The sequence below is a fragment of the Anopheles stephensi genome, chromosome 3, assembly GCF_013141755.1.
Source record: "Anopheles stephensi strain Indian chromosome 3, UCI_ANSTEP_V1.0, whole genome shotgun sequence".
Taxonomy (NCBI): Eukaryota; Metazoa; Arthropoda; class Insecta; order Diptera; family Culicidae; genus Anopheles; species Anopheles stephensi.
In genome coordinates, this window is record NC_050203.1 from 39,436,002 (window position 1) to 39,549,137 (window position 113,136).

General features: G+C 45.5%; 11 protein-coding genes across 25 annotated transcripts; 6 read left to right on the forward strand and 5 right to left on the reverse strand.

Moving 5' to 3' along the window:
- Window positions 1-721: 721 nt before the first annotated feature.
- On the reverse strand, window positions 722-24,255 carry LOC118511968 (nucleolysin TIAR). 5 transcript variants are annotated; one of them, XM_036055701.1, is made up of 9 exons: window positions 24,133-24,255; window positions 21,501-22,258; window positions 20,489-20,576; window positions 18,107-18,182; window positions 17,570-17,672; window positions 11,995-12,187; window positions 11,591-11,914; window positions 11,361-11,508; window positions 722-9,879 (listed from the first exon to the last, which is right to left on the reverse strand). In XM_036055701.1, the coding sequence occupies exons 2-9, from the start codon at window positions 21,754-21,756 to the stop codon at window positions 9,838-9,840; spliced, it is 1,230 nt and encodes a 409-aa protein (XP_035911594.1). In that variant the 5' UTR covers window positions 21,757-22,258; window positions 24,133-24,255; the 3' UTR covers window positions 722-9,837. The 5 variants fall into 5 exon arrangements, with proteins under 5 accessions (XP_035911594.1, XP_035911592.1, XP_035911593.1 ...); XM_036055699.1 differs by having other exon boundaries at window positions 24,077-24,183; XM_036055700.1 differs by having other exon boundaries at window positions 24,053-24,148.
- Window positions 24,256-30,647: 6,392 nt separating this feature from the next.
- Window positions 30,648-34,615, forward strand: LOC118511962 (tubulin beta chain-like). Of its 2 annotated transcripts, none has more exons than XM_036055685.1 (6): window positions 30,648-31,189; window positions 32,194-32,428; window positions 32,499-32,728; window positions 32,959-33,126; window positions 33,574-33,838; window positions 33,903-34,615. In XM_036055685.1, exons 1-6 carry the CDS (start codon window positions 31,133-31,135, stop codon window positions 34,292-34,294), a joined length of 1,347 nt encoding a protein of 448 aa, XP_035911578.1. In that variant the 5' UTR covers window positions 30,648-31,132; the 3' UTR covers window positions 34,295-34,615. The 2 variants fall into 2 exon arrangements, with proteins under 2 accessions (XP_035911578.1, XP_035911579.1); XM_036055686.1 differs by lacking the exon at window positions 32,959-33,126 and adding an exon at window positions 33,208-33,375 and having other exon boundaries at window positions 30,794-31,189; window positions 33,903-34,610.
- A 1,296-nt stretch (window positions 34,616-35,911) lies between these two features.
- Window positions 35,912-38,855, forward strand: LOC118511953 (GTP-binding protein 2). Of its 7 annotated transcripts, none has more exons than XM_036055668.1 (3): window positions 35,912-36,073; window positions 36,791-38,322; window positions 38,413-38,855. In XM_036055668.1, exons 2-3 carry the CDS (start codon window positions 36,796-36,798, stop codon window positions 38,698-38,700), a joined length of 1,815 nt encoding a protein of 604 aa, XP_035911561.1. In that variant the 5' UTR covers window positions 35,912-36,073; window positions 36,791-36,795; the 3' UTR covers window positions 38,701-38,855. The 7 variants fall into 7 exon arrangements, with proteins under 7 accessions (XP_035911561.1, XP_035911557.1, XP_035911564.1 ...); XM_036055664.1 differs by having other exon boundaries at window positions 35,943-36,208; XM_036055671.1 differs by having other exon boundaries at window positions 35,997-36,195.
- On the reverse strand, window positions 38,367-40,349 carry LOC118511970 (evolutionarily conserved signaling intermediate in Toll pathway, mitochondrial). Its single transcript, XM_036055707.1, has 2 exons — window positions 39,361-40,349; window positions 38,367-39,295 (listed from the first exon to the last, which is right to left on the reverse strand). The coding sequence occupies exons 1-2, from the start codon at window positions 40,247-40,249 to the stop codon at window positions 38,997-38,999; spliced, it is 1,188 nt and encodes a 395-aa protein (XP_035911600.1). The 5' UTR covers window positions 40,250-40,349; the 3' UTR covers window positions 38,367-38,996.
- Window positions 40,341-41,786, forward strand: LOC118511966 (RNA-binding region-containing protein 3). Its single transcript, XM_036055698.1, has one exon. It carries the CDS (start codon window positions 40,502-40,504, stop codon window positions 41,732-41,734), a length of 1,233 nt encoding a protein of 410 aa, XP_035911591.1. The 5' UTR covers window positions 40,341-40,501; the 3' UTR covers window positions 41,735-41,786.
- A 143-nt stretch (window positions 41,787-41,929) lies between these two features.
- On the forward strand, window positions 41,930-43,661 carry LOC118511972 (S-phase kinase-associated protein 2). The gene is made up of 4 exons (XM_036055709.1): window positions 41,930-42,311; window positions 42,379-43,005; window positions 43,079-43,238; window positions 43,314-43,661. Exons 1-4 carry the CDS (start codon window positions 42,113-42,115, stop codon window positions 43,498-43,500), a joined length of 1,173 nt encoding a protein of 390 aa, XP_035911602.1. The 5' UTR covers window positions 41,930-42,112; the 3' UTR covers window positions 43,501-43,661.
- LOC118511979 (dnaJ homolog subfamily C member 8) lies at window positions 43,618-45,212 on the reverse strand. Its single transcript, XM_036055718.1, has 3 exons — window positions 44,990-45,212; window positions 44,576-44,896; window positions 43,618-44,497 (listed from the first exon to the last, which is right to left on the reverse strand). Exons 1-3 carry the CDS (start codon window positions 45,041-45,043, stop codon window positions 44,069-44,071), a joined length of 804 nt encoding a protein of 267 aa, XP_035911611.1. The 5' UTR covers window positions 45,044-45,212; the 3' UTR covers window positions 43,618-44,068.
- Window positions 45,213-45,470: 258 nt separating this feature from the next.
- On the forward strand, window positions 45,471-48,098 carry LOC118511959 (protein cereblon homolog). Its single transcript, XM_036055681.1, has 5 exons — window positions 45,471-46,108; window positions 46,201-46,523; window positions 46,617-46,980; window positions 47,048-47,266; window positions 47,347-48,098. Exons 1-5 carry the CDS (start codon window positions 45,758-45,760, stop codon window positions 47,575-47,577), a joined length of 1,488 nt encoding a protein of 495 aa, XP_035911574.1. The 5' UTR covers window positions 45,471-45,757; the 3' UTR covers window positions 47,578-48,098.
- Window positions 48,099-51,730: 3,632 nt separating this feature from the next.
- LOC118511940 (segmentation protein cap'n'collar) lies at window positions 51,731-95,643 on the reverse strand. Of its 3 annotated transcripts, XM_036055638.1 has the most exons (11): window positions 95,452-95,643; window positions 95,093-95,205; window positions 89,204-89,398; window positions 89,037-89,130; window positions 71,809-71,915; window positions 71,281-71,730; window positions 62,161-62,325; window positions 61,853-62,077; window positions 61,540-61,633; window positions 55,696-57,176; window positions 51,731-55,615 (listed from the first exon to the last, which is right to left on the reverse strand). In XM_036055638.1, the coding sequence occupies exons 2-11, from the start codon at window positions 95,192-95,194 to the stop codon at window positions 55,097-55,099; spliced, it is 3,432 nt and encodes a 1,143-aa protein (XP_035911531.1). In that variant the 5' UTR covers window positions 95,195-95,205; window positions 95,452-95,643; the 3' UTR covers window positions 51,731-55,096. The 3 variants fall into 3 exon arrangements, with proteins under 3 accessions (XP_035911531.1, XP_035911530.1, XP_035911533.1); XM_036055637.1 differs by lacking the exons at window positions 95,093-95,205; window positions 95,452-95,643 and adding an exon at window positions 91,476-94,170; XM_036055640.1 differs by lacking the exons at window positions 95,093-95,205; window positions 95,452-95,643 and adding an exon at window positions 89,534-89,730.
- A 1,213-nt stretch (window positions 95,644-96,856) lies between these two features.
- LOC118511941 (aminopeptidase N) lies at window positions 96,857-107,236 on the reverse strand. Of its 2 annotated transcripts, none has more exons than XM_036055641.1 (11): window positions 105,793-107,236; window positions 104,019-104,117; window positions 103,902-103,940; window positions 103,606-103,794; window positions 103,437-103,519; window positions 103,130-103,311; window positions 102,875-103,055; window positions 100,033-101,497; window positions 99,044-99,186; window positions 98,194-98,958; window positions 96,857-98,119 (listed from the first exon to the last, which is right to left on the reverse strand). In XM_036055641.1, exons 1-11 carry the CDS (start codon window positions 105,911-105,913, stop codon window positions 97,973-97,975), a joined length of 3,414 nt encoding a protein of 1,137 aa, XP_035911534.1. In that variant the 5' UTR covers window positions 105,914-107,236; the 3' UTR covers window positions 96,857-97,972. The 2 variants fall into 2 exon arrangements, with proteins under 2 accessions (XP_035911534.1, XP_035911535.1); XM_036055642.1 differs by lacking the exon at window positions 105,793-107,236 and adding an exon at window positions 104,257-105,507.
- Window positions 107,237-108,509: 1,273 nt separating this feature from the next.
- On the forward strand, window positions 108,510-112,082 carry LOC118511978 (GTP-binding protein Di-Ras2-like). Its single transcript, XM_036055717.1, has 5 exons — window positions 108,510-109,623; window positions 110,102-110,209; window positions 110,296-110,481; window positions 110,563-110,733; window positions 110,800-112,082. The coding sequence occupies exons 1-5, from the start codon at window positions 109,546-109,548 to the stop codon at window positions 111,103-111,105; spliced, it is 849 nt and encodes a 282-aa protein (XP_035911610.1). The 5' UTR covers window positions 108,510-109,545; the 3' UTR covers window positions 111,106-112,082.
- The last annotated feature ends 1,054 nt before the right edge of the window (window positions 112,083-113,136 follow it).

Consider the following 113,136-nt stretch of genomic DNA (forward strand, 5'->3'; position numbering starts at 1 on the left):
GAGAAGCACATAAGGGGTTATAACATGACCGTTTTATCTGTCAACCTCTATTATCTCAATTTAGAGTAGTGAAGAGTCATTCGACTCTTTTCACGGATCGAGCCGGAGTTGGGTTCGACTCTATAGGAATCTAGCAATACTCGATAAGCATATGTGAGTTCGTCCCGTTGGTTTGGGTCGATTCATGGGTGCAACGCGTTCGGATCGAACCTATTGGTTGAACTTGCCTATCCATTGCTGCACCTACGGGTTGTCTCAGGTTCGTTGGAACAAGGAATGCTATCCGTGTTATGAGGATAGTTCCCTCAGGGTTCTTTCTTTTCCATTTTTGTAAGTCTAATTGCACTGAGACCGCGAACCTTCAGAGAGGGAATGTGTGGCCGCGTAGCCACACGCCGGTGACGCGTTATCACGGTGTCGTGATGATCCAGACGGGACAGTGTCCAATGGTATCTTCTCACCACGTCGCGACGCGTTGTCATCATAATGGGCCACTGTTCCCACGATTGGATAACTCCCGAACGATTCCGGATCACTTAGGGATGGCTCTGACCCTGTAGGTTCGGGTCGATCCGCCCATCACTAGTATAAAGCACTAGAAAATGGCTATTCTGACGTGAGGGAGTTTTACTAAAAAACCGTAAAATCGGTAAAATAATTTACGAACATTCCATTTAATGGTAAATTTTAAACAAACAAGGAAAACAAACAGCAAAACGCATTGCTTGATAATCATCATGTTTTATTGATATTTTCGTGTCAATACAACTGTATTAGTTTTATGGTTGATTTGTTGTTGCTGTTGTTGCTGTTGTTGTTGATTTTGAGTTTTTGTTTCTCTCTATTCTTGATTCATTTGGTTGGTTTTGCGCTTGCAATTTTACTGTAATTGCTGGGTAATTCCTTTTCACCTCGCTCGCTCCTGCCTGCTTGCTTCCCTTGCCCACTGTGTTGGGCCATGTTTTTCGCAATATTGCAATATAGTTAGTTCATTTTAAAACAGCTTAGCACAATGTGTATTTGCTTTGTTTGTTTGTTTGTTTCGCCCCACCTGCTCATTTATAGGTATTGTGCCTGCATCGCCGGCATTCGTCGTTTTGTGTGTCCACCTTTTCTTTTTTTTTTGGTTGCTCTTCTTGTTTTGTTTTTCAATATCGTACTTGTAAAATAATAGTTTTGCAAACATTGTTTGGTATATATTTTTCACTCTCTTTTTTTTGTTTTCATGTTGTATGTAGTTTTGTTCATCTTGCAATTTTGTTATTTGTTGCAATAATGTATATCTATATATATATATATATATATATATATATATATATATAGTGTGTGTGTGTGTGTTGTATGTGTTGTTGGTCTTAATTCTAGTAGTTTGAATTGAACTGTACTGTTGTTTTTCATGTTTTTGTTGTAAACAATTTCACACGCAATCATCACATAGGGTGTGTGTGTGTTTCTGTGTGATTTTATGTGGTTGTCGTCGTGTCTTTTTTATCGTTGTTTAGATGCTTTCCATGTGAACTACTTGCAACAGAACGGGTTGTTTCATTAGGAGACCTAACCTAAAAAAGTTGTTGTGCGGCTCGTCTGGATTATTCCAATCGAGCCCTTCGCCTTCCGGCCAATTTTGTCAAAAAGTCAGGAAACGTGGTTTTTGGATTGAGAGTGGTTTTTTGGTTTTTTTCTGGGGTGGCATTTTCATGTTGATGCTTGTTTAATTATTTGAATTTATATACGTGCGTCTACATCTATAATGTGCTAACCATGTGTGTTTATGTTTCGTATGTTTATGTGTGTGTGTGGTTGTGTGTTGCTCTTGCATGATTGAATTTCCTTCTTTTTTTTGGATATTCTTATGTTAAGTTCTTACTTTTTAAGTGGAGTTGTGTTTTGCCATTCCACGGTTTGCTATGGCATTTCACTCGAATGTTGGTAGCGTGTGTGTGTGTGTGTGGCACGATGCGCTCAACACACACACACACACGCAAGTCGTGCGTCGTTACTATGGTTTTCTGTTGTTGCTCCTGGTTACCTTATTACCTTAGTCTGCTAATAAGTTGCATCTTATTTACCTATTCATTTACCAGCAAATGTGTGTTTTACAAACAGTTCATTGTGTCGTTTTCATTTATAAATATAATATGTTTGATTTGTGTGTGTGTTTGCTTTTGTTTTCCCCATGTCAATATTTAATGGTTTTAACTTTAATGGTTTGATTGGTTGGTTTGCTTTCACCTTCACCTTATTAAGTTGTGTGTTGCTTTGTGTGTCCTTAACTTAATACTCCTTTCGACATTGTGTTTTTCCTCTGTCCTCCTTTTTCCATTCCACTTCCTTCCCTTTTCCCTTTTCGAAACTACGACTACGAGCTCGGTTTGTTTCTCTCTTAATGCTGTTCAGTGTTCCATTCATTTGGCAGTCCGCCGTAAATTCAATAGTACCTGGCCCTCCGCCTGGTCTCTTGGACTGGTCAAAACACCAGACACCAGGGCGTAAAAATTTGTGCTAACAAACCAAAACCGAGTGGTGTAAGAAGGTTGTGTGGTGTAAAAGCTTGGCATACGACTTTTCCCGACCGAGGCAAAGGTTGTTGCCTTTGCGTCCTCCCCATTTTCCTGGTGCGCATTCGCTCTAAAGCATCGATGCGGGCCGCTTTCCACTAATATCTCCATACAAGTTTCCTTCCTCGTCTACTGTAATTGCACGTGTTTTTGCCGATTAAAACTAACGGAACGCGATATCAGCGAGCGCGCGCCCCCTCTTCTTCGCCGCTTTGTTCAAATTGATCCAAACCAACAACGTTGCTGCCTCTTGTAACGCTACACTGTTTACTTTTTCCTTTTCCTTAGCCTGCTTGTTCGGCGCAATTGCAATCGAATTTTTACTAATAACGAACTTAACAACGAAGTGAAAAACAACCACCTAACGAGAACGCCCATCATCTCAGCTGAGCAAATGTGTTGAACAAACAACCTATAGAGAGAGAGAGGAGAACTTGTGGCGCGCGTGGCTTCACTACACAGATAGGTCCAAAGATTTCATGCTGGAAAACAGTCCAAAAAAACAACAAAAGAAATCACAGTATTTCAGTTCCACGTGGTTTTTGTGTGCTTTCCTCCTTTGTTTTTTGCAGAGGTAGGCATCGGAATCGTTAGTTAGTAGTAGCTACTACTCAGTAATCACTAGCAGTTATAATGTACGCTTAGTATGATAGAGTTTGTTTCCGTTTTTGCTTCAGTTTTTAGTAATACTAGATAGTGTTAGCTGTGTAGAAGTTGCTTACCCCGTAGAGATAGTTAGGTTTTGTTGCTGTTGTTGTTGTTGTTGTTCTCTCTGTTGTCTCTATCCCAACCCGACCGTTAATTTGAACGTCTCCCTGCTCTCCTTCTAATGCTACGGGTAGTGTCTGGTAACACAGTGTTTGTTTCCCTATTTTGCAGGAAGGTTCCCCTAATATCGATTGCCTTATTTTTTTTCGTTCGGTTTTGCTTAGTTTGCTGTTTTAAGGTTTTCAGAGAGAAAGTGTGAGAGTTGTTTTAAATGGTTTAGTAAATCCGATTGGCGTTCCCGACCACGGTAGCCTTCTATTGCTATCTATTTGTTTTATCGAAAAAGTGGGTCCGTGTGTGTGTGTGTGCGCGCGTTATCGTTGGCTGCTAATCAGTCCCACTCAAACCCAAACACACACACACACACTCGAGAGAGAGAACATTCTATTGGTTCGGTTCAAATACTCAAATCATGCTACACAATATGCACTAAAAATAGACCTTTTTTTTCTATCTGTAAGATTCCTTCCCGTCCTAGTCGCCGGTCGGCCATCTATATGACTCCCGGTTGTGCCTATCGCTCAAAAATCACTGCCCAATATATATATATATGACTCCCTTACGCTAATCCTTCTGCTGGAGTTAGTGTTTAGTGTTTGCTCTTCGTCTCTGTATTATGCTCAGCTTAAATTCATCTCTCTCTATCTCTCTCTTTATATCCTCTTATCTTGACATCGCAGGCAAATGACTGTCGTTCCATCACAACCCAAACTTGTGTGTGTGTGTGCGTTTTCTTTGTGTGTATTTAATTGTTTGCAATTCATATTTGCTCAATTGTGTTTATTATATTGTTTCCTACCTTTACGACATGTGTTTTTTTTCTTTGTTTGCTCATGTTTGTGCTAATGCTTCTTTTTCTTCATTTACTGGGTTTCTCGGGCCAGTTTAATATTGCAACACTATATGTCAACAGTGTAATATAGTGACAATTGGGGTAGTCGGGTCAGATCGAATCCCACCCAGACCACCTTCTTTTCCGTTCGCAGGACTGTGAGACTATTCAGCTTCGGGAAAAAAATAAAGTTGAAGAAAAGAAGGGCAATTCGAGCCGACCTTTCGAGGTTGTGGTGCCAAAGAAGTAGAAGAAAGCTTTATGGAACAGAAAAAGCATTAAAATATCTCAACAAAAACACGAAAAATCAAACAGAACTATCTTCTAAATTTAATTGAAGTTGTAAAATGAAACTTCCAGGACCGGGGTTCAAATCCCATCCAGACCGTTTCCCCGTACGTAGGGCTGACTACTTTACTACGGGTAAAATCAAGTCACAGAAAGCAAGAAATGGCAGGCCGCGAGACCTTTCGAGGCTGTAGTGCCATCGAAGAAGAAGAAGTATAATAAAAATAATATCAAATCGTCGAGTTAATGGTTTAAAAATTTAAATATAAAACATCGAACCACGCACTATAAACATTCTGCTTGACAGTACTGTTAGCTAAGTATTTTCTATTGTCGGATTTTACCGAGTTGAATGTTCCCGTTGAGTTTTCGCGTGTTGAGAAGGGTTGACGAGGTTGAATTGCATGTACAATGTCGCCTTGTAGCCTTTTATGCTCTTGCCATATAGTGTTACAATGTTAAACTGACCCGAGAAACCCTGTAATTCGCAAAGTCTGCTTGGATTCTGGTGGTGGTGGCTAACGATTGTTTCTGCAACAAAAATACGGACAAATACGGAACCGAAAGTTCGAACGAACGAACTTTGGGGGATTTTTTTTTTCGACGTTCGATTCTCGTTCAAAGAGCGTAGTAAATATGTTTGATTGTTGATTCCATTTTTGTTTGTTGCATTGCTTTGCCTGGGCTTTTCCCCGGGTCTGTTTTTAGTAGTTTTAGTAGTAGTAGTGTTAGTATAAGTACTTGTAAGTGTGTGTGTGTGTGTGTGTTTTTTTTCGGCTTTGTATGTAACTGGTTCGACTTTACTTATCCGTTACCTCATTTAAAGATTCCAATACCTATCTAATATTCGCACTGGTTCGACGTTCTATGGAGTTTTAGCTTGGCTCACTCTCCCATTCCTTATGTTAAAAGCTATTAAATTGGTTGCTGTAGACTGTGTGTTTTGTTTTGTTTGCTGTTTGCTGTTTGCGTTTTGATGTTTTAGATGCTTGTTTGCTTTTAGGTAAGATATTTTAAATTGTTTTCGTTTCGTGTTGTTTCTCTCCCTTTCTTTTGTTTACTGGTTTGGTTTTATGTTATTCCCCCCAAATGGTCTTTCTTTTAGTGGTGCTTGTTAGTTAAGTTTTGCCAGCAGTAGTTTTTGCTTAGGTTGTCCGGTGTCTTAAAAGTTTCGGCTCACCTTTCTTCTTCTCGAATCATAGAACGTGTGCTGGCGTCAAAGTGTTGCAGAGCTGTTTCATTCGGTTTCTTTAATTAGTAAAGTTGTCTAGATTTTACATCCTTACGTTTCCCGCTGTTTGGCTGTAGGGTAGGGGTTTACCAAAACCAATACGCAATCTATATATATGTATATGTATATGTATATATGTTTATCTAAAACTGAAAAACCATCCTCCAAAATGGGCTACACAACTGAAATCCAATCAAATACGTTTCAATAGTTGTAAATAAAGTAACAAACACCGTTTTTTCTTCTCTTCTTCCTCGACATTTTGTTTTGTTTTTCCTTGTTGTTTTGCTTCAGGGACTCATGTGTGTCTGTGTGTGTGTGTGTATATATGTAAATATATATATTATTTTAATATACGAGATATGGGAATCTCCTCTAATGTGTCTTAGGGATCTCGTCCAATAGTAAGAAGACTTGTTTGCTTTGCATTACTATTCTTTCGCACTCTCGCACTCGCAGCGGTAGATGAATCTTTGCCAATTCTTTCCGGCATGCGCATCTCGTCATCCTCCACATCGATGTCGATGTTTTGCAACGAATTGCTACTACTGGTCACATGGTATTTTTGCGTTTTTTATTTTGTTTCGTTTACCGGTTCGCTTTAATTGCTAGAGTAGAAATTGATTTTTGTTTTTCACCATATCGGCACATTCAAACAAACAAAATCGTTTCCCAACTCATATTCTAATCGCAGCAACCGCTGGTCCAAAGCAACGCCTAACAACGGAAACACGCGGTTACGGTTACAAAGCATAAACTGGTTTCGCATCCGGAACGAAATACATTAAAATGATGTGCATCTACAATGTACAAGATATTTACGTTACGCCACCCCGATCGCGGTCCTGAAGGTTTTTTCTCTCTTCTTCGGGGAAGTCTAAACTACTCGAATAGTAGATCGAGTAGCCTTTTACTCCCATTCCGTCCATTCCCATGAACAACAGTACATGATCGTGTTCGACCGACGGCTGGCATGGTATTTTATTTGGGTTGAATAATTGCTTCAATTGCGTTATTTGCTCTTGGTTGGTTGTTTTGATTGGGTTTTGGTTTTAGTTTTTTTTCAGTTTCAGTTTTCAGCTATCGTAACATGTCTGTTGTTTAGATGTTTGAGTTTTGCGTTTTTGATTGAGTTTCGGTTTACTGCTTCCTCTTGCTTTGTTTTCTTTTTAAATGTTTCTTAACGTTTACGCTTTGTTCTAGGTTTAAACCTCGTTACTTTAACACTATTCACTAACTCTTTATTTAATTACGAGTTTGCATTTTACTTCGATAGGGTGTGTGAGTGTGTTGTGTTGTGTATGTACCCCAAGACGATAGAACATTTCAAAAGGGTTCCGTGTTTCTGTTGTTTGTTGTAATAGTTTTGCAAGGGTTTAGTGTCGCTCCACATGCCCTTTGGAGGAAAATGTGTATTTTTTGTCTGCTCTGCTTATGTTATGTTATGTCTTATGCCTTCCTTCCCCAAAAAAACCGTTTATCTATTTATCTATGCTTTTGTTGCGCTACACCAACGGTAACGGTTGTTTTGCCTAAGATCCCAATATGATTCAATACAGTTTCCTTTACTTAACCCTTTGCTTCTTTCCGGTTTTGTTTTGCTGTTTATGTTGCAGTTGTTGTTTGGTAAATTGTTCACAGTTAATTAAATATCTCCTATCTATTTTGTGTATATGTATAAGTGTATGTTTTTTTAATTCTGGCCGCTTGCGCGGGGCCTCCTCTATATATAATATATATAATTATATATTTTTATTTACCTTCATATATATATATATATATATGTATATATATGTATTGTTTTGTTTAGTCGTCAATATAATTTATCATTCCGGTTTGTTTTGCTTGTTTTTTTTTGTTTGTTTGTTCTGTTTTGCCTCTTCTTTGCTTCGAGTAAACATCATCTACCATTCTCAGGGATCTCTTGTCGAAGTCCGCTTGCGCATGCGTGAATCAATCGTGTTATGTTTTCCTCTGTTGTGTTACAGTTTTTTCATCACAATGGTTTCAAATGAATGTATTTTTTTGTTCTCTCTCGCTCTCTTACTTCGGCTCTCCCCGTCCTCTCGTTTGTTCTATGCAATTTTGATTGTATTGACACTGTTGGTTTTTTTTCGTTTCATTTATTTTAAAAATATTTGGTCTAAACAAATGTTTCGTTTCGTCGCCTTCCAAACTCTCCACCACCAACACCACCACCACCGCCTTCATTTATATAAAACATTGTATATTCGCAAAAATTGGTAAAATAATAAAAAATATATATGTGTAGCAGTTTTGGAATTTGTTTTTGTTTTTAATACCGTTTCCGCATACGAGATTCATACAGGTGTGTGTTGTTGTTGTTGTTTTGCTTCTGTTCGCGTAGTGTCCATCTTCGGAGGTCGGAAATGGAACTACGGGACAATAAATAGAGGGGAAAACAAAAATGTAACTCTCGTTTTGTTTTAACAAATTGCATCACGTTTAAATTAAATTACTACACAATTACGACAATTGCAACTTTTGTTTTCGCACACAATAAAGTGTTAAAATTGAATTCCATTACTGGCTTAGAGATAGCACTAGCAGTTATCATACCTGCAGTAAAAATGTTGGATTAAAGTACAAAAACTAGACTTAACGATTGCGACTAGATTTGGATGTGGAATGAAGGATTGTGTTTCGTTCGGCCAATTAATCGTCTGCGCGTACCGCGGACAGCTCGGATTTTCGCTCGTAATGCTTCAAATTGCAGTGGAAGTTTGCCTTGGTTTGATGTACCAGTTAGTCTCGCAGAATTGATATTGTGCACCTTGTCAGCGCATTAAGAGTGGATTGCGGCGGTAGCAGCGGCAACCACTTCCAGCACATCATTCCACTCTACATACGCTTCATTATCATTACCTCAGTCTTGGCATTATGTACTTTTCACAACTACAGTGTTCACGTTTTGCTGTCGTTGAAATGGGGGGGAAAGTAATTGTGGAAATATTCAGACTGCGAACTTTTAAAGTATATATAAAAAAAAAACAACATATTTCAACACAACACGGTAACGCGGAATTTGCATCCTGCCTGAAACCTAAATACTACGTAAGTCATTGTAACACCAAAACTTGTTACCGGTATCGCGCACGCGCCCGCGATACTCTTTTAGTGCTTTATGGTCATGTCGCGTGTTTACCGGTTTCTGCTGGACGAATCATTATTGTGTTCACAAGCTGGGCTGGGGGATTCCATCTTCCAGCGACTGATTTTACAACTAGTTTTGCTTGTTGCCTTGTTGATCGATCTGACTGTCTGCTCTGTTGTGGGGTGTTTTGTTCTTCTTTTGGCATTATGCCACCACACAACACCACAGCTTATTGCTCTAAGGAATGCTTTCGGGGTGTGTGTGTGTGTGTGTGTTTCACTCTTCACTGTTTGACTGACTGTAAAAATCAGCTTCGTTCGCCGTCAGCTAAATGCTGCCTCAAATTGCTCAAACTTTTCCATTGCCATCCACTCGGAGCTCGCTACAGTAGAGCTCACCGTGTGTGTGTGTTTGTTTGTTTATTTATTTGTTTGTTTGCTTTTTCATTTAATGAGTACTATCTATCATGAAAAATATCAGGAGTAAAATTTCTAGTGTTCATCATTCTCTCTCTCTCTGTTGTCCCTTCACATGTTGCTTGTTCAATACGCTATTTCTCCAGTGTGTATGTGTGTGTTTGTGTGTCTGTGCCACGGTTATTATTATTCACATATGATTGGATTAAGTGATGGCTGACGCCTGCCAGCTAAACCCTTCGGCCGGCCTCGCCTTAAACTTAACTAAACCTTCACATGTTCGCCTTGCTCCGCGTAGTTGGTTTCCATTTTTTTTTTGTTTGATTTTTTTCTATTTTGTTTTGCGTTTTTTTTTGTTTAGATTTTCTTGCATCTTTCTTCTGCTCTTGTTGCTGTGTTGCTCTGGTCTCACATCGTTTCCATCTTGTGCTAGTTCTTGTGCCTGGTGTTTGGAACCACCAACATCTCGTGTGTTCGCCTGTCCTGTCTGTCTTGTGTGCTTCTTTCGTGTGTATCTGTGCTTGCTCTTTACTGTTTTCTTTTTTTTTCGGTTTCGAAAAATTCCTCAAATACTCTGCACTCTAATTACGCTGTGAGACACAGCCGCACAGTGATGGCCATCAGGGAAGCTACACTAGAAGACTTGGCGCTAACCATTCGTCTTCAGCTAACTGAAATGTAGGTAGGAGGAAAAATGGAACATATTAACACGGATGACGCATGATGTGGGTGGGTGCTGGTTGCTTATGTTGTGTTATTTCGGTTAGAAGCGCAGGTGCATAATTGCTGTGTGTGTCTGTGTGAGTCGACGATTTGGACAAATAAACATCATCAATCAACGCTTACATTACAAATTAAGCTATCCTTTCTCTGTGATTGTGTCCTCTCCAATCCCTCCTTTTTCTCTACCGCGATTGTTTGGGAGATGGGAAACCGTTAGTGAATGTGTTTGGGTCTACAAGCAAAGCTTACAACGTTTTACAGAAGATGGCGCCACGTTGTACATTATGGGCAGAAAATGCTCATCATTTGTGCTCATTTGTCATGCTGAACTTATGGAAAGTCTCCAGCCAAACTCCGGAAAACCAAACTTTTTTTAAGATAAGCGAATGGAGCCATGGACGTGACTAAAAGCTTTGGGAATCATACAAAGAGCTGAATCTTGGATACCGCACGTTAATGGATCGATCTAATCGCAGTAACAGTAGGTTTTTAGGTAAGGACTTGCAAGTTGTGCATTGTTCATAGTAGGCTGGGTTATTTTTGGTATAAAAACGGAGGCATGTTTTAATTAATCTACTCTGTCTATCCTATTAAGTAATAGGTCTAGTACGCGTGATTTGATCGGTTGAAGAAGAATAAGTCCATCCAGATAGGAGGAAAGTTCGTGTCGATTTCGAAGCTCAGTGAATCTTGCTACGATAATTGCAGAGCTTCCAGATACGACTACGTGGAAGACTCATCAACTGGGAGCAGTATCGAACCCAACTTCTTTGTTTGAAGTAAGCATTGAAGGATAAAGGACCAAACTTGACACGAGTAAGTAACTTTTTTCATTTTTTTTTTTTACGATCAAAAACTATTTGGAGATGATTTCGATAGGAGATTCTGCCTCCTCCATCTTATAGTCTAGACTTGGCTCCAACCAATCAGAAATATGGGGAAAATTTTTAGTAGTCAGTGGATACTGCTTTGGCAAAGAATTATAGGACTTCTGGGGGAGAAAAATCGCTGGAAACTTTCTTGTAGACCAAACACGATATTAATCAAGATTCATACGAATGTTTGGAAAACGTAACGGATTAAACGCAGAGAAAAACAAAATGTGGATAACGTGTGTTTGTTACCAAACTGTGTGTGCCATTTACCCTGTGCGGCTGTGAGTGGAACATAAGCATAACTAAACTCAAGACGCGCAACGAAAGCACTCGGGCTGAAAGTGGGAGTGTTGGCGCGCCGGACGTAACGCGAGAAGGACGGCGTTAAGGGGCGAGTCGGATTCGCACGGAAAGGCTTTTCTAGACACTTTTAGCGTACACTTGGTGCAAAAAGCCCGGCTGCGGAGAAGGTACATTTAGGGAAGATTGAGAAGAGTGCTTTGCCAGTGCGCGTCAGTGCTAGCAGTGGTTTGCTACATTTGCGGTGGGCTCACCTGGAACTGCTGCATCGGGTACGCGACAACGCCAGCCGTTTGCGGCAATGCTCCGCCAACGCTTTGGGCCGTAATTTGTTGGGCCGCGGTCGGCAGCTGTGCCTGCGCTGGTACAGCGGGCCAGGCTCCGGGAATCTGCATGCCCATGCTGAAATGAGCAGTAGCGAAAGAAGGTGGCTTTTTAGTGTCCAGCTCGAGAGTCGCGCGCGTCTACGGGCCCGCATACGTACCCCATGTAACCCTGCTGATATCCGGCAAACTGGCCGTAAGTGTAACCCTGCATGCCCTGCAGAAATTGACCTTGCAAAGGTGTTGCGGCCGGTGCAGGCGTTGCCGGATATGCCGGAGCCGGTGGATACCAGTAGCCGGCCACCTGTTGCCCGTACGCCGTGTTGAAAGGGAAGCCGGTCTGGCTCAGAGCCTGGCTGGCGAGCGAGGGAGCATTGTTCGGATCGCCGCTTTCCTTGCCCCAGGAGCACTTTACCGTTTGGGAGTTAATTTCGGAGTTGTGCACGGCGACAATGGCGTGTGTGGCTGCCTCTTTGGTAGAGAACCTGGTAGGAAAATGGTAGGAGAGAAATCGGTTATCGGCATGAGCTCCGTGAGATCGGCAGTCGTCTTCAGGCGCCTTTACCTTACGAACGCGTATCCCTTATCCTTGAAAACCCTGATTTCCTGTATGGTACCGAACGGGGAGAAGGTTTTCTGCAGAATGTCCTCATTCAATCCGCCGGCCAGAGTGCCACCGATCCCGCCACAGTAGACGGTGCAGTTGGTCGGGCTGCTTTGATTGTACACTTCATCGAATGTCAGCGGTTTCGCGTTGACTGAAACGGCAACGGTGGGAAAAGTTTGGAGCACGGGGTGGGGGAAGGAGGTACGGCCAAGGGGGAAGAAAAGACGATCGGTTAACATGGGTGGCGTAAGGCGCACTACAGTACTAGCGCTGATTAGCTGTGTAATGTCTGTGATAATAATTGGGAAAAAAGAATGGAATCAATCTCGTGTGTGCGTTTACATTCGAGCGCTCACATGGTTTTTTTTTAAATTTTATTTTTGAAAACTAGAGAAAATAGTACTTTTAATTTGATTCGGAATAATGAGTTTGAAAAAAAAAATGCAAAACCACACACAGCATCCCTTGCAGCCAATGCTAAGTATAAAGTAGTAGTAGTAGTAGTAGTAGTAGTAGTAGTGAAAACAATGTACATGATACAAACAACATCATACAGCGACTAAAACTGCCCGTCCAAACCGAACAAAAACAGATCGCGCCCGAAATGTGGACAGGGGGTTTGTTTTTCCCCCAACAGATACAATGGGCTTTACGTTTTGGGCTGTGCGAGTATGTGGTGTCCCCGGACCCGGAATGGATGGGTAGCTGCACACTCCGAGCGATCAGATGCAAAAGACATTCGTCGCACCATTCGAATTGCTGCCCTAGTCGGTATCTGTTTCCGTCTGTTTCTTTTCTACAGGGTTAACACAGCCAATCAGCCGTCCTAAAGCTCAAAGTCTATAGAATGTACAGGTCGATGCAGCTGGAAGATATTAAGCTTAGAAATGAGTATGCATCTCTCCTGTGTTTGCAAACACTTTTCAGTTTAACTGCCAAAATCAGCTTCAAAATGTCTGCCTAGCAACTTCCATCGACTTGTATGTCAAATAGGTTTTGGTTAAACCGCAAAATGTTTTCCCACACGGTCACTCTGTCATCGTACGGCTGCAATTCGACATCATGAGTTTAGAAATGGCATAGAGAACACTGAAACGGTTAACCTAAGTCATGGGTTGATTGAGTTTTCTAAATAAAATGAACGTAATTGCTAAAACAAGAGATTGTTATAAACAAAAATCATACATAGTTTATAGTTTTGAAAATTAAATCTGACAATAATTAATCTGTATATTAATTAAAGGTACGGTGGTAAATGCGACAGCGGTGCCGGTCTTCACACGGCAGCACCGGAGCTCAAATCTCATCTGGGCCGTTCCCCCATAGTGAGGACTGACTATCCAACTATGCGGTATCAATAAGTCTAGTAAGCCAGAAACGGCAGGCATGACCTTTAAGAGGTTACTAGGCCAAGAAAGAAGAAGAAACTATTAACTATAACTTATGACCACTGTCGAAAGGAAAAATAACCATTAGCTCTAATAAATTGATTATAAAAAAAAAGGTTTTACGCTGATAGATGCTAAACATATTTTTTTAGTAATATCTTTAAAAAAAATTGAAAAAGTTTTTAAAAGAGTTTTTTTTAATGACACTTAAAAATTTAACAGCAAAACGCTAATTTCACAGATAAAATTAAAACTAAGCGAATCGACCATATAACACATTCATTACAACATATTCAGTGTTCACAATGCTATTATGTGTTTCATGATGCCGAATTACGGCTCTACGATGCTAAAGTGACAGTTCGAGAAACAAAACATCCAGGCCCTTTGCGATGACCACATGGACTGTGCCAAAACCCTGTAACGCGCCTAAAACGTATCCGACAGCTCTACATTAATTACTCTTGCAGACAGCACTCTACCCATACACACACACACCCATTCAAAAGCTTAGTGGAGAGAACAAAGAGAAACAAACAAACGAACGAATAAGGATATGAACGAATATGCTAGTACAAAAGACATCGAAAGCCATTCTACGTAAAGTAAGTGACGCGGTTCTCCTTTCGGGTTTTTTTTTCTCTCCTCAACGCCGGCATTTGGTTAACTGTTTTGCTGTAGCATTTGACGCAAGGAGTGGTGTGTGCATGTGAGATTTGAATGTAAAATTGTACAAAACCAATCAGCAAAAGTATATCGCACGAATATGTTGATATATATGTATAGATATATGTATATAGGTTTGGTAAAATATTGTATATATATAGTTATATGCATATAATGATATCGTAATAATAATAATGTAAAACTATACATATGAAGTAGTACAAAATTTCGAAGAAGTATAGTACTAATATAATAAGCATTTGTATATATTAAGGGGTGGAAAAAAATGGTAGAAAAATACTGTTAGAAACTAGGTCAGCTAACGTTTCACCAACACATTCAATACAACGTGTGTGTGGGATGGAACGGTTTTTTGGTAAAGTTCAATAATTTACTTCTTCCGTTAATTCGAAATCTCTTCCTGCCCCTTTCGCTATTTCTCGCGTTTTAATCGCGGCTACATTTTATTATACACAGTTACAGTAGCAAGCTCTTGGAATCTTGGTTTTTCGGTTAGAGTTGGTCTGGTTTCCTGAGGCGCATTCTAAACACATATTTGGCCTAACTTGGTTTTGGTCCCTAATCATTATCACGGGAAGTATCACCCGGACACAAGGATCCTCCTAACATATAAAGCTTCGAGCATCTGCTGATTGCTGCTGATATAGCTTTGGTTGCTGATGCAATCGTTTGGGTTTCGTTCATCCACCGGCTCGTCAGCTGGAGAGCCTGTTCGCTTTGCAGTTGACCCACGGTGATGCCCGGGTCAACTAGCGTCGAGGATAATGCGGACAAGCAAAGGTGCAAGAGCGGAAAAGAAAGAGGATGCACACCGAAACGCCTACACTAACGAGACTAACCACGGACTTGCACGGAGTCAGTTCGCAGGGCCGCAGTATCCCGGTAGAAGGAGAAGGTTCTTTTGCAACACAAAAGCACAGTAAGCACGCTAGTACGACACACCGTATAAAACAATCCGTTGAAACAATGCTTCTACCACTACTACTACTACTACTACAAACTACTACAACATCGGTCACACACTGCACAATGAGTAGTAGCGGAGCATAGTAGTAACATTAGCATTAGCGGGTAGCAGTGATAATTAGAAAGGGAAACGGAACCGAAAAAGGAACGAAACAGAAGAGAAGGTCGCTGGAATGGCTGGCCGGTTTGGGTAAGCTAGGCATGGTGGACAACTACAGCTCGTGTTACCAGATAGTACAGTGACTTCCAACGATTTGCCGGCCGAACGCCGAACGGACACAAGCGGCACTAAACGAACACGCGCCAAGGAACACTGTAGACATTGCAGTTGTACTGATTGATTTTGGACATTGATCATGCATGCGAATCGAATAACAATCTACTGAGTACGGAATAGTAAAAACCAGAAAACAGAAAAGTACAACACTCATATTTGTGGTTGATATGTATATATCGAACTAGTGGTAGTAGTAGTAGTAGCTGGAGTAGCAGTAGTAGTAGTAGTAGTAGTTATTGACGAATAAGTTGAAACAAAAACATATCGACAAAAAGGAATGGTTTACAGTATTACATGGCTATACACATCGCTCGAAGATCGGGGAAAAAGAAAGTCAAACAAACATATGTACACGGGTCGGGTTCATCTGCTAAACGAGATTGGCCCCTTTTGCAAACTAGTGACACTGCAGTCTGCTCTTAGATTTTACGTGTCCACAGTGTGCGCTTGTGTTGTAGAGTAGTGAGGGATGAATAAAATGCGCGCATGTGTGTGCGTGTGTGTGTGTGTGTGTGTAGATGTTTGTGTTAGTATGAGGTAGTAAATAGCAAGGACAGAAGAAGAAGAGGATAAAATGTAAATACTAATGAAGAAAAACGTATATTCAATGCACAAATGTTCGCAAACAGTTACCAAAAAAGAACAAACACAAAGAAAGGAGGTGAGAAATGGAGTTAAAAACAAAACAAAAACTAAAGCATTAATTATAAACACTGAAAAAGTAGAGAAAAGAGATGAAGGGAAGAGAAAGAAACACAAAAGACCATGAAAGTAAAGTACTTAAAAGCAGCATTCATAACAATAAGAAAGAGTTAACAAAACAAGAAAATGAGTGACAAAAGAAGGGCGACTGAAGAAGAAAAGGAGAAGTGAAAGATGTGGTGTATTTAGTAGGATAGTTGGTAAGAAAAGTTTGATTATAGTATGAAGAAACTAAGATGGAGAAAAAAGAAAAGAATATTTGGGAGAAGAATAGTTGTAATTTGTTTTTTTTTTATGCGGTACATGCACCGTGAACTTACATAAAGCATATTTCTGGCCGCACGCAGGTTAATAGGTCTACGGTTTTGTTTTTTTTTTTATATTGTGAATGTTTGTGTTGGGTTCAATTCAAGCTTAAAGCTCTACTGCAATAGGCGTGGGTTATACAGATAATTTGAAGAGTTAGTTTCCCCTTTTGTAAGAAGGTAAAAAGGTTATAAGAATCAGTATCATCATCATCATCATCATCATCATTGTCATGTGTTGAAAGAAGAATGGAAAAACGGAATGAATTTTATCGTATTGATTGAGTGATTGTCGTCACGGTGGCACGAATGTTTGAGTCAAAGAGCATCCAGGCGCAAGTGAAATTGTTTTTCACGAAAAATCCGCGAAGTAAAGAGGGAGGATGGGGGAACTGAAGGGGGGAGCAGGTATGAAGTGTTCTAAAGATTCAGTCTAAACAAAACAACAACTTTGTTGAGGCGCTTAGTGCATACGGGTGGAAGGTTTGAAGCCCTGGTAGTCACAGGGCTGATGAGTTAAGATAAAATGAAGAACAGCCAGAAATTGCTAGGCCCAAACCTCCGGTGGTTGTTGTGCCAAAGGTTAAAGGAAAAGAAGGAGCATTTTATTTTATTCACGAGGGGTTTCTATTAACCAAGTGCTAGTGTTGTTACTGCTGTGGCTTATTGCCTTTGTCGTTTTTGTTGGGTCCTTTCAAGTCGCATTTTGCGAAACTCTACGAGCCTAACATGGTTGCTGTGCATCTAATGTGATTTCCCTCCTTCTGCGTTTAACACTAGCGGTCGAAGACAGAGCTTCACGAGAGCTTAGCATGGTAGGAGCAAACGGTTTAAACAGTATTTTTGTAACTTTTTTCGATCCAGAGTAAAGAGAGCTTCGTAGGAAGAACAAACCGAAACAGGATAACACAAAACACACACCCTAACACAACTGTGTCAACTGTTCTATTTGCCATCGAAAATGCCAAATACCAAACTTAAAGAGAACAAAAAAAGAGAGAACAACCAAAACAGAAACCCAAAAGACAAATCATAACGTTTTTTGTTCGCAAAGAGCCAAGATAAACACTCTCTGCGTTATTGGTTATATGCGGTTGCGGTGTTTTTTTTTGGTTAACTTTTTTGTTTGTTGGTTGGTTGTTTGTTGCTTACGTACTAATATAAAATGCGAGTCGAGGATTGGTCGTTCGTGCGTGCGGGATACTTACTTTCGTTTTTGCTAGCTGGCGGTTTCCTAGTTGCCCAATTAGTTCGAATACTCCTCGAACCAAGCCATTGCCCATTCATAGCCGCAATTGCATTTTCCGCTTCCTAGAATTGGTTAGTGGTTGGTTTGGGTTTTTACTGTTACAGTCTCTGGTTTGCTTGTTTTTTGTTGAGGTTTTGGTTGGTTGGTTGGTAATCAATTGTTTCGCTAACTTTTGGGATAAAGTATCGATCTCTTGTTCTGATGCTGAGAACATTTTTTCGAGTTTCTGTTGTACACTACATGCTGCTTGTCTATACCAGTTAATTCAAGCTTTTCATTTTGTTAGTATCAATGTTTGAAAGTGATGAGTTTTCTACTAAGTGCCCCTTTGCTTTTGTTGGAATGTGTGTCTGTTTTCTCATCTCAAAAGCCTCTTCCTTCCTCTCCTAGCACAATTCTTACAACTTCACGTAAACAACTCTGTCAGTTTGCTTCGTTTAGAATTTTGAGCTTTCTAGAGAGTTTTGGGAAAAGAGAATGGTTGAACGTTACTTACCGTTTTCTTTACGAACGACACAAATCCGTATCCTTTCGACTTTAATGTTTGAGGATCCCTAACAACGCGACAATCACTATAAAAAGGGGGGGTGGTTTGGTGTGAGTTAATTATGCAAACACGATAATAAATTCAAAGTTTGATTGAAGAAAGGCTTCAAAGCGGCCGGGTAGGCTTCCCGGCCCACTAGGCAAGATAGAGAGCGAGCGAAGTTTTTGTGTGTTGGCAACATTTTTCGAAGAATAGACGCTTTGAAAGTGGATTTCTTTTAAATTGTTGTTGTGTTGAAAATAATAATAAACCTAAATCTGGGTTGGCATTCAACTGTACGACGTTTTGGGTGGATTGTGTTGATGTTCCCATCCCATTCTTGTGAGATTGTTGCGAAATTGGTGGATGAAACAATTTAACAATCTGCGTAAGAGAGAGGGTACGGGACAAAGCGTCATCCCGTTCGTTGGGCTGGTGAAAGAAAAGGGATTTGCAACCAAAACAAACCAACAACAGTTTGCGGGCTCTGCTCTAGGCGAGCATGCGTTGTACGAGTGCGACAAAACCACGCGTGATGATGGCAAACTTCAATGGGCGACAATGATGGCCCCCCCGGTTGCTTACTCAGAACCACTGAAACCTTTTTTGGTGCAGACGCTTTTTTTTTTGCGGGGGCCGTTGGGATGGGTTTCAATAATTGGAGAAGGAGCGTTGGCTGGTCGGGAGATAGCTAACGGGGACGGGTCTATCGAGCAGAGCTAGGCTGACGAGGCAACATAGAGCCTAAAACGCGCTAACATCAATATATTATTCCACACATTACTGGGGGCGGTACGAGAAAAAACACAACAAAAAAAAAACACAGGAAAAGCTGCTGGCTAAAAGATCGAAATGAAAACATTTCGTTGCACACTATACGGGAAGTGAGCTTAAACTGCTCGCTATCTTCGGTTGTTGTAGCAGTTGGTTGCGAAGAAATTGGTGGCACAAAATTTGAAACACAAGTCAATGGAAACCAAAAACAAAACAGAAAAGAAACCACATCCAAACATATTTTACATCGACGGAACTAAACGGAAATAACATACAGAGGTAGGAAAAGTACACTAGTACACTTGTTAAAACGGCGCCAGTTAGATATGGTTATGGAATTGTTAATATGTTGAATATATATATATATGCATAGTATACGTATTTACGCTAACACTGGACAAGAAGAACGAAAATTTAAAATAGTAAAACACACCATACTTCTAGAAGCAGTGCTCATTGAAAAGGTGGGATACCAGCGGACAGCTGCACCCGAGCTTAGCAGATTATGATTAATTAATTATAATTTGCCTAGAGTAAACCACCAACAAAAAAAAAACAGCACGACGAAAATACAACGAGGAAGGAAGCGTTGGTAAATGTATATATATATTTGTTTATAGGTATACATACATATATACACAAAATGGATGCCGTTGATGTAGTATGTATGTATATATATATGCATATATAAGTTGCATGTTTTCGGTAGATTATTATTAGTTTAGTTGGTTAGAAAAAAAAGACGATCAAGTACAATGAACAAAACGCCTAAAGCCTACAGAATATTGATTGGATATAAGAATTATGTACGAAGCTAGAACATGGATGAGTTTTAGGTATCTGATAAGTAGGGAAAAGAAAAGAAAAACCAAACTAAACAAACGGTCCAGTATATCGAAACGTGTAACATCTCCCGAATAATGGAGCAGACAAAAGATGGTGAGAGGAGCTAACATTCTAATCGAAACTCACTGTGAAAGCAAAACTGGTATTTGACACGCGGGTGTGTACAGGTAATTTGAATGGAAACAAGAGGATATATCTAAAGCAGTAAAGAAACTATACGCTCAAGTACAAGTAAAAACACAATAGAAACGAAAAGGTTTCGAAAAGGCACTCCAGCTATTGGAGCGAATGTGAGGTGCGCGAATACAGCTGGAACGCGCCAGACAGCTTGCCTCCTAATGAGGGCTGCTGCTCCCGGGCTTCCAAAGAGCGCTGGGCAATGGGAGGTCCTTTGATGTCCTTTCGCTACACAGCTATACATCGAGACTCATAGCACCCGACAGTGCATAAAACAATAGGGAAACAACCGAAAGGGAGAACTATTTGCCCGTCGGATTAGTTGGGGCTATGGGGTAAGAGCTGGTGAAGAAAACTGATAAACATAATCGAAACACCGCAAAAATGCCTAACCTAACATTCACGCTAAATGATGACTTAAAAAGAAAACGGATATATATATATATATACGGATTCAATTGCTCGTGCCTTGTCAATAGAAAAGATTGGTAAAACCCGAATGGGGGCAGGGCCGTTTTTTTGTGTGTGTTTTTTTTTCGCTTTGGGCATACTTACGATATGTCTCCGAACGGGGCGAATGCTTCCTTCAGGGTTTGCGTTTCAATTTCCGGGCTCAAATCACCCACGAATATATGGTAGTGCTCTGTGGAAGAACGGAAAGGAATTGGGCGTGAGAAATTGGGCACGAGAAGGGATCATTCGAACTGCTGAAAGATTAGATTCGATTACGATTAGTTTCGTAAACACCTGTTGGCAGGTACACTTCTGGATGAATTTATCATACACCCGACCAATAAAACCCTTCTCGTTGGCTTAACGATCTGCTAGATCACGCCGGCCAGCTAACGGGTTTACTAGACTTATTGGTACTACGAAGTTGGATAGTCTTCAACCATACGGCCGAATGGTCCTGATGGGATTGACTAATGACCCTATTTCTGCCTTAAAGCTGGCCTGAAAACCCATCATCACCGTCATCGCCGTCATCATGTTGCAATTCTTTGAAGGCCTTTCCCGATGACATCCACTATCCGTGGTGGCCTATGGTGCCACTGCCTAATGGAGTCCGGTTGACACGCACATAAACCAGCTACACGCAAAAAAAAAACAAACGTTGGAAAACAGCACACACCAATGGCAATAATAACGTGCTAACCAGCGAAGCCATACCGACCCTGCGTGTATGTGTGTGTGTCACAAGCCCGGAAGATCGGTCACACTCGAAAAGGAAATGGAGGACAGCGACAGCGCACCGCCGTCGGTCGGTCGGTCGGTCGGTCGGTGCGACTACACACGATGTACATAGGGGTTTATCGGTTGTAAATACTGCAATGCGTATCCCACACGCCAGAAAGCGCGTGGCAAAACCCCGTCCGGCAATGGGATCATAAATAAAATGTAAGTTTATTTACTGAACCATCAAAACGGTGCGAACGCCCCGAAAGCGTCGCGACCAGCAGCAGCGTTTGCAGGCGAGTGAAATAATTTTGCAAATGAGTGACGACGTCGAGCGAAGTGTCTGTGTCAAGGGATCGTACAGGTTCGGTCCAGTGTCCATCCATCCTACCTTGCTTTATTGCAGACAACTGCTGCAGTTGCTGTTGATGCTGTTGCTGCTGCTGCTGCTGTTGCGCTTGCTGCTGCTGCTGCTGCTGCTGTTGCGCCTGCAGCTGATGCTGGGGAGTAGTTTGCGTTTGCGTGTGGGCCGGATGGATGGCGAGCAGCTTCGCTTCCGGCGGCTTCTGGTGCGGGCCGACGGCGAGCTGCGGAGCACCGAGCGCCATCGTCGGTGCCGGCATCATCAGCGTCGACATGGCCAGCATGGTGCCTGCAGGCTGCACGTATCTGTACCCCAGCACTGACAGTTCGAGTACGAGTGATAAATTTGGCAAAGGTGGCTGTAGAACCGTTGAGCTGTGGCGCCGCTGTCCTCGTGTTGCGTACGCACCCGTCCGTCCGTCCGTCCGTTGGTCGGCAGGCCAATAGTCGAAGCCGGGTAATATCAATGCAGATCAACGGGATCTCAGGAGGGCCTCTACTTTCCGGCGCTTTCCGAGTTGGCGTTTACACGGCGTTTTTGTAAAAAGTCAGTATAAAACAGCTACTATCTTTCCTTTAATGTATGCAATAGTTTATGGTCCTCTGGGTTTTTCTTTTTCTTTAGGTCGCAAACACGCTCTCGTTACACGCTTCACACACGCTTCTCTACTCGGGGTTGCATTGGGTCGCAGACTCGTTGTCGTTGTGTCCGTCCTGTTTCAGTTTGGTTGGTTGGTTAAACTTTTTAGCTGCGGCAACGCGTCGGCATGAATGATCAATCGGACACTGGAGAATACAATGGGGTAAAACGGAATTTTCGGGTAAAGCTTCTATCTAATTCAAAGCATCGTATCTGTGTGTGTGTGTGTGTGTGGGCTGTTATTTGATCAAATGTCAGAATTTAGATACAGCAGTATGTTTTGTGTACAGGTGTGAGTGAGCTTGTGGGGTTAAATGCCAGTTTAAAGACCGTTATCGGCTATGCTTAAAGCTGCAAAACACTTTTCTATCAGACCCGAGCCGGCTGGCTGGACACCAATACACGGACAGTAAAATGTTGACGACCCACCACTACCAATCTCACTCAACTCCGAGCTCCGAGCGTGTCCTTTGTCCGTTGCGAGGCACTGCACCGTCCGGATGCTGCAGAGGTTGTGAAATTTGACACAGGCCCCAGATGGATCAGTGCGCAAGGAACCTCGGCATTAACCACTGTCACAAAGCTCGGTGAACACTGCACCACAACGACGAGTGTCGGCCGGTGGAAAATGCCAGAACAAAGAGATTCAAACAAAACCACCATCTCCGCACAGATGAGATTTTTTAAAGTTAGATAAGAGAAAGCGCGCGCGAGAGAGAGAGAGAGAGAGAGATAGGACAGCGAAAGAGAGTATGGATAATTGAGCTCCCAAAAAAACGGGAAAACATGGGAAAATTTGCGTAGCACTATCACAATGAACAAGTTCTCTTTGTTGTTTTCACGTGTTTTTCTTTTTTGTTATAAGGCATCGCGTGTCGGACATCCACTACGCCTTGCCTATGTACTCGTGTGGGTACAACATGTACTTGGTCAGTTATTCCGTGTCCAACTTCTTTCGCCATTTTCACTCCAGTTTGCTTCTTCAATTGGACTTTTCACACAACTTCACATCCTGCACAAAGGAGGAACACTCTCCTCCGGAACAGTCTGACCATGGTAAAGCTTCCACCGTACTAGTCCGTTTCGATTTTTTTACCCCCGCAATTTGGCATACATCAGCATAAATTATATTTCATAAAAAAGCTATCGTTTCTTTGTTCCTTTTTGAATGCTTCGGTGGGGGGTAGCACACAGTTTTTCCCCCGTAGGGAGCTAGCGGGTCCTTTTTTAACGCGATAGTCCAAGGAACGAGGGACTGGTCCGGAGAGGGGAAATCGGGCGAGCGGGCGGGCGGGGAGGTGTTCTGCGGCATTTTGGCGAGCCTCTTTTTCATCAATTAACAACACTGCGAGCTAACAACGGCACAGGTTTACGGTTAGGGTTCGCGGAGGCTCACCACGTTATCAACACGTTCTATACACCTTGTTTAGTGTTGCTATTTTCGCTACATAAGAAAAACGCACTAACACCATCACACACGCGCGCTGGTTGTGTATTTTTCACTGACAAAACTGCGGCTCTAGAGACCTTTTTTTTTGTTTGCACTTCCACTCGGACGTGTTCATTCATGTGTTATTTATTGTATTAGTTTTTTTTTGTGTTATGTATTTGAAACTGTGAACTGTCATTTCGTTAAGCACTGTATCTTTTTTTAAAAGTCCCGTTTTGTCGAATCTCCCAGAGTACACCACACCGAAGCTATGCGAGAGTTTCCATGATGTGTATACGTATGTGTGTGTGTGTGAGTGCGTGCCTTGCTTTCAGAGTATGCGTGTTGGTGTGTGTGTGTGTAGTTGAGAGTGGAAAATTTCTATTTTCCCTGGTGAATGAAGCTACTGCGGATATCTAAAAACTGGAATTTCGACGCGTAATTGTCGCGAAACATGAACAACAACAGCACACAGGCACAGAAACAACATGCATTTATTTGAGCACACTACATTTTTCTTGGACTGTAAACGTACAGGAACTATACCATAATAGCCACAAAGCACAAGGGTCCTAACTAAATCGTACTAACCGTAAGGCGGACACAGCTCTAACTGATCAGCTCGTGCCAGGATCAAGCAGACAAAAGGCACGACCGCGTGAATTGGCGTGCTTCGGCTAAAAAACGCTTCCTTCGGTTCGGGCCCCGTTCGCCGTGGGCCATGGATGCGGTGGGTGTGTGGCACGGTGCGGAGGGTTGCGCCACGGGAGCAAGGTACAAAGATGCACAGTCCCCGGGCCACCGAGCGTCCTCACCCCGAAGACGACCGCTTCGCACTGCGCATGCTCCGACTGGCGGTGGTCGTCCTCGCCGAAAGGATACGGCGTTCGGCGTGCGGCGGAATACCAAACCCGAACGAACGTTATTCATTCTAGCATCACAACCGTCCCAGCCTACTTTTCCACACCCGGTTTCCCACCGTCCACCACCTCTGTTCAGCCGCCTACCCCGTGCGCTCCTATCAGGCTCGGGGCATTTCATTCACAAGTTCGCTAGTGTGCGTGCGCCGCGTGCGTTCGTGTGCGTGTCTTTTATATTGATTGCGTCTAACTGTGTAGCAAAAAGGATGCCGGGCCGGGTTCTAGTGCACGAACATCCGAGAGCGGTGGAGAGGCCGTGTTTTTCCGGGGCGGGGACGCCTGGAGGTTGAAGGAGGAGAAGCAGGAGATTGAAAAACGAGAAAGGAATGAAATTCCATTGCCAACTGGGAAGAAGCAGGAAGCGAGCCAAGGGAGGCGCGGTCGAGGGTCCGGAAGAGAGAGAGAGAGAGAGAGAGAGAGAGAGAAAAAGAGAAAGAGAGAAAGGCCGGCAATAAAAGGGATACTCTGGAGGAAAAGTTTTCTGCACAAAGCCGCACACACTCACACACAGATGCAGAGGGATCCACGCACAGGAACAATAACCGCCACACGCGCCTTCGCGACGAGATTCTGGGGAGACAAAGAACAAAGCAGGCGCGTTCTGTGATGTTATTCTGCTCGCGGTGTTCATTTCGTGTTCATGGCCTACCAATTTTTTGTTGTTGCTCCTTCTTCCCTGCTTGCAAATGCGCTTTATGTATGCTGGCGTGTGTGGGCTGTGTGTGTGTGTGTGTGACTGAATGTGTGTTTTTGCTGACAGAAGCGCCCGCGCGCCCTAGATGCCCCAACAGCTCCGTCCAAGCTTTTCTTTTATGGCGGCCGACGATGGACGTGAGGACGTGTTTAGGGCAGAGAAAAATAGCCGAAAATTCATAACGGCGGGAAGACGCAGAAGACAGAGCCAGGTGGCTTGTTTGGTTGAAAATTTTATAAATTATTCCTCGTCCATTCCGAGCTGTTGTGGAGCTTTCTAGCTTCGGTGGAGGGAGAGATGGGGCAGAGTTCCACACTGTGGGATCCCGTGTTCCCGGGTATAAAAACTGTATGAAGAACTCGAACGGCTCACTGCGAGGCACGCATATGCAGAACATTTGCGCTGCAGAGGAGCGTTCGTTTGGGTGCTGGATATCACGGCGTGGCAACTCTGGCCCGCAACCCAACCCCGTCACAGAGCGTTCGTATCGACGTGAAGTTGTTTGTAGTAAGTTTTTCTTCCGTTTCTTTTTGATTTGCTATCCAAACAGAGAGCCCTATCCCGGAACAGTGCTCAGCGATCTGCCTCCTGTCATCCCAGGCTTCCTATTTTATGTCCAATGGCCTGAGTGGACGAAGTTGAAGAGGTGGTACGGGGGGATATAATCCGGCCGGTCCCATATTCTAATGCTTGAATTCTAACAGCAAACGGTCGGCGAATGGTGAAAGACGTTGCGTTGCTCTGTTGCACAGCGCTAACAGCAGCAGCAGTAGCAGCAAGAGACCCTGGTCCAAAATTTCAGCCTCCAGATCAGTGGGGCTTCAACAGCAGAACTGAGGGGTACAGGAAGGGAGAACGGGATGAAAGAAAGAGGGAGGATTTTCCTCCCATGCGCCCGCATGTATGCGTATGTTTGGTGTGTGTTTATATGTTTTCGTTTAATTTGATCTGTAGCCAACCGAGGCAAACAGTAACAGCAGCAGCAGCAGCAGCAGCAGCAACATCAACAACAACAACGGGCATGGATCGAGTTTATGTTCCGGCCATGCCTGGCACACAAAAACCGGAATGTGCTTTTCTGCCTGCAACCGTCATCAACTCGCTGCCGGTCTGCCTGCTAATTCGTTGTGTGTGCCAGCCATGAACTCCTCGCACACGCTGGTGTTGGTGCGACCGCATCGTTTGCCATCCAATTTCCCCGGTGCGGAGTCCGGGAAGACCGGGCAGCACCAGACGAGGCTGATGATGGTGTGGCCTAATTCTACCCGAATGCAGCAGTAGCAGCAGCAGCAGCAGCAGTAGTGTTTGATGGAAAAAAAGTGACGCAGTTTTCGGCACTTTACTCGCCCCGTTTTAAAGTGACACCCAGCGAGCCATGACGCTGCCATTGTGGGCCGGGGAGCCGCGAGAGTTCCGAGGGACATTAGGCAGCGCTTGAAAAATATATCTATCTATCGAATGAGCCGGGAAGAGCTAACAGACAAAACTAACACAGCCCAGAGCACAGCGGAGCAAAACTTTTTCGGTGCGCTGTAAAAACAAAAAATTATCTTCGAGAGGTTTGCGAACTTCTACTCCTGGCGAAGTTCTATTGTAGAGCAGTGTTCTGCTCACGCTATCGGGAATATGCAAGCCTGCTAGGCCAAGGAGAGGGATGAGGGTTTCGGTGGGTGGGCAGCATTAAAAGCGACTATGCTCCTCGGGCGTCATTATAAAACATCCAACAAGCTATTTGAATTAAATTAATGTTTTCATGTACTGCTGCAGCGCATTCTACTGTTCTTGCCTCTCTTCCGGTTCGCTCCCGTTTTCCCGTTCCCGGTTTTGGTGCAGGAACCGTGCTCCTTGGCCCATGGTTGCCGTCTTGGAGTGCTGTGGGTGTGTGTGTGTGTGTGACGGGGTTTGTCCCTGACGTCCGAAGGCGTGTTTCATCTTGCTGCCGTATAATCGACCATGACCAGCAAGACCGGGAGTCAAATGGGTTCTTCAGGCGGATGTGGAGCGCTTCTGCCAAACGGGTTTAGAGCGGCGGAGCCTGGCTACAAAAACCGATAGCGCTGGCCCTGAATATGCTGCTGCTGCTGCTACTGCTCGTACAAGGCAATGAATTTATTATTTATATTTTAATTTCCAGCTAGGGCGTATCTATTTCGCCCAGTGATACTCTATTGGCTTTTAAAGTCTTTTTTCGGCAAAGCAACAAGATAGCGTGTGGGGGAGATGAAAGAAGAGAAAGAAGCGAGTGATAAGAAGGGGAGATACAAAAAAACAAAACAACAACATAGCTCTGCCCGGGTTGCGAGTGAAATAAAGCAAAAGTCTAGCTAGCGGGGGGGCTTTTGATGCTTTTCTTTTTTCGCTATGTACTATTGTTTCTGTTCTTTCTTTTGGGCCACGACGCAATGTGCCGTTTGGTGTTGTTTGATTTTCCCGGAGAATACCGGCCCCAAATTGCTGCCTGCTTGCTGGCTTGCTTGCTAGGGCAATTTGCTCTAATATATAATTAAAAGCAAGCTTCTAAGAGCCTGTGCCCCGCTGTTCATCCGTTCAACCACCCCGCCCCAAAAACCGGATCCATCCGACGACCACGCACTGGTTGGAGGAAAGTTGGAGAAATCGTTCGAATTCCCTTCCCTCCGTTCCCGCCCTTCCCCTCGCCTCCTCGAACGGTGCATAACGGTGGTGCGTGTGCTGCGAGTGGAAAAGTGATTCGATATACAAACACTCACTAATGTAATAGATATCATCACATACACACACCCTTTTCGTCAATTCGCCCATTTACTGTGTGTGTGCTTAAGCAACAAGTAAAACAGCCGCAAACCACCGTACCCACGCAGAACCCACCTCCCCCGCACGCTTCAAAGTTCGCCCACGTGGACTAGTGAAAACTCTAGCTCTAGCTCGTCGCTGTCGCTCGCGGGGCTTTTCCTTTTGTGCCGTGCGCTCCCCGGGAATGGAAAGAATATAACATGAATATTATGCTCCGGTACAAAAACCCCTAGCAAAGGGGGAGGAGGGGAGGGGGGGGTGGAAGTGGCCGGGCCGAGACATTTCTTCACCCAGCTCAAGTTTGCTTTGCCCACGGTATAGTCGTCGTGACGTGAGCTCCTCCGGTTCAGGTTTTGGCGTGTGCTATTCCACCGAAAAATATGGTTCAACGGTTGAGTTGATTCGAAAACTGCTTGCGTACGTACACGCATGCATAGCGTGTGCGCATGTGCCCGTGCGGATTTCTTTGTTTGGTGGCTAAAGGGCGCACCGAGCCACACTGCCACACGGTTGAAATTGGTCGACAGCCTGATGTACGCGAGGATGTTGGCTTTTTTCCCTCCCAAATCGTATGATGCTGTTTATATGGTTAAATGGTGCAATTTTTTAATGTAGTATAAAATCTTTAGCTAAATGCTCAGTTGTAATGCTTTGCTAGACAATTCAACACAGAGGCGACCATGGACCTTCAGGTGATCGTTCGATGGAGACGCCTAATACTTTGTACGAAGGGTGTTCGAATCGTGTTCCAATACGAGAGATGTTGGTTAGAATTGGGAGTAAAACTGTACTTTTCATCTATTTTTATATTTGTAACTCTTCCTCTACATTAAGTGCAATTTTCGTTTTGAAATGTCGTCCTTTTCCTCGAGGATTAAATTAAAGTAAGAAACTAGCTTTTAAATTCATTTAAAATTAATAATTTATAATAAGTATCTGCAAATGATATTTCGGCAGTTAATATCCATATCGGTTACACAGCAGCTCTGCTAGGCAGGTAAACAAGCTCAAAGGAATGGCCTTTTTTACGACTCCTTACGCCCTCAAGCCATTTTTGCATGCAATATTGCATGGCCGCATAACCGTGTACGTAAAAGTTCAATGGAAGCTCAAAGCTTTCCACGCTACGGTTGGAATCGTGCCCATACTTGTATACAGTTATTGTAGAAAATTTAAAGAAATTTTTATTTGATTTTATTATTCAACAAACGCTATCGGATATTGCAATTTGGGTTTGACGGCAAACAAACAAGTTAAGATTTTGAATTCCATTCGTCTTTAACCCTCGTAATAATGAACATTAATTATAATAAATGATCGCTGAAAAATACTTTTGCAACACAAAACACGATGGACGACAAAAGCTCTGATCGACAATGTCTCTTTGGAAAAGATTTTACGATCGAGGTCTCTGATGGATGTTTCTTGAAAGGTGAAACGGCCTCTTCTAGACCACTCTTACCGATTCCGCATTGAATCGAACAGCTGAGTCTTTCAAGGCTTAATCTTCATAAGTTCTTAACTTAACAAGCACTGCTTCTGCTTTATGGTCCATGAACTTGATAGTAAACTTAATTCGACGAGGTAAAGTCCCGGGCTTCCTCGATCATTTGGTTCCGTGGTGTTCCATTATCCATTTACAAGACCCTGTTTCTTGCGAGGATCTGGTCGGTAGTTTTTGCAGCTTCTGTCGAATTCTAAGCTGATAGTCAACTGACAAACTTGTGATCCAGTCCACCAATCTATCTCTATTGAGCTTACGTCGGAGTTCAACATTTATCTTTGCTCAAGTTTTCCTCTGCTTAATTTTTTCATTGGCACAACAAACTCGAAAGATGTCGGTCTGTCATTTCTGGCTTGATTTTACTGGACTTGGACTTGATTGCTGGAAAGTCAGTTCTGCATATGGGGAGGCAGTTCGGATGGAATACAATCCTCGGTCCTGTCGTACGGAGACTGATGGCACTTTCATGAATTGGATTCTGAGGCTTCTTGCTATTGTGATGAAAATGTGTCAATAGCATAAATGGGAACATGCGTCTTCGCTAGTTTAAAATTAAAACAATTTTTTTTATCGTTTTGGGCATCTATTTTGGGGTCGTTTGGGCGCTAGTTAGTTCTGTTACTGTTATAGGAAAGCAAACTATTGCTTGGCACAGTTAAGATGATAATATTGCTTTTACCAAATTCTGTTAAGGCTAAAAGTGTGAAAAGTAACAGCCAAAAATTCTATTCTATTACTACTTGTCACTGTATTTTGCCAGAATCATGTTAAATCGAGAGAGATAAATCAACGTAATAAAATCTAAACGTTAACAAATGTATATGCAAACACGAATGCTGAAGCCACGAATACGCAGCATTTCAATTGCTGGGGTGGTAGGCTTACAGCGAAGGCTGGTGTAGGTGTCACTAGCGCCATCTATGGTACACTAGCGGTGATATAACAATTTCCGACTGTTACGAAATTCTCTCCACAGTTACAATTTCTCTCGCATTTTTAAATAAAACCTAAACTAAATGGAGCTAAGTGAATGTTGCAATATGCTACAACACAAATAAAAAAGTGTTTATATTGCAGGTTTTTAATTTCATTTACACAAAATTAAAAAAAAAACACTCCCCTATGACCGTCACTCGTTCCACAATGCGAATCTCCGTAGCTGAATTGCGTCTGATAATGGAACACGTGCATACACGTACACCCGAAATAGCATTATCATCCGCCGGCTATAAGCGTAAGGTCGGTCGGTCGGTCGGTCGGTCGGCGTTGGTTGGTAGTGTTCGTCGAGGTAAATATGGGCCCATAGCAGCGCTTCGGAGGAGATTGTGGTGGTATTGGTTGGACAACAACCGTTGGACACGGGTACGGCTGGGTATGTGTCGCGCGCACTGCTCACCGCTTGCGCGCTGCGTTTGTGCGTGTCATTCGTGTTCTGTTCAGTTGCTTGCGAACCGCGAACCAGAGTGCACAGCCGCGATCGTCCGACAGCAGGTGCCACAAAACGGTCCCACACTACTACCTCTTGGTGGGTGCGCTAGAAACCGTTTTTCGTTCCGTCTATTCGTTACGCCCTCCCGTCCGTCTGTCCGGCTTTACCCGCCCCCCTCCGTCTGGCGGTCATCGAGTAGAAAGTGCACGTTTTCATAATTGGATTAACAGCCGCCGACATAAGGTTCGTCTAGGTCGCTTCATTTCACCACCATGAGAGAAATTGTGCATCTGCAGGCTGGCCAGTGCGGCAATCAGATCGGGTCCAAGGTACGTGAAGAAGATCCTACACGCCTCCACGTCCGCAAGTCGGCGTGATACGGCAGCAAACGGCCAGTGTTTATCGGGCGTGTGTGTGTGTGTGTGTGTGGTTATGTAAGGTGCGGTGATATCTTATCAATGAATCATGTTTTTGGTCGCGGCCGTCACCACGGTACAAGCGCATTTGGCCGGACATCATTACCGGACAGAGGCCGCTCGACAAGAACTACGTGGCAGCATGTCAAAATAAGAAATAAACTCCGTCTCGAAAATGGTCACCCCAAATCGAATGCCAGGGCGTACGGAACGTATTTCCGTTCTAAACTAGCACCGGTATTTATAGAAACCCGTCTGGCACCGTGGTGCACGGTTTAGAGACAGACAGAGAGAGTGGGAGAGAGAGCGCACGTACATTAAAAAGCGTAAAGTAAGGTGATGATGATGTCGCACATGAAACCGAAGTGCCTCCAACTGTTTTGTTGTCTTTGCTTACCCCATTTTGCTTCATTTTTTGTCTCCGGCGTTACGCGCGATGCTTCGCTATGAGTGCCACTTGCCGCTACCGAGGTTCAGAATCATTTCAAATGTGAATGAGTGGCGTACGTCAGCGCCGATGCACGTGCAGGCTCCGGAACAGCAGCGAAACAACGAGCGCCATCAATTAAACAGATGCCCTGATGTGAAGGTCTGAACGATCAGTGATTCATTCCCAGCCAATCAGCTGATGCTCGACGTTCCGATGGACGGCGTCGTAATTGCGAAATGTTGTTCCTCGGACGTTACATTGATGCGTGTTGTTGAGTTTGGAGCGCTGTTGACGCTACTGTCCCGACTTGCTGAATGAAAGTAAACTCGATCGTGCGTAAAACAGCTTCAACCGAAGATCGAGTGATCTACGCCTGGTACCAGCGTTCTGCTACTGATAAGCATTGTGACTTATTTTCTCTGTGTGCTTTTGTATGTGCAATGTTTTTGATTCGCCTCTCCCATCCCTCTCTCTCTCTCGCCCTCAGTTCTGGGAGATCATCTCGGATGAGCACGGTATCGATCCGACTGGACACTATCATGGCGACACCGACCTGCAGCTCGAGCGCATCGACGTGTACTATACCGAGGTCAACGGCAACAAGTATGTGCCGCGTGCGGTTTTGGTCGATCTGGAACCGGGCACGATGGATTCCGTCCGTCAGTCACCGTACGGTGCACTGTTCCGACCGGACAACTTCGTTTACGCTCAGTCGGGCGCTGGTAAGGAATGCGCTTCGCACCTGTATCATATTCCAACGCGCACTGCTAACACTCTTCTAACCTATTGCAGGCAACAACTGGGCGAAGGGCCACTACACCGAGGGTGCCGAGCTGGTGGACAGCGTGCTCGACGTGATCCGCAAAGAGACGGAAGCGTGCGACTGCCTGCAGGGCTTCCAGCTGGCCCATTCGCTGGGCGGCGGCACCGGCTCCGGCATGGGCACGCTCTTGATATCGAAAATTCGTGAAGAGTACCCCGACCGCATTATGAACACATTCTCCGTTGTTCCATCGCCGAAGGTATGTTGTGCGGGGTGGGAAAATTTGCCGACCGATCGGATCGAATCGATCGAGTCCTTCAAAGTGATTGAGTGCATCGGGAGAAGATTCGAAGCTGATCACACCGACTGGTCACGCGCACGGATCGAGAGCGTAACACAAGCGTTCTGATAATCTGTTTTCTGTTGTGTGCCCCCCCATCCACGCTATTTTTCTTCTTCTGCCCTGTTCCGATCGGATTGCCACGCCAGGTATCCGATACCGTAGTGGAGCCGTACAATGCGACGCTCTCCATACACCAGTTGGTCGAAAACACGGACGACACGTTCTGTATCGACAACGAAGCTTTGTACGATATCTGTTTCCGAACGCTTAAGCTAACGTCTCCCACCTACGGGGACCTCAATCACTTGGTATCCGTAAGTACTGCACCCGTTTTTGACCACATTTCTTCCCTTTCCGCCCCCCGCCCCTCTCGACTCCACCCCCCCTGCACGTAGGTGTCCGATGTAGTTTTGGAGCCATACAACGCTACCTTATCGATGCACCAGCTCATCGAAGCGTCCGATCAGACCAACTGTATAGATAACGAAGCGCTGTATGACATCTGCTTTAGAACGCTTAGGATCTTCAATCCTACCTATCCCGACCTAAACCATTTAATCTCTGTAAGTAACACGCCCGCCACCTAGGTAAGATGAGTCCCCCGGAACCGGATGGCCGGTTCCGTTGTGCGTTCTAACAATTGTGTGACAGCACCAACGTCCCTTAAAAACTGTTGTCCCATTGTGCTGTCCCGCGAGCGATGCGCTATGTCGCTCGGTTTAGCACGCAAGCTAACGTTTTCCCCGTCTAAACCGTGCTAGGTTACGATGTCGGGCGTTACGACGTGCCTGCGGTTCCCGGGTCAGCTAAATGCTGACCTTCGCAAGCTGGCCGTCAATATGGTGCCGTTCCCGCGACTGCACTTCTTCATGCCCGGGTTCGCACCGCTCACGGCTAAAGGATCCCAGCAGTACCGTGCACTGACGGTTCCGGAACTGACCGCACAGCTGTTCGATGCCAAAAACATGATGACCGCGTGCGACCCGCGCCACGGTCGATATCTGACGTGTGCGGCCATCTTCCGAGGTACGGTTAACTGTGTCCTTGCCTGCAGCAAAGATAGTAGCTAACGTGAACGATCATCTTGTAGGCACGATGTCGATGAAGGAAGTCGATCAGCAGATGCTGAACATTCAAAGCAAATACAGCAGCTACTTCGTCGAGTGGATCCCGAACAACGTGAAGGTGGCGGTGTGCGACATTGCGCCGCGCGGCTTGAAAATGTCGGCCACCTTCATCGGCAACACCACGGCCATCCAGGAGATCTTCAAGCGCATCTCGGAGCAGTTTACCGCCATGTTCAGACGGAAAGCGTTCCTGCACTGGTACACTGGCGAGGGTATGGACGAGCTGGAGTTTAGCGAGGCCGAGTCGAACATGAACGATCTCATCTCCGAGTACCAACAGTATCAGGACGCTGATGTGGAGGATTACGACGAAATGGAAGAGATTCCGGAGGAAGAGCAACAGCAGCAGGAGTAGCGTTGCCGGCAGTCGTGTTGTGATTGTTTTAGCGTGTTTGTGTTCCTATTTCTAGCAGCAGCAGCAGCAACGAGCGGTGGTAGTTCAGGTGGCCATCAGGACCAATGAATTTTAAACAAGCAAACCAACAAACAAACAAACGGAAGCTTTCAAACCTTCATTTGCAATAGAGAAACCGGGTAGCCGGGTTTCTTGAATGTGAAATTCCAGTACATTAGATAAGATTGTATCATTTGAACCAACAAAAAAAAAAAAGAAAAACAGATGAAAAACCACAATTAATGGGAAAAAAAATAAAAAAGGGGGAATATTGAAAGAAAACCGAGGGCAAAATCATATGTACTTTAGTGTGTGTGTGTGTGTGGGGCACGTCTTAAGGATAAGATAAAACAAATCTCCTTTCACATCTCCCAGCCCAGGGTGTTTGTCACACTTTGCGTCATACGGTTTTCCTTCTGAAATGTTGCCCTGTTTGTCATACCTATCCACCTCCCCCTGTAAGACTGCCAGAACATTCAATCTTCTTATCAATTGCTACATGCACGTCTGTTTTACTGATACGAGTGATTTTTGTTATCTTCCGCTGTGGCGCCCAGCATTGACTTTACTCGTGTCCAGCTAGAGAAATAGAGAGTTGGATCTAATTATGACCATCTATTTAGGGGTTTAAAGCATTTAAAGGTGTAATATATCGTACCCATAATAAAGAAGACTTGCATGTTTTTATTCATACTCAATCCATCGACTCATGATGTAAATGATGGGCGCGATTTGGATAAGTGGTGATTGCTTCGGATATGGCAATCCTCTTCTGTAGCATTCTGATTTGTCCTATGATCTATTCATCCGAATTGATGTTCTTAGCATGCGCGAAGTGTGTAACATAGGAAAACGATTACGGACCTTTATGCAACAAATTCGAAGCAGTGTCGATACAGACTGGGCAATCCAAAGTCTTCCATTGATCTAGCGCGGTACTGTCCGGACGCGGAGCGATTGATTGTTACGCCCGTTTTGACTGTGTTGGTATTGTTCGATATGTATGAATTTATTTGTTTTCCGTTTATTTGCAGACCCCTGGCTACACTTGCACACCGGACGATGTCTGGTGCATTGGTTGCTTTGAATTGGCATCGCATTACATTACGCCACTCGTTAGTCGAGTGCACTGATCAGTTTTTTTATTGTTTGTGTTATAGCGGGCGTTTTATTCAAAATAGCTCAATATGCATTTCTTACATTATGCATGCTGTCTGAAATTTTACGAATTGCTTGTCTGCTATCTGCTTAAGAAATTTGTCCTTTTACCAAGTGAAAATCGCCACTAGCGGTTCTATTCAGAGTTACCGTAGCCCTAGAACGTCGCAGTTTGCTATGCATTATAGCAGATATTGTGTACTCCTTTCTTTAGCAAAGCGACGACAGCGTACCCGCAACACACAAATCGAATCGAATAAAAAAATCGAAACAAAGCTTTTCCCGCGCTACAAATCCTTAAAATCACGTGCTGGATTTAAAATTTTACTCGCGATTGTACAAGTATTTTCACCGGGCGCTATTCGGAACCCGAACACCGCGACGCTCGTTCCGAAGTTTGACAGCAAAACGGTAACTGTCAGTAGGCGTGCATCAGTGTGTGTGTGTGCATGTTGGAGGAAAAAGCCATGCATGTGTGCGTCGAAACATACCTCCTTCGGTATACACACTTGGACAAAAAAAGGGCAAGAAATATCAAGTGTAAAAATATCGTATACGTGTGGAGCGCACACGAATAATAGGGTAGGTGAATTTCAGTACCCCAGAATTGTGCTTGCAGGCCATTTTTCTTCGAGCGAGTGTTGCCCCATCCGACTATTGGTTGCTGCGGGCGCGAAGGTGCCGCGAATGTTCAAAATTTGAAGGTGCATTGACTCGGTAGGCTGTTTATTGGTGTTGTGTTGATGTTATAAAATCACCCCGTCTGTTTATCAACAAAGAAAATTTTCTATTTTGGTACGTTTGGTTTCTTCTTGTGGCCGTTTGCTTCGCCCTCTTGGGCACCGTTGGCTGTTGTGAAATAAGAAGACGGTTGTGCTGGCCTGCAGCGCTGCGGTTGGTACAAACGAGCTTAGAAGCGCTGCTTCTTTGAATTGGGAGGGATTGCAACAAAAGTGAACGTGCCGTGCCGTTGTGTGTTGATAAATAATTATGACGAAATCGATTTCAATCGGCTGATGCAAAGTGGTCCAGTGCATTGCAGTAGCGAAAGTGTATGAGAGAGGGCCTGACTTACTGCTTCGAGCCTGCCTGAAGGTCGTTTGAGGCATTTTTTTTATCTCGGGAGAAATAAGTTTATATGCCAACCCATATATGCACTAACCCGAACGTTTGGTGTTTCTTTCTTCCCTTTTGCGGTAATCGGACTATTCTTGGAACAAAAACCATAAACCAAAAAACAAATGAATCACCTTCCGCGCTCTCGATGGATGGACCCACTGTACACTTCTGCTCCCACAGTTTCGATGGACTCATTTTTTGACCTCTTCGACCCGTCCCCATCGTCGGGCTCGAACAGCGACTCCGACCTCCGCAACGGGAACGACGACGATAGCAATGAGCAGATCGACACCATAAGCCAGCTGCTGCACCACCGGAACGGCGACAGCAGCACCGAGCTGATGCTGAAAGGCATCGATTTTAACCGTGGCTTTCTGCCGCCGGAACCGCAGCTCGGTAACATTGAGTACAAACTGAAGCTGATCAATCCGTCGAAGCAACGGTTCGAGCATCTCGTGACGCAGATGAAATGGCGGTTACGCGAAGGCAACGGGGAAGCCATTTACGAAATCGGGGTATCGGATTCGGGCCACCTGCACGGGCTGAACGACGCCGACATGACCGTTTCGTTGCACACGCTCAACCAGATGGCGCGTAAGCTGGACGCGTCGACCAGCATCCTGCGACGCAAGAGTCTGGCCGACCACCGGAGCGTCGTGGAGGTGCTTGTACGCAAGATTCCCGACGATCAGCACAACATCGAGGTGCGCGTGGCCGTGCTGGGAGGCGCGGACGCCGGCAAGTCCACCCTGCTCGGGGTGCTAACGCAGGGCGAGTTTGACAATGGGCGCGGGCTGGCGCGGTTGAACATGTTCCGGCACATGCACGAAATACAGACCGGCCGCACGTCCTGCATATCGCACGAAACGCTCGGGTTCGATGCCGAGGGCAGCGTGATTAACTACAAGTACAACGAAATGATGACGGCCGAAGAGATTAGCGACCGCTCGACCAAGCTTGTCACCTTCATGGATCTGGCCGGGCACCGGCGGTACCTGAAAACCACGGTCCAGGCACTGTCCGGGTACTGTCCGCACCATGCGCTGATTGTGATAGCGGCCGGCAACATTAGCAATATGACGCGCGAGCATCTGGCGATCATCCACGCCCTCGACATATCGTTCTCGATCATCGTGACGAAAATTGATCTCGCCCCGCCCGAACCGATCCTGTTCGAGCTGAAGAATTTGCTCACCGCGATCGGATACCGGAAGGTGCCGTACTTAATTAGTAATCAGGACGATGTGCTGAACGCGAACGCGCACCAGAGCGTGGAACAGATTGTGCCCATCTTCTGCGTGTCGAACGTAACGGGCGAAGGGCTGGACCTGCTGATCCAGTACCTGTACGTGCTGTCGCCCGGCATAAGCAATGCCGAGAAGGAGCGGCTCGAGCAGCAACCGATCGAGTTTCAGATTGACGAAATCTTTCGCGTCGCCGAGGTGGGCACCGTGGCCGGCGGGTTGCTCTGCAAGGGCGTACTTACCGAGAACAGTCAGGTGAAGGTGGGCCCGCTGCAGGACGGATCGTTCTTTTCGGTAACCGTGCAAACGATTCACCGCAATAAGGCACCCTGCCGGGTGGTGCGTGCCGGCCAGAGTGCGTCACTGTCCTTCAACACCGTCGAGCCGATGCCTGCGCTGCGCAGCGGCATGGTAATACTGCCGGACTACGAGAGTAGCGATGTGGCCTGTGGGTGCTTCTTCTTTCAGGTAGGATTCGACCCTGTGCTGTGGCTGTGGGGAATCGCGAATCGCACATCTTATTCCGGGTTTTTATTTGCTTTTTTCTTTGCTGTGCAGGCACAGGTGTCCGTGCTGTTTCACGCGACACGCATCTTCAAGGGATTTCAGACTACCGTTCACATCGGTAGCATCCGCCAGACGGCCATTATCGAGGGCATCATGGGTGCTGGCGACACGGGCATAGGTACAAATCAATCCGCCTCGGTGCTGTTCCGCTTTGTGCGCCACCCGGAGTACGTGCGCCCCGGGATGCGGATACTGTTCCGCGAGGGCACCAGCAAAGGCATCGGGAAGGTGACGCAGGTGTTCCCGCTCAAACAGACACTCAACCCCACCACCGGCTAGACTAGACTGTGCCCTTACTCTCTCTCTAGCACCGGGGTAACACCAACGGTGTGTTACGATCCCGTATATTACTGTAAAAACGATGTATGAATTTACTGAACTTAGCAGCGTGTGACGATTGAATTGGAAATAAAATTTCTGTGATTTTAAACATATGATCGGTTGCGGTCGCATTTTGGCGAGGTATGGCGCGCATTCTGTGTCATCTGTGAAGGTGCTGCTGACGCCAGGTGTTACATCGGTTTGGGTTTGAGCTCTATTTATAGCAACGGTTTACAGTGGGGCGATACACGCGCCTAGTGTTGCACTGTGTTGGAATCTGCGTCGCTAACGGTCACCTCGGTCGGTGGAGAGGTAAATTTAAACAGCACCGCGAGTGAGGCTAGTGCTGCATTGCCCTTCTCTTGCTCTAGCAATCGGATCCAAGACAGAAGCGAATCCTTCGTCGATGTTCCAGTACAGCAGATGGCGTAGATGATACCGTCGTCTTGCTCGTGGATGGATCGTCGTCGTGTGCTCACAGCCGATCCTGCCCGCTGCCCCTTACGGAAGCGCAAATCTAATCCGACGTAGGGATTGTGCAGATTGCTCACATCTGTAAGCATGAAGTAAGAGCGCAATAAGTGTTAGGGAAAGGAACCGTGTTCCGTTCGTGCTTACCGTCCGGGTCCTCGGTTTGCTCGACGGTTGGCAGGGGTTTTGGAGCGCACTTCAGCACGTAGTAGTTGATGCAACGGTTCCGCAACCATATCACGAACGGGCCCTCTATGTACACGGGTTCCTGTTTGCTGTGGGCCTCCAACAGTTCCGACTGCTCCACGCTTTGCCCGCTAACGACCCACGTATGGTCCAGCGCGTTCTCCACCGCCTTCGTATCGAACACGTCCACTTTGCTGCGCGGATCGATCGAACACATGCGCTCGACCGCTAGCCGGGCCAGCTCGAACGTGTCGTCCGGCACCGGGTTCGGCAGCAGCCACGGAGATAGATTTTTAAACTTGGGCATCCAGTACATCATGCGCCAGTACTTGCGCACCGGGTGTCCCTTCTTGCCGAACACGTTGATCAGCATCGCTTCCATCTCGTAGTCGGGCATGACCCCATTATCCTCCATCTGCTCGAGCAGATCGATGATGCACTGCTGTTGGCGCGGGTAATGCATGAACTCTGCCTGGAAGATGTTGGTCGGTATGAACTTGCCCTTCGGCATCACGTCGATCAGTGCCTTGTACACGGCAATATCCTTGTTCACGCCGAACTCTTCCATGTGGCGCAGGGCGGCGTAGATGAACTCGACGTGATTACGCCGGTGAACGCTTCGCTTCTCGAATATCCGCACCATCTCGATGTACGTTTGTTTGTCCTTTTTCGCCGCCGATTCGAACAGGTTCGTCCGGAGGATGAGGCTCCTCTTATCGTCTGGGCTCTTGCCGTCCTGCCCCAAGTCGTCCTTCGGCTGTGTGCTGCACTGCCTGGCCGGCATCGTGCCCAATCGTGCCGGAAGCTGCAGTATCCTCGCCGCATGCCTTAGTTGTCTCGTTAGAAGCATCGCTGTGTTTAATAAATATTTCCTTTAAATCTACTCTTTGCACAGAACCGATCGAAAAGTGCCGCAAAACAGTGTGCCGTGAAAATGGCATAACATGCATGCTGTCAGATGGAATCAAGGTAAACAGTAGGCGCGGTGCTCGTTTGACAATCAGCTGCTGCTGGCTGATTGTGGTGGTGTTGGTGTTGGTTCGTTTTGTTTACATTTCTATTCCATACACGCTGGTGGAGTGAACCAGAACGCGCGCCCAGCATGAAGCCGATTACGCTAAGAATTTTCAATTTTCCACCCATATTTACCAGTGTCGATGTGCGAGAGTTTTTACACCTCTTCGGGTTGGAAACGGATCGTTTTATCAAACGGAGAAATACGCACGGTGCGATTGTGAGCGTTGACAACGAATCGGAAGTACGCCTAGTGATTGCGCGCCTGCATCAGCTGCAGATTAAAACGCACCGATTGAAAGTAGAGTACACTGGTGAGACTGAGCCCTCTAGCTCATCAGACTGTTCCGTTCTGAAGGACGCTGCAAGGAGTAGGACTAGGGCCATGCCAGGGGAGCCCTGTTTTTCGCTCGGATATGACTCGTTCCCACCGCCACATCTCTCTTACCGGTATCCAAAGTGTACGCCCGATATCGCAGCAAACATCGTCGCAGAGCTGGCCTCGAACACTGCACTTTACTACCAGACGCTGCACTTGATGAACAAGATGAACCTGAAACCACCGTTTGAAAGTGGCCCAAATGCCGATCCAATCGCTCGCGTAACGGAACGACCGGAAGGGGATGGCCTTGCGGCTCAAACAGCTACACTGTCGGACGAGGAATCGGAGCTAGAATCGGACTCAGAACTGAACAGTGCAGGGAAGGTAAAAGTGGCTTCCAGCTTGCTGAAGCGCACCATGAAAGTAGTCAATTACGACCCTGCGCCGGTAGAGCCACAAACTGTCGGGAAGCCACAGAAAAAGGCGAAACTAGAAATACACATTTCTGCAGCTTCACTAACCGCATCAGATGGAAATATTCCTCCCGGCGATCCTACACCGGTGGAAACACCGGAGAAGGTAGCATCCTCGGCGGAAGCCCGATGCCCGCCACCTTTATCCATCGATACTATTTTAAGCAATCGAATCCCAGACGAGCAACGCAAAACGCTGAACGTTTTCCAACACTACAGCGCAGGCGAACCTACCAACAAGCTGTACATTAAGAACCTTTCCAAGCACGTCACGGAACAGGATCTGCTGTCGGTTTTCGGCGCTTTCTTCCCCGACAAAGAGGTTCAAACAATCGATGTAAGGCTGATGAAAACGGGAAGAATGAAGGGTCAAGCATTTGTTACATTTGTTCCTCCTGCTGGCGATGGTGTCGAAACGCCTGATGGTGGCATATTTGAGGCATGTGTAGAGCGTGCACTGACTGCAGTTAACGGATACATATTGAAGGACAAACCAATGGTAGTTTCCTATGCAAAGAAGACGTGAGATAGGGCCACGAAAAATGGGTACAGAAATAAATAAGAAAATTGTACATACATTCTCCTTTGAGCGGCGTTTTTGTGCATGAAAAATGTTGCTATCGATTGTCCAGATAGAAATTCAAAACACTCGTTCGTGGCTCCGCATCGTGAGCACATTTTCACTGTACTAACCTTGTGTTTGTAACGGTTCGCGCGAACTGTCATAAAGCGCGGCAGAATCGGAGCAGTCTTTGCAGCGAAGGCACAAACAAGCAGTTTTCGATGTGAACTTCCCCGAGGTAGCCGGTGTGCATCGTTCTGGACAGTGAGTTAGCGCGTTTGGAAGCATTTTCTCCGTGTTCGGGACCGTGTACGGCAAGCTTTTGTTTGCTCAGTGTGGAAAATGGACCCACCGGTGGCGAATAAGGGAAGGGTCCCGTTAACAAACGTTTCGAATACTGTTAACCCACGAGGATCTAAAGTGAACATAATGAGCGATGAGCTGTTGGAAGAACAGTGTAGAGGAGGTCTGGCTCGTGGAAACGACGATACGTTCTTCTTGTTCCGCAAAGACCCGCAAAAGGCATCAGCAGGAGAGGAAAGTGAGTAGAGGACGCCTCCAGCTTCACCATTGCCTTCCAATACTCACCTTTTCAAACCCATTTTCAGATCCCTTCGATTTGCTGTCGGATGAAATAATTCTACACATCATGAAATGGCTACCGAAAAAGACACTGATCAGCTGTAGCCTAGTAAACAGACGGTTCTACCGCGTGGCCAAGGATGAAACGCTTTGGTACCGGATGGATCTTAGCAATCGAACGCTGCAGTACCACGGATTGGCCGAGGTGCTCAGTCGAGGCGTCATTGTGCTGCGCCTGGCCCAAACCAATATCGCCAACCCGATGCTGTACCGGTGTCTAGACTTTCCGGAAGAGCTGAAGGTGCAGTATTTGGATCTCAGCATGTGCACCATCAGTAAAGCGGCCCTGCATGGGCTGCTATCGAACTGCCGGGAGCTGGTAAAGCTAAGCCTGGAGCACGTTCCGCTAAATGAAGCGATTTGCGTGGAAATATCGAAAAATCAACGGCTCGAAACACTGAACCTCACCATGTGTTCCGGCATCGATTCCCGCGGGTTACAGTTCATGACAAAGCTGCTAACCAAACTGCACAGCTTGAACGTGAGTTGGACGAACCTCAACGCAAATGCGGTTCGTGATCTGGTACTTTATCTAACACCAAACATCGTGCACCTAAATGCAGCCGGATGCCGAAATACTATGACTGATGAAAGTAAGTAATGTCTCGCCCGCTATTGCAACTGCTGACCGTCGAACTAACGTGTTTTGGGTCCGCCGTTTTCCAGATGTGTCCATTCTAATGTCACGCTGCCAAAAGCTGGTGGCTTTGGATCTATCCGACTGCACACTTCTCACGGAGCACGCCATCACAACGCTATGCAAAGCTCGTAAGCTCGAGTACCTGTCGCTGTCGCGGTGTTACAACATCCCTGTAACGGCCTACTTGTAAGTAAACGATGCTTTGCTCTCAACCACAGCCCACTTTGATGTTCATGCACTTGCCTCTTTTCCATTTTTTAGGCATCTTTGCTCAGTTAAAACACTAAGGTTTCTAGATCTGTTTGGCCTAGTGTCCGACCAGGCCATCGAGACGCTTAGACACTCGCTGAAAGACGTCGGTATCAATAAGTATTATCACAGTTCCGTTGCGCGACCAACTGTTGGCACCAAAAGAACCTCGATCTGGGGTCTCCGGACGCGTGATTAATGCGTGTTGTGATGGGTTGGCAGCTTACATATTTGAAGCAAATGTATGATAAATAGAAATCCGACCGATATGATGAAGTAACGAAAATGCAAACAGAAGACTAAATCGCAAATCCAATTCCGATTAGTCAAGATACATGTACGTTTTATTCTGTCGCAAAAGCTAAATTGTTTCTTCTTTTTTTAGCAAACAAACCCTCTTTGTTCGCTTCTCTGTCGCTTCACAACGTTTGCATAACCTATTTAGTGGGGATGGGGTTACAAAACGTTCCTGCAGGTTGCCCTTCATCTACCTTCGAATTGAAACGTAAAACAACCGTTTGCTTACAAATCTGTAAAAAATTGTACACTACCACCCAGAAGAACGATCCCATCGCTGTCTAGCGATGTTCCGCTCGAAGGATTCGTTCGAACAAACAGACATGAAGTGAATGGTGGCAGAAGACGTGGTTCTGCGAAGAAAGGCAGTACTTAAACTATATTCCATCTGTGTCGACATCAGCAAAACGCACGCAGCAGCGGACGATTAGCCGTGTTCCTTAAGCGGTCCTTCCAGCTCCAGCTCAGGTCTATCGTGTTTCTGGTTTGATTTTTGGTGGGTTGAACGAGGTGTACTTGGCTTTTTTAGACTTTTTGCTTTTGACCGTCGTGGCCGTGGCGGCGGCAGCGGCGGCCGCCGAAGCCGACGACGAAGAGGACGACGTCGACGAACCGGCCTGGAAGGTGTGCCAGCTGTTGACCCGACTCTGGCGCGATTCTTCAAAGTTCTTCTGCCACTCTTTCTGCAGATCGCGCTGCTCCTCCTCCTCGATCTCGGCCTCCCGTTTACGTTTGCGCTCTTCCATATCGCGCACCTCCAGCTGCTGGCGGCGTCTCTCGATGTCGGCGAACAGCTTCATCACCATTACGTAGATGGCGTGTTTGTACTTGACGGGGTCGTCCTCCGGCACACCGTCGTACTTGCCTTCCTTCTTCAGCTTTTTCTTCTTTTCCGCAATCTGAAAACACAGTTCATGCGGACAGTTAGCTTCTAGCGCCTGAGCATTGTTGCTTACTGTATAGTGGATTGGCCTTACCATCATGTCGGTACGGTCCTTTGCCTCCTCGTAGACTTCGAGACACTTTTTGCGGGTGGCTTCGTTCTCGAGCGTTTTGTACGCTTTGCTGATGATTTCGAAAGCCTGCTGGGCGCGCTCCAGATTGTCCGGGTTCTTGTCCGGATGCACCAGTATCGAAAGGCTGCGATATTTTTTCTTTATCTGCTCCAGCGGTGTATCACAGTCGAGCTGTAGCACCTCGAACGGGTTCAGGTTGAAGTAGGTCGCGCCCGGACGCAGTAACCGATCGATCTGCTGTTTGGATGTAAGCACCGAGTCGCGCTTCTCTATTTCCTTCACCTGCGGGAAGAGCAGCGGCACATCCACAATGGGACAGGAGGGGGAAGCAGGGTTAATTTGGGGACTCGCGGACATCCCGCGACAACAGCTTACCTCGGTGTAAAACTCGCTGAATGTTTGCTCCTCATGTCCACTGCCCTGCGCCATCTTTCAAGGAGTTTATCTGCAATCGACACAAACCGCAGGATCCGCTCGCTTTTGTCCGAGAACAGAGAGTTTTTGTTTATTTCGTTCCGTGTTTTGACTAGCCGTGTAGCTTGGTGTTGATTTTTTCATCTGTTTTCCTTAGGCGGTGGTCTAGCAAGCAAGCAAAGACGGTTTGACATCTGACGAACTGTCAAAGCATTTGAGATTATTTGAGATTAGTGCAGTGAAAATTTGTCAAAAAACATTGAATTGCTGTAATAACCTCAAGCATATCATGGTGAAGCTTTTCATCGAGCAGCATTGAGGTAAGAAATTAAAGAAAAATTGCAAAAAATATATTTTGTGTGGAAACATGTTTTGCAGCAAACGTCAAGTGCGATGACAGCGAAGAAATCCCACGATGCGCTGTCAGCTGTGCTGCGAGTGTAGTGGTGTGTTGTGTTCTATTTATTGGTGCAACATCGCAAACATTCACTACCATCCAGCGCAAAGCTCGAACGTTTTGTTTCGACAGAAAGAAAGAAAAGAAAAAAAGAGAGGGTGCAACATAACACTTTCATCAAAAGGGAGGAAAATTCCACCAGCTAGCTATCTTAGCGTTGGTGTTGTCGTTGGTAGAACCCATGAACGTCGTGCGTTGTGCGTGGAAATAGTGTTTGGCCCAGTTTTCCTGTTCAGCTGCGCCCGTACCCAGTTTGGGGTTCGGATGAAAGAATGGACAGCAATCCACCCAATCCGCAGCAGAGTGGCAGTGGGCCGACCCCCAGTGGCAGTAACGAACGGGACATAGCCAGCAGAAGAAATCGTCTAATGCGCATAACGCAGCGTACGATTGACACGGACGAGAGCAGTCGCAGCAGTAGCAGCAGCAGCAACTTCAGCGACATGGAAGATAATAATAATGAAGTGGAGGAGCGCGATGAGCAGGGCGAATTGGCAGCAAACAGTGGCACCATCGAGCGATTGCCAGAGGATGAGGCGGTCCGACTGTTCGAAGACTACATCCGCGAGCGGGAATCTGCTGCGACAGAAATTTACAACATCGAGCTTCCTACCGAACATGCGGTGAGTACTGGATGTTAGAGCACAGCAGCAGGAGCGAACCTCCGGATTGGATGTAATGTTTGTTTCTTTTCACACACACACACACGCAACAGTATCTGGGCCGAATGGAACGGGTGAAAGGGGTGGATTATATGGAACCGGGCAAAACCTACCGTCTGCTCATCTACAGCCACCATTCGATAGTGTATCCGGGCGAAATAGTTCCACTCATGCTGAACGATTACAATCCCTATCGAGGCGACGATCCGTCCGACGGCTGCAAACTGGGGCTCGTATTTCAGAACCAGTACAACGACGGTGGACGTGTCTACGGCGTAACGTGCCAGGTGTACGAGCGTGGTCCCCAGGGTGTGTCGGCGCTCCTGAAAACAGTTGCCCAGCAACGGTTCTACATCGTTCGGCAATCGGACCGAAAGTATGCATATATATTGGCTAAGAGTGTTGTTGCCATGACTGTTGCCATGGAGCCTCCGTGTTTGAACCCCCGATTTGCTTGTGTTGCTTCCAGGGCTGATGTAAAAATTCTTCCCGAAGTCGTGCTGCCTGATCCGCTGATCAGCTGCTGCTCAAACGCCATGTTACGGTACGCGTACACCGACCGGAAGGACCGGTTGACGAGCTTTAAGCGCATGCTGGCACAAACGACGGCCTGGCCCCCGTTTGTCTACGATCAATACGACATGAAGGAGGTGATGGCAAAGGTGGAGCGCTTTCTTTCGTCACTCAAAATTACCAGCGTTCACACCGATCAGGTGAAGCTCTCGTTCTGGTTGGCGCGCAACATACCACTGACGGAGGAATTCCGGAAGATGATTTTTTGCACCGATTCCGTGTGGCGTCGCATGCTGATCATCAACAAAGCGCTGGACCACGTAAGTATGAAGCTTGCGGTTTATGAGGAGGTCTTCTCTCGATCAAGGATGCTTTGGTTTTTAACAGATGTGGTACTTCATTTGCAAACGATGCGAGAGTGAGATCGCCAATTATGACGACATGTTCGCTATGTCGAAGCAGGGCGTTCAAACAAGCTACTGCAACCCGGCCGGCCACGTACACGACACGCTCACCGTCCACAAGACGAAGGAAAATTCGACCCTTCCCGTGGACCGGCCCTCAACGAACTTTAGCTGGTTCCCAGGCTACTCGTGGCAAATCATCGTAAGTATCCGTGTTCGGCGCTGAATCGAATCCGGGAATGGTTTTTGATTTGAACGCGGCCCGTTCTTGCTATTCGCCAGGTATGTGCCAACTGTCGGCAGCACCTTGGATGGAAGTTCGTGGCAGAGAAGAAGAACGTCCTGCCGAAAAGCTTCTATGGCCTGACCGGCGCCAACATTACCGTCAAATCGCACGGAGATCTGCAGAAAACTGAGGACGAGTTTGACCTTACGCCCGGAACGCTGGCGAGCGACGAGCACGAATACTATGAACAACTGTCCGGGTTTGACACGGACGAGGAGGTATACTGAGCTTTCCGCCAAAGGGCGGAGGGTGAGCGAAGTGTTGTCTTTTGATACTCTTTACTGTATCGTTTTTTTTTTTTGTTAAGGAGGGTTAGGGAAGAAGATTGCGGTGTGTTTCTGCTGTTCGATTTGTTGGTTCTTTTAGCGACCTTTGAACCTTTGTTTGGTCGAGTGTCGAGACGGGGTTTCAATCAGCATGGAATGTTTAATTCGGCTTGTTTTACTGTGCATGGAATAAATGTAACAAAACTTTGAAAACATTTTATGAAACAAAGGGCCACATAAACCTTTACCTACAGTGATTGTACTTTGGTGGCACATAACCCCGCCAAATTAACGAAATATCAATCGTCACGTTGTCAATCTCGGTGTATCTATCTATCTGTCCTTACATAAACATTCTCACTGGGAGAGAAGTAAATGGAAATCTGTGTGTTAAGCTGGCCTGAACATCAAAGATGAGAACCATATACCATATGTGTTTCGTATCTATCGACATAAACAAGCTGTACAACTACTACCTGTAATTATGCGATTGCGATCACTGTTTCCTCTGTTGAGAAATAGCCTTATCATATCTATTGCTATCCTGTACACTGTTTACGAACAGGTTTATCGATCTTAGAGCTTAGCACAGCAAGCAGTCCAAGGTACCACTCACGACCGATCACCGTCATCAGCCTACATCAGCGGGGTCTTTCTGGAAGACGCGTACACCCATGATGGACGGGCTAAAACAAGCTTCTCAACTGACCAGTCCACTCGGAGTCCACCAGGATTTTTAAGTTACAGACCAATCGATCGATCGGTGGTGGTTCGTACGTTTGGCCTCAGCAACGGAAGGCAGCAATGGTGTTCGGATGGACGTTTGGAATATTCGATAAGCTGTAGTGGATTGGGAGAAAACGAAACGAACATGTCGTGGATGAAGTAATGTCCATGAAATTGAAGTCCGCCAGCGCACGCACCCAAGGATCGCTTTGGGAGAACCGCATGCGTCATTCAAAGGGAGTGGCATGATTTGTTATTTATTTTTTTAATTTATTTAGTTCTTATTGTCCGCCAATGATGGTTCAACAATTTTCTTTAACACTTAAAGGAAAAGCGAGGATGACAGTAGGATTAGGTGGCAAGGAAAGAGACTTCACGAAGACGGACACGAAAACGAGACATGGAGACATTATAGTCGAACAGGTGATAGCACTTGTTGAAAGCCGATAAAGCTCGTAGCAGAAAGGGGGATGTCCTGTCTGACGGGAAGGAGCAGAAAGGGGGATGTCAGACAGGAGAGAAGGGACATCAAGTTCATTTAACAGGAGACCTGCAATGAAGCTAGCACGGATATGGAAATGCCTATCCTCAATGGTATCTAGCCCAAGAAGACGACAACGGACTGGATAGGGAGGGAGAGCAAGATGATAACCGTTAAGGAAGCGCCGAACAGCTACACGAATGAACTTACGCTCTCCAGTCTGGCCATTGCAGTGGAGCCTGGGGGAGACCAGACTACAGCCGCGTATTCCAAGGAGGATCGCACCCAACAGCAGTACAGGGACTTCAAGCAGAGGGGATCGCGGATTTCGGACGATAGCCTAATGATCAGACCCAGTGATTTATTAGCCTTGCTAATTACATAATCAACGTGGGAACTGAAGGACAGCGTTTCGTCGAACCACACACCTAGATCCTTTACAGAGGATACGCGACGTATTACTGTATCACAGAGGGTGTAGCTAAACGGGAAACGAGAACGAGAACGAGAAAACGAGATCACACAACACTTATCGGGGGACAGGAGTAGGCCATTTTTACGACACCAAACACAGAAGGAATCAAGTACAGTTTGGAGAAGACAACAGTCAGCAGACGAGGACACAGGAAGGAAGATCTTAAGATCGTCTGCGTAAAACAGAAAACCTTCGGCGGGGAGGATGGAAACACAGTCATTAACCAATAACAGAAATAAAATAGGACTAAGGACACTACCTTGAGGATGATGGGATATATTAAGAGATGGCCATTAGGAGGGTAGGGGTGTCCACTTTAAATGAAAGAATTTTGGCACTGAAGACCTTGAGAGAATGGCCATGGCGCTCTAGGGTTATATGACCTATCCGGCAGGAGACCAAACGGCGCCCTCAAGCGGCCGGTAGCTTCGCGCTGATGTTTGCTGCTATATTGCGAACAACTATGAACGACTCGAAAGTCAAATTAGCCTCCTAGATGCGTCGTTACGGGGATGGCTTGCAGAGAAATCAGTCACTAAATTATTTGGACACCTTTTTTTTATCTAGCGTGTCATGCAAAGGCCTCAACATCGGAAGCAGACCTAAACCAGGTCGATTTGCACGTGACGAAAGCGACCTAATTTTGTTGTTGTTAGGTCCTTGCGCCTTTCGGATGCTGTCTTACGTCGGTTCATCTGGTGTGTAAGTGCTTCTGTGAGTGTGTTTGATGCTACCGATTCCGTAGCTGAAGAGCGACTGTATCGAGCGTCAGACGCAGGACTCATCAGCTGATCGCGCAGGCCCACGCAGGCGCAGGCACCTGACACGCACACCTTTAAGCGTTGTTGTACGATGCGATCAGCCCACTTGGTCCGTGTCGTGCAACGCAAATCAGCGTACGCAACATTGCTATTATTATTTTTGTTTTTCATTAATATTTGCCAGAGGGGCCGTGGTGGATGGGGAGAAAACGAAACGAACATGTCGTGGATGAAGTAATGCCCATGTAATTGAAGTCCTCTAGCACACGCACCAAAGAATCGCTTTGGGAGAACTGCGTGCGTCATTCAAAGGGAGTGGCATGCATGATGGGATATAACAAGGGATGGCCGTTAGGAGGGTAGGGGTGTCCACGTTAGAGGGAAGAATTTTGGCAATGAAGACCTTGAGAGCATGGCCATGGCGCTCTAGGGTAATATGGGCTATCCGGTAGGAGACCAAACGGCGGATCAAGAAGACTTCAGAAATCGTGCGAGTGCTGAGGCCCAATATCTGGTTCGTCCGCTAGAGCACTGAATTGATGTAGCTCAAAAGACAATTTGTCGTCGAACGTGACATCGTCGGCGTACATCAGCCATCCGTTAGGTGGAATTGACCTGGAATACAATGAAGAACTGCAGACGCTTCCCTGAGGGACCTCAGACTTGCCGACGAACGGATCAGAGAGTATCCCCTCAATCCTTGCTCTGTAGTAGAATCAGAAAAAAGGAGCGAACCATCGAAACCCATACGTTCGCCAAGAGCATCCTATGAGACCAACAATCGAACGCAGCTTTGAAGTCACAACGCAGCTGTTTACCAGCAATCAAGTGTGGGGACTCGACATATCGGTATGAAACCATGCTGTGAAACAGGGATAAACGGGTAAACAGATGGAAGGATTGCAGAGTGGAATGACAGTCCCGAAGACTTTAGACAGAGGCTCATAGCGCTGCTCTCTTGAAGATCCTGGAACTCCCATTCAACCCAACCGCATCCATATGGTGAACGACTCACTGGAATTGATCGGGACATCAGTCCTTCAGAAGAAAATCTAGTCTGAACCGGGAGAGAAGGAACGCTTCAGCTTCTGCTCGATCGGAATGCGGATGAGCTGGCTGGGCTACCTTCCAGGTGATGCGCTAACAAGTAACTAATTGGCAAGCGAAAGAATATGGAGCGGTCGCCCTCAGACATCGTAGGACGGTCAAAAGGAATAGAGCTGGGGCATTGGATGTGCGCGATATGACTGGGAAGACGGATTGATCCGGCTGAGACAACAACCTCGTCGATCATAGCCAGTCTGATGTTCGCTGATCAGTTGGTGAAGAGATTCCTGAAGTTTAGCTCACATGACACGCCAGTGAGGGAGAGCCTCCCGAAAGGAGCCGGGCCGACCGAGATAGTCATCGTGATGGCAAGATCTTCGTCAACTTGCGGCAGTTGAAACTGGCTAACAATCCAATACGACACACAAGAGAGTTACCAAATCTTCTTCTTGGCGTAACGTCCTCTTAGGAATATGTTTATCATTTCGGGCTTACTACACTTCATTAATGATACCCGCACTACGGGGAACGGCCCCGGTATAGGATTTGAACCCCGGTCCATACCAGGAATCGTCAGTGTTTCGTCAACGGCATTGTAGACGGTATACAACAGCCAGTTTCGAATTGAGTTTTGTGTGTTTGTTTTATTATCAGTTTGCGCTTATGTACACAACAAAGAAGGATAATTTGATTTCTTCGCACTTACTATCGATAGTTTGTATGTTTTGTTTGTTTTACCACAATCCAATGCTTACAAGAACAACCAAAGCCTAATATGAAACAATAAGATACAAAAAAACAAAACAAAACTCCCGCGCTGCTCCTACAATGCTGGGGTGGCATCCCATCCAGCCAGCCGAGCTCAGCTGCAGTTGCCCCGAACTCCCAAACATTTCTAGGCTTACGTTGGCTGGGGACACTTTGAACGCGTTCCACTCGTTGTATTGAGCTAGACCATGCTTCACACAAACATTGTGCACATACATACAAGCGCACCCTGCTGCTGTCTGATGATGATCGCTGGGCCGATCGCCGACGAAATAAATAGTTTACAAAACAAAACAAAAATGCTATTCCTCCACTAGTGCTAATCCCACGCCGCCTAAGGTGAAACCGCTTCCTGCGCTTAACTGAACCAAAAGCACTGCCCTGCGCCCCGACACACAATCGTCGGCGATACGTGCGATATCCCCTTTTTATACATATACATATATGCTGCCCTGCACTGCGCTCCCTCCACACCAACCGCTACTCCTTACATTCTCTTACTCATTAATGCTCTACGCTAAAGTAATAACCCCTCTGCCATTTTCTGTAAATCGCCACTTATATGCACTATGCTCCTTTGTAGCTACTATTTGCATCTGCTGTGTGTGTTTTTTTGTCGTTTTATTTTTTACAATTTCTTCCGATATTGCATATTGTTTTCCAGCTTAGCTTTGTTGTTGCTTTGTTTCACCCTTGCACAGTTTGGCTTGATTCTGCCATTCGCATGCCCAATTATCTTACTACAGGTATGGAAAGCTAAGTTTTATGTTCACTTACTGCACCCTACGTGTTAATGTATATTTATATGTACACAATGTTTTAAAGCTAACACTAGTAATAATAATAATAATAATATAAAAAAAACAAGACTTTTATCCATCACATCTGTTCGGTACGATTCAGCCACAGCATCAATAAACAGCAGTAGTAGTAGTAGTAGTAGTAGTGGTGGTGGTGGTGGTAGTAGTCGCAGCAAAGTGGCATCAGTGGCAATATGTCATAACCGCGCTTGATGGTGCAGGAGCGCCCGCTCTGAAGGGACTGAAGGAACCCGCGTTCTGCGCACTCGGTGCTCCAGGTGCCGATCATTAGTAAGCTGTATCAGAGTTTGCAGTTCGTACAGACGACACGACAACAGACGACAACAGACGAAAGGGGTGAAGTGAAACGGGGAACGAGCCGCCAAGGGGTCCTATGCAGTCCGCGCGATAGCAACTTCGTATTAAGTGAGTGTCCTGTGAGTCTGACACCAGAGTACCGCAGTTGTTCAGTGTCAGTGAGCTTAAGGCTCTTCAAACCCGGAGCGCGATCAAGCTTTCCAGCAGGCGATGAGTAACCCAAAGCTGCCCGTGTATTGGTCAAGCCTGGTAAGGCGCTTGGTCCACACGACGTTCTGAGTGAAGCAAGAGGGGAGGCCATGCAGGTCTACCCTGAAGTTTTCCAAGGTCCTCTAACGTCAGGAAAGCTGAAACTGGTCCTGATACCTAAGCCAAATAAGCCAACAGACCCCAATGCTGGATCGACTGACTGCTTATACTGAAGTACGGGTTTTGGAAGGGCAGATTTATTGTCGTACTTGTACAGGCTGCAGTCTCCAGCGAGAGAATAGAAGAGGTTGCGATGTTGGACATGGGCTCGGTTGGGAGAACTCCAGAACTTCAGAGCTCCATTTTAAGACTGAGTTTACACTCATGAGCAGCCATAAAAGGAGATACAGCACGGGAAGTTACGGAGCCATCGACGACTGGCTCAACTTTAAGATTGTCGTGCCTGAGTGTTGTAGTGTGTGATGTTCTGTATAGTGAGCGTCCTGTGTATGTCAGTGTGTAATGTTGCTAGCGCGTAAACAGACAGACCCAGCTGATGATGTGCCGTAAGGTGATCTCGTTGGAAGCTATATGGGTAAAAATGCCAGGACATCGCTAGGATGGTGTCGAGGAAGCTTTTCAACTCCTTGCAAAAAAAATAGGAACAGTCTTTACAACAATGGGCACTCACTCACACACACACGTATGCTTGATTTGAGCTTGTTAGGCAAATGTATTGCATAAAAAAAAATGTAAATGTAATGTATAGCCACTGCTGTTTCTTACTAGTTCACCTTTACGATTGCTTCCAACTGCTTTGCCTACTCATGCTTAGGTTCGTCGTATCGTTTATCGATTCATTCCATAAATTTCACTCAGTCTCAGTCCTCCAGTCCAGTTTTACGAGACAAGTGAACAATATTGCGTACCGTTCCGCATCAGACCGCGGTACAATTTCTCATCAAAAGTTCGCAAAACTGATTTGTTGTAAGCACTTAAAAGATGAACTCAAACGACACGAACTTTGAAGAAGGAAAAGACGGCGGAACGCCAGTGCGGAAAGGAATGTATGTACACAAGCTGGCAAGCATAAATAGCGATAGCTGTTAATAACATTAGTAACGCGACGATAAATAGGCTGATAGGGGGGAGGGGGGGAGGATGGTGAGAAGCTGTTTCCACCGGCTTTTCGTTGCGTTCTTTAGCTTTGCTATCGCAAAACATACACAGCAAACAACCTGGGAACAAGGACAACAAGGACCTTAGTGGACCTAGCTCGGGACCACCGATGTAGAGCAGCATTTTTAGCACACTATCGTTAGCACCATCTGTACTAAAAAAGTATTTACAAGATACCCCATAAATGTCGCGTGTGTGTGTGTCTGTTTTTTTCACGTGACAGACACAGAAGAGAAATTTGAAAAGTATCCCACCAGGGGATCTGGTTCGCCTTTCCAGCGCGATAATAAAGATGATCACACGGAAGCGCAGAAGGTAACGCAAGTAACGTGTGTGCTTCCACAATAGTTACCAACGCGTCAACAAGCTGCTCCAACACCGCTTAACGATTAAATGCCGCCCTTTTTCCTTTTAAAACAGAAGAACCACACACCCAACCAACCAACCCACGCGTCCTGCACAGCGTATGTGTGTGTGTGTGTGTTGTTTGGACATACGACATTGCGTGCTGTAAGCTGTTGGCGGGTGCTACCGGCAAGCCACCAACGTCGTTCGGCACGTAAATGGACTTTGCGGGCAGGACACAGTTATGTCTCCACGATTTCCTTTTTGGCAGGAAATCCACGACCCAGTAGAGAGAAAAAGACGCATGCGTTTTCCACATTCCGCCCTTTTCATCTTCGTTCCCTTATGGCGGCAGAAGCAAGCAGTCGGCCCAATGGAATCGAAGGAAACACTACTCCTTCGCCGAGCGCTGATGCACTACGGCCGTGGTCGAGGCCGCTGTACCGTTCATACTGCTGCCGGGGACGCTACCGTTGCCACTACCACCACCATTGCTACCGTTACTGCTGTTACCGTTGACCCCGGTGTTGTTGTTGTTGCTGTTGCTGCTGCCGGTTCCGTTCATTGCGTGTGAACCGGCTCCACCGTTCGTCACTCCACCACCACCACCGACCATCGAGGACGAACCTCCCATAAGACCGTGATTTTGCAGATGCTGATGCAGCGAAATATGATGATGATGATGATGGCCGTGATGATGATGGTGACCGTGTTGGGCACCAGCAAGCGAATGGTGCAACGATGGATGCACCCCACTGGCGGTGGTGCCATTCGAGCCGCTGTTTAGATGATTCGCACCGCCGGTCGGTCTTTCGGCATTGCGCGGCACAAGCACCACCGCTCCGTCCGCACTCTGCTGCAGGCTGTAATGTTCCTGCGAGTAAGGATTTCCATCGGCATCACGGAGGTTCTGCAACGAAAAATGCGGAATGGGGCGGGGAGTGTTAATAGAATGCACCGGGAAACTTCCCGTAAACGGTGACCACCTACCTGAAACACGTGCCGATAGAGCACGGAAAACTTGTCCCGTATCTTCTTGTGCTCCGAGAGCACCATCTCCCGGTCGCGCATCAGCCGCTCCTTGCGCATCTTCATGTCCTTCACCTCGTCCGCGAGCGACACGATCTGGTCGAGCTTGCGCTTGCGACAGTTTTGGGCCGCCACCTTGTTCTTACCCCTCCTTCGGATGTCCCGGATGAGGGAAAGCTGCGTTTCGCTCAGGTCGTACTTGGACAGCCGCTCGTTAAACTCGTCCATCGGCAGATTGATGATGTCGTGCACCGGGATGGGGATTTGCAGCGCCCGGGCACGCTTCTCATCGCGCGTCAGATGTTCCTCTTCCGCCTTCCGGCCGTGCAGCGAACGCGATTTGTCCCGCGTCTGTGGTTTCGGGCCCTGGTGCGCATTGCCCCCGTTCGGTGTGGCAAACGGCAGCGTGTACGTGTGGTTGTGGTGTATCATGTCCTGCGGCTGCAGTGTGCGGCCGCCCATCGCAGACGCATGGTGGCTGCGTGGGAAATCGATCCCGTACGGATACTTCATGTCGGTGAGTGCGGCGGCTGCTGCAGCGGCCGCTGCGCTCGACTCGTGATGGCTGCCATTGTGATGGTGCTGCTGTTGCAGATGCGTTTGGTGATCCTCCTGCTTTGCGGCTGCCCCGTCAAGCGGGCCACCGATCGTAGCCGCCGGTCCTACCACGTTCATGTAGTCATACTCGTACTTGATCGCCGTCGGCAACAAAACGCCTCCCGCAGCAGCTCCACCACCGCCACCGCCTCCACCACCACCAGCACCACCAGCCGCACTGCCATCCAGCCCCGCAGCTGGGCCCGCGTTCGCGCCCGCCGCGCTGCCATTCGGCGACGGATGAATCGAAGGTACGCTGGTCGTGTTTTGCTCCTGGAAGTAGCGCTTCGCAAACATGTGATGTTTCTTCTGCGCTACGGGCGGTGCCTGGCGGGCACCGTGCTCACCCATCCGGCTCGGTGGACCACCTGCGTTCGTTTGGTTGTAGCTGTAATCGTATGGTCCCCCATACTTGCCATTGTGGTATTCCTGCGCGCTGTCACTGCCACCGTCGCCCCACTCGCCGTCCGACAGCGACGGAACGCGCTCGGATCCCATCGAGCTGACGGCACTGTCACTGGACGCATCCAGCCGATCGCCGGGAGTGCCGGATCCGGCCAGTGGACCGGCACCGCCACTACCCGTCACACCCGCCGACGATGCGCCGGACGATGCGGACGACGAGGACGAACCGTTGACTAGTGCACTGACATTCATGGCATTCTGTAGATTACCGCCAACGGCTCCACTGCCGCTGGCCGACGACATAAGCGAAAGATGCGGATGATGCGGATGTGCACCATGGTTCACCAGATTCGGGCCACCGGTCGACATTCCCAGCATTCCGCCCGAACCATTGTTTCCGGCCGTTCCATTGTGTTCCAGCATTCGCATGGTGTACATACCTACGGGCGAAAGCACAACAAAGACAGTGGACACATAATTAGCGGCGGGATTCAGACGTGTAAATCGATCAAAGCCCTGTCCCCGGAGTGAGCGGGTGAGTTGGTGAGTAACTCGCGCCTAGCTCAAGCGTCTAATGCACACTGTAAACAGCTATTGGTCATTTATTTACCCAGAAATGCGTACGGTGACAGCATGGTTTAGCTGCAGCGATAAACGGATGCCTCAAAAACAGTATCTGCTCCCACTATCCAAACACGACGATTCACCGTGTGTGTATTCACCGGTAAACATTGGCGAGCGCACGCGACTCGAGTGGTGTAGTTTAACAAATCGAACCTCACAAACATAACCAGAACACACACATTTATTTAGAACGCACAACTATCCGGCCGGTAGTTTGTGCTGGCCCCTCAACCACCGGAAGAGTTCAGCAAACGCCGGTTGACAGATGCTTCTTCGCTGGCATCCACTTCGGCTGCGTTACGTTGCCACCAAAGGTAATAATGCTAAGTAGTAAATAATAATGACTTGCACAGCGCTTTGGGATCGCTTTTCGCCAGCAGATGTGGTGGGTAAGTATTTTTGGCTAATACGGTTTCGCTATCCACTCGTTTTGGCTGGGTCGCGTTCCGATAAGAAACTGCACGTCAAACAGAGCCGGGAGGCACAGGTCCCGCAGTGGAGGGAGAGGCCAAGAGGTGAAGATTATCTGTGTTATTTCCTTCTGTTTCCTTCACACTGCCGTGAAACACGCACACACACACACTCTGTCCGTAACGCAAACGGGGGAACTTCCTACACTGTGACAAGAATGCGCACGACCAATTCATATCTATCGTGTCGCGAACGTAACGCGATATCGCGCCATGCGAGACCTACCAGCCAGCTAATGCGGACTACTATCGTGAAACAAAACCGGCAACGTTACCACACAAATCGCTGAGTCATTCTGCGATGCGTACACGGCTATTTTGTGCTAGTTTCTTTTCTTCTACCGCCAGGTTTGCCGCTGACCACTGGAAAGCTAGTTTGCATACGAAACAGACTACCGCACACCCACTGCCCACTGGCGGCCCAACTGAACCACAAAGATTTATGCGAACGCAGGGTGAATCATGCTACACTTTTCCCTAAATCCATTTGAATTTTACAATACAATTCGGCGGTTTGTCTACGCCGAACACCGACGATCTACTTCGTACACCGTTTCGCTAGCGACAAGTTTCACACATAGATGGCGCAACGGTGCACAACGAACGGAAAGTGCAATGCGTATGCGACCGGAAAGCGCGCGCTACACGTGCCCGGCCATTATCACACCACAACGAACCACACACACACACACACACACACACACACACTCGAGCCAACGGACATTGGTGAACTGTTTTGGCCGGGTTTCCTTTGCGTCCACAATTTCTATATACTCATTTCTACCGATCGAGCCTATTTTGTTTGATAGAAACGACGATATCATCGTTGTTCCAGAATGCACAGGGTTGCTGCTGTAGCAGCCACGACGCTTAGTAGCGGCCACAGTCTTATCATTATCTTATCTTTGACCACACCACGCACACACACACACACTCCATGTTTTCTGTGCGGGTGGTGGATGGGTGGTTAAAAAGGGCGGCCTTTGTGTGTATTTTCGTAGCCTGTGTGTATGCCGTCGCCGCGCACGTAGCACGAAGGGAAATGACGCGTTATGCTGAGTTCAAAGTCGCAGTTAGTAGTAAAGGCGTTCGCTCTGGGGTGTGCTGAAATATTTCCGTTTTTCCGTGTTTGTACGCGCGTGTCACACATTTCCGTTGTGATGCAAACGATGGGAGAAAAGCGGATAAAACGAGCAAACTTTTTGGGGGGGTTGTTCTTATTAAATTATTCTAAATCATCCTTAAGCGCCGTTTTCCCTCGAAGTAGAAATTCGAAGAAAGAAAACGAAATCGATCGTTACATGTTTTGAACAAATAAGCAGCGAGGGTGCGAAGGGAATAAAGATATACAGCTACAGTGGGCCAGGAAGGGAAACCGGGACCGGGGTGGTTGGTTGATTCCCTTTCCTAAACTCTAGATTACTTTCTTAAGCCTATTAAAAATTGTCTACCGCTTTTCATCGCGCTGGTACTTACACCAACCGCAGCAGGAAAGCGATTCCGCTCGTATCCTGGCTGGCGCGGCACCGGATGGTTCTATTTCTACCGAAATAATATTCAAAAAAAAAAACCCCCGGCCCCGAATGAGATGGCAGTTTTCAGGTCCTGTCGGCGAATGAAACCGACGGGACGTGCCGCACCAATGGCCGTAACCCACAACCAGCACAAGACCACGGCGACGGCGACGACGATTACGCTGACGCGTGGTGATGGGAACAGTGAAGAGCCGAATAAAAATTAGTTCTTTACGTTTCACACATACCGGCTATAGAACGATCAACGGAAAATGTGTAGAAAGAAAGGGAGAAAGAGAGAGATAGAGACAGAGGAGTCCCAAACCATGACTCGGACTTTCGTTTGTCTTTCATTTTTCATCCATAGAACGTCTGGCTGGCCCGTTGCGGGCTCTGTGCCCTCATTGGTCCGACGTATGATGGTATGTTTAATTATGCTGTGCAACATCTCGCGCTCGATATTTTGTTCTATTTTCAATTCGTTCTACCCAAAGTTCTTGTATGTCCGTGCTGTAGTTTTTCTGTTTTTTTTTTTTGGGGGGGGAATTAAATTGTACACCGTGTGAAGTTTCAGTAGGGCGCGCCCATGGGTCACTGGATTTAGATTGTAGTAATTGGAAATATTTGACTTTGAGGGTAAAAGTTATTATTTTTCCATTTTTGTTTGTTTACGAGGATTTTTTTCATCGCATGTATCTTTCCCGCTGCCAGATAGTTGCAACGGTTTTCACGGTTAACCCTCTCTCAGTGCTGTCGTTATTTGAGATGTTCTACAACAAACAACATTACAAATGTATGTTTTTAAACTGATAACAGCTGCTACTAAGGTAGACCAAGTGACTAAGGTGCATTGTTCTGAAGTATTTTTTTGGTTACTATCCCAAGAAAGTCTTTTTTTTAAATTCAAACATTACTCACTCAACCTGACCAGCTGGCTTGTCAAATCATCAACACCATGTAAGCGCGTATATGACCAGAAGCTACGTCGTTGAAGGTCGTGAAGGTCAGCCGAGATGTGTCCTTATGAAACCTGATCTAGACTAAAGTCCAAGTGAGGAGCACGAATTTACATTTGCATCAGTTTTAACGAAGTATCTGATTATATTGGCAAAAATAAAAAGACTCCCAACGCATGGTCACTCTACAAAAAAACATTCTATTCTGCTAATAACAGTCAGCTGTTTTGTACACCTATCTTTCTTGTCCAGGATATTCTACAGGATACGTCAGATGGATGATCTGAACACTACTAAATCAAAGTTTCATAAAAATAACCGATTACCATTGCTTGTATTGCATTTGAAAGAATTCAATGTGAGTTTAGTGTCGAGTGACGGCTAGAAATTTAATAGCATCCATTAATAAAATTGTTGCACTCGTTATCTTCCCGGCCTAGATTTAAGTATTAGCCAGCATTAGCTTATTAACAAATGAACAAAGCCATCGGGCGATCATGTCTGATTTTTCGCCGTCAGATGCTGCTGTCTTTGGCAGTCTTATAACACTACAGAAACCACCTTTGCGACTTTGCCGGAATCTGTCTCCGAGCTCCAGCTTATCTAGGGATAAGACGAAACTTTCATCTCTCATCGATCGCTTCAGAGGCAGAGCATCGTTAATGGAAAATGCAATAGTGAAAGCATACAAAACCACTTCGTTTTCAAACATATAAGGACACATGTTGAATCGATGTTTAACTTATGCATTGTAACGCACACACATATCGAGCATGACAAGCAGCACAAGAGCAAATCGTTTTGAAGTGTCATTATTTAGAACATACCCAGCTGCTAAAGCGCAAGTAACGCCGGCACACATGTGTGTTCTATTTTTTAGCCAGCACTTTTCGCAACGTAATGGAATGGATAAGATAAGCTCCATTTTCATTGACCAGCGTCCATCGGGCCAACACGACAAATCTGTAATGGCGTAATGTATCGATCGCTCTCGCAGCGCTGTCGGCGATAAGTCTTTTTATCAATTCTTGTGATTACCACCATCCATGCGCCGTCAATCGCCATACGTCGGCGAAATTTATTTCCAATCGACCACCGTGCCTACGCTAGCCGGCCTAGGCGACCTTCATTATGCGAGTATGTTATACATTATGGCCACCTGGCATATAATCACCCAATCAACCCATCTAACCCAGGATCGGAAAAAAGCTATGCAAACACACACACACACACACTTACCTTCGTTAACGGCGATATCCATCAGCTGCAAATCTTCGTCGTTCAGAATGGAATTCAAAAAGCCATCGGTATGGTTCATTTCCGACGACGTGTTCTGTGAGTGGGAACGGGGCAAAAGATAAGGATTCACGATTACTTATCGCTGGACACTAGGAAATGTGCGAGAACCGGTGCCAATCATATCGCGAAAGGGGTCCCGCACGGACAACTAATAACGATGATTATTATTCACGATGATTGCGAGGACGGCGTTGTGAATAATGCTAATGCGAGCCCGTAACTAGCGCCAATCCGCCCGCCGATGGGAACTTACCGAGTAGTACATCATTTCAGGATCCATTTTGTACCCGGACGTGCCAGCATCCGTCTCGGACGTCGAGTTGGTGAGATGCATGCTGGTGGCGACGGCCGACCCCAGGTTTGCACCGTAGTGGGGTTGAGCCGGTGAAATATCGGCCAGCGACGCATTCTGCAACACCGCGGCATGCGACGGATGGTGGTATTGGCCATGCTGGGGACCTGCGATTGCTCCGCTCGGCTAACAGTAGAGAAAGGAAACGATTCAAGTGGTTAGTTACATTGGATCGGAAATGGATGGTGGTGGCGGTAGCATCAACCAACCTGGTAAGATGGATAGTGTGAAGGGTAGTGCGCATGCGACGGATGGGACGGTGGCATATCGGCGACACCCATTCCTACGCCCATTCCGGGTGGAAAACTAAGCAGATTGGCCAAATCCTGCCAGCGCTGTTCCATCGAAACTGCTCGGCTCAACGGTACACGGGACTGCGAAGGAAAGAAGGATAGAATTTTGTTAGAACAATCGTAACAATTCTCCAACCAAAAAAAGGCTTCATACCAAACGGGAAACACAGTCTCGGGTAAATATGCTGCACACATACTATACTCAATACTAAAAGCTTTTGTTTAACAATTTGCTTCCTATATTCACATAACTCTTATGATAAAACAAAAGAAATGCTCACAGACACATAAAACGACTATTGCGAGTCAAAGCGCGGGGATGCCACAATGATGTCGCGACACATCAACCGACAAAACGGCACCCGTTGACCACCCAACCGACTCTTAACCTGACCCTTCACAGCTCCCCAACCCGCTGCTGCTCCTGCTCCTCCCCAATCGAACGGGTCACATTAGAACAAATTAATTGTATATCATTTGCTCTCTAATTTTACGCTACCACCAAGGTCACGTCACACATTTACAATGTCAAGCCGACATGCACACACATCATGTTGCCAGGGAGCGAGGGCCCAGCAAAAGCGGCATTTAGGTGTACGGCCGCTTCATACTCCATAGGCCAAATTCAAATACAGGGAATCGAATTCGACCAACCGACCACTTCGAATGCATCTTCCGCACATTTCCAACCCGACGCATTGGGCGATGGCTGAGGGGCTCTAAGGGCTGCCCCCTTTACCCCCTTCGGTAGCGGCTAGCCAGGCAGCAAGGTTGATGTTGACGCTCGCTTTATTATGGGGTAGAGTAGCTAACGTTGAATGATGATGCCGGCAAGTACACTACACTTCGGCGTACGCATTGAATCGGAAGCGTTTAGGCGGGACCCCGCGGATACTGCGACTGTTTATTATTTTTTCCCTTCTGCCTTTGCTTCTTATTATCTGCAATAGGCAACAGTCCCCTTTATAATTAGCCACTCATTAGTAAGGAAGAGTGTTGTCTAGCTGTTAAGGCTTTCCCCAGCTTCCCGTGCTCACCACCTTGGGCAACGGCGGACGACGCACACGACGCACGTGCAATCGTTTTGCTTCTAATAACGATTGATAACATGTTTGTTTAAGGAGAGTATTTAATGTTTCTCGCATTTCCAAGCCTCCGGCGACAATTGCGTGCATTGGTCCAGTTCATTAGCAAAGCAGCCGTACGACGTTTACGACGGCCTGGTATCAACCCATTTGCTTCTGGTTGGTAATTATTCATAGCCAACAGTGTAGTTCACAGCTCACCAGCAAGTGACTGGTATCTAGCATGTATGTTTATCTGTAGAATTCCAAATTTTACTTAAAAAAACTCATATGACACCCTTTCACTACGGGAAATACGTCAAACGCACTCATCAGCAGGAAGGTAAAAGCGGCCTCAGCAATTCTACCGTCTGGTGGTTTACACGACGCTACAAAAATTAGTTGTGCGTGTGTGTGTGTTTGTGTGTGTGTTTTTTTTTAATTGAACAAAAAAAATTGTCTGGAAGTAATCTTCCATCACGCGCCTTTTTGCTCTTGGTGCACAGTACTTCTTTTTTTTTTTGGTTTGGCGGGGGCTACTCCGGCTCGAAACGAGCACAGTCCGTGTACACAACGGAGCTGCGGCTGCGTTGCGAGATGAGGATAGAGGTTTTCAGGTGGGGAGTTGGTGGAGCACAACAACTACAACAAAAAAAACCCCAACAATCGAGATTGAAAGACAGGTCGTACACACAACAAGCCGGACACGACCCGATGATGATGGTGATCGGTCTTGGTGGGTGCAGAATTTTGAACCAAGAATCAAGAACACAGCAACCACTAACAAAAAAAAAAAAAACACATCCTCACACGACCGTAGAGGATGAGGAAAGGTCAAGCCTTCGGTAGATGTTTACTTCAGGAAATTCAATGTTCAAGCTACGCGTTACAAAATCTCCCTGATTGAAGCGAGCGAGTGGAAGTCAACAGAATTGCGCAATGTTAACGATAAGCGTATCCCAAAACGAGAGCTCCAGGAAAATCTTTACGCTTCCTTCCAGATCAAATACCTTCGTCCACGTGCTAGGTCCATTAGCATCGTATCGTATCTAGATGCAGTGTATGTACGCAACTCGCCGTTCACCGTTGATTTGCACCACCGAAAAACGAAAATAATCCAATAGCTTGGCGGGCTACAACAACACTGTGTTAACAGAACACAACACTAAATTCAACTAACGCAGCCCTGCCAAACTCTCATCAGCCGCTTCACAACACAACCGATTCGTCTCTTATTCTGTCTCTCTCTCTCTCTCGGGCGCTTTTTTCCCTTCCTGTCTGCATCCCTTGATCTATGCTTTGCGTACGCGATCGTACGCCGGATGGTAGTGGTGGTGGTGGTATGGTATGCTTTTTTTTTTGCTGCGCCCAACCTAGAAGCCACAAACTTCAGTTCTATTTGCGTAGTGGTGGTTCGAAGGTTCGTGACGCCGGTAGGCTTCGACTCAATCGCACGCAATCGCAACACGCGGTTTGCATATCGCGCCGAACCGTTTTTGCAGTAGCTGTTCCAGGGTGCGCTGGTAGTGATGATCGATGCTCTCGTCTCGCATCACGCATCTGCGATAGCTCCGTCCTTTTCTCCTAATCCGAATTCTGCTGGATGCGTTCGCCGTCTACCGAGGCGTACAAGTCTTTCGTTTGGCTTTGTCCGGTGCTTCCAATAATTGTGTGTCGACCCGTGCTCAATAACGTAGCGAGATAAAAGCTACACTTGATCGTGAACTTGACGTGTCGCCGGGCTGGTGTGTTTGTTTTTGTTGCTTATTTGCGTTGATTTTGTGTAATTGTGTTTCAATTTCTATTCTTTTTTCATCCCACGAGTACATTATTTTACCAAAGCTGGTAATTGTTTGGGGCAAAAGATCGATTGATAGTTTGTTTTTTTTCCTCATTTTTTACAGAAGAACAAAAAAAAAAACACTCACACACAGACGGGTAACAAGCCGTCCTGTATCGCATTTTGTGGCGTTAAAACATATTGAAGTCAATTTGTTTTGTTTGCTTAACAGCTTGTTCTCGCCTCGGCTGTGTTTGTGTGTGTGTGTGTGTTTGCTTGGTTACGCGGAGGTTCAAATTTCGGTCACGCTCGTGATGAACTTTGTGTAGCATGGCGTTTAACGTCAAATCACTCTCCAGTCCAGTCCGTCCGTCAATGGGTTGTGTCGATAGGACGATATGTAGAAATAAAATTGATCACCGTATAATTGCCTCTATGCCTTTTTTGTATAACTCAGAAACGAAACGAAAAAGGTGGCGAATGACGGAAACAGCGTACCTGCATTGCAATGTTTTTGTCTTTCAATAATCGTAAGAACAAATGCAAAGTATTGATTCTCGTTTGCCGAACACAATATGAGTTTTTTAAATGATTGCAACTGCCGTTTCAAATTTTTTGAACAAAACTGTCTCTCTCTGCTTGGTTCAACGACCTCTTACCAGTCATTTCTGGCTTACTAGATTTAACGATACCACTTAGTTAGATAGTCAACCCTCAGTACGGAGGAACGGTTCGGATGGGATTTGAACCTTGGTCCTGCCGTATGAAATCTGGCGCTGTTGTCGTCACTACCACCCCATGTCTCCGAGAACAAAGCTATCTTCAATTATAAAATTAAAAACTTCTTTACTTCGAGGGTAATCGTGAGTTAGTTATCGTTAGTAATCGTGAGTTAACCATGATCACAAACTGAACTCTTTCATTAACTAAGTTCTTTAACATACTTTATGCTACACAACACAAAAAAAGATCTTTTCTCGCAACAAATGCTTTTACACTCCCGACCAAAACTCGAACAAGTGTCTGGGTCGATGGGATCCTAGGATAACCGGCTTAAACGAAGCGAGCACTGATCGAACCCTGATAAAGCGGGCCACCAAAAATAAAAAAAGACGATAATGAAAATAAATAAACAGCCGGTTTGGAATGGTTGTGAAAAAGCTTGCCCATCCGTGTTGCTTTTCCGAACCTAATTTCACTCCAAATTGTCCAAAGCCTCGAGCAAAGCGAAAGAAGGTATGCACTGAAAAGCAAGAGCTGATCTTGAAGCAGCTCATGAATCGCCAGCCTGCTCAGCTCGAGCGAGGGACCTTTCAAGAGTGGGGGATAAAATAACACTTGCCAAAAGGACATTTGCTCCGATACATCCTTTGCCTGCCTGGCATACCGAGAACTGTGTGTGCTGCGTAGAATAACACACCGAAGCTCCCAAGTAAGCTTGCAAGTTTACTTTAAAAACAACAACACTTGTCGGTTTACACGGTCGCACCCGATGCTCCGGCCTCTTCGGCTCGGTCAAGTGCTGCTCGTCCGGATCCGGAGAACTGTGTTTGAGTCTCCATTTTTCTTAAGGATGCGAATGGACGAAGACGTTGCTCGCGAGAGCGAGACAGCTTTTGTCTGGGGCCTGCCGGGGTTATTATTTGGTTCTTTTCGCTATTATTGCTTTCACGACCGATCGTATCTTCCCTCGCTTGCGTCGGGCTTCCTGGTGCCGTAATGTAGGGCATACGCGCTCTGGAAGTCACCCGGCGGTTGAAAAGCAAAACAACCGAATAATAATACAGAGCCATAACTGCTCTTGCCCCATACGAAAAACGATCGATCCGATCGATCCTTTTGCGTGTACCAAAAGCGTACTTGTTCTTTCGACCGTTTCGCCTTCATTTTCAACCGAGTTCGTTCTCGCCAGCAGTTCGGCCAGACTCTTCTTCCCGACGTTTACTTCACCACGCAGCAGCAGCCACTGCCGTCGTCGTGCTCTCCTTGAATTCTCATTGGCCCTTTCAGGTGCGATGGTCGAGTAGGGGTGCTTGCGGTCTGTACCCTGCTGCCTTTCCTCCCGCAGGCACTCGCTTACTTAATGCGTTTTTAAAATCAATCGAAATCATCTCTATTTTTTGTTATTCTTTTTGCCTTCGCTCCCGGCTCTCCAGAGTGGCGTGGTGTTATTATTATTGCTATTCTTCGGTACATCCATTCGTGTCCGCGTTCTAGGCCCTCGGACAGGTTAGCGCGATGGGCAAACCTTACCCACACCAGCGACCAGCTCACCAGCCATCGGTACGGCATTCCGGTAATCACAGGGGAAGCAGAGTGGTCAGCGCGTTTCGATTCTCAACCGGCCGAACACAATCCGTCGTCTCGCGCACAGACACTGGACACCCGAAACGCACCACGGCCATAATTATGGTGACGGAAACGCGTAAAGAGAATTGCGCCTTCCATGCCAAGATGGTGTGTGCGCCAGTGGAACAAGAAAAAATATCCTCCTTAAAATTCTTTCTTCCTCCCAAAAAAAAAATGCAAAACGTCTTTCGAGCGACGCCTTTTGTTCAAAAGGGACTACGCGGTGCACATACACACACACACACGGGTGCGGTAGGATAGAGGTGATGCGATGGCATGTTGCACTTTGCAGATGGTGGCATCACCACTGAGTAAAGCAACTTAAAGCACGACAAAAGAATTAATGTAATAACCGCAAATTACGATCGCATCGGTTTTTCAGCACGATTTCTTGCCTCTTCCTTAGTATGTGTTTCGCATCTTCGATTGGGAGGGGGTTTTCGTGAATCCACCATTTTATAAAATGAATTCTTAAGGTAAAATAAGGTCCGGACAAATTTATAACAAAGATTTAAGCTAGATTTGGTGGACGTTTTTTCAAATCCATGACCCTTTGTTTTTGTTTCGCAATGTCTAGCCGGATGATCCCTAAGCACTGGAACCCTGTTATTTGTTCAATTCTGTTCAAGCTGAAGTATCATTTTTGCAACTATTTCTGAACTGAAATTTTACTGTGTTGTGGTTGTTGAAGCATTATTGTTAATAAGTAGATCTTCGACAGAGTTCAAAAATGGTTCGAATATTACTATTCTGGTGAATCTATTCCAGCTATTCGGTATAAGGGAGCTTGTCCTTGAAGAGTCTTCGCCTTCTACGGGGCTTCATCTACCAAAAAATCTTGCTGTCCTAGAGCCTTTGTCAGGAGTCCATCATTTTAGAGTCTACTCTTTCAATAGATCTTGTCATTCAAGGAGTCTTCTGGCGACCTGGGACTTCGTCTAATAAGAAGTTTCATCAACCAAAGGATTTCACCAACATTAGAAAATTGTCCACCAAAGGGAACTCTACGTCTAAGGGATCTCGTCACTCAATAAAAGACCTTCTTCACTAAAACCACCAAGACAAAAGTCGCAAAAGTTTTGAAAGTTTAACGGAAGCCTCCTACCATCAAGGACCTTCTGATTTCTTGATACGATGTCCACTATAGTATCTCAAAAACCCTATCTCATCTTACAAACGATGTTGTTGAAGAATTTGCTTTATATTATTAATATATTGCGATTATTTTTGTTTCAACTCCCCAGCCATATATCTGAGCAAAGTGATAGAGAATCGGGTTACAAACCAACGTACCGTTAGTAAATGACCCAATCATAATAGCAGCTTTCAAACCAATTAAAACATACAATAAGTGACTCCGCTCTGTCATCTCTAATGTTCATCCTTGCACTGTGAAGCAAGCAATAAAGCATCGCCCAACCTCAACAAAACCAGTAGCAAGTGGCAATAATTCATCCAATTGTGCTCCTTTTTCCCACCTTCCCACAACCCGAACACCATTTCACACACACCGAGTGATAATCGAATGAGGCACGGTTCTTCTCGGTGGGTGCGAAGAATCCAGTCCTATTCCCCTTTATTGTTTTATTGTCGCTTCCCGCTCTGTACACATGTCACCGCATGTAGGATCACCACCGACCGGCCGACCAGCATGTGCGGAAAAACAGGTACAACGGTTCCGGTTCAGGCGAGTTCGTGTAGTTTCTGCCGTAGCTGGCATCGATTAAATCTTGCCTTTCTGACTCGGAAAGGTCCATCTTCTTCTGCACACCACTTTTCTCCGACCCGTCAAGCGGTTGAACTAAGAAAACAGGACCACAACAACCGCAGACAAGTGCAACAATCGTGCTGCTCCGCTCTTCCATCTTCCATCCACTTCGCCACTTTCACCCCGTTTTGTTTCATCCAATCTTCCACTTGTCGTCCTTTACGATCGACGAAGAAGAATTGAGGAAACAAAAAAAAAACATCATAAAGAAATGCACCCATACAAAAGGCAGCAGTAGCCAGCACCATCACCAAAGAGTGCGTCGGTGAGAGCTCTCTCCAAAACCCCGGGATGCCTTTGGGACCGCAACAACAGGAGATAACATTGCGGATATCATCCCTTGTGTCCCTTGTGTTTCTTCGGCAAAAGCGCACGCAAAGGTGTGTAGGGGCGGCAACCGGAGGTGCGGGTTCCAAGCAGTTCCAAATGGATGCGCTAGGTTGGCTTGGCTGGCTTGGCTGGCTTTTAGTGGCAATTTAATGATTAATTGTAAACACGTCGGGGCACATCATTTTTTATGCATAAAAGGATTACACTACCGACGACTTGACTCTGCCGAAGAGAAAAGAAAGCATGCAATGCATCGGGGGATTTGCGGTCCTGGAACCCAGGGGCGGTGTATTTTAAACGGATAATTTATTACCTTTCTCCTCGGGGACAACATCCACCCACCGTTTGTATGGAGCGAACGAACCTACGCTGTGGACGGTGCTATGGATCACGCACCAATCCATCGATCATCGATCAACACTCGGCGGTAGATCACTCTAATCGATCATTTGCGAGCATGCATCGTGTAAAGAGACCGACCATCAAAATGTTTGTGCTGATCGCTTTTTATCGGTAGCGACACAAAGAATACACACACCAAACGATCAATAACGTACGCTAAATATGCGTTGATAGGTTCAGGAGAGGCATGCAGCGACTTCTTAGGCGGTCAGGATCGCTGCTAGATGCGGGCTAGATGCCTGCGACCACTGTTGTGTTTAGTGATATTTTTTTATTGCACGTTGTAGCTGTCAATATCAATTGGACTGATCGTTTGGGGGAAAAAAGAAGATACGACAAGATGCGCTACGAACCATAGCCCGTGGATCACAAAGCAAGTTCCCATTAATCGGCATATCTAACGTACTGACATGCTTTTAATACGGTCGTTGTCAAATCGAAAGATACTTTGTAATGTTGTTAATGATTGTCAGGATGTTGCATTCTTACTGTCGTTGATTCTTGTCTTATCGTATCTTGTTATTGTCTTTAATGACAAATAGAGAACATACTAGCGATCTACGTCAATCAGAACCCATTACTTTTATAGTTTTTACGTGCCTTTTGTAAATAAATGCAAATTTTGATCAATTTTTAGGGCATATGATGACCTATACGAAAGGGAAGCTCGTCACAAATGCTTTCCTAAAACCCACTAAGGATCGTAAAGGTTTTTTTTTTCGCCAAAAGCCTTCGAACATATGGTTAATGTTCGGGATTTTTTGAGAAGAATTGCTGATAAAAAAGCTGATAAAAAGACTACACAACTTGTAAGCCGGAACGGTCCGTAGGTCTATGCGAAAGCGCCCGGCAGGACAAGAAACAAATCTCATCCCGTCCGTGCAATTCTTATTATACCTTTAGCATAGTTTCTCTTCTCAAGATTTTTACAACTTTTTAAGAGATGACTACCGCTTTAAAACCTTTTTTCCAATTGCTTTACCCGTTATGTATCTTCTGCTGTTAAAACAGAATCAGTTTTCAATCTTAAACCATCATAGGCCCTACTATATTGGAGTATTTAGCAGCCTTATTAAAACGGATCAACTATTCTGTTTGTTGGACTCAAATGTTCAATTTCAGTTTCGAAACAAAACCAAAATATGTTCCGATACACGTCGATGTGTTCCATGTTCGCACAATCGAAATCATTTTGCGTTTCTCAAAAAAAAAAGATACCAATCTCGCCTATGCCATTGCCCCATCCACATCTACAGTTTCGTTACCGTATCCCCGTGTCATCCGCATGGCTTCTCACACGGAACAAACTCAACCATGTTCTCCTCGCTCCCTCTCCTACCTACCTGATGATGATGGTGATGATGGTGGTGATGGTGATGGTAGCCAGATCCCCCAGTCGTTGTTTGCCGGAAGCTGCTCATGGCGCCATGGCCGTAGCCTTGTGTGTTCTGGCGCGTATGTTGAAAGTGGGACGACGTTTGTATCATCATGTCGCAAAGGAGGTCCTCTAGATCATCGGTCACCGGTGCTGTTTCGAGGCCTTCGTCGGACGTCGTCGTGTCCGCTACGGAATCGTTCGCTGCGGCGTCGCGGTTCTCTCCGGTATCGTCGCAATTGCTCTGATCAGCGTCCGTCGAACCGGAAGCGCCACCTAGACAAATCTCATCCACCGAAACTTGCTGCAGCTCCCGCTCGATGCGCTTCACCTCGGCGATTTCTTGCTCTTCGTGGTCCTGGTTTTGATGTTCAAGGTTTTCGCTGTCATCCGACTTTACTTCGGGGATTGTGTCCACCTGTAGTGCGATTGACAGTGAGGATGAGCGTGAGTCGCGGGCAGTCGTGGGATCTATTGTCTATGTGCCGATGCTTACCACTGTGTCGCCGAGGTCCGGTAGCGTTAAGCCTTCCTCCAGGAATAAATCGGCCAACGGGGGTGGCAGGCTGTTATCTATGTCCGAGCTGTTCAAAACGTATTCACCTACAATGCAGGGAATGGGAAAAGAAAAAATAATGTAGATCAAACTATAACCGAGAAGTCTAGAACACCAAAAATCCTCATTTGAACCTACACCTGATCTTAACTGCCATTTTACAACAACGTAAAAGAAACATTAGGCAATTTCATGGAAATTTAATGAAAAAGGAGTTTAGACCTTATCACGAAAAAAACATGGTGACATGTCCTCAATAATCCAGTTTTTGGTTGTAGATTTCTATGTTTCTGCATCAACTGCTATGCGACAAAAAACTTGAATCCTTCCATTTTAAACGATTGCAGCTGGTTTATTTGAAATAATTGCAATTACTACTTCTACAACAAGTATATGAATGATCTGTGTGCTTAAGAAAATCGCTGAAGATCTTAAGGTTTAGAAAGTATTTGGGTTATCATAACTTCAAAACTAAATTGATAAGCTTTCTGAGCATATTATATACACCGTCACCAATACAATTTTTGGACACAATGGCAAATAAAGAGTATTATTGAAGAACTACGTTTATAAGGTTCAGACAGAAGAACCTTGACCGTTGCGCGTTTGATTAAAGAAGATTGAAATTATTCTCTTTTAATCACGATTCTATCGTCCAATCCCACCACCGGCAGATGTAATGAAGGTCTCTCTATCAACTTTAATTTTGTTCGCCTGTTTTATTTCCCTGGCAAACGTGAGCCTCCCCCCCCCCCCCTCAAATAGCTGTGTGCGTGTGTTGATGCGTTTGGTTGGTGTTTTTTTTTCCTCCTTTCCATTTCGTAGTTCCAGCTCCATCCAGCGTCGACGAGGACGCGTTACAACACATTTGTGGTGGAAATGTTTAACGACGACCACGACAAACTAAGGAACACTTCAATCATGAAACAAGCTAGAAGACGAACATCAAAACTTCAACCATCAACCAAGTTCGAGCTGGCTAGGTAGCGAGAAGAACGACGGCGGGAGAAACCTCTCTCGGGGGAATCCTATCCGCGGGAATGCTATTAATTTCTTTCCTTATTGATTTTATCCATGAGATATCGGTTGATTATTAGTTAACTTGTGGACGAAATATGTAATACGCTTTTTTTGTGTGTTGCTTCGCTCGATGCCGACGGACAAGCGGTGAGTGAGCGAGCGGGAGGAGGTGTTGGCCATTCCAGCACGTCGACACCCGACCTCGAGAAGGTTTGGTGGTGTTCATGCCCCATATGGAGGTGATGGCAGTGATGGCTTGAGGAAATGAGGAAAATGTGAAGGAAGAGAGCCATAAACAGAGAAGAAGACGCATGCCCGTCGCATGATCTCGATTTGTTCGAACGATTTGTCGAGATCGATCGATCGGATTGGAACGCCAGGGCAAAACGTGGAAAATGTGTCGACCGAGAGGACGCGTCCCGGAGTGCAGGGAGAAAAGACGCACAGTTGCTTCGATCGCCGTAGATCGTCGGAGATTCGACATTTCTGTCGGCATTTCGTCTTTCAACTTCAACTTCCCCATCGGCTGGGCTGAAGCGTATTCTCGTGGCTCGTATGCTCTCTTTTTCATTCCTTCCCAGTGGCCTGGGCAAAGCAATCATAGGCAGCAGCTGCGACGGGAAGACGCCGGGAACTGATGGACACTAGGCGATGGACCACCTCTCAAGGCAAGGAATTTTTTCTTTTGTGTGTTCGCGCGCGTGTGTGTGTGTGTGTGTGTGTGTGTGTGTGTTGTTAGAGAGGCCCCAATTTGTTACGCTTTTCCGCCACCATGGCAGAAAAGCGAAACGATCATCTCCCCTACGGTTGACCCTGGGTGATAGCGAATGAAGCTTTTGGTTGGACGACGGAAAACAACAACATACACGTACCACCCCATGAGTCAGCGGCATTGGTGGTGGGTGTTGTTAGATATTTCTCGCGAGTGATTACTGTCGTAAAGTTATTTCAAAAATGTATCAAATGCTGGGAGGTTTAAGCGTGCTTTTAATGGTTGGGTCTCGACTCTGTTCGTCCTTGGTAAATATTTTCGCTCTAGATGCTGTGTAAATTATTTGTAGGTGGAGAATTTTTCCAACATGTGTTTATTGCACAATAAATGAAACGAAAAGAAAAAAAAATGAAACACACAGAAAAGTATGATTTAATGCGTCACAAAGGGCCAAGAAAAAGGCCTTAAGGCATCAAATGTGTTTTGTATAGAGAGAACAACATCAGGGTTAGTTGTTTACGCACTGCTTATAAACGAATGAGAGTTGAAGGTCCGCCAACATTTATCATTTCTATGTATATTATTAAGATGTTAGAGTATTTAAAAAATAATCAGATAACAGTAAGTCCAGAGTATCCTTTCTGAAGAGAAACCAGGAGTAGATAAGATACTTAAAGATATGGAAGAGTCTTAAAAACTCTCGTCGTAGCTTTGGAAGGAACTTATTCCGATAGCCAGATAATAGAACTATTTTAACAGGTTTTCTTCCCGCGTCGCCCAACCAAAGTTCTGTCTATTTTCTGATTTGCTGTTTTTGTAGCCAATATTATCTATCTTTCTAAAAGAAAAACAAGATTTCATAAAAAAGAAAGTTTTCTTCTTTTTCTTTTTTGGCGCTACAACTTCGTTAGGTCTCGGCCTGCCCTTTCTGGCTTTCTGTGCCTTGATTTTACCCGTAGCAAGGTAGTCATCAAGCCCTACGTACGGGGGAGCGGTCGGGATGGGATATGAACCCCGATCCTGCCGTGTGAAGACCGGCGCCGCTTTCGCCTCTACCACCGAACCGCTCCAAAAAACGTAAGTACACTGTGATAATTTGATGCACTGAAAGCAAACAAAAGGCTTCAAGTGGTTTCAACAATCTGCAAAGATAACAGAAGAATTCAGGATGGATGTCCGTGGCTCGCTAAGGGGACATACAAAGAGTTTTTTTTCGAGAATAAGATCTTATTTTAACAAATTTAATCCAAAATCAACTTTGACGAGAGCAGCTACATTCAATTTTCAAAAATACCAAGTTCAAGAGTGCCTATAATACTCCTCCATTCCTGATCCTATCCATGATTGCGACCAACTTATCACCTATCTTCATCCCATCCATGATAGTGACTATCTTGGTTGATTCGCAAATATTCTGATGCGGAGAAAATGACCTAATCCAACAACGAGTTTGATCAATTTAATTAAACTTCTTGAGTGAAAATAGTTAGAAAAATAGGAAGACATCTAACAACACCCGCGATAAAATACATCTGATATAGAATATTGAAAAATAAGTGGAAAATCTGGAATCATTTCCCAATCGTTGTAAAATAGTTCGTTCGTTTAATTTTTTTACTGAAAATATACAATTTGTACTGGAAGTCGTACTCGTAGCGTCACTGTTTAATTCAGATAATGTTTGCGAAGATACAAGATACAGTATATGATGCATTTAACAGCTTTAGATTGTATGTTTTAAGTTAAATATATTTCCTTATTTTGATTAAGTCTCTGAGTTAAAAAAAACTACAAAAATATCCTAAGAATCTCTTTCAATTGTAAAATCTTGCAGCTCGTTTTGAGATGATTTAGCAAATTTGACAAGTCCAATTATTTCAAAGAAAAATAACACATGAAAATCTAGATACATTTTCTTAACTTCCCTGGGTGTAGTGAATAAGAAAATAATAACATCATTAAATGTTGTGTCACTTTCTTGCATCATTAATTTTCAAGCACTAATTTCAAAATCCGACGCAGTTTTCCAACGGCTTAACCGGATTATTTTCAATATTGCAACATTGCGGAAAGATATGCGAACCTTGTAACTACTTCGTTAATAATAAAGCTAGCCGAACCGCCAATAAAATTGGATAGCTCCAACGCACCAAACGCACGAATGACGGTTGATGAAAAACATAACGAACACCAACAATCTATATTTTCCAATTAGCCGAATCGACGCACAATCGTGCACTTCGACTACACGCTGAACACCGGCCGGGCTTAGGATCCTCTTCATTCGCTGGCCATCGACGAGGATCAAACATTGGCCCAAGAGAATCTCCGGCCCGGCAAAACAAACGTCAAACGCGAACTCGTCTTGGGTTGGGGTTTTTACACGATGGCGTGCTTTTTGCCGCGGCTTATAGATAATTGTACATAAGCTGTTTCTTTTTTATTCTCCTGTTCGAAAATCTTCCTCTAATTTTCCGCTCTCTCTTTCTTACTCACGTTCTGCGGGCCATTTTGGCAATCGACGGGTTTTGAGGTGTCTTGCATGCTCGTTCCCTCTTACACACCACCATCGTAACGTAAATAAACGATCCTCGTTCATGATCGTGAGCGTGTTTAGTCGTTGTCGAATATTGAGAAGGCGAACGAAAGGAAAAAAACAAATCTCGTGCCCAAGTCTAACTCCACTTGCTTGGTGGCTGCCTGCTATATACATCTCGTCGGCTTCAGCCGTTTGCGTTGTACATAGAAATCAATTATGAAAAATAACCTTCAACTTCAAAACACACCAAAATGTTTTTAAATTAGTCTTTTTTTCTCATTCCCCGCCGGAATTTGTTTTTCCCTCTCTCTCTTCTTCTTTTGCATCTCTCTGTCCTTTTAAAGTTATTGTTCTGATTTCCTTTATACGCTTGGTTTGATACGTCTGATGCCTTGATTACACGTTTAAAGTATGTTATTTGTTCATTTTTGTCCAGAGCCTGCACAATTGTTTTACGTCATGCAGAATTTGCTAGGTACTTAATTTGGATAAGAAAGAAAAAAGCTCAATACATTTCACAAATAACCAAATTTTGTGATAAATGTCTTCCAAAAAAAAAATTTTTGTTTTATCGAAATCTATGTTTGCCCCCATCAAGCACAGCACTTGGAACGCCAGGGCGCCACAAACAGTACACATCATACCTCGGCAGGCCAAAAAGTACCCTCGGTTGTGCTCAAGTACACTTGAGCGTCTCCCCAGAAACGATACAACCCCACGAACGATGCTTCCACTTGCTTCCGAGAGTTTTTCCATCGTTCCTACCTGTTTGCGGTTTGCGTACGAAACTATTATTCAACTGAAATTGGAGAATTGGGTTGCGATCAATTTTGGTAATCTTTTCATTAGACCGCAGTTTCATTTTCCACCGCTCGAACGAAACCCGGCCAATACCAACACTCCCTTCAAGAGAGAGAGAGAGAGAGAGAGAGAGAGAGAGAGAGAGAGAGAGAGAGAAAGGAAGCGAGAGAAAGATACGGAACGTAACCCATCGAAAGTAAAATTCGACAGCAGTCTGACGATGGTTAATGAAATGAGCAATAAAAGTGAACATCGTTGGTTTCGATTATTGGCAATTTGGTGAGTTGCTGCATCATCATATCATCGATACACAAATCTCCGTCGGATGTAGTTCAGCAGCTGCTACCGATTTGAACGTTTTGTGAGGATATTGATAGTGAATCTGTTCGGTAAAGAAAGTCAACTTTAACATTTGTGTCGTTCTGAGCAATTATGACGATTAAATAGAATTAAAAGTGTTATAAAGCAACAGAAAAACGTTTTCCAAAATGCTCTTTACTGGCACTACGAATTGGCATAACAGCGGCGACAGATCTTAAAGCAGTCCTTTCTAGTTTCCTCAACTTTTCCGTAACTTGAAGCTAGCGTGAGGTCCTGTTTATTATTAGTATTTATTATTCGGTCCTGTTGTGTAAACAATAAACGCGATCCAAAGAACTTGAAAGAAACAACACAAAAATATTAAGATGAAACTACATTCTTTAAGCTTAAAAATAATTTAATATTCAATCATATTTTTTAAATGATATTTATGTAAATTGTATTGAAGTTTCTCATCCAAAAAAAAGTCAAATCATACCATTGTAAGATACAAGAAATGCAACAACTTGAACAGTACGAATAACGAAACGATTTCAATGCGACGCTCACGGGAAACCTTTACCAGCCGCCATTTTATTCCACGTACATTTTAACATAGCGAGTGGTTTTTCTACCTAGTATTGTACTTGGCCAATCAAAAATTCTACCACCGTGGGTTTTTATTATTTTATTTTGCAAAACATTCATTAACAGAACATGGTTCGGGCAGCCAGCAAAAGCGGGCTATGTCAGAAAAATATGACTAATGGTTCCGATGTCTTCACGGCGACAGTTCAATAAAACTAGGGAATCTTCGTGTGGGATTTGAATAAGGAAAAATTGATTAATGATCCGAACAAACACATGCACGGCGGCTCGAGGGATCCGAGCCCGGTACATCCGTAGTCCGTGGAAGTCCTACACTAGCTGCTGCTGCTGCTGCTGCTGCTGGGGACGAGCAGATATAAAAGGACCTTTTTCCTCGCTGTTAGATTTTTTCCCATTATATTTTTAATATTGAAAATAAATGAGAAGCCATCGCCGGCCCGAAACATAATTAATGAAGCGGACTCTCGCGCTCTCGCTCTTTCCTGCATATCGGGTACGAATAAAGCGACCGTCGTTGGGAAGCTTTCCTTTCAATCCAGTTTTTTTGTTACTCTCCTCCATTCTTGTAATAAATAATGTGCCTCCATTTTCCCTCTAGGGAATAGAGATGTTGCAGCCAACAGCAATCTAGTACAAAGTGTGGAAAAATGGCCACTTTACAGCTGCCACCACAGCAAGGAGCCATGGATGCACTTAATACAGTTATTGGAAAAAGGAAAACGTGACCGTGCTTATTAAACTGTTCGCTGTACCTTTAGGATGTTTAAAATTTCAAAGAACCCTTACAAACCGTTTCAATTCAGTGCGGCATGGGATGTTGCCCTTCGAACAGGATTTTCTCGACCTTTGAACGTGTCGAACATTCTCGGGCAAAGGTACCCGAAAAATTGAGGAAAAAAACCTCTCATTGTTATTCAAAAGGGTTTTATGGTATATTTTTTTACAATTCAATTAATGTTGAAAATGGCTTCAATTGTTGGCCATGATTTTGAAGATGGGTGATATGGAAGACAATGAATTTAAACTTATTTTAATTGTATTATGTAATATTCCATGATATGACTAACTCATGCATATGCTAAGAAGCAATCATTTTATATAAAAGGTTCAGACTCAGAAGAAGAGATTCTGATTCAGGAGTTAATAATATTTCAAAGCCATGAATTGCGTTGTTATTTGAAACAACACTACAAGACAACCGATCTACAGTATTAAATATAATTGGGCAATCACTTTGAATTTTTTTTGAAATGAATTGAAAATGAAATGAATGAATTTGACTTTGAAGATTTTTTAATGCATTGACCCCTGTGTCCTTGCGATCCACCAAACCGTCCTTTGGCTTTTGCAAGATGGTTGTTATATAAAGACAAAACGTTAAGAGTTTATCAATTGATATGGAGCAATTATGAACAACACAGTCGAGGGGCAGCAATTGAATATTTCTTCGTTCTATGAGTTGTATCCTTGAACGAGGAGCTTGTAAATATCCAGGCACATTCTGACCATCTGCTGAAACTGATTTGATTTTTACACCATTATCCCATCTGCGGAGATGGGCAAACCTTCCATTCCATTCTGAGGGACAGATTCTGGCCACCCAAAATTGTTGTGTGATCGCCGAGAGCAACAGAAAAACAACTAGCAGGCTTGGTTTTATCGTCGAGACTTTTTGAGCCAGAGCAACCGAATAAACTACCCTTAACACACTAGAAGACTACCCTTAACACATAAATATACAAAATTCGCTGTTGAAGTCTGAGACGAAGCTATCCATGTGACAATCATTCAATATGAGCGGCTGACGACACAGATCAAAATGTCTTTCTGACCAACTGAACTTAGCAGAAATCGCATAAGAGCCCAATGGATTTCTCCTTTAATTGATAACTCCTCTATCGGAGAACTTCATGCAAACATGTTGTGTCCGAGCCGGAGTAGCGACTTTCGCTGAGGCTCAGAAATAGCTAAGCAATGTTGCAACGTTTATTTTGGGTGATTGCGAATGAAGTAAAGCCTATCGGTGGCGATATCATTGAAGAATACTTCTAGAACGCCATATAAATGACATGAAATAAGAAGTTTTTATTTATGCAGATAGAACGGCCGTATTGCTCAATAAGAAGTTATTGTGCAAATAAAACTGACATAACATTCAGTTTCATATAAGCATCCGCAAGGACTTAATTTCTTAGTCAAGACCTTTTTATACTCATGAAGAATGGCCTGGCCGTATTGCTAGTCAAGAAGTTTTAAGTAGAACAATATTTCTTGTAATGTAGTTCCGTTATAAAATAGGTTTTGGTGAGATGCTAGGTCGCTAGACAAGTTAACTTCGACTCTTTTCAATCAGGATTCTTGCGTATGTGGTATATAACGTAGAACATGTCTATATAACACACATATCATTTAATTATTAAATTTTAATCAACATTTAGTCCTCTTTTTAAACTAATTCCTAAAAACTACGTACCTTTACAGATTCTTTATGTCAACTGCGAAATAATGCTTTTCTGCTATAGAACTTATATGACACAAATTACTCTTTTAAAGCATTTGATTAGCCACACACAAGCATACGGTTTTGCTTCACATAAAAACACTGATAGTGCGAGCAATGAATAGCACGATTCGTTTAGGTAAATTTTGGACACTTTTGCTTCGTCTTAGTAGACTAGCTGGTATGCACGCTAGAGATGGAACGGACAAGACTTGCATTGACTATATTGTTGCTACTTCACTGCACTGTTCCAGCTCACCTTTCCACTGCTGTATGTATCTTAGTCGATTGGCTATTCACATTTTACATTCTCCACAGTAAGAATAATTTGTTTTTAAACAATTTGTTTAACCCACACGAACAGAACACTTTGTCACTCTTCTCCGTAATCAGTAGTAATTCAACTTTCACGCTAAAACACATTGCACACCACACACAATCGGCACACACACGGCACGCTTTTCACGGTGCAAAGCTCTCAACTAAGACGCACATCGCAATTTTGTCGCACCCAAGTGCATCGCAATCGGAAAGGTGCATCAAAATGCTGCATCAGCGAAAACCAGACCACTATGCGGCGATGAGTAGCGCCATCTTTGCCATCGGCGTATCGGCCAACCACCAAAAGAGGAAGTAACGACTAGAACGGCACACAGTCTTCACACAGAGAGCGCGCACCAAACAACAAACCACACAATATAAATCACCATGTAATAATGACTCGAGGAAAAATGTTCTGCACAAAGATGACCCCATGAGTGTGTCTAATACCGTGCGGCAGGAAGGGAAAGGAACGGGACGGTCACGGTGGTGTTGGTGTTGGTGGACGGAGACGCTCTGATTATCGTTGTGTTGTGTGCAGGAACAAGAGAAAAAAAGGCATCGAACATAAAGGAGAGAAAAACCTGCTGCCCTCCAACCAACACACTCGTGGACCAACCCGTCGTGGTAAATATGGTCGTCCATATCCATGGCAGGCCGTGTCTCCCGCATGTGTGCATGTGTGGGTCTGCGCTTATATGGCCGGTATTACAATGCTCAATACATATCATCCGAACAGCCACAAAAGGCACAAGCAGCCGAGAAACTAACTAAACCAATGCCGGGTTTATGTGTCGCTCAAGTTTGCATACACACACACACACCACAAAATTGAAGAATATTGTCCGAGTGTTGGTAGCCTTGTGCTTCACTGTATTGGTGTATCTTTTATGTCGCTAATACATATCATTCTCCCTCCAAGAGGAGCGGACCAACATTCTTAGTACAGAATCATCTCGAGGTTGGCCGACAAACGGGCAAGAGCTGCTGACGAGCGAGGAGGAACCCCTAACGTGTTTCCCACATATGAGAAGGTTCATACTAAAATCTGCACTTGGCAAGCGATATTAATCATATGAGCGAAACGTACATAAAGAGGACTACCATTAACATCTTCCGCCATACGGCCGCCACACCAAGCGGCTAGAGCTAATGGGATGTCGTAGTAACGCAACTCCGACTAGAGCAGCGCAAGCCAGCCATGCTGGTCGCCACACGCTACATCGCTACAGCCCTGTGCCATGTTTGTTCGTGCGAAAGGCGCACTCCACGGAGAAGGCGTGGTTTGTTGCTGAGCGTTGGTTGCTTGTGTGCGCGTCGTCGACATGCGTGTGTGTGTGTGTGAGTGCATATTTCATGTTTTGCCCTTTAATCTTCGTATTCTTTTTACTCCGTCTTTATTCATTTATTGTATTTACACACAAAACGCGCCTGCCGGTGCGCCATCATTTTTGTTACATTTCCCTTTATTCGTTTCAATTCGCTCGCTGTTATTTTACACTAAACGACTGCAAATGCTATCAAAATCGATCCATACCATGGTGCCGGACCACTCGGCTCGGGGATCGAACTGAAGAGCCGAAGGATACGTCCGTCGTCGAGCGTGTTTAATTCGTTCGATCGAAAACCGCATGGGAGCAAAGCCCCGAGCCAAGCTTGATTCGGCCAACACCAATTCGGCATTCCGAGCGGTAGCCCCACACGACAAATATTGGAGGGCTCATAATTTATAATGGGAAATAATCCACGGGGGGAACAATTCATTTTTCGATTCGTTTAATACGTTTGTGAGCCCGCCGTTTTGTGCCGATGCGGTGTTCCTGGCTCCGTAACGAATCGTTCGTAATCGTTACCATCTTTTGAACAGTTTTCAAACGGCTAGACTCTAATGAAGTTCGCATTATCCGATAGCTTCGGGGGTTTTTCACAGGCCTGCATCGCTTAATAAACTCTGTTGTGTTTGAATTCTTCAAGTTATTGTTACAATAAGAACGTTCTCATGGCGAAGGAATTTTAATTTGAACAATCATACTGAGTGTTGGAATATAAGTAAATGAGCCTCCATATCAGCATAATGTTCGGTAATTCTAGTTTAGTTGAAAACAACTGTTTATGATGGTAAGGATAACAAATCAATCACTATCCTTCAATGCCCCCAAACTTGCCCGAGTTTATGATTTTCTTATTGAAACGAGTCTTCGATATTTCGCAATGTTATGTCAGTATATTCAACCTAGAATCATTCAGCTGAATGTAGAATTCATTCACCTGTCCAAATGTGGCCTTTTGCTCTAATCCGGACATGAGAGACTCTACATAGAGAACCACCGTTTGCAGTTACTCTAGTATCATAATTAGGTTCATGCTCACCCTCCACAGTGCAACACGATACTACGTCAACATTGTGGCCAATATTTACAATGGAGAGCATGATTTCGAACCACTTCTGACGAGTGGTCGACACTACAGACCGACTCTCCCATTCATTGAAAGAGTTCGGCGGTCACGAAAGTAGCAGATCATCCAAATTTTGTGCTGCACAACCGTGACGAAGGTAAAAAAAAAGTGTCAGTCATATTTAATCTTCAACTTTCCGTGAGATGCTAATAGAGACGGTATCATTATTGAGGAAAACCGTTCAAACGGTGTGGGAGAATTCTATTAAATTACGTTAATTTGCAATACCAACAAATACGCAACTGAATAATTAAACTTGCATTATTGTTGGTCGAAGTATAATATCTTTGCGATTCTGTGAATGCTTCGCATGCCCATTTGATGAAGTTTGACTGTATCCTAAACGAATGTCGATGAATCAAAGATATTGTTCATATGTCCTTTATTTCCCCTTTATCACAACAGGTAATAACAAACAACGGAGACTAGATCATTATGAGGAAAACTAACCTATCGTGAGAAAGGAAAAAGATAGGTTTTGCTATTGTTTCAACCCAAATCAAAACTTATTTTCAACAGATACTACGTTCTACAGTCATCTGTACTAGCAATCTATCTGAATCAAAACTCTCCAAACAATGTACAACCGAGTCAAATTCAGAATAAATTTTCTCGGATTGCTGTTTTACTACACTTGATAGGCTCTCAATCGTTCAATGAACACTAAATTGCCTATATATCTAAGACTCCGCGGAATCTTAAGTCTTCAGAATAGCACCAAGCAAAACTAGTCATACTAGGCATTATGGTATTGTCATAAAATAAAATAAACTGCCGAATCAGCTGCAGGACTGGGGATCAAATCCTATCTAGACCGACACTCCGTGCGCAGGATTGACTATCCAGCTACGGATAAAATCAAATCAATAGAAGTCAGAGAGATGGTAAACAGACATATTTCGAGGATATAGTGCCAAACAACACGTCAAGCAAGAATAATTAAGAGATAAAATAAAATTAAGGGATTTCTGAACGAAATCGTATCTTAACAATGATTTCTTACTTTGCATTAAGCATCGATTGAAGCAGTGGCTAGTAAATAGATATAAACAGTTTAATATGCTTTATCTTACGAATACAACAACAAAGAATGAATAAATCCTGGACACCATTATTAAAGATAATTGTTGAATTTTTTTTTCAAATCCTCGCAATATACTGATATTACACGAGCTTGCATATCAGAGGCGGTCTGAAGGCCAAAAGATAGCTGCGCTGGTCATTTTCACGACAGGATAGGCTTACTGATCCCTTCCGGACCGTCCCTCCATAACTATGAATGACTATTTTAGTTGAATGAAACTGAATAAATTCAAGGAAGCTTGCAATGGAAGGGCAAGACCTCTCAAAGTTGAAATTAAGGTAGGTAGGACATTATTGGGCCCGGTGGTAGATGTGACAGCGGCACCGGTCTTCACACGGCTGGATCGGGGTTGAAATCTCATCCCGGCCATTCCCCTCATTGTGAGGATTGACTATCCAACTATGCGGTAACGATAAGTCTAGTAAGCCAAAAATGACAGGCATGCCTATGAGTGAGAGGTCGTTAGGCCAAGAATGAAGAAGAAGAAGAACATTTTATTTTTTCAAACATCTCATTAACATTAACGGACTATTGACTTTTGAATTCTGATGTTATTCTTATTCGAAAGGAACGGCATGTCCGTGTTGCTATAATTTAAAACAACAAAAGACCTGCCATTCTGAAAAAGCTTCCTTTTTCAACGAACAAATACTTTTGTTATTAAAACAAAATTAACTTAATAAACAACTAGAATGGATGCTTTCAGGCAGCAAATCACACATCATAGTTTTGATGATATTTTGGAGTACAATAATTGCAAATATGCACTACATGTAATATAACTTTCAAAGTTAATTTTTTTACGTCACATCATGCTGAATGATAAATTGTCTGATAAAGAAGGCGAATAAAATCATTTGCAAAGCATTTTTTTATGATCTTTAACCGGAAGATAGCTCACCGTAAGGAGGTACCTATCTAATACCGAATGCGTACAAGTACCGCCCAAATCGTATGTGAAAACATCACATATTTGCCCGTGATAGGGCACATGCGCAGTGATTGTTTGCGGCAGCGCAATTTTTCCCGTCTCCATTACGATGCGTCCTGCATGGTAATAGCACACTTCCTTACCATTAACTTGTAGAAGTATGGGTATGGGTGTATGTGTGTATGTGTGTTTTGTTTCCTCGACAATGGATATAATTTATCAATGTCTGAAAAACTTTTTCCTCATCTATGATAAATCAAAATACCAATCATTTAGATTAGGCTTTTATCAGACAAAAGCAGGCAAGTGAAAGCGCAATAGATTGCGTTTAGATTTATGCGACGTTAGCTTATAGAATAAAACTTTTTTTCTTCTGTATAATAAGCCTACATCTAATATAGCATGGATCAAGTATACATAATGCAAATTATTAATAGTCTACGATATTTTCGCCATCATTAAAACCCATGAGATTTGAGGGATTTATTGAAATCGACAAGTTGCTTATCTTATTTTGATGTAAGACCTGTGGCGTCTTCGGGCTGCCTTGCCTAACTGTTAGTTATCTTTAACACATTGCAATGCCATTATTTAGAAGCAAAATGGCCGCATACATTATATTTCGATGAAAATGTTAATACTACACTATAGCTCTTGTTTAAAGCAATCGAGGGAGGCGATATAATGATTTAGAAGAAGTTTAGTACATAAGTTACATCAAATAAAATGGAAATTAAAACTCCCCTAGTTAAGCTATGTCAATCAACAAACTCATGTTCTACTGACGCAAAATTCTGAGATCAAAATCAATTAGAAGTATCAACCAGTAGAGTGCAAAGGTTAATTTTAGTTCATCAGAATCCAATTTAACGTCATCTGTGTGCCTAACCAAGCGTAACAATAGCCATACAATCCAACTGAGTACTTAATGTAGCCAGAGAGTTTGAGATAATATGTTTCCTTCATTGTAAGAAGTACCAGCGACACATAAAGATTTTGATTGAGTTTCTTTTACGATCATTTTAGAAAAAGAATAAATAATAAATGTTTTCGACTCTAAGATACAAAATTACACTACATACATTACAAACGACTGGATATACTTGATGCTTTAGAAGCTGTACATTTCCGCTTCGAAATTGCTACCCAAAATCTGTCTTCCATGTCTTGCTCAACGCCCTTTGCATCGATAAAAGTAATCCTTAACGAACCTCTACCAGCATGGTACAGAGAGAGAGAGAGCGCAATGTTTGGCAAGAATAAATACTGCTGCCATTCTCCATTTTCTACCGCTGTACCACCTGCTACCACACACCCTGCTACTCCACTTTACCGATGGCAGGACATGTCCTTTTACTGATTGATGATACCGCGAAACAAAGCAACGCTTTTCCCGAACGTCTTCCAAACGATTTCCACTTCGACTCCACGTTTCCGTTTCGGTCGTGTGGCGTCGTTCATATTATGCCCCGAGAGATGATACATTTAATAATACTCGGTCGCCTTCTCGCCTTCGCCCTTTGCCCAGTGACATACGAACGTACTACTTTTCTCTTGTCGGGGTTTATTAAGCCACTATACAATACTTCGCCAGCACTTACCACATCGCACATACCGTAAATGCAATCATACGGGTTAGTTGAAAAGTTCTTAGTGCACTATAGTTAATCGTTTTGCACAATTAAATGTATTGTAGCAATTGATCTCAAAAGTCGTGACTACTTGAATTTAAATTTTCAATTATTAAACGACATAATGCAATAAGTAAAACTCTGAATAGTTGTTCATCTGCTAAAGATTCAATAATAGTAAGGTTTTCAAGATTGATATCAGGTACTAGGTAAAGCATTCCTGAATATTTCAAATTAATCATTGCAACGAATAACAAAAAAAATGCTTGGAAAATCCACCCCACACTACGATATACTTTTCAAACTTCGAACACAAACATTAGAACCTTGCTCCTTCGTGCACGACAGTAACGAGCACAAAACTCATTTTTTAACTAAGCACCACATGGTCGGCGAACGTACGCTTGGATCGTCGATCTTCATCGTCGGCTCCAACGTCTTTACGATAGCAGTTTGCTGGCTAGGGAGCGAATATGGACGGGCGAAAAGCCTTCTACCATAACCATCATTGCGCGGTTCCGTTCGAAACGACCCGACCGTACGACGCATAGCTGTGCGTCCGGGAGAAGAACGGAATGAAAAATGAACGTGAAATGAACTTGCAGTTTTCACCGAAAAATAATGGAAAGCCGAATTATATATCTCCCTTGCTGCTCCATATACACGGCCAACATATACAAGGCCTATTGAGCCACGGCGGCCGAACCAAAAAGGACGCGGAGCACATACGGCCCCCGATACCGGCGAGTGTGTTAGTAACGAACGGAACGCGACACTCTACGGCCCGTGTGCTTCCTTAGCTTAATATGGCCGCTGATACAGAAACGCCGCCGCTGCCACCGTCACCCACCACCACCACCACCGCCAACGCCGTACTAAATTTGACAGACTGATGACGATGGGTGTACACAATTCAGCGGCAATCAACGATCCCTTTATTCGAGAACCATCGTCGTTCCCCGGGCGCGTTTTCTCATTCGTGTTTTATTTTCTTTATCGCATTTTTCCTCTCTGTTCAGGCATACATACACACGCTTTGGGGTCGTGCCTCACGGGAGCGCGCGTTGGAGCCGGTGGAACCCCAGTGGAACCACATCAAATAATATCATGTTGCTCCCACAATGACAGCTTAGTGGAGGCCCCACGAAAGGGACAGGCGGGTAAGTGGTGGTTCTTTTTTCGCCGCAGAATTGGAAAACTGCTGGAAGCCAACCACAGTCGTGCTATGGGCTGTATGATGGCGTGCGCCAAGCACAATGAAGCAAGCGAGCATATCTGCTCTGTGTTTTTACACAGTTTCTACTCGATGCTGTCTTCTGCACTGCGGTGAACTGTTTATTGCCGCAAAAGACATGAATTGAAGTTTTTATAACCCATGCTATGATGTTAATTAAGATACTTTTGTTTTTCAATTTTAATATATTTAATATTTATGACGACTGATGAAACACGATATAACTAGAAATAAAAAAATCTCGACTCAACAACACGCAGAATGAACTGAAATTGGCATATGGAAAACTAAAGCAAGACGGTATTGGATAATTTATATCATAAACAGTCACGAATAACACCAGACAGACCCAGAATGACGAAGAACCAGATAATTAGAAAAATCTGTTATAATAATATTGATGCAACTTATATATGTGTAGCTCCTCCTTACCTTATGGAAGTAAGTATCTTCGACCTTTCGCAAAAAAAAATGGCAATCCCCTTGGAATTGATGGTTTAATAACTATTCATCACCAAATTTCCATTAAACTAAAAAATCAAACATTTTGCTTACAAAAATCGAACAACCCTCCCTTAAAATATTTTCAACAAACATCTACAAAAACGAATATGCTGCGCCAAAAGCCCAACCTAGCTGCCATTGCAGCTATCAAAATACCAGCGATGTTTGCTTGACTTCAACGCGAGAAACCATCTAAATATTTAATAGAGCCCGAAATTATGATACGTCGTTGATCCTTGGCCCTTGTCTGTTTGACGTTCGCCTGGCACAGGATAAATTTCACTGCCAGCCGTGAGCAAACATACAGTCCATTCTTTGCCCGTACAAAGCGCTATTCATTACATCGGGTGAAAGGTTCAGCCAGGCACAAACAGGTTACGTTGTGTGATTACTTCATTGAATGAGCTTAATCAAATCGCTATTGGCGAAGGAAAACAAAGCCCGATATAATCATACGCCTAATGCAGAGCCCTACGCTTCCACGCGGAACTAATGGTAGAGAGCATATCTTATCGCTTCACTCACCTGTTTCCGTGTCGATTGTGTAAGATAGTCCTGCCCAAGGATCGACCAAGCTGCTCTCATCCGCAGCTTCGCGATGCTTTTCATAATCGGCGTTCTACAAGCATACAAGCACGAGGAAATGGGGCATTAACAGATTCCAATCCGCAACAGCGACAAGGTACTATTACCTTATCATTTTTTATCTCCAGCAAAACCTTCAGCTTTTCCAAATCATCCTCAGTATCGCATTTGATGTTGGTAGCAGATGCTCCCTCCGCGGTCGATGAGCTGGTTCCTTCCGAAGCGGAAGACAGGGCTGCATTGGCGAGCGTGAAGCCAAGATCGACGTCCTGCTTCCAGAGGACTTCTATAAGATCCATTTCCTAGAATTAAAACAAAAGTAACGAAACGCCAATTAAGTACCGATTGATTGCAAAACAAATTGTTTTCTGCAACATCCCGATGTTCGATTCCAAATTCTAGCGCGCTTGCACTTGGTCGACGGTGTAGAGAATGACCTGTTTAATATGTTTCATTTTGTCCGTTTTCCACTTTCGCCTTGATCGGAAGAACTCTCGATTGTAACTCGCTGTGTAATTTAACCACACACTCAACAACAATTGCTACAGAGTATTAAAACTAATGTATCGGCCCCGGTCACTGTTTCTGGTGTACGAACACACCGCACAGTACGCACAGAGCGCAGTACTTTGCGTTTGAATTGAAGAAGGCAAAACCTTTTTTTAACAATGCCTCTGAACGGTCAGTTTACCTTCATTGCCGTCGTAGCCGATAAGAGCTTTATCGCACGAACGAGCGAGCAAAAAGCGCAAGATAACGACCAAATTTAGATAAAGCGTCGCACAGTCGCACTTGCCAACGTTGCGTACTATCTCAGTTTTGCGTGAAGGAAACGATCATGCTAAAATGGTACGGTGGTAATGCATGGCTGTAAGCCAGATACTATCATTGTATAGGAATAGAACAAATCGCAAGCGAAATGATGAATTTGTTGTGTTTCAACTAGCATAACATAGCATTCTGCTGCTTTCTTCAATATTTAAGGACAGATGTCTGATAAAACTGATTAAAATGCAAACCTACACAGCTGCTCCTCCTGTGATACATTTGTTATTACTCGTATCCCTCTCATTTCTAGGACGACAGCCCATCTCACAGAGAGAAGCTTTTATGTTTCATGCAACCGACAGTCCCTGGCCACCAACACCTCGTTATTGAGCTCATAACACAGGAAGATATCGGAGACAACATCGAACCGAAGCTTTCCGACTCCGGTGTTAAGCTTTTTAGTACACTTTTAGAACAACCAGCTCCAAACTGAGTCTGCCCATAGATGGCAGCACCGGCACAATCGAGCATCATTTTTTCTTTTTCAAAACTGCCGTATCTGGAGGGAAAGTTTAAAAATGAGCATTTTTTAAACTTTTTTACCAGTTTCCTTTTGTGGCTGTGACGTGTTCACATTCCTATCTTTGTGATTCGGCGGGCATGGATGAATCTTTTCGACACCATCTGGTACACATTTCGCAGATAAAAAAGTTGGCACAGCAAACGAGAGTGTTTCCCTCTGCGTTCATCAAACCTCGCAGCTACCTTTAGCTGCGCATTAACGCTCGCCCGCTTGTTTACATCCAACACCGAGTGCATGTCTCTGCAGGTTGCATCGTCCGCTGTTCACGCAGCTCGACAGAAGCGCGTCTGCATCCTAACGCGGGTGCAGCATCTCGCCTCTCGGTTTCGCGCGCGGTTGTTGAATAAATACTGCTTTATACCATCGGGTTCTTATTTTTTTTTTTTACTGCCCATCCTCGTCGTTATTTTCGTTCGCGCGAGTAAGGGGGGTCGTGCGTCGTTTTGGGTGTATACTCGAAATATTCGAAACAAAGAAACACCCCTCGGGTGATCGTTAACGGACAGGGGCAAGGTATCTGATCTGATGGCAAAAAAGTAAAACATATATGGTACGGCGAAAGAAAGAAAGAAAACGCCTTGAAATTGTTGCACTTGCTGCCACTCCTCTACACCGCACAGCAGCCGGTGCGACACCGCGTCGCCCCCAAAAAGGTCAGCGAATCCTATTCGGCACACTCGGATCGGATCTTTGTGCGTTTTTACCATTTCCTCCGTGGTGTGTGAGGCCGGTACGGCGACATCCGTTCACGGACATCTGACAGACGCGCGGCAGAATATAGGCCGCGTCATGTAATAATTTATACACCACACCCACGCACCATCCCCCCATCTCGGCACCAAATACGTACAATCTGCACGGACTTGTGTCACTGGCCGCGATGCATCATAGCCGGGGTTCTTTGTGTTTCAAACACCCGCAGCAATGCAACGGCCGGCCAGGTCAGTACAGCCGATTGCAGTGCACCGACGTTTCAAAACGTAAGGGTTAATTGTTACGGCCCAAGAATGGCCCCCGTTGAACTTTACCTCCTGTGTAAGATCCTGTGACGAAGCCGCAGCAGCAGCAGTAGCAGCGCCTTCAGCTGTCGTATCGTTGGCGGGTTCCTTTTTCACCGTCGTCACTTCAGCACTGTTATCCAAATCCGTGCTCACGAGATGCTTTTGCTGCGTGTTTTTCTCGTCCTTAATGCGCCGCTGGATGGCCGCCTTATTATCGTGCTCATCCTCCATATCATCATCATCGTCGTCCTCTTCATCGTAGGCACGTGTCTTGTTCGATCGGGAAGCCTCCAGCCCGTTCGTATCGCCGTGCGTCGCGGTCGAGGTGCTGGTCGTAGCTTTTTCGTCCTCCTCTACCTTCACGTCGAATCGCTTGTTCGCTTCGCTGGCAGAATTCATTAGCGACCTTGCCCTCATTATCGTACCCTCGAGGTCTGGCATGCTGGCAGCACCAGCGTCAAACTTCACCATCGGATTCTCGAGCAGGATCGTATCGTACTCGCTCAGATCGGCCATATTCTGCTCAAATACCGAGGTCGTTTCCTCGAACAGATTCGTGCTGAGAAATATATCCTCCGCGTCCACATCGAAGTTGGCCAGCGCGTTCATGGTAGCGTTGTGTGCGGCCACCGGCAGCACGCTACCGCCAGCCCCACCAACACCACCACCACCGGAAGCGACCGAAGGCACGGGCGAGGATGGCCGCTCTTCGGCGATCGTGCCGGCAGACGTGCCATCATCGTTGGCATCGAGTACGTTCAGCAGGTACGTCTGCAGCCCGCGATGGTTCTGCTCGATGAAGGGCTGCTCGAACCGTGACAGATTCTCGATGATGGGCGGCAAAAACTTACGGTTCACGTACGACTGGTTGGAATAGTCCGGACCGGCGGCCAACAGCTCCAGCTGCCAGCCACCCGCGTCTCCTACGCGCGCCATCCGGCCGCCCCATTGCAGATCGAGGTAGTTTTCCGGGTCGATTCGCAGCAGGCTGAGCGTGAGCACGAGCGTCAGCAAGTGCTCGGTAAACAGCTTCTTCGTCGAGAGCATAGCGGCTAATATTGCTATTGCCGGTCAGCAATAATGGTGGTGATGTTGGCAAGACGCGTCTTGCTACCACATACATCGAACACCGCGAAACAATCAAAGGCACCTTCGCTGTATTTTTTACTTGGCCAAGATGAGTCGGCCTCTTGCTTGCCTGCCTTGTCCGTGTGTTTGTGTGTGTGTTTGTCTAATGGGCTTTTTATCTTTGTAGGTTCGTGATCTCCAGATGATAGTTTTTGCCTAATTTGTGTGTCAACAACTCACGGCCGAAAACGGCTTTCGCTACGCACAACGAAGAAGCACCACACGCACCACGCACACCACGGTATAACGCACCGAATCTCATCTGCCTTTTGCCACCAGGCCAACCAGCGAGGTTCGTCGCTTTACATCAGCAAGCGAACCGGTTAATGAATTCGCTCTTTACGAGCAGGCAACACACTTTTGTTCCGCGTATGTCGTAGCCCACCGGAACATACACACAACCGTGTACGTGTGGCTGATGTGTATGATTCACACCACCAACTTCGCGATGCCACACACCCGTACACAGTCTGTCGGACGGCGTTTTACGGTTGCTCTCTTTATCAGGCGAGTTTAATTATGCACCTTGCACCATACCTTAGCAGCACTTTCGCACAAAACATCCGAAACCACACAGGAAAATGACCACTACTTGGCGACGACGACGCCGACGACACACATCCACTTCCTTCCAGGTGTGTTGGACCGTTCAGACTGCCGTGGTTACTGCGATGCGATTTGGCGATGTATGATTCGCACAAACAGCAGCCATTCGAAAGAAAGGAAAATATACACACCAGAGTCGTCGGTTGAAACTTTTCGCTGCACCACTGTTCAACACACACTCACAACACGGGCGATGGGGCCCTACGCGTTTGATCTTTCTGTCGTTTGCGTGAGTAATTCAGCTGTGTAGTACGCGAGACCGACGAGTACGTAATTGCGATGCCGAGGGCGAAAATGTTGCGCGAGTCTCTGGCGGGCTATGGCTCGCGGACGAATGTTCATATATCCCGCAGATCAGATCGGCACTATCGGACGGTTGTCTTTTATTTGGCAACAAAGATTAAAAGAAAATACAACCGTGCAGTGTCCCGTCCACCGAACAGGGGGAGCCGTCGTATGGTGAAATCGTAATTATCATACGACCCATCTCTCACACAACTTTACGCCGCATACAGCACATCACTACGGCAAGCGCGTTTATACGCACATGTCTAGTACTGGCGCCTGCCTGGCTTGTAGCGTATCGGGAAAACGTTGCGATTTTCAGCCCCTAACCCGTCCTATTGTCGTAGAACGCTAATCTTACGCACCAAACACTGATAGCGCAAAACTTTCCCACAATGCCCACAAACCACGCGAACCGGATTCTTCCAGAACGAACGCTATGAATTGCATCAGCGTTTGTGGTTTCCTTGCTGTGACAGAGCCTTGCACAACTTTGGCTACGGACCGTGCTGAGGCTGTGCTGAGGAAAAGCGGACGGCACTTGGTCGGACAACGCACTTGAGTCTGTTTCGTTTGTTGTTCACACCTGTTTATCAACTATCAATGGTATTTCTACGCACAGAACCAACAACAGAACACAATAGAATCGTTGCGTGCGATGACGAGCAATTGGATTGGTCCCGTTCGTAAACAAAGCCGGTTCATTGCTGTCAAAAGTGACAAGTCAGCTCAAACGTTTTGCGAAAACAAGGTTGTGGTGGTGTGTAGTTTGTGTATGTCGCTTTTTCTTTCCCACGACCAACAGATGGGTTCGGAAGTGTTTGATGAATTTTTAAATCGATATAAAATCGATCGGCACTTCCGCCCGATGCCGCCGATCTGTTCTACGTGTTCCAATACGATACGTGTTCCGCGTTGCAAATGTGTATTTAAATAGCCTAAACACATTCGCAATAGACCACACTGACATTCGAATGACGGCAGTAGCAAAAGCACCCATCCGATCTTTACCAACACCACCGCGACGATCGTTCAGTTTGGATCAGAACATCGGATGCCGTATTGTTTTCTTTTTAGCCTTATAGAATATGATGCAATTATTAAGCCTTCATTCCTGCGTGCCATGTTAGTTGGTTGTTGCCAAAATGAATGAATGTGGTAATGATCGACAAACCGTGAGTGATGAGATGTGTGTGCCACAGATCTGGTGCCGCGATTCGTGAGCTGGTCATCTTCAGCGATCCTCAACGATACTTTTCCCGCTCGCTACCGGATGTTTGAGGTGCGGTGCACAGAGAGCATGATTTTTTTTTTTGTACTTTTGCACCAATTCTGGCGCTGATAACACCGCGAACCGCTTGGCTTCGATGATTAGTGTGTGAGAAGGTGGTTCAGATGAGCAGAATGAACATGATATATTGATTAAGTTCGTAATGTTAAATGTTGGTTTATTCACTTTATTTCACGCTTGCCGTTTACAAACATGATGCGATGATACAGACACTATAGCGGCAGCTTGCGGTGGTTTAGTATGTTTGCATAATGATAGCTATATGGATCGGGGATGGAATATGATGGTGCACATCGGTGCGGGCGAAACGGTCAGTACGGCTACGATACATTACCTGATGCTGGTTACCGATCGGCCGGGGACTATAGTCGATCGTCGAGAGCAGTTCCTGTTCCGGCGCCAGGGATTGCATTCGCGGCAAGTCAAAGTCAGCCATCGGCGATGTTCCTAAAAACGGCGAGCAGAAAAAATGGGATTCAGCTACACACGGTCGTAAACACACGGCATCTGTATTGAGCATCCCGCCATTCGCCGATGCGCATTATCTCTGCACACCACTACCACCACACCCTTACGCAAGCGAGCCATTGCTCGAGCTGCGCCTCAATTGATCACGCAAAACGGAACCTGTTGCTCGCGCAAAACCAGCATGATCATGTCGTGGGACGGCCCGCAAGCCATGTAAATACTTACAGCAGAATGGTCGGTGTGTGTAGCTGTGCAAAACAATAGAGCAAACAAGTATGGTTACAAGCGAATGTACACGCGCTGCGCTAGCTCTGGTCGGTTTTTCGGACACACGAGTACGAAATTAATCATACTTTTCCGTACACAGTGGAACTTGATAACTGCGATGACGTTATTCACGGCTGTTAGAAACGTTAGACACAACAAACGCGCACGGGGTGGTTTAGAATAGGGTGCCGAGTACTTGCCGGGGCACCTGTAACCGGGGCCAACGCAAACAATTTCGAACCATCGCTCCAGCAAACGATTGCGCATTGCCATGAGCGGCAATTGCAACGAACATTCTGGGTGGAATCTATTTGATTATATTTCAAAAACGAGCGACAAATTGCAGGAAAAGAACGAGTAAATGAATTTCATATAAATAAATAAAATAAAGTAAATTAAGCTTCCAACATGCACTCTAGTGAGGAAGAGTTTGTATGAATAAATAGAAAGAATAAATAATCTTTGCTCATTATTAGGACAATGGAGGAGCCGCTACAACGACGAGCTCTACGAGCTGTATGATGATCTCACTATCGTACAGCGCATTAGACTCGCCAGGCTCCGGTGGGCTGGTCACGTCATGAGAATGACACCGGACGACCCAGCCCGTAAAGTCCTTTTAGGCCGTCCACAAGGACAGAGGAGGCGTGGTAGGCCCAAATTGAGATGGAGTGATGGCGTTGATGCGTCCGCCAGAACGGCCGGGATAACGGATTGGCAGACGACGGCGCTGAACCGTGAGCGGTATCGAGGATTGTTGCAGCAGGCCAAGACCGCAAAGCGGTTGTAGCGCCTGATAAGTAAGTAAGTAAGCTCATTATTATACCTGAAAGAATTCTCGAGAACAAATCGATTTTTTTTTTATTCAATGCAATGGACCACAAGGCCCTCTTGAAGCGTGTAAAAGCTTACTTCCAGCTAATGCACTTAGGAGCTGGTTAAGATTGGGATGCTAACGAGGGCAAGGACTAGCGGAACGGATGCAGGGCGTATAAAGATATGCTCGGCACAGTCATACACGACATGAAATTAAAGACAAACTATAAGGAATGGGTCGGGCGCATCGAAATGGGAAAGCTGTATCTCCTCTACCTTAAGCAATCTCCTAACACTTAGCGATCGTTGATCGTAGAGAGTAGAGTCGGCAAGTAGACCCAATTAGGCCCGCTACGAAGGATCTCATTAAAAACACAGAGAGAACCTCGGGGATTTTCTTGGATCCTGGATCACTCAGCAGATGCATCAGCAAGCCAATGAGCTGTTTGCCTCGAGTACCGATGTACCCCGGCTGTGTCATCGACACTCAATTTATCATCAAGAACCACTCAATCTCAATATTTCCTTCATTCAATTAAATCAACACTCATTTTCACACCATTTATTTAGTTTGTTTTCCATGGTATGCAGTTTCGTGTTTGCTTGTTTCCTGTTTCTGTTTAACTTGCAAAGAAAAGTACACATGTTGCAGAAAGAGAGAGAGAGATAGATAGAGAGAGAGAGAGAGAAAGGAGTGATGATAGATGCACTAGAACCAATACTGAACACTGATTATTCATATTATTCAACGTAAAACGCTGCTGATGCAAACATGGCGGTCTTCAGACGCATACACACGCACTGAACACCGAACATAGGATTGTAGTTTAATGATCTTCACTAGAGTAGCCTTACGATCTTCTCTCCTTCCCTCTCCATCCTCTGCCTCATGGTTGGTTAATGTTCTGGTTGGTGCATCCTGCTCCTGCGTGGCGATTGCAGATTGCATGCGGACAAGAGAAAAGTGCCTATTCCTAGCAGGGACACGCACACGCCATCATACACCGAGCGGGCGTGTTCAGCACCAAATAGCAGCCTAAATAGCTAAACGCACCGAAACATCACACCAATTGGAGGGGGGCTTTGCTGGGTCTGCATTCTGTGCATCCTTCAATCACTATCGGGGTTTCAGCGGAGCGTTTTTGGATTCTGTGTATGATGGTTGTTATGGTTTGGGTTGTTCTGGGTTTTCGCTATGTCTTTCCTTAAGTTAGTGGCGAGATATACGATATAAATTGTCGATCACACAAACTATTCTTTGCATTCTTTGGTAACTTATATGTTTGTAGAATATATATATTTACACCTATATACCTAAACCGTAGACAGTGGAAGATTGAAGAACACCTTCGCCTCCTGCACGAGCGCGCCGTCCTCTTGGTATCTATAAAAGGAGTCTTGAGATTGTACTACGATAAATGCATTCTTGCCGCCCCCAGCTTGCTTGTCTTCGAAATTGTCCTCCGTTTGTCACTATCTTTGTTTCCGTACACTTTGTTTCTTATTTTTGCTACATCTCGCGTCTCAACCCTCGAAAGAAGGCATCCCAAAAATATCGATAATCGTAGAAGAAGAAAAAAGAAGTTGCCGCGCAGGGATGAAAAAAGTTGGATCGCACGAGAAACGAAATCTACTCCCCATCCTCTATCGCTCGCTGCTCTAATCAAAAGTGATATTTGCTCTCGATCCAGCTGTATATGGATGCTTGTGAGCGACTGACCCACTCCACGTTAGCGGCCACCGTACTGAGCGTCATGTTAAGCAGCTTTAGGCCTGGTCCGTCCCCGAATCGTGCCACCAATGATTTTAGCTGTGGGGAAGTAAGAAATGTTGATGAGCATTGGTCCTGCAAACAGGCAGGTCGATCCGCCAACTGCTACGTACCTCATCGTAGTCGAACTTTGTGGAGCCATATTGCGTGATGGCGGAGATGACCCGAGCAAACTGGACCGTGCCGCGGCCCAGCTTCGACTGGAAGTCGAACCATTTCGCCTGCAAAAACCGGCACGCCATTGCGCCGCCGGTCGGCGTACCGGCGATCGCGTCCAGCACCTGCACAATCTCAAACACGGGCAGCGTGATGACGTGCGAGAGCAGCCGGTTCTGCAGCCAGGCGTCCTTCGTAACGCCCAGCGCCCGCAGCAACTCCATTCGCTCCTCCAGCACGGAGCTTTTCTCGCGCCGCACGGCCATGTAGCGATCCCAGCAGAACTGCCAGTACTGGAACTCGCCGGACAGCACCGACCCGATGTAGGCGACGGAGCGCAGGTTAGGTGGTATCGGTACCGAGTGGGTAGTAAAGTTGGTCACCAGTCCCTTGGCAAATTTGATTGTTTCCGCTTCCTCCCAGAGCGCTGCACTGAGCATCAGGACCGGGCGCAGTAGCTTCGTTTCGTCCTCGCCGGTATCTTCCCAGCCAAGCACTTGGATGGACTTTTCCAGATTTTGACGCACGTATTCGGCCAGCACCAGGTAGCACTCGGAGTATTTGAGAATTTTTCTCCACTTCTCGAGGTGGCTTGTGCCCAGCACGATCGGACCCCATTCCTTTTCCTTCGGGAAGTACGATATTAATTCCATCGCGGCGTGGCATGGTATGAGATTGGCGTGGCAAAGGGTAAATATGTCCGAAACTAGTCCGACGCGGTCCTGCAGGAAGGGAAGACAAATGTTTAGATAAAAGTTTTATAATTCTAAGACAATACAATATTGTCCATCAATAACTCTTCCTTACCTGCGTACTAAATACAGCATTGTTGATCTGCATCTGCTCCACCAGCTTGGCCCAGTTTGCTTCATCGTACAGAACACGATAGTATCCCGTTTGACCGTGATTCAGTTTGATCCACTGGGCGGTGTGGTTTAACGTGATTATCACTGAAGAAAAAAATGAAAAAAAATTTATTACTAAAAGTCATTTCTGATAAAATAGATCAACTGTGATCGGCTTGGAAACTATGCTGAGCCGGTATCAAATCCGATCAGGATCATTTCATCGACATCTACATCGACAGGATGCAAGAACGACTTTCAAGAAACGAATAAATAATAAGCAAAAAAGTCACACACAGTCGACCAAGACCCTCGGAATGTATAGCAACAAAGATAGAATAATTGATATCAATTGGAAAACACTTTCAATGTCTGGTCTAGTCAGGTGGATCGAACCTTGTATTAGTGGCAGAGTCCCTGGTTTGGCAGACTCAATCAACGGAGAGCGTTCATCCGAATGATGTGAATAATCATTGTGCTTTGGACACTTATCATGGCATAGATCAGCATTTAAAGTGGTCACTCTTGTGAAGATAATAATCAGGCTAGAGGATTACTCTCAAAATGAGTAAATGATGTAGACATGCTACAAACTGTTCTGATCAAAGGTATACTGGCGACAAAAGGCGACCATGCATGAATATAATTTTCAAATTTGCACGAGAACATGGGTTGCCTGCAAGCTTTTAGGGATTATAGAATTCACACAGCAGGATCGGGGTTCGAATCCCATCCGGACAGTCCCCTCGCAGTGAGGATTAGCTATCAAACTACTATAAATAACAAAAAATGGCTACCGAACCACAAATTGTTTATAATCTTGTGGATATTATAAAGCATTTCGTTAAAAAGCTTTCAAAATGAAATCTTTTACGTTGGTGTAACATCCATCTAAGCCCTGAAAAGTCGTATTAGCCAATCGAGGATTCTCGTCACAGTACGCATACATACCTTCGCTCGAGTTCAGCCAGATGATTAAGCTTTGCTGTTCCTTGTGTTCGATCGACGTCTCATTTGTGTTAAGCACATCCGTGATGTAGTGAATCGGAAAGATCCATCGCGATCCTGCATCGTGGCCACTCTTGCCCGAAGAATCGGTCGGTGCAGCCGTCGTTGTTGTTGTCGTTGTGGTGCTTCGCGACGTCTCTCCGTCCAGCTCGATGTCCTCCATCGGCTCGTCATAGATTGCCAGGTACTCGGCCGGGCGGAATCCGGTCTGTCTCACGGTGAGACTGGTCCCGTTCATCGTCACGTTCAGCAGCGGGAAGGCGGCCGTGTTGGTCCACTGGTTCATCATTTCCTTCACGTACTTGCTGTTGTTAACTTGTTTCGCGCAGATCGCCCACAGATCGCTCGGTTCGGCCGTCTGGAACTGGTAAGTTTTCAGAAACTTGCCCAAACACTGGCGAAAGTGCCGCTCGCCAATGGCGGACTGCAGCATCGACATGAGTGCGGCCGATTTGTCCACGTAAAACGGATCATTGTTGCCGGAATCGCTGGCCCCGGCACTGATGCTTTCCCAGCCCTGCAGTGCATCGATGTCCAGTGCCTTCGTCAGCGTGTCGATCAGAAACAGTTCCTTCATCGGCCACAGCGGTTGAATGGTGGCCAGCAGGAATCGGCTCAAGTACCGTATAAGACCCTCCCAGAGCCATTTGTGCTTCCAGGCTTTGGGCGAGATAAGCCCGCCGAAATATTGCTTAACGATGCCTTCGGAAATTTTTACCACCGACATGTGGTACTCCTTCGACGAGATGGCGGTCGGTTCGTTCAGGAACGACGTCCGACACACGATCAGCCCGAGCGAGCTGGACAAATCGTCGAGCAGGGCGGGCAGGGCCACAAAGTCGAGCTTGGAAAGTGGGTACGCCACCGACAGCCACTGCTGCAGATACTCCAAAATATCGCGCGAAGTGTGCAGAATGAACGAACCCTTGGCGATGTGTGTTTCAGGTGCGTAGAACGAGTAGGCCGGTGCGGTACGTATCAGTGCCGTGTCACCGTTCCACACTGCATCCTGTTCTTGCAGCACGGTACCGTTCGCTTTCGGCACTGCACCCGACTCAACCGCACTGATCGTGCCATTGCCTTCGGACATCTGAGATGGTTCCTTGGTTGGAGGGTTGTTGGTGAGCTTGAACAGGTTCTTCGACAGCAGTACGGCGGTAAGATGACGGAATGGTTTTTTGTCCGTTTTGGCCACCTTGGATGTTGCCGCCTTTCCATTACCCGGTCCTGCTGCACTTGCGCCTTGTGCGGACAGCTTTCCCGTGCCGGCTCCTGGGCCCCCGTTGCTGCTCGCGTTGACCTTTTGATATTTCGCCGATGGCTCCAGCAGCTCCCGCTTGAAGTCGCTGATGACCCACGAGACTGAATCTGGTGGAAGTGGTGGTGTTTCGGCAAAATCGTCACGAAGCTGGAACATAATAACAACAAACGTTAAAGCTTAATTGAGAAAATTGAGTTAATTTATCTACCGTTGGAAAGTTTGTCCTGCGTATGGGAGAATAATATTGGATCCTACCGTGCGAACGTTTGATAAATCGAATCATGGATCAAATATGATTTGCCTATACAACAGCTAGCACTAGCTATACGACCAACTAGTTTTGTAAGGTAATTGCAAACAAAATTACTACATGTGCCCCTAATTCGTATCAATCACATTCTCAAGACGATATCAGATAATATAAGTGCTTATTGCAATATAATTTAGTATCATTAAGGATATTAGGTTGAGCTGTTTTGCAAGCTTCTGCTTCAACATTTCCCCCAAATAAAAGGATATATCGAGTTAAGGACTGGAATGGTTAGGGGATCTTTGAGGCAAAATTTAATTTTTTCCCAACGTTGAGCCTTTATATTTAAACTTCAGGAAAGAAGGACTACATCCAAACAGTACATTTACTTTCAGCATCCCGATATTCACTACGGTATTCATTATTTTTTATGTATATATCCCAATCTAACCCAATGTGGAACTTTGCAATCCCACAGTCATAGAGTTTTGCATTCAATGAGGGGAAAATTTTATCCAATTCTGCAAAACTGAGAAATTGTGAAATTTCGTCCAATCCTATGCTTACATCCTCGCGCCGCACTATTCACTGTCAATCGGGTATGACGCAACAATTTTTTGGAAATTTAGGCGGAAAAGTTCTATAATATTGATCAAAGCCCTGTAACAGCAGCTTCAAGCCAAACAGTGGTTTGTGGATTTCTACTTCCAGGCTTTCGGGCCTTAAGACCATTCCATACAGATTGGCGCATGGCGATCTCTTTGGGTGTGCTGTAACCAGTGATGGGCATAATTAGCACCAAAAAAAGCGAAACTGGTTTGGGACGGTACCTGCTCCAAAGTAGGTGCAAAAGAACCGATCTGGAACCGTTCGGAATCGGTGGAACTTTCTGGAACCGCATTTCACATGTGTTATTTTTTAATTCTTCCGTATTGTAATGCATCGTGCGAGCAATACAGTGGTGCATCGTCTCCATTGTCAACGATTCATTTCGCCGGAATTCGAACCGGATTCAAACCGGCTGCCTGAACTGTGGGTGCATTCCAAAGAACTCATCACTCATCACAATGTTAGCAGTAAAACAGTTCCAATGATTTAAAGTAACATTTTCGAATCACTGTATTGGCCCAGGTTCATCCAATACTCGAGTACAAATATCATCACTATCAAATCCCATCCCAAAAGCTTTGTGCTCACGACTAGACTACCCAGCTACGAGTCCCAAGTCCCAAGTCCAAGAGAAGCCAGAACTCGAAGCAAGAACGACCACTTACCAATCCCGTTCCCATGTAAAAGCCAACATCGTCCGTATCCTGCACGATCGAGTTGGACAGCCCTATGTGGAACCGATCCCGGAACAGAGAGATCTTGAATGCTGCCCTCAGATGTGGTTCATCAAAGCATGGAAATGCTTTTCGAGTGCTGCCGGGCTTCAGAACCGTTGCTGCTAATGTCCTGCAAAAGGAAGGGGAAATCATCGATAAGCCATCTTATATTTTGCCCCTGCGTCAGAATTCCTGAACACCTACTTTTTCAGATCGAAATCGCCTTCGAACTGATCGAGTATCATCTTCGAGTGCCATCGTATGCTGAGCGTGTAGTTTGCCTTTTTCCGCAGCTTTTCCCTCGTTTCGATGTACAGCTGCTGGCGCGGTGTGTACTCCAGCATGCGAAGAATTTTCAGCGCAAATCCTTTCGGTCCCACCAGTGCCTGGATGTGGAGCGGGAGCGTTTATTTTTAAAAATTGCGATACATTTTTCATGCCGGGACGAAGGTTCATGAAGGTTTGCCGAGCCAAGCCGAGGGTGTGTGTGTTGCAATATTCAGATGCCTACCTTTTCGGTAATGTTGAGATCCTGGGCGTGCAGCACCACGAAATTGGTTTCCTTCTCCACGTACAGCTCTATCGACACTTGACCTGCAGGAGGGAGATGACAATGCAGAGACCGGTTTGAGGGTGTTAAAAAATCATAAGCGGATTTCCAAGAGACCGTCAGCCCTTACCTTTAACGTCCAGCGTCGTTAGATTGGGATGTATGGTCAGAATGTACCGATTTGGCTTCACGTTGCTCGGTAACGTGGGCAGAAGCCACGGAAACGGTTGGCCATTCGTTGCGATCGGTTGAAACGGTTCCGAACTGTTGTAACCGTCGGGCACGTACCCGGGCGGTATTTTCCCGGCACACGGGCATACTGAAGTGAGACAAACCAACCAACAACAGTTAAAAGCAGTGTAAACAAAATCACCATGGCTTTAAAAGGACCGATAGACTTGTGGGGCCCATCTGACCGTGACCTACCTGTTTGTGGACCGGCGTACGCTATCACTAGGGCCGTTGCTACAATATTATCGAGAAGGGAGAAACGGTTGGGGTTAGTGTGCCGTGGAGAGCAGCTTTCGGGTGGTTAATAACTACCTAGCAATGTTCCCAGGACGATTGCTGTCACAAAGAGTGCCCGTTTCTGTGAGCAAACCGCAACGCCATCGCGTACCGGCCGGGACGAGCTGTCGCCACCTGAAACATTATCCACCCAAAGAAAAGTAGACATTTAAAATCGACCAAATCGTAGTTGGAAATTGTTAAGAACTAATCTAGCCATTGCAGAGTAATCTGGCATTGGCCCCACTGAAAAGAAGCGTTTCCCATTGCTGACCTGTAAGGAACGCATCGTCGTCAGAGTCCGGCTCCGTCATGCCGATACGTTCTCTGCGCCACGGTTTGTTGTTAGGGCCACCACTGCCAACGACCGATACTTTGACGGGGCCCCCCTTTCTTTGCTCGCCAGCCAATACGGCGGCTGCCTCCAGCACAGGCGGAAACGGTTGGGGGTAAGAGGGTGGGGGGAGGTCTGGGAGGTTTAAATTAAAGCAACACTACCCGGTCGAGGACGCGCTGATTGCCCCCGAAGGTAGGATTGTTGCTGTTGCTGGGATTGTCGTAAGCCACGCTTAACTAAACCGTACCGCCGACGGTAGCAGGCAGAGAGAATGCAAGGAACAGTCTGCTTCTGCTACACATGAAGTTGGTAGTGGGCGCGTAGACGGGGACGGAAAAGGAATTGGCGCGTTTCAGTTGTAGTAGAAATGTTTGTTCGCACTACCATAACACAGCACTATGCGATTGCTTGAGACAGAGGATTGCTGCTGGCTCGGTGTACTTTGTAGCGATGCGTTTCAAAGTAAGAGCGCCGTCGTCCTAGGGGACGCCGTCTCACAGAACGAATGGCGTGCTTGCTAACCAGCTTTGATGGACATCTGCCGCTTCCACCAACCAAGCTTCCACCCTTAGAGGGACGTACAATACAATCCTTTCAAGTGCATCGCGCCATGCAGCGGACGACCGAGTTAGGCAAATCGTCCTTCACACTGGAAGGAGCTAGCTTTTTGTTTGCTGATATTACGAAATGTTACAAGCACAGCCACCGAGCACTGTACACTCCGCCGAATGCTTATCGGTCGGCCATTGCTGCAGTCAGGCATGGGACGGTAGGGTAGCACACGCGTATCAGCGCAAGGTGAAACTGTGCGACGACTTCCTGTTTCCTTTCCTGCTCACGTCCACACAAGCACCAATTTGCAGCAGCGTTTCCTGATTAATTTTGTCTGCCTGCCTGGAAGCGTCCAACGGAGGAACACGGGTCTGGTAACTACTGATTCAGTGCGGATGTGCCTCGACTGCACCACGGCACGCTATTCCAACCAACTTTGGCGAGGTTTGCACTGACGGCCCGAGGCGGCCATCTAGCATTAGAAGCAGAAAAAACACACGAATAGAACGGACGGAAATGTGTGTGCGTGTGCCAGAGGACGTCGAGCTCGCACTGATGATGATAGGGAATCTGTCAATATTTTTCCACATTTACACATCCACCGGACATGCGCAGATGCGGGGCATCCATGACACGGGGGACTCTCTGATGCTTTGGCTAAGTAAATCTCGATGCTGCGAGTGTGTGGGTTTCGTAAGGGTGACATCGGTATCGGAAAAAAGGACAACGTGCCGATGAGTCGTCCCTGTGTTTGTGTGTTGGTGAAACGGCCTCGCGGCCAAGCGTTGATGTTTCGCTGTGCGAAACGTTAAGGCATCGAAAGGCCTAACTAATAAGGAAATGGCACCAATTAGGTACTTCCGACAGCTAAATGACTACTACCGATACTACTGCAGAGCAGCGAGAAGCAACTGCACTTACCGAACTTATTTATGCCGTTCCGCTTTTTGCTGTCTGTCTCGGACAGCTTGTCCATGCCGCCCAGTGGCTCCAACTCGACGCTTTCGGCCATCGCAACCTTGTAGTCATTTCTGCGCTTCATTGTGCGGCGTGGACTTTACCGGTGGTCGTTCGTGGTGGCCGGCGATATGTACTGAACCGCTGACAAGTTGTTTGCTAACCAATACAACACTCCAGAGCAATAACAGAATTCACGAGGACGACTACGACCGCACTTTGGTGTGTGCGCGAGCCCCAAACCGGATGGCTCCACTTGTTGATAAACACACACACACACACGTCAGCGAGACGCCTTTTGCTAAATGTTTTCGCCGCGAACCACTTCCCGGATGCTCTCGGGGTTCCCTTTCTAGCACCAAACTCTGCACCGCAGCCTACTAGCTCTACTAGCTGCTCCTTGACGACGACGACGACGATGATGATGGCCACCACTACTACTAGGTACTACTATTTGCTACTGATATGCATTCGGTTTGTTTTCGGAAGATAAATATATGTGCGCCGCAGAAAAAAGTCCTGACTGTGCGCTTTTGGGGGTGGTGGAGGGTTTTTGCTCTCTAAATTCGGTAATAATACTGATTGGAGACGGAGCACAGGTATATGTTTTTTCCTTTTTTTTTGTTGGTTTTCCCGGTACACTGTAACAGGCTCAAGAGTAAATTGTAAAAGTGTGAACTAAACGCTCACACGCGGTAAATCTCGTTCAAAACAGCCAAAAGTTGAGTATTTTCGATATGGTAAGCAGTAAAAAGTACTGTGTATAGATAGAACGATGAGGATTGTGAGTGTTTGGTACGCTTTGCGGTTCGGTTCGGTTCTGACTGACTGACCCCTTTGGTTCCTGCTGTTGTTTCCTGTTGGTTACATCCTTGCGGGGTGCATCTTCTCTCGAGGGTGCCGTGAGTTATCGCGCCTAGCCACCACCAAATGGTCACCGCTCCTTCAAATGATAGCACAAAGCGCGCACGGTAAAATAGCACTATTTCCACAGCGTGTAAAAGTTGGTCGAATTTGGTGTTTTTCCCGCCTGCAATCGTTCGTTTGTGCCGAAATTTTGTTATTTGTTTGTTTTGTTTGTTTTTTTTTTCTTTCGGTACGATCCGGCACTACACCCCGCGGTCACCCATGGCGGTTTTCGTTTTGCGTGCGCTCGAATCTACGCTCTATTCACCACAAACGCTCGTTGACATTTCGGCAGGCTGATATTGATTTATCAATAAAAATGCGAAACAGCGTGGCTGAAGGACGAAGCGTGGAATAGAATTGGCAAATGTGGCGTCCGCCGTTGCGCATGCTCCGGCCGTGTTGAAAATTCCCGAACGGGCTGTTGCCGTCCGAACAGGGGTGAACAGACCCTCGTCACAGGGTTGGATTGAATGGGAGAGTGTTATTTAGAGGAAATTTTTAGGATTGTTTCTTCAAAATGCATCCGTAACCTTCAAGCTTATTTTGAGCTTTAGCGATCTAGAGATCGAGAGACATTTTTTTTCGATTATTCATAGAGGCTTTGGGTCTTAGACACCTGAGAGAATGCCTTTGTAGCTCGCTGTTGATTAGTTTACGGCAGTCCATTAGCAAAAGTTTTCCAAAATAGTGAAACGGTTTGTTGGGTAATAATTTACGATAGTCAACTGGCCTTCTTCTTCTTCTTGTTTGACCTAACGACCTCTTAAGTCATACCTGCCATTTCTGGGTTACTAGACTTAAAGAAACTACGGGGGAAAGGTCTGGATGGGATTTGAACCCTGGTCCTGACGTATGAAGACCGGCGCCGTAAAGTTAGTCGTTTCTATTTTTCCATCTTTTTTTGTGGTGGTAGAGTTACTACCACCTCAATAGATCTTCTATTACAGGTTTCCTTGACGTGACTTACCAGAAGCTAGATGGGCAGTTCTGCGTACGGGGAAACAATCCGGCAGTTGAAAAAAAGATCCAAAATTTGCTTGACTCCTGCGACCGGGACGCGATTTCTGGATGGATAGGTTAGTCATCTAGTAACATTGTCGATTTTGGAACAAGACCAATCCAAACGAGGTTCACCAAGGTGCTAGGCCTCGCCACAGAAGCTTACTATTTGGCTGTGCTTCTTGGAGTTAGACCAGACAACAAGCGATAATTCTTCTGGTAGATAGATTCAACATGTACATCAACGATATTCCACTCAAGTTTTTCATCAAGGAAAGCTCTTCACCAAGCAAACTTCCTTTGGGGGCGACCAATCATTATCTTCGCATGCAGAACGCTTAGTTGATATCTCTTTTACATTTAATTTTACAATTCATATATTTGTTACAGCTAGAAGAAATAGAGCCAATAATCGATGCATACCAAAAGGTCCCGAATTTGAAGTAATTCCGCCATGGGAAACGGTCCACTTAAAAGTCCCACACAATCAGGTCCTTTTTGACATTGTGTCACCGAGCTCATCTCCGAGAGCACGAAGCAAACTGTACTCACTTTATCACGAGAGATAAGAGCATCCACCAATCCGCCCTATCTGTCCCACTCGTTCTATCAGCCGGGCAAGAGCAGTACCGACGCAAGGGCGCACTATCTATTGTCCGTTGGAAAAACAAGCCGTTCCCCGGTACGGGTTTTCCACTCGCGGCAGAGCGTGATGGGTGATATGGAAGCTTCCGTTTTTCGCGGGAGCACACGAGAAACTGCGGAAACTCGCGAGCATCGATTGTTTCTGGTGGGGCAGAATTGTCAAAGTAGAGTATTTGTGTTTTGGGTTTGTCGGGGGAGCGGGACCGAGAAGGCGCGACGCAGAACATTCAACGCAGCGTTCACAGGGTGGCAAACTGTAAATAGAGCGAGCGAAGGAGTTCCAGCGTTCTATGCTGCTTTTCGACCGTGCTGGAAAAATCCTCACAAGTTTGTTGTTGCGTCTTGTGCGTTGTACCTGTCCCGTGCACTGGGCCGTGTGGTTTCGTTCGTGTTTTGCGCGGCTTCATCCGAACAAAACGAAGGAAAAGTGCGTTTTCGGCCCCAGCCTACACACGCACGAATTTTCGGACACTCGGCCATCCCCACACCCATATGCGCGTACACACACACACATGCAGTAGATATCAAACGCCAGAATGGTGGTAATGTAAAACGGCCAGCAGCAGCATAGGCAGCCCACGGTTGTGTCGCGCGCTGAGTGATAGCGAGGGAAAAGTTAAGCTTAGCAGTTCTCGGTTCGCCAATGTAACGCAAAAACCCACTCGAAAACGCAGTTCGTCCGCAAACTAAACATCGAATTTTTTGCTAATTTATCCATCGGATCCGCCGCCGCTAGAGAAAGAGAGAGAGAGCAGCAGAAAAATACAGCATTGTGATGGTGTTGTCGTCGTTGTACAAATGTTGTTGATAGTGCGAGAGTACAGTAAAACGCGGCCAGATTCGCGATTGTTGCCAGTTTGAAGCGATAGCAAAGTTCTTGTTAGAGTTATTATACATATTATATACACACACCATATATACATATATCTGCATATATATATACACACACACACACGAACACACAAAACACGCACCGTACGGCCCCCGCTAGTTTGTGCCCCACACACTGTGTTGTGCATCGGTTGTCTTGCATTGAGAGTGGTTTTTTTGTTAGTGGTGTTTGGTGTTTGGTCTGGTGGGGCGAAACAAGCAACAGCAACCTCCTCTTAGTAGTAATATCCAACGAACGAACGAACGAACGAACCAAGCAACAAATCCACCAAGATGGGCGAAATGGATAGGAATAACAAGAAAATTTTACAAAACATCAAAATGCCCGAGCAAAGCAATGATTACCGAGTGGTACGCGACTGTAATGTATAGAATTCATCCTCCCAAGTCCTAGTCCTGCGATGCTCCCCGACATCCCACCCACACTCCCACACGCCCCACTAGCGTTCCTCAAGGGTAACGTTCTGAGTGCCGCGAAAATCCAACCACTTCCCACCCAAAACAGGGTGTGGAGCGCGGCATGGCGTTCGTTTCGGGGTGCATCTAGCGTTAATGTCTTGATTTGATTTTGTGTTCCGGTTGCATGCAAACCGTGACCCTAGACAGTGAAGTCTCGCTAAGCTGTGAAGGGTTCCCCCCTTTTCGGGTAGGGTTTCGAACCATTCTCGTCATGGTTGCGTTGCGTTACTATGCAACGAAGCGATTGATGCCTACTACTGCACTCTTGGAGAGACTTCACTGTATACTAGAAGGATATGTTGTCTGTGTGTTCCTGTCTGTTTCGAGTTCTACATTTTTGATTTTCTCTCCCCTGGATGCATCCCTGGAGGTGGTGTTCGGGGCCGGAGGTGTTGGTAAAAGCTCGCTGGTGCTGCGATTTATCAAGGGAACATTCCGCGAAAGCTACATTCCCACCATCGAGGACACGTATCGGCAGGTAAGACGGGACTCCAAACCAGGCACGCAATTGCTTGCTAGAGTTCTTCACTGCATTCTGTTTTCTTTTTTTTTTGGCTCGTCCAGGTGATAAGCTGCAATAAAAACATATGCACACTGCAAATCACCGACACGACGGGTTCGCATCAGTTCCCGGCAATGCAGCGGCTGTCCATCACCAAGGGTCACGCATTCATACTGGTGTACTCGGTCTGCTCCAAACAGAGTCTCGAGGAGCTCCGGCCAATTTGGAGTTTAATTCGAGAGCTGAAGGTGAGTGTCAGCGCCGGACACAGTGCCGAACGCGGTTTTCCATCTTATGGGTTCGGTTTGTTTTTTTTTTCGATTCCCCAGGGTGAAGAAATATCCCAGATACCTGTTATGTTGGTCGGCAACAAATGTGATGAAAGTGAAGACTTACGCGAGGTGACCAACATCGAGGGTCAGACGGAAGCCGCAACCTGGGGAGTATCGTTCATGGAAACGTCTGCCAAAGAAAACCACAATGTTACCGAACTGTTTCAGGTAAGTGTCCATCTGCCTCTTTGGATGCCCTTTGATGTTAATCACACCCCTACTCCATTCGGACAGGAACTACTCAACATGGAAAAGAATCGCAACGTATCACTGCAGCTGGACGGGAAGAACAAGAAGAAAAACAAGAAGAAAATGATGAAAGAGCAGGCGAAGGAGGAAAAGCTGCTGAAGGAAAAGAAGGAAAAGCAGCTGCAGCGCGAGAAGGAAAAGGGGAAGGAAAAGGACAAAGACAAAGAGAAGCAGTCGAAGGAGAAAGAGAAGGGCAAGGAGGGAAAGGAGAAGGCCGCTGCCGGAAATGGTCAGCCAGCGCCGGCGGGCGAAGGAAGCGGCACGCTGAAGGAGAAGTGCAAGGTGATGTGAAAACCTGGCATCGAACCACCAAACCTGACCGATCGCGCTCGGATCGACGACCATTACGATGATGACACACGCACGCTTACTCAACGCATGATCAAGGGCGGACGAATCCGCCGACTCGAAATTCGTTACATTATTGATATTATATGAGGAACCTGGCTGCAGCAAATGGCGCCGGACATCCATCGAACTACATACACAGCAACACACTCGCGCACATATGCAAACGCACACACACAAACACATACACACAATCAACACAGGACTCAGATAGAAAGGCCGGGAGGATAATAATATACTGTTCTGTCCCGTCCGAGGCAGGGACAGAAGGATCTGTACATATGCTGCAGTGGAGCCGGATCGAGGACCGATCTGCAAGGGCGCGTTCCGGCACCATATGGCCAACAGGACGAAGGACGAAGGCAGCAGAATAGCAATCGAGTTCGTGTCCGTTTTTTGCGCGAACCAATCGCCCGTATTTAAGCTTCTGCGGTGCGGAAGCGCTTACATTCCCCACTAACACACTTATTTGAAAATTTAAAACGTATCGCGCGTATCGCAACAAGCAATCGACATGATAGGGTGGTGAGGAAGGGGGGGATGGGAAAAGAGGGCTGATGGGGGTGGAAAGATGGACAAACGAAGAAAGAAAAGCCTGGCATGATAAGCATGGTTCGGGAATAGAAATTCCTTACGACAGCATTCATATATACAAGAACAAAATACCAATTCTCTTAGCTATATCTCTTAGCTTACCAAATAATAGACACAAACACTTACACACACACAAACACACACTCAGTAACACACACACACTCACACGAATCGAATAGACGCTTAACTGAAGTGCACTAGATATAAAAAAGGAAAAACAAAGCAACCGTAGGAAAATTAACAATAACAATGATTATATTTTGCTTCAAATATAACAAATAATAAATCGTTGAGATAATCACTAGTGTGTGAGACCGTTACTAAGACCGTTGTGCGTGTGTGTGTGCGCTCGCGCCATAATAGCCCACATCTCCCGCCAGCAGTTGAGCGTAACGGGTGTGCCAGGTGTTTGAATGTTATTTTACTTTTTAAAAGAGTTTTAGCAGTGATTTTGCTGTTTGTTTTAGTTGGTTAGATAGATCGTACGTTGTGTTTTTTTCCTGCTTTTTGCTGCATAAAACCGTACATAGGCACAGTTTAGCTGTTTTGCTTCTTTCGCCAAACTTGTGCTTGTGCAATCAGAGTTAATGAATTATGTAAAGCTTTAATAAAGCTTTTGTAATTGAAACGATGTCATTGATTGATTGTTTGTTTTATTTATTTATTTATTTATTTATATATCTGTTTATGAATTTATTTATTTAACTATTTATTCATTTATTTACTTATTTTCTATTTTTTACTTATTTTTATTTATTCTTATTTAGCTCATTGGTTTTTTATTTCTTTTGTTTTTGTTGAAAGGAAATTAAAAATAATTTATTCATTGAGCGAGGGTTTTCTATTGTAATGTTTTTTTTTGTTTCTTATTTTTTTATATTTTTAATCTCTTAATGGAACTTTTAAAAAATATGTTTTTAAGAAAATTCGTTCCAATGATGCAATCAATGGCTAAAGATACAATCTGCGACAATTAAAAACTCACTTCAACGAACTCGTTGTGGACCACTTTCCATCGTGCGGTAAGCAACGCTGAGAAATGTCTTCTCGGTGTGGCCTGAATCCGGCATTTCCATCCGTACCATGGGTTCAATTTCGCCAAATAGATACATACATTGACTTCATCCTTTACTCTCGCATTGATGAATTATTAAACGCTCAGTTCAACGAACAGACAGAGATAGCTAGAGAAGTTTTAGTTGCAGATATTAACATGCTACTGCCAAATGAATATCGCCTACACAATTTTGCCTGTTGTTTCAAGATCAAGTTATACCATTCGTCGTGGAGATAGTTCGAAACTATCCGAGAAGATTCAATTACTGGTCAAATTTTCACCGTGTGGTAAATCATGGATAGGATGGCTGAGCAGTACCAATA

Bases quoted from the DNA above. Each gene is read 5' to 3' on its own strand.
- LOC118511968 (XM_036055701.1), bottom strand. From the start codon at position 21,756: ATGCTGGCCATGTCGACGCTGATGATGCCGGCACCGACGATGGCGCTC. The intron at 18,183-20,488 runs GTAAGTATGCCC...CCCTTTTTATAG, and splicing joins GCCCCGTTCGGAGACATATC to TGATTGTCGCGTTGTTAGGG. The intron at 11,915-11,994 runs GTAAAGGCGCCT...TTTTCCTACCAG, and splicing joins AAGGGATACGCGTTCGTAAG to GTTCTCTACCAAAGAGGCAG.
- LOC118511962 (XM_036055685.1), top strand. From the start codon at position 31,133: ATGAGAGAAATTGTGCATCTGCAGGCTGGCCAGTGCGGCAATCAGATC. The intron at 33,127-33,573 runs GTAAGTACTGCA...AAACCGTGCTAG, and splicing joins ACCTCAATCACTTGGTATCC to GTTACGATGTCGGGCGTTAC. The intron at 33,839-33,902 runs GTACGGTTAACT...ATCATCTTGTAG, and splicing joins GTGTGCGGCCATCTTCCGAG to GCACGATGTCGATGAAGGAA.
- LOC118511953 (XM_036055663.1), top strand. From the start codon at position 36,508: ATGCAAAGTGGTCCAGTGCATTGCAGTAGCGAAA. The intron at 36,542-36,790 runs GTGTATGAGAGA...CTGCTCCCACAG, and splicing joins AGTGCATTGCAGTAGCGAAA to TTTCGATGGACTCATTTTTT. The intron at 38,323-38,412 runs GTAGGATTCGAC...TTTGCTGTGCAG, and splicing joins GTGGGTGCTTCTTCTTTCAG to GCACAGGTGTCCGTGCTGTT.
- LOC118511970 (XM_036055707.1), bottom strand. From the start codon at position 40,249: ATGCTTCTAACGAGACAACTAAGGCATGCGGCGAGGATACTGCAGCTT. The intron at 39,296-39,360 runs GTAAGCACGAAC...TCATGCTTACAG, and splicing joins GCAAACCGAGGACCCGGACG to ATGTGAGCAATCTGCACAAT.
- LOC118511966 (XM_036055698.1), top strand. From the start codon at position 40,502: ATGAAGCCGATTACGCTAAGAATTTTCAATTTTCCACCCATATTTACC.
- LOC118511972 (XM_036055709.1), top strand. From the start codon at position 42,113: ATGGACCCACCGGTGGCGAATAAGGGAAGGGTCCCGTTAACAAACGTT. The intron at 43,006-43,078 runs GTAAGTAATGTC...GCCGTTTTCCAG, and splicing joins AAATACTATGACTGATGAAA to ATGTGTCCATTCTAATGTCA. The intron at 43,239-43,313 runs GTAAGTAAACGA...TCCATTTTTTAG, and splicing joins ATCCCTGTAACGGCCTACTT to GCATCTTTGCTCAGTTAAAA.
- LOC118511979 (XM_036055718.1), bottom strand. From the start codon at position 45,043: ATGGCGCAGGGCAGTGGACATGAGGAGCAAACATTCAGCGAGTTTTAC. The intron at 44,897-44,989 runs GTAAGCTGTTGT...CTCTTCCCGCAG, and splicing joins TCAGCGAGTTTTACACCGAG to GTGAAGGAAATAGAGAAGCG. The intron at 44,498-44,575 runs GTAAGGCCAATC...CTGTGTTTTCAG, and splicing joins AGGACCGTACCGACATGATG to ATTGCGGAAAAGAAGAAAAA.
- LOC118511959 (XM_036055681.1), top strand. From the start codon at position 45,758: ATGGACAGCAATCCACCCAATCCGCAGCAGAGTGGCAGTGGGCCGACC. The intron at 46,109-46,200 runs GTGAGTACTGGA...CACACGCAACAG, and splicing joins AGCTTCCTACCGAACATGCG to TATCTGGGCCGAATGGAACG. The intron at 46,981-47,047 runs GTAAGTATGAAG...GGTTTTTAACAG, and splicing joins TCAACAAAGCGCTGGACCAC to ATGTGGTACTTCATTTGCAA.
- LOC118511940 (XM_036055637.1), bottom strand. From the start codon at position 92,495: ATGCTCTCGACGAAGAAGCTGTTTACCGAGCACTTGCTGACGCTCGTG. The intron at 61,634-61,852 runs GTAAGTTCCCAT...TCCCACTCACAG, and splicing joins CTGAAATGATGTACTACTCG to AACACGTCGTCGGAAATGAA. The intron at 57,177-61,539 runs GTAAGTGTGTGT...TTTCGCCCGTAG, and splicing joins GGATATCGCCGTTAACGAAG to GTATGTACACCATGCGAATG.
- LOC118511941 (XM_036055641.1), bottom strand. From the start codon at position 105,913: ATGAAGCGCAGAAATGACTACAAGGTTGCGATGGCCGAAAGCGTCGAG. The intron at 103,056-103,129 runs GTAGGTGTTCAG...TTCCTTTTGCAG, and splicing joins GGCGATTTCGATCTGAAAAA to GACATTAGCAGCAACGGTTC. The intron at 99,187-100,032 runs GTATGTATGCGT...TTTTTTCTTCAG, and splicing joins CTGGCTGAACTCGAGCGAAG to TGATAATCACGTTAAACCAC.
- LOC118511978 (XM_036055717.1), top strand. From the start codon at position 109,546: ATGGGCGAAATGGATAGGAATAACAAGAAAATTTTACAAAACATCAAA. The intron at 109,624-110,101 runs GTACGCGACTGT...GCATCCCTGGAG, and splicing joins AAAGCAATGATTACCGAGTG to GTGGTGTTCGGGGCCGGAGG. The intron at 110,210-110,295 runs GTAAGACGGGAC...TGGCTCGTCCAG, and splicing joins TCGAGGACACGTATCGGCAG to GTGATAAGCTGCAATAAAAA.